Below are 105,381 nucleotides of genomic sequence, written 5' to 3' on the forward strand. Positions count from 1 at the left end.
ACGGATTAAAAAAAATAAACCATCAATACCTCAAAGGGTGGATCGAGATGACCAACCTATTTAAATTTGATAGATCAATCCATTCAATTTATCCCATTTTTAATGGGCTGAAGGCACGTCGGACAAATTGGTATGTATTATCACTCCTAACTATTGAATTAATATTGGATTAATATCATATGATGATAAAAGTTAGGAATATAAGAATATTTTTTAATTGATTACAAAGAGTGTGTATATTTTGCTGCAATTATAAATATCTATTTCATTTTAAATCGGATGGAGAGATGAGAGATTTAAAGAGAAGAAAGAAAAGAAGAGAGAGAAAGATAAATAATAGATATGACATAGATATATCATTGTAAATGTAAGAAATACAAAATGAAAATGAATTGTAAGAGAATGAGATGTATCTTTATAAAAGATAAAAATCTCCTTATAAATGTAATGTATGTTAGATTTGAATTATTTTATTTCTTTTGTCTTTCTACAATATTTCAAAAATGACTTTAAATATAAAAATCTCACAAATATTTTAATAGACTAATTTTGTATCTGTTTTCCTATCCTAATGCACCTTGCGTATAGATTAAAAAATCAAAGTAAAGAAAGATTTTATTGTAATAAATATTTTTTTCTATTATCTATGTGATAAATTCTTTCTTTCTAATAGTTTTTTAACCTCTTAACATATGCACTTAATGTATAATATCATGTTAAAGCCCATCTAGATATGCTTAATTTAGAGTTCCGTTTTCTATTGCATCAAGTAATAATTCAGATAATGATAAAAAAAAAGTAATGTTTCAGATAATAAAATTATATTCCAAAATCATGTAGTTAAAAAAGACTGATATATTGATATATAGGGCGTGACATCATTGTTATTCCTCATAGATAATGTAATTGAATGATCAAAATGATTTCTTTCTACTTTTCTGTTCGGCCATGCTATGATGCTAAAATTTCATCATTGGGGAATACAAGGACAAAAATAAAGTAAAAGCAAGCTAACGCCCTGGAATTAATGGATAGAAATTGCAATGTCTTAATGCTTATATTATATAGCAAGTAAAGCAGTCCCCAAGTATTCGATATTTTATTTTTCTTTTGCATGTTTGTTTTCTCAACTTGCATTGTGTGCCATGCCATGATGATGATTTTCAAGTGGTCTCATCTTAAAACACTATCATGTCCATAAACTGGTTTTTGGGTTAACGAATCGAATCAACCATGGTTTTTGCTAGTGAGTTCCCATTCTCATCAAGAGATGTAAAAGGCTTTTTTGTGCAATCACTGAGGATATATACATGAGGTGGTTTTCGTCAGCTTCATTGCGTATCGTGCTGATTGGCTATTAAGAAGCTGTAGTCTACAATTCGGACAAAACTTATATGCAATTTTTCATGTGTTTTTGGTGTTGTTTTCGTTCGACATAGAGTACTTCACAGCACAAGGCTCCGATTCAAATACATTACCTTTTTTTTTTTCTAACCTATAATTTTGGTCCCCTAATTTTTTTATTTTTAAAATTTTGGTTCTTTTAATTTTTAATTGTAATATTTAGTCCTTTTAGTTTTACAAATTGATAATTTTGATTTATATGTTAAATTATTAATTAATAATTATAATTATAATTAGTAGACTTAATAGGTAAATTATAGACTTTTTTTTTACCAAAATGAATTAAAAATCACTAATTATTAAAAAATTATTTTATAATTAACTGATAAATTAAAATTATTAATTTATAAAATTAAAAATACTAAATGTTGCAATAAAAAACTATAAGAATCAATGATGGATTTTAAAAATTAAAGAAACTAAAATTACAATTTAATCTATTTTTTTTTCGACATACTAATGTAACACTGCACTTCCATTGTAGAATTGGCCTATTTTGCTTTGCAGGCTTCTAAGTTTATTGTGGAATTCACACCACAGCCCAATTGGCCCATTCTACAATGATAATGACTATAAATTTGAGGTCGTGAATATCTCATTCTTCTTTTTGTTTGACAACTAACAAGCATGGGATTATCTGTCAAAAAAAAAAAAAACAAGCATATATGGGATTCACGATTACTATTTATAAGGATGTAATTCATAACCTCAAACTCAAAATTAACGATTATTTTCTTTAACAACTAGCAAGAACTAGAACAATACTTCTGCATCATGCCAAAGACCATGTTAATTTACAGCAAGGAATCCGTGTTTATGAAGCTCAACAACAAAGAGAAGGAGGGAAAAAAAAAGCAGAATTAGAAAAGTCCGGGAAAATTGGCACTCTATATTTTACATGAATTAAGATCCTCTCTAGGGATAGGAAGCATGAAGTAGGTGAGAGAAAGAGAGGTACTTCCAACAAATGGAGAGACACCTGAGTCATGTTATAGAAATTGAAATTAGAGAGAGATTATGGGACAGGATAGGACTTGTTATGGCACATGCACTTGTAAGCCATTGGACACGACTCAGCCTCCGCAAGCGATGCACAAACGAAGCTGACCATCACCAACCTGCATGGCGAGCATGATCTACATGCGTGAGAGCAATCTGGCAACCTCGAACCCGCTATTTGTAGTGTGTCGGGGCCACGATTACGTTTCCTTGTTACTCTTCCTTCCCAATGCAAGTTTTGTTTTGCCACTTTGTTCATTCCATCTTCTGTGTTTTCCTGTACTGGATCTGGATGCCCATGTCCTACTTAACATCAATATTACCCCAACACTTAAATTAAGAGTTTATTTTAAATATACTGATAGTGTAACACTTTTTTTTATGTTATCATTTAATCATAGATTGTTTTATAATAAAAACTATTATTTTTTGTATTAATTGTTTTAAAAATCTTATCTTGAATGTTTGTTAATTTTTCTTTTTGATTCAGATAATTTTTTTTATGCCCATTTATACTATTTTTATGAGTAGTGTTAGCATCAAACTCTTCTGAAAACTACAATATGAAGAGAAAAAAACATTAAATAAGTGGAACTCACAATTTATTTTTATAATTTTCAATAAATTTGAAAAGAATATATGTAGTAAAGAATATGTTTATAATATTTCTCTATTTTTATATACTAATACTGCAATAAAATTAAACTCTTAAATTAATATAAATAGGCCATTTAAGTTTAATTATATATCTCAAAAGAAAGAAGGAGCATATATATTCAAGATCTGTCGTGATTATATTAGGTACTTAAAGGAAACAAAAGTGATCTATTAACACCCATATGTTAATCTACACTTAGAGGAAGAAAGAGAAAAAAAATGTAGATATATTATAGATAATATAATGTGCATCTATGACTACTCAAAGAAATATAACTTCAACTACATAATTATCTCGAAACCTATAGAGACTTACGTGAAATTTAGAATTTGAGACTTACGTGAACGTGACCGGTTTATGTGCCTTGCCGAGATGACTACAGGAACACAAAGTAAAACAATAAGCACAAATGCAACAATATAGAGAGAGTTCCTCCTCATTCTTGTTTTTCTCTCAATTCCTGAGTGTTGTGAGATCGATCGATGTTGCTAATATATTTGAGATGCGTAACGTAGAGCGGTGAATGCAGGAGAAGGAACTAAAGGTGTGTATATATATAATTAAACAATAAAGGGTGTGAGGTGTGGGAATAGATATCATGGAATTGAAGCAGTTCACAGGATTGCGCAAGAAGAGGTCACATGAAATCTAGTGCACACTTAGTCACAGGATTGCTCGAGCTAGCTTTTGTTGTTCCATGAGAGAAAGGAGAAGCAGTAAGAATTTAAAACGCAAGAGTTAAAAGTGCTTCTTTTACGTGAGTACTGTCCAAGGCCTTGCCATATATGCACAAGTATTGTTGGGTAGCATAAATGCACCCTCATATTCTTTGCACTTGCATTTGCTTGCTATTGCTACATTTTACCATTTAATTAATGTCCGAGTGGAGTTCGGCAATGTGACTACCATCAATTGCTAGAAATATGTTTTTTTTTATCAATTTTTATAATATTATTTTTATTTGTTCATTACATCAATTACTTTATTTCATTTTTCTCTCTCTATTATATAAATAATAAATATATAGTGGAAAAATATTAATGACATTCTCTTTCACACTCTGTTTTTAATACTTTATTTCATTTTTAAAGGCTTAGAAACTAACAACAATTTCATTAATTGAACAATTGGTCAGCTTGCACAATAAACAAAATAGTATTTGGTGTGAAAAAATAGTACAAATATAAAATGTTATGCATTGCTCATATTCTATAGGCATGCAGATATGTTGGAGCAGAGCGAGTCGTGAGTCGTGCAAGCATCTGCCACTTGGGCTTGGGCTTGGGCTTGCCTGGTGTCAGGTTACGAATTAGGGGTGATTTGGCAACACTATATTATAGGTTTTTAGGTTTATTATATTATATAAATTGGTATAATCCTTTTAATGATTAATGAGAAAAGACAGTCACTCTACTGCCGAAGATGTAAATATACTAGTCGAACCCTGTTAAATCCTTGTTAGAGTGTGCGTGTGATCGATTGCTTTAGATTTTCAATTCTATTGTCAATTATAAATATCTAAAAAACTAAAGGGATAGAAAACAAATGGAGCTTACAATCCTTGAAGATCCATAACTTAGCTTATCCTTGAATTAGAGGAAGAGTTTAGATCCTGATGGAAGCAAAGAATCATTGTAGAATGGGCCAATTGGGCCAGCTAAGAATCATATATAAAAAATAAACTGATTAGCACATTTTAGCATAACCACCAATTAAATCTAGATTTACATTGATGATTATCATGAGTAAGGCCTACGGACTTTTTGACCCGGTATGTATAAAAAGGAATTTAGACTTTCAAGGTAAAGTCATATTAATTCTCATTTATTATATTATTTACCTAATTAATCGGATTTAGACTTCAGAATGTTTTTTGTAAGTAATCAGAAGGAGAACATAGGGAGTCACTTCTCAGCAGTATTCAGGGACAAAACTAAAATTGCTTAGATACCCCCGTGCAGGTACAAAACCAAAATAGAATGTTTGTTTTAGACTAGAGAGATTAAAAAGAAAAGTTGTTGGAACTTGGAACTATTTGAACAAAAAGAAAACATAGAGCACAAACATTTATAAAACAATGATGAGGATCGATCATAAACAAGAATCAAAAGCTTGTGTTCTGTAGCAAGTGATGAGTAGTGTCTGAGACAGAGAGTTTGCAACTTGGCATAGCCACAACCATGACCATCTTTCTCCGCAGCCGCAGATACAAATATGAAGCTCTTGGCAGTGGCAGGGATCACATTCTCAAGTCCATTAGCTACAGACGCACAAGAGCCAAGCAGAGGAAAATATTCCTCACAACCTATCAGCTAGATTCTTTCACAGAGCCCAAATCGCCTAAGCTCAACAAGGTTGCTCTAAAGTTCAAGAAAATTGTAGCCTCTGCCTTGAAGCTTGTGCAATCTAAAGCAAGTTCTTTCATATCCAATTAGTCCTGTCTCTCCACCAACGACTTGTGCAGACTTGGAACCAACTTTAAGTTACATTTCTTGCTTCCCCATGTTTTCCCTTTTCATTCACTTCCTTTTTTGACTGTATATATGATTGATAATGAAAAATTAATGAGTACCATGCCACTGTTTGTTCTGTATAGATTATGATGCTTTTGTATTTTGTAATTTGTATGTTCACCATATTATTAATATTAGATATGGTTTATCTTTAAGCTAACATTAACCAATGAGCCATCAGAGTTCTTTAACTTCTAGGAGCCTTTCCCTGAATTATCCTATAGGAACTTCAACTAACATGGTATGGATGGTAGATAATCATGTTTTTTTTAAGCATATGCCCAAGAACTTAATTCTTAGGTTCATTTGTATAGAAAAAAACATTGACTGAGAGAAATTATTCTCTTAAATGAATTTCAGTATTTCTCGATATTAGTTTCTGACTTTCGAGTTTTTGTCTGGGATTTTAAGTTCACAAAAAATATGGAAGCTTCAACAAATAAGTAAATATATTGAATGAAATATGCAAATTTTAGTCTGCACCCCAGTAAATCATAATAATTTAAGACCAGCAACCAAATGCAACCTTAATTAACCAGTGCCAAAATATAGGATGAAAAAAAAGAGAGAAGAAAATAAGAAAACTGAAGGTTTCCCTAACCTGGTTAGAGAACCATGTCCATTCATACGTAACAAAATCCTTAACCAATGGAAGGTTTCCCTAAACCAATGGAAGGTTTCCCTAAACGAACAAACAGAAAATTGCACCTCCAATCTTGTCCAAGACTAGGAGAGGAGAATGAAAAATTTATCTACACATGTTCTTGAACGTACTATGCCCACAATCCCAAAGGATTAATCAATAATCAGTTAATCACCACCATTTATCATGACATCTGAAGCTTATGTACCTAAAAGATATGAGTCGCTAGAGAACCCTTTTGCTCATAAACTGCGTAAGCGTTCCCACCAAGGCTCTGGTTTATGCGGGTGCCTTAGGTGTTGTTGTTGCTGCTTTAGTATCTGCCATTGCTGCATTTGCATCATTTTTATCTTAATTATACTCTTGGTGGGAATTGGTTTGGCTTTATTTTACCTTGTTAAGCGTAATGTTCCTTCCTATGACATTGAGCACATTAATGCTTAGTCTTTTGATATCAGAAAGGAAAGTAAGGTATACTCTGATGTTGTCATTGTCGTGAAAGCGGATAATCAGAATGAAGACATTGGATTGGACTATTTAGATAATGAAGTTGGGATAATGTACTTAGGATCTCAACTTAGCTCGGGGCAGATCCCTCCTTTCTTGCAGCCAGGGAAGAACACAACAAAGGTGAATGTGGAATTGAAAGGGGAAAATGAATTTGGTGTTGAAATGCAAAAATCAGTTTATCGAGGACTAGGAGAAAGGGAAAATTCCTTTGTTGATAACAGTGAAGCTTCCCATAAGGCTTGCGATTAAAGATTTGATTCATCTCAGGAAAGTTGTGGTTAATGTAAATTGTTCCGTAGTTATTGACAAGTTGGAAGCCAACAAAAGTCCTAAGATTTCGGACAAAGTTTTCACCTATGGCATAGAGTTCTGAATGGTTGGTTGGTTGGTTATTTTATCACTTGGAATTTTTGTATGTATTGGTGGCTGTTGGAGAAGTGGAAGGCAGAGGAAATTCGGGTTGGCGTGGCTTACTTGGCTTTGGTTATTGGGTATGGTTTGGTCAAGAGTTTTTGGCATGTGTTCTTGGTGCAACATTATTCATTTACAAAGAGAAGTCATAACACACGGGAAGTGCATTTATCAAAGAAGTGGCTACATTTCATAAAGTTTACTTTGAATTAAAATAGGGGGGGTTGATGAAGAGAAATTTGCAGAGGCAGTTAAAGCACGAGTAATGTCAAATGCCATATCATTTGAGGTGTATATGGACTCTAATACAGGGGAGACCAGTTTCAGGCAGAAAAAGATAGTCAGAGAGAAGAGAAAAAAATTGTTTACTTATCTATGCGTAGAATTTAGTTTAGCTCATTGCACATAAAAATTATCTTCTGCTCAATCTAATTGGTTTCAATGTGTGGTGATATCTTTTCTTGCATTCTAACACTATTAATATTTTTCATATTATATTTCTTTTTCATAAGCTTGTTATGGTGCCTGAATTCCTGGAGGAATTTGTCAATGGCTGACTTGCAAGTTGCAAATATGTTACCACCTAGTCAGAAAAGATCGACATAAAATGGCAACAACCACCAATCCATTTTCTAGACTCCTTAAGAAATGAGATCACAAGCACATAACATGTCTTAACTTGATAGTTAATGCTAAAAATTCCAACAATTCTACATATACCACCATGCAATCACATAAACAAGGTTTTAAAAATGGCTTGTGACCACGATTTCAGTCACAACATCAAGGTTTTTGGAGTCTCTGTGACTGTGACTTCAATTACAATCATATTTATCTGTAATTTTCGGCGACATCGAAGATTACAATGACACCACAATTGCAACCGCTACTGAAATTTAAAACCTTGCATAGAAATAATCCATACATAGTGAAAGAGGCTTCTACCATAACTGTTGAAGAAGCATCAACATAGAGGGAGCACTTGGAGGAAAAGAGGGACTTGGTGGTGTAAACAAAATGAGAAAAAGGTTTCTTGCATTCATAGCACACCTAAAGACAAAACGTAATTATTAATTTCAAGAGGTTTGAAAAGCTAAGTAGGAGCTCTCTAGGTAATTTTTAATTTACTTTGTTCTGTTCTCTTACCTGCATACTTCCAACAGATTAAACATGGTGGCCAGAACATGCACAGTGCAAAGTTAAAACTGAGCTTAAGGCTGCCATTACCAAAAAACAAAGAAAATGGATGTCCTTATCAAATTTCATTTGTGTGTAATAATATATTTCCAGGCTTTGCTCAGTCTGTAGAAATGCAAATTAATTTAATCACTTTGGACATGCTCGTAAATTAACACACTTTTTGTATCAAGGATGTCTTCCTGTATATCCCTTCAGAAGTCCAATAATTAACAAGGATTAATGCCAAGAGAGTGAATCTTCACGTGGTCATACACATAAATAACATATACTATGTATACACAAGCACAATGTTGTGTATCTTTTTAAGTAGACATGCTTTTGTTAATTTGTAACAAAGTGTTGAATCTACACTCCACCGTTAAAACTTGCAACATCTTACATTTTAACATTACCATTCCACAACTTATTATCCAGATATTGGGCTCACAATACGTATGTCTATACTAATATGTGTCAAGACTCATGTTTGTTAATTCTTAGCTTAATAGATTAATTCTTGTTTGATATCATTCACATACATTTTTCTTAAGATGTTTACATAAAGCGAGACCATAGACGGATTTCACATCTCTCCAAAAACCTAATCAACATAGGAATTTCCCTTCTCAACTCCCTAAAAATTTTCAATGAAATTTCTCTTTTCTTATATTTTTCATTATATCAGTAATTATGAGATGGTGATGTACGAATCTTGTTCTCCTTATCTGCTAGAAAATCTCTTAGAACAATTCGGGTATATCAATGTCCTGTAGTCTCACGTATTTCAATGCTGATTAGCCTGGAGGTTACATTTGTTATACGCGGGATCTCGTTCAACTAAAGTGAGTAATTCACTTTTTAAATTTAAAGTAATCTTAGTGGTTGATGCGAAAATTAACGGTTGATTTTATCATCAACAATTGAAGTTTATCTTTGTTTATTTTAGAAAAATCAAATCCTTGTAGGAAATATATATATATATATATATATATATATATATATATATATATATATATATATATATATATATATAAATAAAAGAATGAGAAGAATTGATTTTAACTATTAGACTATAGTATATATATAAATAAAAGTAACTGTTCTTTAACACATATATATATATATATATAAAGTGACCTTGATGATTAAAGCTCCTTCACAAAGCTACTAGAAATGCGCCAATAATGAGGGTTATGGTAGTATACAATAATTTACATAAACAAACCTTAGTAGCATTATTGTAATTAAAAATTGAACCAAATTGTAATTATAAAAAAATCTTCTCACACTTTAATAAAAGAAATAATATTTTACCCATAAAGTTAGAACCTAACTTGTTCTAACTTTATTCCTTATCCAATTGTCGAGTCCCTACATTGTAAACCACAATATATAAAAACATAACAATACAACTCAAAAGAATAGCATACGATTCTCACGCAAAACAAATAAACAACAACCACCTAAAGTGTAACTTAAGAACATCACACATGAATGATGAGATGCTAGCTGCCTCGGATTAAAAAATACACATATTTTACTAATAATTGTATGTCTTAACATTTATCCTTTAAGAATGACACTAAATTAATGAAAGTTTAGAGCGCTAGATGATGATCAATCACCTATGTTTTCCTTTTATTTTTAAACTCTGTCAATTTTCTCTCAATGGCCACGCCTAAAAAATGAGGACCCCACTTTGATGGTGCACCCTTGCATGTAGGAAAAATAACACAAGTTGGTGAACGTCCCATAATTTCGTATTACAAGGAGGTGGGTCGAATTGGTTATCGGTTTTGCTTAACATGAACGTTAAACGCTAAAACCACTCACACCATGGATTAGATTAGTTTCTTGAAGCACTGTGTTTGTAATTTTCCTTAAAATTTATTATTCACCACTGACTGCTACCCTTGAAAGAGAATGCAAAGGCAAAGTCACCCTCTATGTCATGTCACTCACCAAAAACAATTACATGTGTCAGCGCGTGTTTATTACGGTTCAGTTCAATGATATAAGTCATTCCTTTACCCTGTGCCACACCAGTGTGTGTTGAGAGGAACGTGTGTTTCATCAATGCACTCAACTCTCTAATTTTAATTATCCATTAAAGTATTATTTATGTGATCAACTATGTTAAGAGTTATACTTGGCTAATTATATTTTTAAATTGGGGATGCGTTCCTCTAAAAAAAATAAAATTGGTGACGCATTAGTTGCGGATTGCAATTCTAATTACAGAACCAATTTGGCAGATTCCAGTAATTACTCCCTCTGATTCATATCCAAGAAAAAAATATCTTATACATATTAAACTTAAATATAAATAAATATAAATAATTTTATTTTATTTAATGTTATTATTTTTAAAATATTTTTCATTTCATTCTAATTTTATTTTCAAAGACTCCTTTTTATTGATGATAACAAATTTCAATAAAGGATGATTTTGAAATAATCTTATTTTTAACTTGAAATTAGAAAAATTAGCTTATATCAACTAACTTTCTTAATTAGTGTGAAATTAGTTATTTTTACTTATATAAGTTTGTGGAAATAATAAATGAAAGCATAATTATAAAAATTGAACCAGCCCAGACGGTTGAACTAGTTTGACCTGCACATGATATCTTGAGTGATTTGATTAAGACATAGGACTGGAAATGCAATCGATCCAGTTTGATCCGAATTGACTTGATCAAGTTTAGTCAAACCCGGTAATCTCAATGGGATTAGCCCAATTGAGTCTTTTTTTCATATTCCTAATCCATGTTAAATTGTTAGTATTTCATAATTGAAAACATATAATATATTCCTATAATATTTTTTTTCTCTTGATAACAATATATAATGATTAATTATTTTTCATATTAATCATGATATGATTAAATATTATGTTTTATACATCTTCAAGAGACTTACCTATGATCATTTGATAATTTTTATATTTAATTTTGTCAAATAAGAATTTTCTTGATAATTTAATGATAATATCCAATAAAATAATAGTAATTTATAGTAATAAATAATTATATAACATTTTATAGTTTGATTATGATAATAAATTTAATTTTGGAGTATAAAAATATGAATTGATCATAATTATATTTTATATATATATATATATATATATATATATATTAATTTTTTTAATGTATTTACCAAATTAACCTGATTAATAAGTGATTAACTGGTTTAACCTATGATCCTGTAGCTCGAGCGGATTGATTTTCATAACAATGAGTGGAAGTGTCAATTTTGCACGCAATGGAAGAATTTTCGATACCAAACTCTGATTTAGAACACTTCATAGAAATTTAATTTGTACACGGCTTCTTTCTTTATAAAGATTTCGTACTTTATAGTTTACGCTTTTCATATACGTATTATTAATTTGTGAAATTTAATTTGTATATCAATTTTTTATACTACAATCTTATAGTAATGATTAATATACTATTGAGATTCTCCACCCGTCTCCACCCGACATTCATGTGAAACTAATCCTAGGATATAAAATTATAAAAGTGAATTTTGTCTATCTTAGTAAGGTGTTTTTGACATGCACAATTAGATAATTGAATCCTTATTAATGTGTTTAAGAAATTCATATATCTTATTAATTGTGTTAAAACTTATTTGTTAGTAATAAATAGGGATGTAAGTGGATTGAATCTAATATATGAATTGTCAAATTCAATTAGATTTTTATGTGTTAGATGAGATCATTGGATTAAATTGATTTTAATTTAATAAATTGATTATAATTGAATTGGGTGATGAGGTTGAAATTTTGAATCAGACCAAAATCTAATCCAACTTTTTATAATATTATATTTTATGATGATGATTGACTTAGTTAGTTTGAATGGTAAAATAATGTTATATTTTATGATTATTAAATTTTATTAGTAATTATTGTTTATCACATAAATAATATTTTTTTTGTTAAACAAAATATCTTACTATTTTTTTTATTTGAATGATTTTTTTAATTTTTTTTCATGGCTCAACCTGAATTCAGTTGAAAAAAAAAAACTCAATTCAATCTAATCCAATTAAGGTTAATTAGATTGAGTTAAAAAATAGATAAAACTCAATCCAACCTGGATCACTTATACTCCAGTTAGTTAATAATCTCATGAGATTATTAAAATGTCTACAAATAATTAAAAATGATTAAATGTGCCAAATTAACTTTAGGTGAACATTTCTTGGCCATGCGTTTATAATTTTTCATATTTTTAACGCATCAAAATGCATATTTTTTGGTTCATATTTTGTGTCAAAATACTAATGATTTTTATGTTGAAGTAACAAGTTAAGACAAATTAATCTTTAAAAAAAAAGACAAAAATTAATCAATCATTAACTTAGAATAACTCTAGAAACTTGGTGTGCATAATTCCAACGAGGTGCATAATTCAAGTTGTTTTGGGCCATTAGAAAAAATCAGTTAATTTGGCTATCGTCGAATTTCATGACCATATTCTTCTAGCTTTTTCCGCAGGGGATGTTATTAAGCAGTTTGCTTAAAAGACGTGTCCAAAAAACTGAGGAGTGGAGCAGTTATTTTTCAAAGAGACCACAACTGTCTCCTTCTTCCTCCTTTCAAATTTAGATTTTAGTCCCACTAATTTGTCACAGTCTGCATTTTTTAAACCACTCTCATCTAAATTGTGGTGGTTCAGTTACTTTCTCTACCATGATCTTCCTTCACTTCTTTTCTCATTACCACTACTCTTTATATCCATAACCAGGTGCTTTTTCATCAGGTTTAATAACTCGTACCTTTTATTTTTTCTCCCTTTGGCTTGCAAAACCTGCTTCTACTCTAAAGCTTATATCTTTACCTCCAATGAATTCAGTAAGTGCCATCAAGTTATAGATATGTTTGACATATTTTTCGGTTGGTCCAAAGCTTCCAAATGGTAACTTAACTGATCAAAGCTTGAGATCATGTTGCTTAACAACCATGCATGTATGAATTCAAGTTTATATAACCTTTTTTTTTAACTGGTTTGTAGTAAGAAGGCGATCAAACGAGCCCGGTACCGGCTCAGGCTACTCAAGAACAAGAGGCAGGCAATAGCAAGGCAACTGAGAAAGGACTTGGCTGAGCTAATACAAAGTGGCCATGAAGAAACTGCATTTAACCGGGTTTGTTAATGCATCATAGTTCATACTGATTTTTTAATCACTGTGCATAATTATATTCCTTTATGTCCAGTTTTTGTTTCTAATAAGAGGGAGTTTTTTACTTTTCTTTCCCTTAAGTATGAGTGTTGGAGATGATTTTCCATGAATAAAGTTGAATGGTTGTAGGTCATGTTACTGTTTTATAGCTTAATATTCTACTCTGCCTTGTATTAGTTTGCTTAATTCTCTTTGTAAATCTCAATCTACTGATACTGATAGTATGTGTATTTTACGTATATGTCTTGTGTACACATCTAATTCTTGTGGATTTTGTGTATCCCTCAAAGCCACTTCAGGAATGGTGTTGCGGTAGCATTTGTACAGGATTTATAATTAGTCCTGAATCACAGTTGTAACTAAAATATTGCTCGTGATGATTGATGAATGATATAGAACCACTTGAGCCTCTCTAATTTAAAGATCAGAAGTCTTAATCATGAACTTTGTTACCATATAGACAATTAAGAACGCCCTGCTTGTTCTGGCTACCAAATAGAAATACAGTAATGACGTACCATGTATAAAATTTCAGAAGAAGTAGAACTACAATTAATTACCGTTTGAACTAAATTTTGGCTGAACTATGAAATTCTGTATGCTATAGACATGAAAATACGAATCATTGATTGGATATTCTAATTTAGTAACTTAACTCGTCACTATTGTATTTCTTTTGCTCCTATCTTCTTATTAATAATGTATCTTCAGTAAGCATCCATTTCTTCAGTCCTAAACATTAACTAATTGTTCTCAAAATTTCAGGTGGAACAGCTTATGGGAGATGAAAGCTTAGCAGCTGCGTATGAATTGTTAGATCACTTTTGCGAATTTATCCTTACGGAACTCTCCTACATCCGGAGGCACAAGTACTAACTGCTTTCTACCTATCTAATCTAAATCAAATACATTTACTAGTCCCTCATACTTATAATTCACAAAATTTTTCTGATGCTTCAACTTTCAAAAACCAGGGACTGTCCAAATGATATTAATGAAGCAGTTTCTAGTCTTATATTTGCTTCTGCAAGATGTGGGGATCTTCCTGAGCTCGGTGTCATCAGAAAGCTCTTTGGACAGCGTTATGGTGAGAGGTTTGCAACTACAGCTGTGGAGCTATCACCAGGGAATCTAGTAAACAAAAAAGTACTGTTTTATTTTTATTTTTTTCCAGCAAAGTGTAATATCTTTACTTTATGAAATTTCGTATTTATTAATGATGGATACATATTCATGGAATTTCAAAACAAAGTTGAAAGAGAACCTGTCAGCGAAGTCTGTGCCGGATGATATGAAGTACAGAATGGTGGATGAAATAGCCAGGGATAACTGCCTCCAACAACAGGTTTTAGCCATACAATACTACCCTGATTGGCAACAAGTGCAGGTCACTCTTCTTTACTAGGTTGAATGTATCAATGAATTTATAATCCTCTCATTTACTAATACCAAATTATGTTGAATGCTTTTGCACAGGAGAAAGAAAATAAAGGGTATCAGCTAGTGGAAAGTGATGCCAAAATAATTGACACAATTGGAGGATCTAAAGTCCAACCTTCAGAGATAAAAAGAGATGTCAGATGTGTTACCATTTCCAAACCAAGTGATTCTTGTTCTCTGCCAGAATCTAGCTTAGCTGATACTTCTGCAATGGTGTCTGCTGTTCAGCAATATCCCCCATATTTCCTGAGATATCCTTTGGAGAAGAAAGTAGTAGAGATAGACTTTCCTGATCTACTTTCTTCTATAAATTTTGATTTGCAAAACAAGGGGGAAAGAATGGCCTTAATATCTTCTGCACAAAGAGTGAGTTTCCCTCCCTGTTCTGAAGAAATGGTAGATTATGTGGATGACATTAAGGAATTTTCTGTACCAAATAATGCTGCCTGCCAGGACCAAATGCTATTTAAGTTCAGATCTTCTGGTCTGTCAAGGAGAGAAAAAACTCAATTTGGTTTTGATGATAGTGAAATGGGTCAAGATGGATCAGAGAGTGAGAACTCAAGCACAAGGACCTCTACAAAGAGCAAAAGGAGACCAGAGAAAAAATCAAGAAGGAGATCATCCTCCATGGAAAACCTTGGCCTTATGGATATTGGATACGTGATATATTATCACAAGCCATGCAAAAGTCCGTTAGCTCATAAGCATCGTAGCAGAAAGCACCATAAGCCTTCACTAGAAGGAATTTCCCCATCAAGTTATGGCCAGAAGAGACTGATGCTACATGGTTTCTCAGAAGAGGGAAATGTTTTACAGTCAAGTCACAGCCAAGATGGCACAAGGAGAAAACTTTTCAACTTTAAAATGAGTGGGTGCAGCTTGGACCAGCCTTGTTATTTTTGCGTATATGATGATGAAGACTATTTGGAGGCTCAATCAATGGAGCAAAAGAGAGGGATCAGAGCCACACATGTTCAACAAGGAGTTTTGCATGATGAATGTTGTTGTTGCCAACCCTTTTGGGATGATGAGTTGAACCAAGGAATTGAATTGGTTACCATTCCTCAGAGACCAAATAGGAGGAATTATAGTGCTTCAGCTGAGTATCATGTATTCAACTACACAGATTGCCAAGCTGGTAATGGAAACAATGAAACAAAAGAAGAAATCTCTGCTTCTCCCAAAGTTTCCAATCCAAGGACTGGTGGTTCCTCACCAATAATAGAAACAGAAGCTACCTATTCAAGGGCCATGACCATGCCCCAAGAGAGGCACAGAAACAACAAAGATAAGATGTTACGGACATATTCTTGTCCTTCTCCCCAGCCTAGTCATGTTCATCCTAAGTTGCCAGACTATGATGACATAGCTGCCAAGTTCACTGCTCTCAAGAGAGAGCGCATGGAAAACATGGACTGCAGTAAGGACCAAAACAAATAGAGGAGTCATATATACAGCATTGTATAGTACTGGCCTATTAAATTTTGAATCACTCATTCAAATATTATTTATGAGATTGTTTTTAGATATCACTATATATTCTTTGGCATTCATCCATGTAAGATTACAATTTAAATTTTACTATCTGTAAGAAATATGAGAAGGTTGCCAATCAATAGAACCAATTGACGATTAGTTTGAGATTTTCATTAATTGGTTTGTGCTTTAAATGAGTATGTCAGAAACTTAGAGTAATGCCAATACAACTATACAAGTATGTTCGTGTACTAGAATATCATACTCTTTTTTGGCTCTTGGAACCTTTAAGAACCAAAGGATTTAAAGGGTCCTAAATAATTTTATTACCTTATTACTAATGATTTTGTCATTAGAAGACAAGAATATAGCCCCTTCATCCTAAATAATTTTATTACCTTATTACCTTCTTGTTTTCCTCCTCTCTTAATTTTCTAGGCTGAAGACTTCACTATGCTTCTATCCTTAATGCTCGAGCCTAGGCACATACATAATCGTGTTAAATTCAGGGAGCAAATTCGTACATCAGGTTATACGACAGTGCCAAAATTTTACTTTGAAGACAGTGATTCTAACAAACAAACAAAAACTTGTGTATGGTTCAACTGATTTAGTTTCTGAAATTGTTTTGACCAGCTAATACATAACAACTGTATGTTATCTTTTTCATTGCCATTTCAAATAGTATTTGAATTATGGAAACTTGCATCCAATTCAAATAGTATTTGAAATGTGATTTGAAAGAATTAATAAAAGATAATATCTTTTCTTTGAAAAGTTAGGAGAATAATGAAAATATATTATAATCAATTTATTTTATTTGATGAGATTTCTGTTGAAAATAAAAGATAATTAGAAATTGCATCTCTTGAGCTATAAGATGGCAACCGGATACATGTTTACAATTTTTTCTATTTGTTGCGATAGTATATTTTGAACTTTTGATCTTTGGTTTCGCTTCTTGTGTTGTGAACACCTTTTTTATCAATCACATAGTCATAGAACTACCACATTTTCTCCACCCTTCAAAGAATCCACCTGCAACTTTTGTTTTAGCATTGTTGGAGGGAGAAAATTCTCATCAATTTCTGGCTTCGAAAAACAAATTTAGATTCATCGATGACACTGCCGCCCCTATACCAGAGCAGAACATTGTCTCCATGAATTTCACAAAGCATACATTGGACTAATGACACTGCCAATGTTGTTTGGAGCAAACTGAAGGACTATTTTACACAAGGCGATGAGAGGATATATAGTTGCTGGTCTGCAAGAATCCATTGTCTCTTGGTGGATTATTTCAACGCTTGCAGCACTTGTGGAAGAAATACCATCTTTTGGTCTTGCCAAAGAAAAGGAGAACGTGTCTTAACTACAACATAAAAGGGAGAATGTCTTCACTATAAGAGGAAATTAGCTCAGTGGCCGAAGGTGAAGTTCAAGCATATACATGTTATGCTCATGAACTACTAAGTGGACATTTGTTACAAGTGTGCCTACAAAAGCTGCAAAGTGAAAATATTATTGTGTCTAGTTTTCAGGAGTTTAATTGTTTTTCTGTTATTAACTTTCTAGACTCTAGGAGTTGTTGATTTTTGCTTATTTAAATTTGAAATGATTGTTTGTCTTTGTTATGCCTAAAAAAGGGGATGCATCTTATTTGTGCACTGTGTAGAGCATTTTTTTAATAGATAAGGAATCAGAAAATATGGATTCCTAGGCCTTCCCATTGAAAGATGTACTCTCAGTATGCAGTGTTTTTTTTTTCTTTCTGCACCTCCCGAATTACTTCCTACACTTTCTATAATACTTCTAGAGTGATCATTCCGGAAGCAATTGGGAAGTGCAGGAAGCAATTGCATTCAATACGTCGTTCGGCCTTTTTGCAAAAGTGGCCTTTCTTGCCTCCTGGCCCGTTCCAAAACTTTTCGCACCATAGAAGGGAGGTTGTTCTTGACTTCTTGTTCACAAGAAAATTAGTAGCAGTCTTAAAAAAATGGTAGAAAACTAGTATTGTAATATGTTTATTATTGTAATAAATTATATTTTTTAAATTAATAAATTATATCATAATTAAAAATTGCAATACATAAATTTTTTAAACATATAAATTATAATTTAGATCTATAATAAATAATTTATACTGTGATGCCGATATTATCTTTAAAAATGTGAGACTATAAGAAAGTATTATCACACTATTATATTTTTAATGTAATATCTTTTTTTCGTTTTAATGAAAAAATTTCCTTTTTAATTGTTCAAAATCAATCTTTTAAGGTTATATTAACAAAATCCAAATTAATTTATTTTATAATTCATACCATATTTTTTTTATCTTTCTTCTTTTTAACGTAAAAATAAAAAATTAGTAAACGGGACTAACAACTCAACAAGAAAGTTAAACGAGTAAAGGAGATACCTGAAAAGTTATCCATGATCAACGATAATATGAAAAATAAAGTATTTATAATTAATAGAAAGACTTTGTTTTTTTACGTAAGAAATAGATTTTATTAATTTCATTTTCACTAAATAATCAAATAAAAAGATTTTGATTATTCAGTGAAAATGAAATTAATAAAATGCGTGTAAGTGTTAAATACATGTTCATTGTTCATGCTCTAATGTTAACGTTAGGAATTAGTTGTTGTTAATTACTATTTTTTTATTCATACAAATTAGAGACAGATATAAGAAAAGTTATAATAATTCACATATTTTATTTAATAACGACGCATACATCCTCCTGCTTAACCAGTTGAATTATATAAGATATTATATTTTATTTGCAATAAATTAATTAGTGATGCACTTTGTAATTCATGGCCTAAGGCTAGAGGGAGAAATTAAGGTTGAGCCTAAACTTGAGCTTGAGAGCACCAATTCCAAGTTGACCCGGTCAAACATACAATGAATCTGTCTGATTATGCAGTTAAATTTCTATGGGAACCTAGTTATGGATACCACGAAACAAAATTCGATCTAAAGTAAACGTGCTAAACCCAAAGATGATGATGATGTATTTTGATTATCAGTAATTAATCAGTTAAAGATGTGAAAATAAACAGAAAGTGTATTCAAATTAGTCTAATATATATATGATGCGGATGGAAATCTAAAATTTTATGTCTAATATTAAAATTAATTTTGTACAATCCAAATATAGCTGAAAAATCAACTAATTGGTGTTGAACTAGTGATGGCAAACCGTTTGCCTTCAGGGCTTAAAAACTCCTGTGCCAACTTAGAAAAGTGAGAAGAATTGAACTAAAGTCTATATCTCATTCACTCATAGCACTACATTGATTAAATAAATATACAAGGCTTGCAGGTAACAAGCTGAAAACAAATTCCTAAAAATATGGGTAGCAATTGATTTTTATTAGGACTGCACAAGATATTAATTATCGAATACCAAACATAAAATCCTTGTAATTAATTAGTGGACCACCATTAGAGGGTGTGTAATTATGAGTGCCAACATATACCTTGAGAGTGGAAAGCAATTGATAATGGAACTATTATACCTAAATGGGGCAACAATGATTATTATGACAATACTTTGATATACGCGCACGTATGCTTCATCCAATTACCTGAGTGATACCGATATAGACAAGCCTTCTTCTAAAATTATAATATTCCTATAGTAATATTTTACACTAAAGTGGTTCTTGGACGATAACCATGCCTTACATGCCAATGGCAGGTCAACAACTTGATATAGCCATAGTTTTTGTTCACTCCATCCCTTGCTTTACTGATTAAGTAATGAGAGTAGTTAATTAATTGATTAATGTGACTCCTTTCAGAACCTCCACCCATGCTAGCTGGAGCAGCATTAGTCAAAATGGGATAATCTTTTCTTTTGGTAAGGTCTTAATTCTAAGTTAATTTACAGAGAACAATGGTGCTCTAAAATGGCCCAGTTTCCGTGTTTTTTGTCCGTGAGTGCCAGCCATTTAATTTTTATATTACACAATATAACAATAACATAGCAAAAAGAAAGGCGCCGAAATGTGAAGTAGATGGATAATTTTAAATATTTGTGATAAATTAATGTAGAATATTGTACTTTTGACATAATATAATGGATTAAACTCAACATTATTCTTCATGAACACGGAAAGTTATATATATATATATTCAATATGCGCCATGTTTGGAGCACTTCCAATCCATAAACGAGTTGACTTTGTTTGAACATAATTTTGCATTCTATGGCCACTAGTGGCGATGACTTTCCCATGGATTCAAATGCTTGAAACAAGTAGGATGTGACCTCCAATATATGAAGCAAAGTCTACTCTGCTGTTTGTCCAGCTCCCTTATAAGGAAAGTCATGTTGCCTATTATGTTTAATTTGCCTATGTACTGAGTGTTGAGTCCTAATATTTCTTTGTGTCTCTAGGTCACAATCCATGAAAGAATAAATCTTCAACATAAGTAAGTTTAGGATCCTTGTAAAAAATTTCATTCAACAACACTACACATTAAAATTTAAAAACCAAATCACCAAAAAACTTTTATGATGATTATTCTTGACAAAAAATTGTAGCTCCAAAATCGTAGCCATCGTATACACCTCCAATTTTGGATCATAATTAAGCAAAGGCAAAAAAAGATGCAAGTGGCCAAAGTAAAGGCAAAGGAATGAGAATTGAAATTGAATCAAAATATGAATTAGTTTGTTTGCGCTGGTTATTGAGAATCAATTACTTTTGTGCCTAGGAACACTAGAAGTCTCTGATTTATGGGATGGTAACTCACATTTTCCATTTGTGAGAAAGTGTTAGACATGTCAAAATAAGTGGCCGTATTTCATTCCGCAACATATTCATCGTACATACGTGTCCTAAATTAGTGCTGGGGGAAGAGAAGTAGGTGACTTGCATTGTGTTACCTGGTCAAAGAAACAGACCCCCCAAAATATTCTTCCTTCAGTGGCATAAAAGAGATGGAAAACGCATCTCCGATGTCTCCACTTAGATATTTTTTATTGAACCCACAAATGTAGGAATTGAAGCCACGTGTTAATTGAATGATATTCTAAGTTTTGTTATTGCTCCTATGAACCATGATGTTGATATTTTCAGGAATATTTGTTTTTTGTTTTTCTGGTTGACTTGGGGAACATTTGGTAATATATATATATATATATATATATATATATATATATATATATATATATATATATATATATATATATATTGTTTTTAAAGGACATGTATTTTTTATGGAAAATAATCTGTTAAAGTCTAATAGAATTACTATAAATATAATAAAATTTTCTTATCTATATTTAACGTACTTACATAAAAACTTAAAATTGAGACACTGGTTGTCAAATTCACTAGGGGATGATTTGTGATATATACCGGAACCCATGTTTATGTTACTGTTGTTCTTATGATAACTTTTGAGTTTTTCTCTTAACTTTCACCAAATCTGCAAAAACTAGCAGTTATGTGATTGAACTAGTTTATATTTTAATGTACGTTACGTAGTAAATAATAGTACATAGAATATTTGAGTTTTGTTGTAAAAAAAAATATTTGAGACAAAGTTAAATCTATATCAAAACTGCGTTTAAAATAATGCAATCATATTTCCAGCTAATACAATGTATTTGCTTGAAAAGTTGGATATCTAAATTAATGTGACTATTAATGAAATTTATTAGAAGAAGTGTAAGCCTGTGTAGTTTGTTTTTTAAAATTGAGTTTTGCGGGCTAATCACGCTAAATCAATATCAAAATCTTTGTTTTGAATTTGATACTTATAAAGAATGACTCGTCAAAATAGTATCCAAGAATATTAGTTTGAATTAATCTTTCGTACGCTTGTGAGAAAATTAATAACTCTCTTATGCTCCTGCGGTTGAACATGCAGAAATTAGTATCATAAATAATTTAGATTAGATAAAATGTGTAGAAATACCGGGAAATGTACATGTTAAATATTCCATTAATCTTGTAATATAAAAATTGCGTGTTTATCCCTTTCCTCATGAATGTCCATGAGAGAGAAAAAAAAAATTATATAAAACTTCCATACAAGATTGTGAATTTACTCCATCGGTAAAACAGAAATTAGTATCATAAATATTTTAGATTAGATCAAATATGTAAAAATATCTGAAAATGTATTCCCTCATGATAAATTCTCATAATATCTTAATATAAAATTGGGTATTTACCCTTCTTCATGAATGCCCATGAGAGAAAACAAGATATAAAATTTTAACATAACAAGATTGGATGAAAATTCACTATGAATATTGATTCATTCACAGAATTCTAAATATAATTTACAAAATTGATGAAATTTGAAAATTAATTAAAAATAATTAAATTAAATGAAATTTGAAACTTAGTAAAATCAATTATTAAACAACTAGTTGGTAAATGCAAAACATAAAAAGATATGAGTGCGTGTATGTGTATTGTAGGAAAAAAAAATATTTTAAGGTAAGTTTTAAGTTCTTTAATTAGTTAGTTTTGAAAATTTCTGACTTTTTTGTTTAAAAATCAAAATTTTATTAAAAGAGAAAAAATAGTGAAAATGGTGTAGTAATTAAAATATAGTATAATATTAAGAGAATATTCTACTTAAATATATAATGGTTATGTTTAGCAAAGGTAATTGAAAGCTAAAGAGTTAAGCTGGAAAACTTGCTCGTAGTTGGAAGTTGAAAAATTAATTTATTAAATTATAAATGTTCAATAAAATTAGTTGTTGAAATAGGTGAAAAATATAAAATTATAGAAAAATAATAAATTCAAGATTTTTTAAAAAAAGATAATGATAAAATTAGATAAATATATTAAGGATAAAAATATAAAAAGTTAGAGGTTAAAAACTAATATTTTTAAAAACACTACTTTATAAAACGTTAAAAGTTACTAAAAAGAATTGTTTAAAGCTTTTCAATTAGAAAAAAAAATAAAAATTAACTGAAATGTCTTACCAAATATAATTAATATAATAATAAAGGAGATGATAATTTTTTTTACTAAAGAAAAAAATATAAACTCATTATTAGCTATTTTAAATGGTACATTAAAAACTATATATTAATAAAATAAACATTACACCAAACACCTAATTCTAATCAAATAATCTTATAAACTAATTAAATTAATTAATTAAAATAACTTATCAAGTATCATCTCATGTCGGTAAATTAACTTCAGGGGGTTCTTTTTACAAACTAATTACTTAAAAGGATCTATTTTAAAACTTATTCTGAGGGGATCTATTTTTACAACCATTTCGCTGTCCAAGATGACGAAACAGCATGAACAGTAGCGTTTCACCGTCTAAACTGGCAAAACACAATAAACAGGAACATCTTGTCGTCCATGTTGGCGAAATAGGTGCAGCATAGGGGCAGGGACAGTTTTTGCATGTTTCGTTGTGGGAGCAAAATACAGGGTATTTCGCCATTCATGCTGGCGAAATAGCTGACAGGTGATGAAATTTAAAATTTACCAATTGATTAATTTAATTGTCATATATCCATTTATTGTGTTTTACCAGTTTAGATGGTAAAATACTATTGTTCACGTATTTCATCATCTTGAAGACAAAATGATTGTAGAAACAAATCCTCTCAAAATAAATTTCAAAACAGTTCCTTTTAAATAATTAGTTTGTAAAAAGAATCTCCTGAGGTGAATTTGCCTCTCATGTCTGTTATCAAAAGGTTTTGGTTGGCTTTGATATTTTGTTATCCATGTCATATGACTTTGACCGATAACAATATTCAACATTATGATAATAAAAAAAAAATGTAAACAGCGCACAAATAGTAAATATATATAGTAGGAGAACAAAATGATGGAGCTCTATAATGGACCACCGACACGTGCCGATTTTCACCGACCTAAATGAAAAAACAATGTTATGGTGTTGACTTTGTAACGACAAACATATCCGAGAGTGGTTTCAGTGTTTGAATCCTTGGCATTGTTCCACCGAAAGTGAAAGTGAGGTGAGCAATACGTGGATCCTGTGCCTGACACAAACTTGCACTGTTTCACTCACCAGGTTTTCTTTACCCACATGCAAAGAAAATTGAATTGATCGCAGCCAGATGAAGAATGAGATTGACCAAATCAAATTAGCACCTAGCTTTGATTGAATTCTTTATGACACAAAACGCACGCGGAGTTATTAACGTAAGTAAGAAAATTCGATCTCTGAAAATTACTACCAATTAAGTTTTGGAGTTTGATTTAGGGATTTGAATTTCTTGATATTGGAAAAAAATTTGATAGTGAAATTAAGAGAAGATGATCATGAGCTCTCATTCTCAGTGTGTAGATATTTCCAATGGCGGTGATGGTGATGAGTTTTACAATAACTTTTTTTTAATGGTTAAACATCACAAATATTTTTCAATCTATTAAGTTAGAAACTTATGTTGTTTGTATATAAGTATTGTTGATTTAAAAAAAATTCACACAGAAAAAATTAAACATATATATTTTTTCAATAAATAAATTATTTATTCTAATTTTTTTCAGACATGAACACAAGAATCTTACACTATTGTGTCAACTTTAGGAATTATATGTAAGGATTTCAATAATGAAAAAAAAAATAAAAAAGGGGAAATTAGAGAGAATAATACTTAAAATGTTTTATTTGAGGTTTATATATACCTCATAACATATTTTATTACTTATGATGCTTCAAGCAAGTTGCTTTTATATGACCTAATTAAACTTTCAAAAGGAACACTTTTCAAACACTAGCTTTTCATATTTAATAACACATTCTTTCTCTCTTGCATTCTTATGTTATACTTCTCATTTATGAGCAAAAGAAGATGCTTACTTTTTCTTCTTTATAAAAATGAAGTATAGGAATAATATTTTTGTTTCGCATTAGAAAACTAACTCTATGCTGTCTAATACGTGCAACCTGATCACGAGCCTTCAATGAGTGTAATAAAAGTTTGTGGTCGATGATGATTTTGGTGAAAAGGCTCAACGTAAAACTGGTCATTGTCTGCATATGTTAGAAATTGAGCCAAGCACATTCCAACCTAATAAAAAGCAATCAAGAGCTTTATCCGACCCAATTCTTCGACCTTTGTTCACATGTCTCCCCAGCTTAAGACCCTTAGAGAACCATAAAGATGCATATATATCAAAAGCAGGCAAACATATCAATGAATGTGTTCTATTTCTAACATCCCACATTCACATGATGCAAAGAATATCCTAAACACTATGGAAGAAGAAACCGTCTTTGGAGCAACAACCCTCATGCAACGTACTATAACCATGTCATTATAACCAATATATGTTCATAAATATATTTTAGAATTTACTTGAATTAATGCATTGTTGATTTGTTGTAGTTTTATTCATATAAAACTCTTAACCAATCACTAGGTGTCCTTTTTAATCTTCTTTAGTACTCTTGATAACGATGGAAAACTTTTTTCTTAAAAAAAAAACTTATAATGTGCTATTGTATCAATTACTTTTATAGAATTTGGTAAGAGTAGTTAATTAATTATTGTACATTGGAGATTGAGAACAAGCCATGATTCAGATGAAAATTCTGTTGGTGCTGCTAGAGTCATCTCTAGCTGAATTGAAAAATACTTCTGGATATAATTTATTTTATTTAAAAGCATAAATATCTTCCACCAAAAATATCTGTTGGTTTATTTTTATCCTTTTGCTCTGAGTGCATGAATCACCACCTTCTCCTCCAAAGCACAATCACTGTAAAATGCTTTTTCATCAAGTCATGAATCTTGTTTCAGATTTTTTTTTTCATCTTTCTCATAAAATAGTATATATTAAAATAGAGTAAAAAGAGAATTTCTCTAGAGAGAAAATATCTTACCAATGATGGTGCGACCAATCAGCTTCAACACATCACGCTTATGGACAAACAGCACAGTTACATAACTGTTTTCATTGGGTGTCCTCTTGTTGCAACATGTGGAAAGCTAAAAACATAGGAGATAGTGAGATACCCAATTGAATTCATAAAAAAAGAAAAAAAGAAAAAGTTGGATTTAAAGTTTAAACCCCTTTCTGGCTCTCATATATAAAAACCTCTCTCCCAACACTCTTTTGTTCCTCACAAGTCACAACACAATCTCCCCTGCTTTCACCACCTGATTGAGTTCTCTTTGTCATCCCACAAAAATTGTTACCACCAAAAGAAAAATCAATCATCGCTCTGATCCCCGCTTGCTCTCTTCTCTGATTTTTGTTCTGTTCTTTCTACAACACTAAATTTAAGATGGGTAGGTCTAAAGGAAACAACTTTGGCATCCGATTCTGTTTTTGATTTGATCGGTGTACAGATTCTAAAATTTTGTTCTTTCTTTAATTGGACGACCAAATCTGTGAATCTGAGTCCTGAACTTGGATCACTCTGATTCGAATCTTTCTTTGGCTCACACCCATCTTGTTATTTGTCATTAATTTCCTCGGAACAAGAACAAGGTTTGATTTTGAGAGAGTGAGCAGAGTGTTGTTTATTTATAGACACTCATGGCTGCAGCGAACAGTGGCAAATTCGATGTGGGAGATGAAACTCACAAGAATTCACGAAAGGGTAGTGAAAGCCAAGATTGGGAGATTGAGAAGGGAAAGTGCGTGGATTGTTCAAGCTCTCAGAGGCGTCAATGGAAGCCAGTTTTTGATGACGTTTCCATCTCATACAATAGACCCTTCAAGAAAATCCGAAGCCCCGATCGCCAAAACACAAACCAATCTTCTTCTTCCTCTTCTTCTTCTTCTTCTTCTTCTTCTTCTTTTTCTTCTTCTATTCCTTTTCAACCTTCACCTCTCTCTAATCCTCCTTCAAGAATAGTGTTCCCTTTTGCCTTTGATGGTTCCCAACAGCACCCCATGCAATTCCCTCACCAATTTGGAACCACAAACCCACCTTTCCCTCACCCTTCTCTCCAAAACCAGCAACACCAGATGATATCATTTGGGTCTTCCCAACAACATAATAATCTCGCATATCCACCCATCATAGCCAGTGATTCTTCTTCACTTCTACATCAACATCATCATCATCAACAGCAGCATCAGCAGCACCAGCAGCAACTTCTTCAGTATTGGAGTGACGCGTTGAATCTAAGTCCAAGAGGAATGTTAACAAGATTGGGACCAGATGGAAGGCCATTGTTTAGGCTTCCAACACAGCCCATAAACACAACAAAACTCTATAGAGGAGTGAGGCAACGCCATTGGGGGAAATGGGTCGCTGAAATCCGTCTTCCACGAAACAGAACGCGTCTCTGGCTAGGCACATTTGACACGGCCGAAGACGCCGCCATGGCCTACGACCGAGAAGCCTTCAAGCTACGAGGAGAGAATGCTAGACTCAATTTCCCAGAATTGTTCCTCAACAAGGACAAAAAAGAAGAAGAACAACAACAAGAACAAGAAGCTTCTTCGCCAGTTCTTTCAGCTATTGCAAAGCAGCATGAACCTTCTAGTGAACACCGTGACGTCCCCATAGAAGAGTCTAATGAGAATGATTCGGGTGACGCCACGGTGAGCGATGACCAGGTTCATGCTACTACTGAGAGTTCCGAAGGAGTTTCTCAGGAAATGGTTTGGGGAGAAATGTCTGCATGGTTCAATGCTATTCCTGCTGCTTGGGGTCCTGGTAGTCCCATGTGGGATGATTTGGATGCCACCAATAATCTTCTTTGCCAATCACACATTCCTTTTTCCAATCCCAATCAACAAGAACTCAATGATGCTGAGAGACAAGAACAAAACACTGGACCAGGTTACTTGTGGAAGGATCAGGATTGAAATTTGAAGTTAATTTTCTATATACCTTGCTTCTTTCTCTTCCTGGTTGCATATCCATGATTATCATTTATCCATCATCCACTCCTTCATTACATTTTAGGACACTTTGATGGTTCCTTAGTTACTTACTTCTCACTCACTGGTTGCAGATATTTTCACCACACAACCTGTGAACCTTGCCTACTACTACTCCTATATTCATTTCCTTTTTAACTTCTTTTCTGAAACCTTCTGCTGAACTAAGGCTCCGTGTATTTCAAGGCCTTGCAGCATTTTTTTTCTTTTACTTGACTATTTTACACTATTTTTGCTTTTGTTTTTTTTTAATATTTTAATGTAGTAAGTAAAGGTAGATTGGCATGACCAGGGAAGAAGGAGACGGTTTTGTGATTTCCTTCTCGGTTGCTCCATCCGTTATGAGCTATGTTTTTCAGCTCCAAGGATGGTTCATATATATATATAATCATATTACTTCATTTGTAGTTTGTACGCTATCATGTTATGTATCATTTTTTTTGTTGTTATATTACATATCCAGCACTTTACAGTATTGCAGCATCTATATATGTGAATGTAATTCGTAATTAGCGTACTACTTTGCTTATTTATGGTCCACCTTTCGTCTTCCTATGTTTTTGTTTTGTCCAATTAGCAAGCTATGGTTTGGATATGGTTAACTTTAAGACAACTGAAAAAGAAAAAAAAAAAGGAAAATAACAAAACATTAAATATCTACTATACTTACCTTGTGTTATAAGTTGGAGTATCAGAGACCTAGGTCCCTACTCTAATATTCAAAGCAGATAATGTTGACTAACATCAATCTACTACCAGGGTTACCACTCCACCGTCTGCGGGGAAACACTAGGAATTTCTAGTTCCCATACGTTTGACCACGCAATGATTTTTGAAGAAGCATAAATTTATTAGATTTGATCCCAGCCTAGCTAGCTATAGTTTGCTACCTACTTTGGCCAGAAATAGGTTTGCAGAAGAAAATAAATAAATAGAAGATAAAAAGGTTAGTGTGAGATGAATAGGAAATAACAATAAGCTCATGAATAAATTGATTAAAATTTACAGAATTATTAAGTTTGAATTCTGAATATACCATCATATTAAATATTTGGAGAAAAAAATTCATTTATATATAATAGTATTATTCAGCTCAAATAGAATTTCGTCGGTGAAGATTATATGTAATTTAGACAAAAAAAATAAATATAATTATCCTATCTAATTCTAACATGACTGTCTTTATTATAAAATATTTGTGTTCTAAAAAAAGATAAATATGTTTGATACAAAAAGGATAAATAAAAAAATGGGAGACATGTGAGGCTCATTAGTTATTTTTATTTCATTTCTCTATAATTTTAGTCATTGATTTTTTTTCTATTTTTCTTAAACTAAACACTTTTATTTTCATTTTTATTTTCACATATTTTTATTTAACTTTCCTATTTTCATGTATCAAATTTCTCACGAATTTCTTTCTTTCCTTCGAACTTCTGGGGTCAACTTAAGCACCACACATAAAATTATCATATTTTAAATCAATTATCTCATTATATTTAAACTATAGTAAAATTAACCCCTTGTTCAATTTTTATCTAATTGAATCTTTTAAATTCTCATTTTTTATTCAAAATATTGACATCAAATTTATTTGTAGTATAAATTAAAACATCGACTAAAAGTATAATTAAACTAAAATGAATTGTCAAGAGGAACATGACTGCTGGCAAGACTCTTGTCTCTTGAAATTATACTAATATTTTAAGTTCAATCATTTTCTTCTTCTTCTCTCTCTATCCATCGTTTTTTTTCCTCTCTCTCTAGTTTGAGCAAACTTGTGTATAACCAAAATAAGACTAGCTCATATTCATCTCTTCTCCCAAAACAATTAAGAAGTTTCTTAATAAAATAGTTTTTTGGCCAAATATAATAATACAAATGATTAACTTCACGTCTGAAAATATCAAACTCGCTCATCATTGAGCATGCAATCATGTACAGCTAATGTTATGTATCTTCTTTTGGTTTATTATAGTTGTTGGTGGGCATATTCTACTAAATATTATATGTGCAATATTTTAAAAGAAATCATTGTGCCTACAAAAGTATTAACAAATCACCTAATGAATATAACTCAATAAATAACATACGTTCAACTTATAAAAATATATATATCCACATTTAACATTCAATCTTGCTAATTCGATAGTAGGATTATCTTTCATAAGATGATACATGTGGAGAATAAAAAAAATAATCTCTCCCTAATAATATTTGCTTAAATTTGTTTTACAGCATAGCATTTACATCAAGGAGATGAATATTCAAGATCCCTGCAAAGATGGGAAATTCTTTACCACACTCATGATAACATTTTTTTAAACATTAAACAATTTTGCAAAATTACTAGAAATTATGTTTTCCAAGAAATATAATTGTTAGGAAGCATATATATTCTCAAGAATGAAAAAAAATTACTTGCCAAATTTGAGGTTGTAGCAAATAGAAAAGATGAAATCATAAAATGATTAGAAAATAAAATCAAAATAACTTAAAATACACTCAAAGTAGGTGTGATAACAAAAACCCAAATATTAAGGTTAGTGATAATGAGTTGTTTTTATGTGAATAATATTTTTCTTCTTGACTAAAAGTCCTTGGCACAATTAATTTGGTATTTAAATTTCTTAACTTTTACAATTTGATTCTCAGTTCAAACAAAGAATTGTAACTAAATATATTACTTTATTTCAAAGTAAACTGACCCAATAAAATAAAAATTAGTTAAGTGCTGAATAAAAGCTTTAGAAACCTCATAGCTAAAAAAATAAAATATTTTTCTTCATGACTATATACCATTTACAATACTTTCTAATATTTTTTATTTTTTATCACATTATTTATCAATATTTTTTCCCTTCTCTTGCTATTTAATTTTCCCCCTAATTATAAAAAAAATATAAAAGGAAAAATGTTTTTTTTTTTAATTTTCTCGACTATGAATCCTACCAAATATGGAATCCAAAATTGTCTCTTCTATCTTCATGACAAACGAGAACAAATAAAGGACAAAAGTAAACGCAGACTTTCCACGTTAATTATTGCAACTAATATTTTATTTTCAAAGGATAATTAAGTATGTTGAGCACAAGTGGGCCCAATCACCGGCCCATGAGATCATCACATTTCTTACTTGCGACGGCACGATAACGATGAGCTTTAACATGATTAAGTGATTAACAATGATGTTAATACAAAATCATGTGGTTAATTTAACAGCATGATAACGATGATATACATGTACAAGGTAATATTGAACGATAAACAAAATATCTAGGAGCAGGATGCTGGTGACGTTGCCATAGTTAAGTAGGTTCACTCTTGATCCTCATCTATCTAAACCAAACCTAATCTTTTAATGTCGGTGTGATGAAGGGAGCTGCCATCAGCATTTGTTCATTATAAATAAAAATATAATAAACGTTTAAAAAAATACTTTTTTTCTTCTTCCCAACTATAATATTTTTGGTATGTACACATGTCACTAGTTTTTAATTTGATCCTTGTATAAAAATAAATTTTTAATTAAATTCCTATATATAATATTTTCAATGTCATCTTTTTGTTAGTTTGTAGAGATTGATGAGACTGAGAATTTATAATAATTCACATATTTTTATTTAATTAATTGAATTAAATCGTTTGATATTTTTAAAGCCATCTATATTTCCATTGCTTTTGCTACGTCATTTGTTGGAGTTGTTTAAAAATAAACTCGATTAATCAAATTGAAAATAAATGTTACATGTAAAAGGGACAAAAATATATCTCTCTCTACATGTTGTAGTCATTTTCAATTTGGTTTGTATACTTCAATAACTTCTAACCAATTTTAGTGTGCTATAGCATCAACAAATTATGGAGAGAAATCTGAAAATGATGATAAATGTAAAGAGTAAGTTAAAAAAAAAAATATAAAGAACATAATAAAATAGGTATTACATATGAAGACTGCTATCTAATACGAAGGTTCTCACAAATTGATTACGAAGTCGTGTGTTTGCATTTTCTTTTAACTGAAGTTAAATAAAATATTGTTAAAAAACAATTAGTTTGAGGGAAACCACTAACTAGATCCTTAAGTATAAGCAAAACTACACAGAGGTGGAGAAACAAAAACAGTAAGACATATACTTTTATTATCTTCAAGTAATTCTTTACATATCGATATATATTATATGGTGTTCTATGTAAAGAATTTTAGACTAGAAATAGACTTTTCGAATATATATCATACCATTGTGAATCATAGTTATCAGAATCATACAATTTACTACGGTTCACAGGGATAAAACTGGAAGAAGACCAGCTGTCATTGTGATGTGCGAACGAATTAAAACTACCTGAGTAAAAATTGATTCAAACGAAGATTTTGGAACATGGATTAGTTAGAACTTAGAATACGTAATCCCATGCTCAAGTTAACTCATTAAAGGAGATAAGGTTAGTTATTTGTACAGTTCTGATCAGCCAATTAAAACATCATTGCATACATCACTGATAAGGATAGTTTTGATCCCACAAAGAAGCCAAATTAGCCAACTGTCTAATCAGTTTCAATTCAAGAGTGAGGTAGTAAAAGCAAAGAAAACCTTTTCAACAAGTTCAGAGGCAAGTGGGTTTCGAAGCTCCTTGATTTTTCTCCAAGTTGCCTTGCCTACAACCATATAGCCAAAATCGTAATTGCTTTTCCTACTATTTGTACCATATCCATCACCTATTAGTTTCAATCCTGCATTAATACCTTATCCACATCATACCCAAACTTCAAGTAATTAGAAGCAATGCCTTGTTCAATTCAAACTAGCAATTACATCTATATCTACCAACACTGATGCTTACATGGTCTTCTTTGTTACCACAAACCTAGAACCATACGAAACAAAAAAGAAGAAAACGATTTCTTATTCATATAAAAACATCTGAGATTTGACTAAACTAGTGGCACGACCACCACCAAGATGGGCTTGTGGATCAACTAGAGCAAAGTTGTTCTAGCTTAATTAATGATCACAAAATTGATGCCTAAATATACAACCGTATTACATACTATTGGGTGATCAACATTCTCACAAAAATTATACCATAGTAAAAATAATAACAAACAAGAATTTAATATGATTTGACACATCTTGCCTACGTCTATGTAACCGTCTCAAAGAATGATTATAAGATTGTAACTCACCACAAATATTGTATCACTCTACAAACCCGAGTATCCCACACAATAGTTACAATAAATGATAACACTTTCATACAAAGACATTTTTTTTCTCAACAAAGTAACTGTGATTCACAATTTCTCTTCTCACACAATCTCTTTTCATGTGTTATATTTCTCCACTAATTTTGTTCTCTATAATAAATAAGTTCTCTTGAAAGTTGAAACAAAAATAATTTCTAATATATCCATTCAACTAAGGTTCATCTAATAAAATATAGTATTTTACTTTGCATTTAAGCCACCTTAACATTAGTGATAAAAATTTAATTTTCAATATGCATGTATCTTATCTTTTGGCTTGAAAATTTACACATACTTAAAAGAAGAACTTTATCAATTATAGTAATTCTATCTAGCTACCTGGTTTGAACAAGATTGTGGTTTCCATTGAGGATATCTGTGACCTCAAACCAAAAAATTAGTGCCACAACCAATAAAAAACAGAGGAAGGTATAGTTATTTATAACTGCAGCAACTTTTTCACAAGACAATTCTTGCAGAAATAATAAAGCAATCAGGATTGGATATTTCTTAGGTGGAAGCAGGTATGCCTCTAAAAAAGCTCAAGTACTAGTATTAGTATGAATGCAGGTATAGAAATTGTAAAATTGTAATTTCCCTTGTGGCATAAACTATCTATTTCACAGAATTAGGACACTTAGTCACACTTGTCTATGTATAGTGTATACAACAGAGGATATAGGATCTCTTCTCCCTAAAGAACCAAGATAATGTGTCAGTGGTCTATACAAATAGACAGTTTTATTTCAAAAGGGTTGATCATATCACACTTTAGCTAAAGGAACATGAAATTTTGAAAATGCTGATAATCAGTTGGAGACTTAGTTTCTTTTTGTAGCAAAATGATCTAACGAAAAGAGCATTAGATGGAAGAAAGTAAGACGAAATAAAATACTATTAAAGAATCCCACACCTCTTAAAATGTGCCCTCATTTTTGGGGTGAAACATGAAACACTCGTTAATTTAAAGCCATTACTCAAAAATCAAAATCCTAATTGGCTGGCACCAAATCCCAGATTGAGCTATCACCATCCTTTAAATTAATCAATCAGATGGTCATACAAATTCCCTTTTGCCATTTCACTCTATATGAAAGCTTTGTTATTCAATTGGTTTCCGCTATCAAGCAATAAAAAATACTAGTATAGATATACTGCATGCTTCATCATATTATAATGCAATAGTTTCTTAAATAGAAGCCTGCACTTAGGTGCTTCAAGCCTACAATAGTCATGCTATTGTGAAGGTGCAATCAATACATGACACTTCAAAGAACGCCACAGCGCCTGTAATTGATTCTGTCAAAATAACAGACATAATTCACTAACAACAAAAATAGCACTTCTATCACTTTGATCATGAAAACATGAAATGATATTGTTAATTTGGCTTTAATTAAACTCCAAGTAGAGGCACTTTGAGACATCCATGCATTGTTACATAGATATGTCTGACCCTTGGAATCAAAATGGCCCTAGAATTATACACTGCCTACTTTTCCATTACCATTGCTCAAGCTACCCTCTGCCCATGTGGTTCCAATGCTCATTTTCACATTTGCTTATTCGACTAACTTAAATACATACATAAACAATACACATATATTTTTGTCGTGTTAGATGAAAATGACCAATGGCTCTTTGACGATTCCAATCGTATACTTGCTTCCTTTCTACAATCCCTATCTACTGTTTTGTCATGGATTGTTCAATCTATATATCCACAGATAAGGATCAACATTAAGATGCGTGAGTGTAGGAAGATTCAAACTATAACATGTTTAGGAAATTTTGGTTTATAGCCCTTTTCACCTATTGTACTTATCTTTTGCAAAAGATTAACAACACTCTAGATAAATTTGGCAATTGTTTTAATTGCCATAAAAGGCAAGAGAATATACAATAGTCAAGTTTTTCTTTTTACAAAGATTACATGTTTCCACTTCAATAGTGATCGATCAAACACAAGCACTTCCTTGTTGCTACTTACAAAGTGAAATTGATTCAAATGATAGATAACTTAATTTAGAAGTGCTGCAAATCACCATCCCTGGAAAGGAGAAGCACATATACGAAGTATCTTTACATGTATATTTGGTGACTAAATTTCTTACTGCTTAAAACCTCAAACATACAGTAACATACAGAAAGGAGTAATGTGATAATTAATGTATCATCAAATTGTGTTAAAAAAAATAGTGGTGATTTCACATGTATTTTTTATAGAAAACAATCCTACTCGAGTCTACAGCTGATATGATAGGAAGAGGAAGATAATGACTCAACACTTGAAAGATTATGTTTAGTGATTATGTTTATTGATTTTGGCACCAATTCCGTTAGTGGGTTTCTGCAGTAGTGCTCTATTCTGTTATGAACAGTAGTGCTCTATGTTTTGTAATTCTGTTAGTCCTATAGTGCTCTCTATTAGTGCCTTAGAGATTCTGTTATTAGCTTTTGTCTTGTAGCAAAGGCATAGGACTATATATACTGGAGGTGGAGGTGTATTAACAAAAGGGATATGCAAAATTATAAGGAATTTCCTCCCCCACTGTCTTAAGCTTCTTCCTCCTTTTGTATTCTGTGCTTTTATCTTTGATGTTCATAACAACAGCACTCAAGTAGGGTAGAAATGCTATGTAAAGTGGGATTGTTACGACAAAACCCTCTCGGAACACTTAATAGATAAAAGTACTTATTCATGATTTATTGATGCATATTATGTGAAGTATCTCATGCTATTATTAGTAAATTTTTATCTAACAATAATATCCATGTTTGAATTGATAAACATATATATTTAATGTGTGTTTGTTTCTGCGTTTTTAATACACGTTCTCCTTTAATTTTACATAAAAAATGGGAGAATGACACATAATCAAGACATTTGTCAATTCCACGTATCACCATCAAAGTGCCCGAAGCCTTACTAAATATGCTCTTATAAAAGTCTCACATTTACCAGTACATTTTTTTTTTGGATATACACTTACTAGTACATTGAAAGCTAATGTTTTAATACAAATTATTGTAATATTAAGTGCATATTAGATGGCTTTTTACAAGTATCCCATTGTTCACCCTTGAGGAAGCCAGTTCTTGCTACATATGTAGACACACCTTACCTGAAGTGTGAGAGCCTTCCAAGTATGTCTATCTGGCCCCAAAACTAAAAAGGCCTTTTATGTGTGTTTACTAGTACATAATGTTTTTAAAATTATAGCAGCCGTCCGTTAAATTGATGAAGATATTAATCCACGATTTATTGGTTTAACTGTAATTAAATTGGCAATAAATAAACATATTTTTCATATTAAATAGTATATTAAGTAATAACTTAATATAAAATTACAAGGAATTAAGTTCAATTATAAAGAGTTTAATGGCTAGTTATAAAAAGATTAATAACTATGCACAAATAGTTTTTACATTGTCAACCGATGAAAAAGTTATTATTTGACTCAATTAAAAATATAATATCATTACGAATTGCAACTAACTAGCCAAGGGAGAGAGGAGCATAGCTGTTAGGAATTAAACTGGCCAGTTTTTACCTGATTCATAGGGTATTCTTGACTGATTTTCAAATTACCTATCGAAGAGGGTATGATTCAAACTAGTTGGATCAAGTCCAATCCAATTTTCTCTCACAATAATAATAATAATAATAATAATGTCAATCTGCTAGCCAAATTAGAACAAATGTTGCAATTTTTTTGAAGTAATCATATTCAAATTATATTGAAAATCATTTTATTTTTATCATACGTGTACTTTTTATAGGGCTAATCTTTCATAAAATGTTGAAACGGGGTTCAAATTTTTGTTGGGAAATGTACTTTCATTAAGTGTTTGTCTCAAATAAAAAAAAATTATACTGCTATAAGATATTTATAAAAAAAAAACTAAAAAGATGAATTTAAAAGGCTACTTAGACAATCTTCTTTAAAAAAAAACACTTAGACAATCCGTAAGTCTATATCTAGCTAATTCAATTTTTAGGAAGCAAACAAATTTGAATAGCACGATATACACTATGATACCATTAATTTTCCTGGAGGAGTTGTTACGATACCTTTCCGTGAATGTTATCAAATGTAGATTCATTATAAAGCCAATTTAAGATTGACATTTCTTAATTAAAGAAAATAATTTCGTTTAGCTGATATTTCAATGTATTTGATTTGATTAGGCGATTACGACTAACAATCCAACGAAAATAGTTTAATCTGATCCAAACGAAAATATTTTAAAGAACAATTGCCAGTTTGCCACGTGAAGAGCTAAAAGACAAAAGTGTTGAACCTGACGATCATTGATTCCACTTTGTAGACAAATAATTAGATGGTTTGGAGATTAATCTTTAAGTAACATGTAATAGTGTAATTAATTCTTTTTTCTAAATTGAAAAACTTGAATGTTCAAAGTGCAATTGGTTCGATTATGAATATTCTATTTAATAGCACAATAGCAGCCTAGCTAGTTGATGTAGTTTATAGCCAAAATTCAGTCATTGGACATTGTTATTAATGATTTTAAGATGTTGCATTGAAAGCAGCATTTAAACTTTGATAAATGTGGGAGGTCACACTCACACATGTAAGTAAATAAAATATGGTATTAGGAAGTGGGGTTGCTTTTGCTTTCATGACATAAAAAGTGCCCCCACTTGTTGCTGAGTATTGTCCTTGTATACCGTAAGGTCAATTTTCATGCCATGGTATGGTTTTAGTACTCTCATAAGTCAGAACCAAACCAAACACAATCTTCAGAGGTTACTGCAAGTTACATAGAAATAAAGATCAGATATGGGGTTCCAACAACATGGGAATATGGAAGTGGGGTTGTCTGGAATCACTTTGGGAACAAAGAACAAGTACAAGAGGATGAACTCCGAGCTTCCGGAAGGTTACGATGATGTTTTGCATCAAGAAGCAAGGAGAAACAGTACCAGGAAATATGTCATAGCCTGTGCCTTCTTTGCTTCTCTCAACAATGTCCTTCTTGGCTATGGTATGCTTTATAAGCCTAGTCTCTGATTTTTGTGTGATTCATCTTTGTATTAGTCTAAAGTTCATGAAAGAAGAACTTCCAACATTAAATAAAAAATGTTTAGTTTTTATACTGTCAACTAATCAGAAATCATCAGTAGTATCACTTTTAAGATATTTACTATAAACATCAACAAACTTATTGTACATGCGGATTTATAATTAAATGATAGTTTAAACACACTGCTGGTGCATATATTATTTATTCATAAACGTTAACATGATTTACTCTTGTCAATTTGTAGATGTGGGTGTGATGAGTGGAGCAGTTATATTTATCAAAGAAGATCTGAAGATATCTGAGGTGAAGGAAGAATTTTTGATTGGTATATTGAGCATTGTTTCTCTGCTGGGAAGTCTAGGTGGTGGAAGAACTTCAGATATTATTGGTAGGAAATGGACAATGGCCATAGCTGCAGTGATTTTTCAAATTGGCTCACTCATAATGACTCTTGCTCCTTCATTTTCAATATTAATGGTTGGAAGACTTTTAGCCGGTGTGGGAATAGGATTTGGAGGCTTGATTGCCCCTATATATATTGCAGAGATATCACCAAACACCACCAGAGGCTTTCTCACTACCTTCCCAGAGATTTTCATTAATCTAGGAATTCTTCTTGGTTATGTGTCAAATTATACTTTTTCAGGCTTTTCACCACACATAAACTGGAGGATAATGCTTGCTGTGGGGATTTTGCCCTCAGTCTTCATTGGCTTTGCTCTTTTCATCATTCCTGAGTCACCAAGGTGGTTGGTAATGCAGAACCGGATCGAAGAAGCAAGATCAGTGCTTCTGAAAACAAATGAGAGTGATAGAGAAGTGGAGGAGAGGCTAGCAGAAATACAACAGGCTGCTGGTTTGGCCAATTGTGAAAAGTATGAGGAGAAACCTGTGTGGTATGAGCTGTTGTTTCCTTCGCCTTCGCTTCGCCGAATGATGATCACAGGAATTGGGATTCAGTGTTTTCAACAGATTTCTGGAATTGATGCAACTGTGTATTACAGCCCTGAAATCTTCAAAGCTGCTGGGATTGAGGATAATGCAAAACTCCTAGCTGCTACTGTTGTTGTGGGTGTGACAAAGACCCTTTTTATATTGGTAGCAATCTTTCTTATTGACAAAAAAGGTAGAAGGCCACTACTCTTTGTAAGCACAATTGGCATGACAATTTGTTTGTTTAGCATAGGAGCTAGTCTTTCTTTGTTTCCACAAGGGTCATTTGTGATTGCATTGGCAATTCTATTTGTTTGTGGGAATGTGGCTTTCTTTTCTGTTGGATTAGGCCCTGTGTGTTGGGTTTTGACATCTGAAATCTTCCCTTTAAGAGTGCGTGCTCAAGCATCTTCACTTGGAGCTGTGGGCAATAGGGTGTGTAGTGGCCTTGTGGCCATGTCTTTCCTTTCCGTTTCCCGTGCAATTTCAGTGGCTGGAGCATTCTTTGTGTTTGCTGCTATTTCTTCTCTAGCCATTGTCTTTGTCTACATGCTAGTTCCTGAGACTAAAGGGAAGTCATTGGAGCAGATAGAGATCATGTTTAAGAATGAACATGAGAGGCAAGGAAGTGAAATGGAGTTAGGAGATGTTGAAATTGAACAATTTGTGCAGGACAAAACAGTTTTGACAAATTAATTTTATTAGCTCATGTTTTATATGATTCTGTAAGATGATTTGAAGAGGTTGTGGTATTATGCCAGGGATACATACACAAATTCCATTGGATGTGTTTATTCTGTATGTGAAATTCGGGGAATGACTTTGCTTGCATGGATGATCTTTATACTACACAGATTTGGGATCTATCAGTAAGGAACAGAAGAAAATATGAAAGAAATTCCATTCTGACTATACATTCCTAGTTGTACCGTTTTTCTTTTTTCATTTAGAATATAACAGTGGCAGTAGTATTAATCATGGAAAGAGATTTGTGATAGATTTAGTACCAGAACATCGTTATAATGTATTATTTGAAGGTATGTGATTAAGATTGGAAATTCTTTTAGCATACTGCTGCTGAGAAACTCATTATAAATCCGGTATTTCAAAATGTAATACAGTACTTCATCATAATGTGATTAAGATGGAAATTTTTGTTGTCTTTTGCTAGGAAAATCATTTCTGATGGTCCTGGAATAAACTTGTCTATCATCAGAATGATCAAGCCGTAGTCAGTAGACAAAAGGTCAAAAGATAAAAAATCTTCTATAGTCCTAAAAAAACATATAAGTCAATTGCCACACCAATACTATACTACTAGTATTTACATGCGTTTTTCATTGCAAAAAGTAAAGGATCATTTGATCTGCCCTCTTCTTTAATCTCCTGCTAAACAATGCAGTGACACATGTCAATAATCATATAGCACTAAGTATGTGTTGGAACTTAGAAGTCCTGCATCACGCGACCCTTTTTGTTGGTCACCTTGAAAGCCTATAATAATAAAATAAAATAAAAATAAGTAAACTTCAACTATATCCTAATTTTTATTTTCTTTTTTATTCTGTAACTAGAAAAGAAGAAGAAACTAGGATGTTTTTTAAAAAAATCATCTAAATTTTCTTGACTTCATGTTACTTTTGATTTATTATGTTTCATATTTGTTTTGTTTTGGTACATTAAATTTTAAAAGTTTCATTATGGTCCTTTATGTTTTTGAAATATATCATTTTGGTCAATTTTTTAATTTTTTATTAGAAATGTTAGTATTCTTTTAATTTTTAAAGTTTAAAATGGTTTAATGTTACTTTTGGTCCATTATGTTTTGTAGTTGTTTAGCTTTGATACATTATGTTTAAAAAGTTTCATTCTGGTCCTTTATGTTTTCAAAATGTGTTGTTTTGGTGTGTTTTGGTCCAATGAAACACACTATTCAACCCCTCTTTACATTGATCACCTTTGCTTAGTTCGGTTATAAATGTCAAATGAGAAATTTTTTACTTGTTTGGTCCAACCGTGCACAACAATGGAGATCTTGGTCACATACCTCACAAAGAGTCACATTGTGACTTCCTCATTCAAATATGGATTAATTAGTAAGTTAAGGTTATGCTGTCTTTTGTTGAAGACAACTCTTGCTCTGATCTCTCTTACTTGTGATTTCAATAGCATAGTTGTGTGAAATATTTTGATTTTCCAATGAGGAGTATAAAAATTTTTGTGTGATTCCAATGAAATTATGTGTTTACGTCATTTGATCTGATCTGTGTGGTACTGTATTTTTTATCTTTTCAAATCTGGAAAGGTCGGTGGAGATGATGATTTTTTTAGTTATTTATTTTTTAAGAAATAAAATAAAGATAATAGCGATTTTTAGTCGCCACGATGTAAAGTTAATTATTTTGAAATGTTTAATGTCATTTTTTATTTATTATGTTTCAGAGTTGTTTTACTTTATCACATCAAATTTTGAAAGCTTCATTTTGATATAAAAGATCAAAATAAATTTTTTAAAACTTAATATATCAAAAGCAAAATAACTCTAAAATATAACCGATCAAAAATGACATTAAGTCAATTTTCTTTTGTAAGTTTTGAAGTGTGGTCAAAGAAGTTAATATGATATTGGACTTATAATAATTCTCTTAATCAAGATTTGATTGAGTATTATAGGTTGGAGCGGAAAAAATATGTTAGAAGTCTCACATTAAATTTTTTTGTCGGTCACTCTTCAAATTCTCAAAAAATGTTTAGGTGAAGCTTTAAAGTCAAGATTCATTGTTTTCTATTTTATATTATATAGCTTATTTATTTACTTAGAGAAAAAATCAGCAAAAAAAATTATAATTGCTCTTGTAAGGTGAGGTGTTCATGGAACGGGTTTTTCTTTGACTTTATCAACCTAAAATTTTGATTGATTCAAATTTGTGAATTCATACTAACTGATTGATGTAATGTTTGGTAAAATAAGATGATATGAAATATAAAATTTGAATTAAAATAAAATATAAAAATATGATCTCACATTATATTTTCCTGTTCATTTCATTCTTTTTCGGCTTTCCTTTTCACTCTTACCAAACAGGGGATAAGACTAAATAAATATACAACAAAACTGGATTAACCCAATTTGTTAATAATACACTAATCTTAACATTACATATGATTAAATCGTAGAATTAAAAAACTATGTAATGTTTTATATTTTATACTAACTTATACGTTGTATTCTTACCATGTAGTGTTTTATATTTTATAAAATTTGTGCATCCCAGGTCATATCCATGTTTTCTAGTTCACAGCCTTACAAGCAACATCGTGAAGGATTATTATCACCATGTTTACCACAAGTATAATTGCAACCATAATATCCAGTAAATGAATTACTCTGCAACATTACAACACACATTATATGAACATGAATTCTTTGTATGTCAAGCATATGGCACAAAAGAACATCTATTTTTTAAAAAAATAGCACTGATAAGATAACAGTATCTATTCATTTTGTTTGTATCTGCACATACACAACATGTGCAAGGGTTCTTCATTTGTCCGTTACCATTTTCTCCCCTCAAATCATAATTTCCTCTCCCTTTTCTCTCACTCTGCGGCGAAACACCCTGCTACTAACTCCCAACAGATGGAGGGCATCCAGCACAGTCACGTGAAAGTGAAAGGACTAAAGCTCCATGTAGCTAAGATTGGAAGTGGTCACTCCTTGAACACCCATATCAGAATATTGCGGATTGATTAGTTTCCTCAAACTTGATTTTCAGTGATAATTCTGCTTGTGCAGGTCAAAAGGCAGTGGTTTTCTTACATGGATTCCCAGAAATATGGTACGGAGGCACCAGATGATTGCTGCAGCAAGTGCTGGCTACCAGGCTATTGCCTTTGATTTCAGAGGCTATGGACTTTCTGAGCATCCGGCAGAGCCAGAAAAAGCAAAATTACTTGACCTTGTTGATGATGTCGTGGGTCTTATAGATTCATTAAGCATTACCAAGGTATGCAACAACATGTGCTATACAATACAAAAAAATAAAAAAATAAAAACTTTATTAATATCTCCCATATCTATAAAACTGCATGAGTGTAAGATTTATAGAATAATACAGTCATAGACAATTCTGAAATTAAGAAATTTTATCACCAAAATTTCCATTATGAACTTAGCTCAAATATAAGCAGCCCCATAGTAAAGAGAGCAAAGGTAGAAAACTGAAACCAATGGTTGGTTTATCTCAATATACTTTTGTGGTCATATCAAATTTAAAGGGGGAAAACAATATACCCTTTTGATTCAAGTGAAAACCTAGGCTAATTGCATGTACACTTTCAATTGTTTGCATCACAGGTTGTGCTTGTTGGTAAGGACTTTGGTGCCGTTCCAGCATATATTCTTGCTGCTCTCCATCCAGATAAAGTATATATTCAATCATAACATTAGGCATTCCATTCATGCTTCCAGGTTCCTCTGCTATTCAGAACCTCCCAAAAGGCTCCTAAGGCATCAAGTAGCAGGTGTAAATTCTCTCCCATCATTTTCATCTCGCTCTCTGTCAATAATGAACTGATGATCAACTAAATCCAGGAGCCAGGGAGAGCAGAAGCAGATTGTTGCCACTTTGATGTTAAGTCGGTTATAAGAAACATCTACACACTCTTTTCTGGAAGTGAGATACTAGCAGGTGATAATCAGGAAATCATGGACTTGTATAACCCATCTACTCCCCTGCCACCATGGTTCTCTGAGGAAGACCTGGCAACCTATGTATCACTGTATGAAAAACCTGGCTTCAGATTTGCATTGCAGGTTCCATACAGGTAATCAGATTCTCAGTCCCAGTACAGTACCTCTTCTAGAAATCTTGAAAAAGTGGATTCGTTTTCCTTTTATTTCAGTATTGGCATGTTATTCTCAAGGAGTGAAATCCTATTCTAAATAATTGTACGCAACTAAGGTCCTTTTATAAGAGATGTGACATTTTCCTTGAACCAGGTTTCTTAAGTTGAAGTCTTATGTTTCGATGCTCTAAAATAGTTTTCTAGTCTAGGGTACATCAGTAATATTATCACAGCTAATAATCCACACGGGACTCTTGGAGTGGATAGTGGTATAAGTGATCCTAAAATCACAGTTCCAGCACTGCTGATGATGGGTGAGAAAGACTATGTCGTCTTCAAGTCTTTTGGCATGGAGGACTACATCCAAAGTGGCACAGTGAAAAATTTTGTGCCAGACTTGGAAATCATATATATTTCAGGAAGCCATTTGGTGCATGAACAATTTCCCGAGAAGGTGAACCAGCTCATCATTGAATTCCTTAACAAACAAAAGCATCTGATTGTCTGACCTGAAGCTCAGAGTATGAGGCTATATTGTATAAGAAGCAACTCTCTTGTGGTGGGATGATTTTTAAGGAATCACTTATTTCCAAATAAGGCAACAAGTAACTTGAATAAGTACTTATTTGATAGTACTTGATCTACACTCTACAGACATAAATAAGCTCAACAGCATTTTGATAAATACTATGTAATTCGTGTAGAATTGCTTTTGTTCTATCCTCAACATTAATAATCAATCATCTCATTGATGACCAGCGACAGTGACTATAAAAGTCAAATAGCTAATATTTTATAATTAGATTATGTGCCAATCCATTTGGCTTAGTGCATGGATCATACTCGGTTGCCTAAAGTTGTTCTTAAACAGCTTCATCCTCCATCACATGCTGAGCTTCTATCTATCTGCAGAAATTGTTTATCGATCCTAATCTGATTGCCCAAGTCAGTTGGTCACGGTGTGTATAATCACCATCTTTGGTCACTGTTAAACAATCCTAATGAAGCTCGAGATCTAAGTATACAACCCATCTTCAAACAATCAATGAAGCTTGAAATCTAATACCAGTGTATGGAATTTCATGAAATTAGCATCAAAATAAATGAAGGACAACTTTAAATAACTAGCTTTGAGTTTGAGATTCTTTAGTATCTTAAATAGTCTGAACTCAGTTTCCTACACAAAGTTGCCTACAGAAGATACTCGAATAATACTATTAGTACAAGCATTTTTTAATAGGGGTGAACATATGCAATAAAGTAGAAAATCAAGAGAATGGTTAGATGACAGAATACTAACACACAAAAATACAGAAGTTGCACATGCAAGAAAGAAAAAAGCAAAGGAAAGAAACATGAATGAGACTAATATATAAGTTCCTTCAATATTCTACAAGAGACATTAAATAATGTTCAAAGTTCTCTTCAAAACTAACCATTTATGACACAAAATCAATGTTTATTATTCTCAGCCGCATTCTCTTCTTTCCCAAGTGCAACCACTACTTTCTTCAAGATGGATTCTGTTGGTTGATGAGAATTCTCAACAGCCTTTGAGATTGCTTGCCATTTCTCTCCATGTTTTGGTTCAGCAGCAATACATCTCTTCAGTACATCCTTCTGGTTCTCCTCTGTTCCATGCTGCAGTTCAAATTTGTATAACAATGCCCAGAAATCCCCAATATCAGGCGCTAGTGTCACAGCCCTACTCAACCAAGTCCTGGCTTTGTCCACCTTCCTATCAAGCCAAAATAATTTGGCCACAGCAGCAATAACATGGGGATCATGGTCACATTTCTTGATGGCATCCGCGCTCTTGGTTTTACGTTGGGGACGAGGAACCATCTCAATTGATGCTGCCCACAGAATACCACTGTTAGGACACTCCTGCAATGCTTTTGCCATCAAAATATCAGCTTCTTTCTTATATCCATGCTTCAATTCCGCTCTAACAGCAGCAAGCCAGAGTTCAGGGTTTTGAGGATTCTTCTTGCGAGCCATTGTGAGAACTGCACGTGCTTTACTCAGTCCATTCATCTCCTCTTCAAGATTAGCAAGAGAGAGCCAAAGTGGTACGCAATTAGGACAGTTTCTCAATCCAGATTCGTAGACTTTCTTAGCTGCATTCATGTGATCAAGCCACTTTTCAGGCTGATCAAGCCTCTTTGCATTCTCAGCAAGCTGTTCCTCCAGCTGGCCAAGCATCAACCACAATTTAAAGAATGAAGGGAATTGCTTCAGACCTTCATCTAACAATCTCCTCTCCTCTTCAATGTTCCCCAGTTCTCTCTCCACAATTGCTGATTTCATCCAGACTCTTTCTGTACCTCCTCTCTCTCTGGCTTTAGCCAACAGCATCCTAGCTCTCTCAGGTTCATGGTTTTCAAATTCTAGCTTGAAAGCAGCAAGCCATATTTCCTCAGAATTGGGAATGGCAGCATAAGCTTCTTGGAGGATAGCACGAGCTGCAGGCACATCTCCAGCAAGCCACTTCTCTTTGGCACCCATAAGCCAAAGAACTTCAGCCTGTGGTCTGTAGGTAACTGCTTTACGAAGTAATGCATCAAGAGATTCCCTGGTACCATGACTCTTTTCCAGCTGGGCTGCTTTGATCCATATGCTCTTCTTAGTTAAGAAGACAGTCAAGGCATGAGCATATATAGCTCTGGCAGTCTCAATAGAACCTCTTTTCTTGCATTCCTCAGCATCAGCAACCCATGTCCTCTTCCTATCTTCTTCTTCAACTCCAACCCCAATAGTATTATGAATTATTGCTTGGCAAGTTACAACCGACCCAGCACGCTCAGCTGCCTCTGCTTCCTTCATCCAAGCTTCCCTATCAATCACCACACCTTCTCTCTGCAAAGCCCTTATACCCCTTTCAATGATCTTGCCAACCATGGAAGTATTCCCATTAGCTTCCTCCAACTTGGCAGCAGTTATCCATATAGCTGGCTCCTTGGACAGCCTCTCCCTCGCCCTATTAAGAACCTTCTTAGCATTGTCATAAGTCTCCAACCTCGCAAGCGCAAGCCACAGTTCAACATGCAAAGGACAACACTCCACAGCCCTGTGAAGCAAAAGCCTAGCATCCTCCTCATTAGCAAGCTCCACAACAGCCTTCCACAGCCTAACAGAATCAGGAATGTGCTCCAACCCCTTCCTCAAAACCCTACTCCTATTCGCATCATCATTCTCCAACTTCGAAGCCTGCATCCACAACTTCACCGAATTGGGAATGGACTTGACACCCCGCGCAATCACCGCCTTCGCCTCATCCGGATTCGCCAGCCTACAAGCCTCCAGCCACACATCCTCATTTTTGGGACACTCCTCACACCCTTTTTGTATCAACTGCCTTGCCACCTGCAGCTTCCCCGCCAACTCCTCCAGCCTCGCAGCCGCAATCCAACCCGGTGGGTGCTTCGGATTCGTCTGCGTAACACTCTTGAGCAGCAACCTAGCCTTCTTGAAATCCGAAATCTCAGCATCACTAGTAATCTTCATACTATTAAGCACAGTCAAGTACCCTTTAGGATCGACATTGGTCATCCCGGAAACCGAATCCGACAACCTATCCAACTTCAAAGACAACACAGTTCCTCTACCCTCACCAACAGCAGTCAAATCAGTAACCGGGGTTTGTGCCCAAGGAGTCTCAGTCCCATTAGCAGCCCTACTCTTAGGATCCAATGCTGTCACATGCTCTTGCTCTTGCCTTGCCTTCTCCAAAAGTGTATCAGGCACAGGCACAAAACTCTCAAACCTCTTCTTCTTGTTCCTCGACGAATACCCCCCACTCTCGAACTTCTCAAGACTCTGCCAATCATCAGGAGAAAGAGTATACAATCTCCTCTTCAAATCAGCGAATTGCTCAGTGATTTTAGGGTTCGAAGCGCGGTATTTCTCAATCTCCTGCTTCAACCTCGCTTCCCTCCTATCCTTCCTCCGCGAATCCATCCTCTTATCAATTGCTTCCCAAACCGCATCTGCTTCTTTGTCATCTTCATCGTATTCCGCCGAAGCGAATAAACCGACGTCGTTCCCTTCGAACTCATCAAACTTCTGATTCTCATCGTATCCCTTGTCCTCGCCCTCGTCGTCGTCCTCATCCTCCCCGGGCTTCCCGCGGCCACGTCCGGCGCCGGAGGTGCCGCCGATGGTGGTGGCGGACCGGTCCGGAAGATCGGGCGCGGCGCGGGCCGGACCGATATCGGACCGCGTGGTGAAGCCGGTGGCGCCACGGCCGAGACCGGCGACGTAATTCGGAGGCGGCTTGGAGTTGAGGAAGTCGAAGCGCGGTTTGGGCACCGCCGGAGGGTTGGTGCCGCCGAGGAAGGGGACGTGGAGGGTTAGGGTTGAGTAGGGTCCGACGCCGAGATCGGAGATAAGAAAGGAATCGTCGGAACCGTCATTGTCGGCGGTTAATCGGCGACTGTGGGAGAGGAAGAGGCGCTGGTGGGAGATTGGAAGGGTTAGGGTTTGTTGTATAGCGAGTTTGAGGAGATGAAGAGTGGTGGTGTTAGGGTTTAGGTCTATGGAGAAGGTTTTGTGATTGGGTGACACGATGAACACCATGGTTGTGTTGTGAGTATGGGGTCTCAACGACAAATCAGTATTATGGAGTTAACGATCTTCGGATTCGAATGGAACTACAGTTAACAGATGAAGGTGACAGAGAGTTACATATGTAGGGTTGCAGTTACACCGAATAAAAGCCATTTGTGTTTTTTTTTCTTACATATCGAATTGTTTCTTGTAAGTTACTTCCTGAGCTTATTTTTTAAAATATAAGCCTCAATTATTTAATTTATTAAAATTATAAAAAAAATATAATTAATTTAATTGATAGTATTAAATTTGTTATAAATTTATATATTTTTTAAATTATACTTATTATTGATATTTATCTTTTTTCTAAATTTTTTTTATCAATACATTCTTTTTCTTTTAATGAGAAATATTTTTAGTTTAAAAATAATTAATAAAAAAAATTATAAATTAGATATTATAAAATAATAAATATCATTTTAAATTTAGGTCTTATAAATAGGAATTGAGAGAGTATTGTTTTTTATTTTCACTAAAATGTAATTTTAGTCTTCTTATTTATTAATATGTAATTTTTTTAAAATGTTGATACATTTAGTTTTCTTATTTTATAAAATCAGTTTTCTTCCATTCTAATGGAGGTAACAAAATTATTAATTTTGTAAGATAAAAGGACCAAAATGTCTCAATTTCAAAATAAAATGACTAAAATTGTAGATTAGCAAAAATAAGATAACTATTATTGCATTTTAGCCTTTTATTTTTTATTTGTGTATTTAATTTTAGCATATGTGAATTGGTGTCTTTCTAAATTTAATTTTTGTCATCTACTTCCATTAAAAAATAGTTGATGTGACAAACAAATAATGATGTGGTTCTGTCACACCGGCTAAAGGATAAAAAAAAATTAAAATGACTGAAAGTGAAAAAATAGGTGTACTTGTATAGGGATTAAAAATGAAAAAAGGAAATTTACATAGATTAAAGGGACGAAAATGAAAAGACTTAAATATATTTTTAGTTCTTACAAGTTTTTTTTTCTAATTTTAATTTTTGTAAGTTTGTAACTTTTCAATTTTGATTATTGTAAGATAATTTTCTCATATTTAGTCCTTTTACAAATGCACTTATTTTTATGTTTTTTTTTCAATTTTCATCCTTGTAAGTACAAACTTATATGGACTATAAATAAAAAAATTTGAATCTTATAAAGACTAAAATTGAAAAAATATAAACTTACAAGAATTAAAAATGAGCAAAATATTTTACAATGACCAAAATTGGAACAATACCAACTTATAGAGACTAAAAATAAATGCTAAGTTATAGGGATAAAAAAACATATTCAAGCCAAATGAAAAAAGTAAAGCACTTACAAAATGAAAAAAGAAAAGGCTTAAATATGAAATTGGTCCCTAGTTGGATATTTTTTTACTTTCAATCCTTGTAAGTTTTTTTATCAATTTTAGTCCCTGTAAATTTACGTTATTCCATTTTTAGTTCTTGTTGTTAGTCATTATTATAAAAATGTTAAATAACAACAAGGACTAAAAATAAAATAAAAGCACTAAAAATGACGTCACATTAAAAATGAAAAAACTTACACGAACAAAAAATAAAATAAAAAGCACTTACAAAACGAAAAATGAAAAGGCTTAAATATGGAATTTGTCTCTAGTTGGCTTTTTTTTTTTACTTTTGGTGCTTGTGAGTTTTTTTTTATCAATTTTAGTCCCTGTTAATTTACGTTATTTTATTTTTAGTCCTTGTTGTTAGTCTCTATTATTAAAACGTTAATGTTAATGTCATAGGGACTAAAAATGAAATGAACAAACTTAGAGGAACTAAAAATGAAAAAAAACTTACATGGAGGAAAAATAAAAATAACTTACACAAACCAAAAATAAAATAAAAATGCATGGAATAAAAGAAAAGAAGGACATATTTGTAGACACAAACAAAAAATTAAGTGTTAAATGTCATTATAAATTTAATTTCAAATCAATATTAAATAAAAATAAGAATGAATTAATTAAAAAAAATTACGTATGACAAAATATCCTTAAAGTTATGCATGTTCTCACTCTCAAATATTTATGTGTTACAAACAAATAATATTAAAAACAATTAATGCAAAAGATTATAGAAAAAAACTAGCAATTTTTTTTACTATAAATACAAAAAGCAAGAGACAAAAAAGCTTATGACACTGTGGTTAAGGAGCCAAGAAAGGTTTTACAAAAAGCATAATCTTGAATGTATATTTTTACATGAAATAAGCAAAAATTTGATGCATATAAGTGGATCATATGATAGACATGACTAAGGGGCCAAAATTGGATTTCAAAAATATTGTTGCATCTTCACTCCATGCCCACTAAGCGAGGGTGAAGGGTTAGAAAGTGTCAAGTAAAGAGATAACAGATTTTAGTCATGTGGAACATTAAGGCCTAGAATGATGTCTTTGGCATGCATCTTTTAATAATTTCCTTCTTATGTTTTAATTTATATTAACTTTAAATTAAATTTATACATGATATAAGGCTTAAATATTTATTTGTGTTTATAAATATGTCATTTTTTATTTTCATCCCTGTATGTTATTTTTTTTTTCATTTTTTGTCCTAGTAAGTTTCTTTTCATCTTTAGTCACAATAAGTTCATTTTTTTATTTTTAGTCCCTATGACATCAACATTAACATTTTTTTGCAATCGTCACTCGTAGCAGGGACTAAAAATGAAAAGATGCGAAGTTACAAGTTAAAGTTAGAAGAAAAACCAAAAGTGGAAAAACATCGACATATAGAGACTAAAAGAAAGAAAAAATTAATGTATTTGTATAAATAAACAAATATTTAATTCTTAAATATCACATACAAATTTAATTTAAAATTAATATATAAAATAAAATAGGTAAGAGTGAATTATTTAGAAGATTGACATATAGTAGAATATTCTTTAAAGTCATGTATGTTCTCCATAGTGACTTCACACATCATTTAGGAGATGACCAATGTTCAATCTAGTTTGATGTATATGGTGTCATATATCCATGTTAATGATTTTCATCTCAAGATAGTTGACCTTTGTCCAAATGAAGCCTAGGATCTTGACCGACTATATGTTCACTTATCCATCCATGTCAAAGTCCTCATTCTTGGCTTTGATGTCTCTCATGACTAATATATCGTATCTCTTCATTGACCTTTTTCAACCCCTCACCTTGACTTGGTGGGCATGGAGGTAGAGATGCAACTGAAAATTTCAAAACTAGCCTTGGTCCATTAATGATGTTTGTTGTATGATCCATCTATCCACGGTAGATTCTACTTATTTCATGTAGAAATATGCATCCAAGACTCTAAAAATAATAATGCTGGTGGATAAAAATTCGACTTTATCACTTGCATGTATGCCACATGATTTTAGTCATGTGGCAAATATCTTGGCTAATTAAGGTATGCATTCAAGTGCCTTGGAGCAAAGATGAAACCCTCCTCTTAATGCTATCTTAAAGAAACTTATGAAAAAATTTCTCATGATGTCTTGGGCTTTCTTGTCTCTTGCCTTTTTATATTCATGCTTCATAAAAAAAATTGAATATGCCTTAAAATTATCAAAAACAATTTCTCAACTTTTATCCAAACATCACCTTTGAGTTCTATAGTGTATCTGTGTCACAATAAATTAAGTAGTAAGGATGTAATCAAGAAAAGATGAATATATATTTATGCGATATAAACAAAAATTGACATGAAATTAAGATGTGATCCATTAAGCTTGGTCACAACAAGTCAAACAAGTTCTTCATGTAACACTTTATAATTATAACTCTCAAAGCATATAAACAAATTTGTTACATTATTAAATAAAAAAATAATATTTGAATTAATGATACACAAAATAAATATTATTTGTCATCCATAATTGTAGTACCATTGTTTTGGCTTATTTTCCTCATATTGGTGGGTATCTTTGTGTCTATTGGGGTTATGGCAGGTTGAAGTCCTTGACTTTTTGGTCTTATATCCAAATCGGAATTCATGCTAACAATAGTCTCGTTAGGTTTCACACTTTTTTTTACTATTCATAAATGATAATGGTGTCTTGATGCACTAACTTATTTTTTGAGTTCTCAAAGATGTTGCTTTAGCCTTGTGTTTTTTCCCCTGAAAATGATCATTCAAGCCTTTTTTCACTTGTGGTTGTAATCTAACACAAGGGACAACTCCATTCCTACTTTGGTTTCTTTTTCAAACTTAATGAACAATGCCCATCATCATCAATTTTAGAAGGTGACACTACTTTGCGCTTTGCACCACAATGAACAACATTTGGCTTAGCCTGCAATGGGATAATTAAACAAATCAATATACGCTTAATGACCAAATAAGAGATTCAACATTCCCTATATATTGACTCCATTTTTTGTTTAGGATGTACGAATTGTATGCAAATTTTATTTTCCTTTTTGTCATTGACTAAAATTCAAATTTCTTATTGTCTCATTTAATAGATTAAGAACATTTATAGCAATACTTTCATTTGTTTAGTGACATGAATATCAATATTTTCAACTTATGTTTTTTGTATTTTTGTTTGTTTTTTTAGGTGTATGAATATTAATGCCATGTATCACCTACTTTTAAGTGAAAATCATTTTAGCCTCATTTTAATCTCTATCAAAAAAATCATCACTTTCTAAATATATATATATATAATCCTCAGTTTTTCGTAGTATATTTTTGTGGTTTGACCTTAGCGATGAACAATAAAACTAAAAAACCTCAAACCCAAGTTAAAACCTAGGATTGATGATATAATTAATATTTTTATTTTAAATTAAAGCTATTCATTAATAAGAATTGCATATGATACTAAAATTAAAATACAAAATATAATACTTTTATGTTTCTACCCAAACCCTCCAAGCCTAGAGATAATGAGTATAAAAATATGTAAGAATTTTTAATATTTATTGGAGATAAACTTAAGAACAAACATGTAAACGACTCATTGTCGTTACATGAAACTAGAAACTAACTCAAGCGAAAGACTTTATTTTAATTCATTTAAAACTCTTCAATTAATTTGATTATGAAAATACTTGGAAACTTTTCACATTTCAAAGATCAAAAGCTAAAATGTCAAACTCCAAAATAAAACATCACACGACATACACACACACATGCACAACATCATAGTAATCTAAATCTCCTTAGAACATGCATGTAAACACAAACCACACTATAAGGATAAACTACATAAACTCTAAATTTGTCAAACATTATACATAACTTTAAAAAGGAAAAAAATGGATAGTGCGTTTTCACATCCATATATGCATATCCATGAAGCCCCCAAAGACACGAGACCACCTCTTATCCATCTGCTCTCCGCGTACATCAGATGCAAGATCATCATAGGCACCAACCATACGTGCATGATCCACTATCATCTCACAAAAAACAAGCATACTAAAACATGATAAAACTTAACAATTAAAGCATGATCCACTATCATCTCACATATAATATAAACATGTAGAAATTATACATAAAATGTAAGTCTTAAAAATTCATATAACAAAGCATCTCATGATAATCATCACCATCAACCATCCCATCAAATTCAATCATCATACACCATCATCATCAACATAATCATTATCAGTCTATCAACCATCGACACCAATGACAAACTTGACTCCATGAAGATTTCACCTTTTGAGCGATTAACCTAAGCACATCCTTTAATATAGTCACACTCCATGATCTGACCAGAAAAGACTCGAATTAACTCGGTGAAGGAAATGTGGTTTTATCGAAAATGAATAAGTGTAGGTAATGGCTTACCTCGGTAAGGCTTGTAAAGACCTTAACATATCTAGGAGTTTGGCATCCATTCTATAGTCCTTTTCACCGTTAGCTACCACCGACAGCCTCCAACACTAGGTCGAATGCCTTTTTAGCATTCTCAAACTTACGTGCTTACTCACAACAACAGCTAAACTTGAATTCCTTGATGTTTAAGATACAACACCTTCGTACCCACCATCTCACTCATGGTCAGTCTCAAGGATCAAAATTTCACCATCAATAACAATTCATCCTATATGTACTAAAAAGGTCACTAATCCCTCTAAGGAGTAGTATTGAACACCTCGACATGTCATTTGAAGTCAAAACGTAGGGGTGGTACTCAAGAAGATACCCCATTAGGCAAGACCCCTGGGTCGCTTTAGTGAGAAGGAGTTCTGTCATAGAACACAACTTCCTAAGTATACCATTTCTAACAACAATAAAAATTTTCTCAAAGGATATAGTTAACTCATTTTCACACATATGAATAGTTCTCAAAACAGGATTATCATTCATAACAATCATATGTTATCACAAATTCATTCACTGATCTCAACATCATAAAAGGTTATAATATCATAGATTCACTATTCATATGTTCATCACACTCATGAACCCACATATAATTCAATAAGCATAGCAAGATATTCTAACACCTTGAATTCTTCCAAACAACTCACCAAAAACTCATATGAATGTGAATCTCATGATCTCAACATAAAGTCAACTCCAACAATAAAATAACATCATCTCAATCGCATCTCATATCACCATAAATTCATTAAGATCCCAAAATAATTAATTTACACAAGGAAAACAAATATTAATCACATCCACATCAAAACTGATCATTAGACTCAAAAGTGATCATTGGACTCAAAACTGGTCATTGAATGTGAAACTAGTTATTGGACTCAAAACTGGTCATAGGACTTAAAACTAGTCACTAGACGCGAAACTGGTCATGGGACTCAAAACTGATCATTGGATGTGAAATTGGTCAGTGGACGTAAATTCTACAAAATTTTGAAATTCTGTAGAATTGCCTCTTATGGCATCCAAATCATCCTAAAACAAACCCAAATCCTTTTTCTATCAATTCCAATACATAAACAACATCAAAAACTCTTTACAGATAGGAATTTTTCACCAATATTCATCAATAATCAAAAACCCCAATTTCAAAACTCAAAACCTCAAATGCTCAAACTTCCATTTTTAAACAACATGATTCATTCTCAAGCAACATTTAAACCAATCCAAAGCAACCTAAGCATAGAAAAAGGGTAAAGCTTCCTTTATCTATTCAAACTCCAAAAGATGACTTTGTGAAAAGGAAGAAACAAAGGTAGGAACTTTGGATATGAGGAGGAAGTTTTCCTCAACTCCACTAACACTTCACACAACAAGGGTATTATCCATGCCCAAAATCAACCCAAAGTTAGATCTAAACCCAAAAATTAAGCCTTTTCCATGGAACCACAATGGGTGCCCTAGGGAAAAACAAAAATAGAGAATGAGAGGGGAAGAAGAAGAATTTCTTACCATTGAACTAGTTTCAAAACTTCAAAAAGAATTACTACAATGTTCCTTGAGTCAAGGAAATTCAAGGTCTCACACTCTCTAATGGTGGGCTGGTAGAGGATGAAATGAGAGGATTTGTATTTTGATTCAAATTTACAAAGGGTTTAAGAGGAGTTTATGACTCTTTGACCTCCTTTCCTTTACACTCCACATTTCAATAAATTCAATCACTTCTTTCTCATAACTCAAGGCCCACCCACTTAGGTTCAAACACTCTAAAACTCCTCAAAACATACATATAACATGACATATACATAACATAAGCATAAATATAACAACTCATCATCTGATAAGGGACACAATTAAATCTAATAAGTAAAATTTTGAATAATTATTTATGTAACCTTCTTCTATCCGAAGAAATTATTCATTGAAATAATGAGTTACTACAATGTATTCGTAATATATTAAATGTAATACTTTTAATGAAAAAGTAATTTTTTATTCTTTCACTATTAATTTTAAAGAAAATAGTAAAAAAAGATAAATATTTATATAAAATGAAGAGATAAGTGAAATTAAAAAGTGTGACTTTATTATTGTTGGACTGAATTAAATTATTTTTAAATATAACTTCTTAAAATTTTAATATTTCCTTAGTTTTTCACTTTACACATTTTTTACTGTAAATAAATTTATCATTTAAAAAATATTAAAAATATATTTTACTAGTAGTATGGAATCTATGCAATTCAAGAACCATATATACAATAAACCTATAGTAACAAGTTATATGATTCGTGAATTTTACTAGTAGTATCAGTATGGAACCTATGCAATTCAGCTGATAATAATATCTTTTTGCTTGTTTTTTGTTCTGATTAAATATAAAGGTTAGAAAAATGGTTTACTTTTTCTCCACTTTTTAAAATTGGTTATCCTTTTAACTTCCTTTACTTCTCTACTTATATGCAATTTTTCTTTTTATTGACTAAAATTCAAATGTCTCATTTAAATAGGTTAAAAATACTTATAGTAACAAGTTTCATTTGTTAAGTAAATACCATTGTGATCGTGGATATCAATATTTGCAAACTATGTATATTTTTTTAGTAACTCTGGTATTTTCTATACGTAGCTTACACATTAATTTTCATTTAAAATTATTTATAAAAAAACATATAAATAATTTATACAAATAGATAAATATAAAAAAATAGAGGTGAAAGAATAAAGCTACACCCATGATATAACGTTGGAGAGGGGGCAACTCCAATATTTTCTGAGTTTGGTAGTGATTTGTGATCCGAAGGCAACGTTGGAGAGAAGCATCCATCAGAAATGGCGTCGTTCGAGGAACAATCACATCAATCGCCGACAAGGGGACCCTTCGACGATGACAACAGCTACACGGACACGGACATGGGCATGGGCTACGAGTCTCATCAGCATTACGATTACGATGATCAACACCCTCAACTCAACGTCGATCCAAATAACAACAATTTCACCGATAACTCACATTCTCCTTCTGTTTATGGCTTTGGTGTTTCCACCCCTAACCCCGACCACGTGTCCCCCTTCGAACCCGCTACCGCCGATGACACCACCTTCACCTCCGACGGTCCAATGCTCCCGGACCCATCTCAAATGCAAGAGGAAGGCCATGCTAGACGTGAATGGCGACGGTCAGATTTATTTTCACTACATTCTTCTCATTTCAAGTGTTTTTGTTTTTGTTATTATGTATTATATGTGTGCAAGTTAATTGGTGCAGTGATGTAAGATTCATTGGGTTCATATATAAGAATGGTTTATTTAGTGGATGAGTTTGATTCCTCGGTGTGTAGAAATTTTTTGGATTAAGAACAGTTATACACTACCAGCAAATGAGTTGGGAGACACTAATAATGTCCTTGACTAAAATGTGTGCAAGGGGCAACATTCTTTTTCACATTTACAATATTTTTAGATTTCATGTTTTTTTTATTGCGAACGTGGGCATGTTTTGGTTTTGTTTTAGATTTTTTTCCCATCACAAGGAACTTGTTCCATAGGTGATCTATTTAATTCTTCTTTAATATTTTTTTTTATTGAGTTTTTCTATTTTGTGGATTAGATTGTGTTGAAAATTGAAAGAGTGATGTAGATGTTTAATTGTTCTTTGAATTGCAAGAAAATTGTATAGATTTAGTAATATTGTGCTGTAATAATGGTTGTCTTTATGTATCTCACTCATTTTATTATGCCTTTGAGGTATTAAAGGGATCTTGATTTTTGGGGTGGTGAGAAGAGTATTATTTTCTAGTTTGTGTGTGAGTATAGGTGTGTTTCTTTATTGAGCATTATCAATTAAGTAATATTGCATTTGCTTTTCTGATATTATAATTTTCATGACTTCCGTTAATGCAGTCTAAATGCCATTCATCTTGAGGAAAAAGAGAAAAGAGAGAAAGAGATGCGGAATCAGATTATAAAGGAAGCTGAAGAGTATAAGGAAGCTTTCTATGAGAAAAGAAAGGTCAACTGTGAGAAAAACAAAGAGAACAATAGGGAAAGAGAAAAGGTAGAAATATACTTCCTATGCTATAATTTAATTCCTTAAGTAACTTCCTATATTATCATTCCTTTATTCCATTTTGTGAACCATGCATTCATTGAGCATTGTCATACTTCTGTATTTGTATAGAGAAAGGAGTATAGGGAATGAACTTTAATTGAGAGGCAGCAAAGTTCATTCCCTATTTGCCACAGTTAAGTAATTACTCACGCTATTCCTCTATTCCATTTTGTGAACCATGTATTCATTGAGCATTATCATACTATTTTGTTTGTACATGCAAATAAAAAGAATGAGTGTATATGCAGATATACTTGGCCAACCAAGAGAAATTTCACAAAGAAGCTCACAACCATTACTGGAAAGCAATAGCTGAGATAATTCCTCGCGAGGTTCCTAATATCGAGAAGAGAAGAGGGAAGAAAGAAGCTGAGAATAAGCCTTCTGTTCATGTTATTCAAGGTCCAAAGCCAGGAAAACCTACTGATCTTGCAAGAATGCGCCAAATGATTTTGAAGCTTAAACAGAACCCCCCTTCTCATATGATGCCTCCCCCACCCAAAGAAGAGAAAGATGCAAAAGAAGGCAAAGATAACAAAAATGCAAAGGAAGGGAAGGATGATAAGGGTGGAAAAAGCTCAACACCAACTGCAACAACAGGTGTTGTAGGAAATAAACCTACTTCCCCTGCCAAAGATGTTGCTCCTGAAGGTGAAGCACAAGATCCTGCTATTGTTGAGGGTGAGCAAGTAGCTAGTTCGGAACCAAAAGCTGCTTAGTGATGAAGGCATTATTGTTTTTTATAGCAATTCTTTTTTTAATATATTTTGTATTCTTTTGATCTTGCTAACTTTTGTTGCTATATTGATGGAGAATAAGTGGTGGCCAAATGAAGATACTTTAGGCTTTGCAGAATGCCCAGTGGAGAGCTTTAATCCAAACTGTTATCCTAGAATTGTAGGTTTTAGATGCAAATCTTTTGGTGCCATCTTACATTAATACTTCCTATTAAAGTATAATTTTTCTAGAATTCTTTTCTCTTTGCATATGGTTTTTCTTCTGTAACAAGCATTTAACTTTACTTTTGCTAATTCAAAGGGTTTTGTAATTTTGTTCATATCAACCTTGAAATATATAATTGAGGTCCCAAAGCTATAAAAATTGCTTATAGCTCGAGCAATATGAAATATGGTTGCAAGAAAAAGAAAAAACATTTGGAGGATGTTTGTGTAGATTCACTGCTTCTTACTTCCTAGTACAAATTTTTATCATGCTAGCAGCATACAGGAGCACTTGGATCTAGAAGGATTGTAAATATGAAATTATAGTCTATTTCACTTCTATTGCTCATTTAACTTCATTTTATTGGTGATCTAGTTATATTATTTTAAGTTTAAACTAATTAAAATCAATTACAAAGAACATATAAGATATAATTGGTTTGACTACACATTTAAGAATCCTAAACGAGTTAGTTCTTGTACTAAAAAACACTATCTTTGAATTAGTCAAACTTAGGAATTCTGAGTTCATTTTTACAACTAATATAATTTACTATCTTTGTCACGTATGCAACTAAGCCAAGTTTGATCATGAATTCGTGATTTATAAGCAAATATAGGAGTAGTTAGTGTTCTCATTATTTACTCCACAAATCACATTTACAACAACAAAAGTAGGTGATGTCAGCTACTTAAATTGAACGATGTCATTATGTTCACTAAAAACCAAGTATATGCCAAAGTCATAAATTACAATTCAAATATTTAAGTTGCTTAAAACGTATAGCATCAAGGATTACGAACCTTCTCATTCTATAACTATTTTAATTCCTTCAAATGTTTGTCCAAAATGACAGTCATCAAAGGCTACACGGTAAGATATATATACGTGTTTTTCCACTGTTGATTGTTACCTCAGGGATAGAGACTGTCATTGAAGGTTCACATTGAAGTGCTAGTTTTGCTCCCAATTCCTTACCATAGGTTTAGCCATCTTGTCAAATTCCTTCACTTTCACAACAACCACTTCGCCATCAGACTCGGCATTGGTAACGAAAACTTGATAAAAGTGATTATGAATTTCAAAACATAAAATGAGAAACCACTGCAAACGGGCCCTAACTCATTGTGAATTCCAAACCACCACTTTTCTTGACCCTTTATTTAGCACAACATTCACATTAAGAATTTTCCCATAAAATTAGTTATATTAGCCAAAAGTTTAAACATTAAAAGCATGGTTTCATCTTGTACCTTCCATATTGAAATGGAACCATATCATATTTTCTCTTGGCAATTTTAAAAAATACAGCTTCTGACATCTCAAAATTTTCTCTTGGAAAATTGTACCAACTGCCATAATTAGTTGAAAGTCCATATTTTGAAGAATAACAATCTATAGCAATAAGTAAAAAAAAAAACTAGAAATATTACTTTATCTCAAGCATCCATTTGTTGCTCTGCTAGCCTATACTAACGCAAACTTATATTACTCCTATTTGTAATTAGATTAAGAAACTCATTAGAAATCCTGTTTAGAGTTTCTCTTCTAATTCTAAAAAATGGTATTTTATAACTTGGGATATTTTTTTTTTTTTGCCTGTATTTTATGACTTTAATTAATCAGCAACATAAACAAATTATTTTATCAATAAATTATCTTGTAATATTTAAACATTTAAATATTTATTAATTCAATTTAGACAACACAATGAGGACCACAATGCCAGGTCCATCCCAAATACTGTATTAACAGAGAAGTAAAATATAGTGAGTAAAATAGTAAAAAAATATTCACTGGTTCTAAAATTTATATATTCATTCATTTGAAGCCCACTGAGCCCAGTACACGCATTCTACGATACTACACTACACGCTCTCCCTCCTTTTTGGAGAGGGCTACCAATAATACCATGACTTCTTGGTACAAACAGTTGCACACCACAAAAATGACAAAATTATAGGTATTCAAAAGCGAAAAGATAAAACTAAGAAAATGAAAGATCATTGGATATGGCCTTGTACACTCAACGGCTACTTTTCTTTCTTATTAAAAAACACAAAGACTCAAAGGCCAAGAAGACTCTCTGCCTTGTGGAACTTGAGCAACTTTAACTGGGTAAATGGTGATTTATTAAATTACTTTCTCCCTTTGGGAAGAAGGGCCTTGGTGTTGGTGATTGTTCAGTTGGAAACCTTGTACTAAGAAAGGAAATTTAAGCGAGAGGTATAAGTGGCTTTTGGAGTCCAATTGCTTGGAATAACATCTTTGGCAGTGAGGCTTTTCCCTGTAGATGTGCTTAGTTTAACAGAGAAAGGTCCTCTTAATGGCCCCTTAACAATGCACCAATTTGCACCCCATACATGATTCATCTGCTGCCACTCACTCGACCCTGCCTGCCAATACCAATTTCCAATCACAATAAAAGAAAATTAATCTCATTGTTCCTTCTTTTAAATTTGTATTGAATAAAACTTACATAAAATTTCAGTTTGGGTTATTCTCCTGTTAGAATTGAAGTTTCATCTCAATAATATACGAAATATAAGTTTGTATTAAATAATTATGCAAATTATTTAGATAAAACTTCAATTCTAATTAGAGAAAAACACAACCAAAGTATAAGTAACTCTATCTAAGTTTTCTCCATTTGTGTATGTGAAATTGGAAGAGAAATTGTATTTGCATATGCTTGCTGTTTTCTTTTTTTATATAATAATAGAGATAAATGTAACAGAGAGATAAAAGAAAAAAAATAGTGTACATGTTGCAACAGTATCATAAGAATAATAATGCAATGCAAGTGAAATTCAAATTGGGGTTGATCTGACACATGCACCTATGACCTACCTAGCAGATATTATTTATTGTGGGGGAGAAATGGGGAAAGGAATTTCTTTAGAGGTCCCATGTCACATGCTTCTAGTTCAAAAGATATAGGAAAAGGGCACCACAAGAGGAACATTGGGTGCCAATGGTGACCATGATGTAAGGATAACACTCTGGATAGTGTATTTTTAATAGGATAGAAATGGGTTACAACCTTTGGCATATAATCCAATGATTCCAATGTAAAGTACAAAAGATGGAACTGCATAGCACCGGCACGTGATCTGAAAAGACATCCACAACATTTGGAATTGGAATTGGAATTGTCCACCGAATCATGTCCTAACCATGTCCAAGCTTTCTCTGCTCTTTTTTATTCTTTAGGATCACCAGCATGGTACTACATTTTTCATCTTAATTTTTAATGTAACTACATTTCCACAATTTTAAACTTGAAATCGATGGATAATTTAATAGCTCCACCTAATGTACGCAATCAGTTTGATGGTACGAGTATGACAGTTCCTTGGGCCCAGATGTTATTACTAGTTTACTATGTATTCCACTTTAATTAAGTAAAGCATTTGTACGTTCTAGCTATATATGAAATATTAAAATATAGGGAGTATCTCATCACGTTCTTGTAGATATCAGATGCTACTACCAGTAGTTGCAATATGATTTTATGGACACCAGAAGTTCAAGATTTCTTCTCTCTCACTCTTATGGGGTTCAACTATCTTTCTTCATTTTGCTATTCTGGTAGTAGTATATATTCTTCTAGCTAGATATGAATGTTGGTTGGAAATTGAGATTTTAAGGAATAAATTAATGTATAGTGAAAAATTAAGCAAGTAAATATCAACAAAACAGAAAAGAGAAGCTTACTTCTTGTATATGCATGGAGCCAATGTCCCCATCTCCATCTTCAAACTCCACCAGAAGGGATAGCCAAAAAGGAGTGGAACCTTCATTGACATGGAAGGCAATGTTTTTGCCAGCATACTTGCACGGTGTTCTGCCAAAAATACAATAACAGAGGACAAAGGTCATTCAGTGTAAATCTTCCTTTCCTTTTTAATCCACAAAACAAAAGGGTAACTTCAGCATGCTTTTTTCAACCCATCCTTTGAATTCTACCTTTTATCCATCTTTTTGAATCCACAAATAGAAAAAGAAAAACAAAACAATAGTCAATGCTGCAGCAACAAATACCAAAAGACAAACCGCAATACTTCTGACTTCCCAAGCAAATTATCAATTGAAAAATGTCGTACAACTACATTCTAAAATATCTTATGATTGGAGACAAGTAATTAATATGTGAAAATTAAAGTTGAATTATTTGAGTAGTATTTAAATTTAATTTTTGGTGAAAATAATTATTAGTTATATTATATTTACTTATTTTTTGACTGAACTAAATTTTAGATTAGTTAATATTTTTTTTCACCGTTGAACCAGAGAATTAAAACTAAAAAAAAATACAAAACATGCCTTCTTAGCATTTTTTTCATCTTTCTTTATCACATCAACCATGTTCTTACATTTCTGTATCCCCCTCTTTTTAGTGCAAAAAAATTATACAAATTTATCTTACAAACACAATTTCTCTTTCAGCCCGAGTTACTTGACTCGGGTTAAAAAAGTGTCCTTGTGAAAAACTAAAAATCACTTGCTAACCAAGACAAAAGAGTCAGTCATTCTGATCATGCTAACGTTTTTATCTTTTTTGTCTTCTGTTGAACATTTCTACTGCACAGATTGACCAAAACTCATCATATAAAATTCTTCTTCCATATCACAACTCAATTTCACTGATACCAATGATTATGTAACGGCTCTTTCAAGTGCAACAAGGTTAAGAAAAGAAAAAAAGAGAAAAAAATGTACACATTATGTCATGTCATGCGTACCTGCGGTAAATGACTGGGATTTCACGAGCTGACCGTTTTCACCCACAACTGCCATGCGGCCAAAGGCAGAGCCACTGAGGTCGAAGTGCGTCCGGTCAGACGGGCAGCCCGGGCACTCATCCGTTATTATAACCGTCACTGCCCGCTTCGAACATATGCTATGGTCCAAACACTTCACCTTGTAGCAAGCACCACACCCTTCCCCCTTCTTAAACAGCACTGACCCCACTGCTCCCACCCTTGCCTTCAACGGCTTCACGTCCACCAACGTACCATACCCACATGCCCCTCCTGAATTCACCAATTTCAGTTCCCACACATTAACATTATTCACGTAACCAAACACTAGTGTTAGCTTCTCACATACATTTTATTATTCATTGAAATATACTAGTTAAATAAGACGTACGACTCTATTTTCTACTATTTGTAATAAATTTTAACACATAAAGTGTATGTGTTCGTAAGTGTATTTTAATAATGTTAATTATCAACCTTTTAACATAATTAATTTATGAGGTTGCATGTGTAATTCATATAAGTAACTATAGTCTATTGTTAGTTGAACTTTGGTGTTGCATTTGCATTATTATTGATTAAACTCGGCGAGTCAGTGTTTTAGTCCTTACCGGTGCTACCGTCACCTTCGGGGTCGCCGTACCACGTGGCGGTTCCCGGGAACCAATGTTGGTCCAGAGCAGTGAGATGAGGCTCTCCTTGCGCGTATACTAGCGCAATTCTAAAGCATAAGCTTAGAAAAAGCACGGCGGAGACGCGGTGGCACTGCATTTTGAGTGAGGGTGAAGAAATGGGCGGTGCGCCGCCGTGAATGTTAGCTCCGGCGAGCTCGGAGCCCGAGAAAAACAGTTAGAGGAAACGTGAGACTGCAACGGTGATTCGGATATGTCGCCGACAGTTATTGATTGATTGCGGCAAAAAAAAAATGCTTTGTTTTTTTTTTTTTTTCAGTTTGATTGTATGAGACCGTTAATGGCTTTTGGGTTTTTTATAGTGCAACGCAGCCGGGTCCATTCAACGGAATAACTGTCATGACCTTATTGTCCATTTGTTTGGCGTCTATTTACGAAAGATGCCACTGTATTGGGTCCCACCGGCGGTTGAACTGTTAACTCCGCATGTGCGTGCCCTTAAGGCAAAGCAAGTGGGTATATTGGTCCATTGACTCCATTCCATATCAGAATTATTTATTTTTGCTACCGTTAACCTCGTTTTTTTTTTTTTTTGTTTAACGATCGAATGAACGTGAAAGCGAGAATGTAGCGTTTTTTGAAAACGACGTTGTTTTGAGGACCCCAGTTGCCGTTTGCCCGAAAACGATTCGCACAAGTACACTGTTCCCACCTTGCTGCAGTTGGTGCGAAACTGTGGGTGGAATATTTTGACTTAATTGTGTTTTGAATTTTTGATTTTATTGTGTATTAAGATTAGATATTTTGTTATATTATCATTGGCTTTGTTTAATGAATTCAAATATAAAAGGCAATGATCGCACGTGTAGAAACATATTATTTAAGAAAAAAAAAAGTTCAATCAAACAATTAGCTATTGGTTTTTCTTCTCTTCTTTTTTGAAATAAAAAATGGTCCCCTTTTTTGGAAATATTTCCTGGATATTTATGGTATGATAAAAGTTAGAAAGACTTGCTTGGAATTTTCAGATAATAACATGGGTGTGTGGAGTCTAATCTGTAGTGGATGCCATGTCTCCCGGCCCAGTGGAGAAAATTGTGAGCAGATTTGAGAATGATTATTGGCCATTGAGGCCCTATGAGGCAACTATCACTTGTAATATTGTGATTATTGTCCTTGTTTTTGTGTTTTATGGACTTTGGTGGACCATATCTATATATATAGATAGATATAATATTATATATAAAAGTAAAATAAAATCACACGAATATGCTGCTTCTGTACCTTAAGTGTAGTCTGTGTTAGGAATTAGGATATGACATAATATGAGGCAATAATTTGTTATATGCCTGCTTGTATCACTGGTGTCTAATTAAGTTTAATTTTGAGAGTAAATTCAATTTTATTGAATTCAGTTTTACTGATTCGTAAAGGTAAAGCAATTAATGGAACTGGAAGAGGGAGTTTAGTTAGTTGGCACTAATTAATATCCTAATTATTGTGTTTTTTGCTTCCTATATCTTGTCATGCTTATAGTTAAACTTATCTCTAGACCTGATTAATTATTCATGAAAGACACTTAACAGAAAATATGTGCATCGTTAGCTTCATAAATTGTAGTTGGTCCAAGGTCAGCAATTCTGGAAGCTGGTGCCGACTAGTAAGGTAGTAGCATAATGATATGTAGGAAAAACGAATAAAAAACTAGCTAGCATTATAAATAATGTCTCAATAATTATAAGAGTCTAATATTTATGTATTAATAGTGTAAAATAATTTTAAATTATTTTAAAATAAATCATTTAAAAATTATCATTGATTAGATAATTGGTTAAAATTTTCTTCCCTCAGTGCATAATTTTTTTTCTGTAACTATAATAATAATAATAATCATGAAGACACTAATTTTAATAACATTAATTATTACAGCCGATTTTAAATAATTAAAAGTGAAAAATTATTTTAAAAAATTATGTACTTCGAGATTAATAATATTTTTAATGATTTTTATTTTTAATTAGTTAAAATAAATCTAAAAACTGATATTAGCATTTTAAACACAGAAACACATGCAACAAGAGCCGGCAGGCTCACAAATTTTCTGAGAACAACTTATATATTTCAAACGATGGCTCCTATTTTACTTTTGACAATATCTACTTAATTAGTATTAGTGTAAATGGATATTAATTGCATCATTGTCCATTTGTAGAAATTGTTTTGTGTACTCTTGATTCCTTAGTTATCGGAACATCAAGTTTGAGTGGGATTACCAAATCACTTGTTCGTATACAAAGCTTTTAGAACCAAAGGTCTAAACTCTAAAGCATCAAATCAAGCAAAGATAATGCTTTTAAAAAGAGGATTCGATATAGTGAAATTTAATCCATGTAAAGCTTTGTTTGGCAGTTGTAAAGGCTAAACATAAAGTCATTGATTTCAAAAATATACAATAGCTACCATGTACACGGATACTTAATACTTAATTCAATTTACACAGAGAGAGATTTAAAATTTAATTTAATTGACAATATTATTTAAATGATGAAATGTAAATATGTCATTAAACTTTAAGTCCCATAATAAAGAATAAAAAAATAAAGAAACTAATTATCCTTTAATCATACATAATTAAAGAAGAGAAAATATTAAGGATAAAATTTTTTGAATTAAAAAAAAGGTATTTAAAAAGTACTCATTTAATTTTCACAGATTTTTTTGAAAATATAAGTTATTTTTGTTCATACGTTGCTCAGCATAAATTTTTTAAAAAATCAGAAAAATATTTTTCTAATTCTCTTTTATTAAAGCTTAAACAAATATATAAAAAAATTAGTTTTATTAGTTCATCTTAAAACCAATTGACATTTGTACAAAAGATATATAAGCTCGAAGGATTGAGCCTGATATCATGTTAGATTTATTTTAAAATTAATTGGCATTAAGTGAAAATTGTCCAATAAATATAAACTGCATTTGAAGGATTAAGACAGTTAGAGCTGATGTGATACTCGGGTATTTTCTAATAATTAGTTTCTTTAAAAAAAACAGTTTTCCTTAGAAATATAAAACAAATAAGTTCAAAGATCCGTTCGGTCGATGACTTTCTGGTTTCAGTGACTCTCGCAGTTTCACCACCTATGTGAATGCAGAACTTCACGCAATCATGGTGGGTCTTCCAGTAGCTTGGGATTCAGGCTCTCGCAGTGTTGTTTGCGAATCAGATTCATTACTAGCTCTTCAAATGCTAGATCAGAATGAGTATGATCTTCATCCTTATGCTTCGATTATTGCCAAAATCAACAACTTCAAATATTGCAATTGAAACCTCTCCTTCAAGCATGATTATCAAGAGGGGAACCAAAGTGCTGACTTCTTGACAAAACTTGGCTTTTCATCAAGTGTTCAGCTCATCAGTTGAGGCAGTTTCTGCTATCAGATGCTTCCATCACTACCTTTACTAGGATTTAACTTGTCTTCTTTTTGCTCTTTTGTTCTGTTGTGGTTTTATATTTTCCCTCGTAAGAAAAAAAGAAACAAATAAGTTCTAATAATTTGAGAAAAAAATTCATAAAAAGACCAATAGTTTTGAAACAAGAAGAGTATTTATAAAAAAAAATTATTATTTTCAATAATGCAAATTAAATTTATTATATAAGAAGGATTAAGCTAATTACAAATTAAAGTTGTTCCTATCAAATTTTACCATGAAAGTATATATATAAATACTCAAGTTAGAGACACACAGGTTAAATCACACTCTTAAATTCACAATTTTTCGATTGTATCAAAAATAGGTTTATGACTTAATTTCAATATCGAAAACTAGTCTTTGGAGAAAGGGTTTTCAAAAGAAGAATTATATCCTTCTTCCAATTTCTATGAGATTACCTTTATTAACAAAAATAAATGCAAAAAAAAAATAAAAATACCGTCAACACACAGTTAAATGAAGTTTTAACAGTTTTGCCTCTTGGCCTTCTTGCCTCCCCATATACTGCTTCATGTTGACCAAATCAAAGTTTATTAATTCTCAAACACAGCAAAATTAAAAACAAAAAAAATATATATAATCAAATGAAAATACGAATGCCCATGAATCACGATGTCTCTCGAAAAGAGAACCTTAACTTTTTTTTTTTATCTTTAATACAACTATAAAAAGGTAGTTCTGGCCACGTTTAATAAATTAAGTATGATTAAGGGGTAGTTAAAGACTTCCGTATGAATACTCGGAAATCAGCACATGGTTCAGCTCTTTTTCAACCTCACTTTACATTATTTAATTTATGAAGACATGTATTTTGCATAAAAAAATTAACAAGTATTTATAAGGAAGAAAGTTAAATAAAAGAATAAAAGAATTCATTTTTTATAAATTAAAAGTAAGTTCTATATAATTAACTTATGAAGAAACTTAAATAAAATTATTTCTGGAAAAGTTGAAAATATATATAGGTATATATATAATTTAAATTTAACTTACGTAAGAAGTTTGATTTAATTATTTCACTTTCTTTTCTTATGAGTATTTATTAAAAATAATTATTCAAAACTTATATTTTAATTGAATACTAACATAGTAACATGCATGCAAGGTTATGGATTTTTGTGTATTAATATTATACAATACAAACTGACTAGATATACAAAACGGGCTCCTAAGAAATGAGTAGCGAGCCTGAAATGCTTTGACAAAAAGCAAAAATGAGAAATTGTTGGAAATTTTACATCATCTTTCTCAGTTTTTAGGATGTAATTTATATCTTATGGACAACTTTACTTAATGTCAATTAATTTTAAGTTAAAATCTAATGTAATATAAAAGTCTATAGTTCATTTTAATACTTGTCTATTCTAGTAGACTCATCTTGTCTTATTGGCGTGCGTATGTGAAGGGAGGTGTTAGGAAATTTTATATTGTTTGTCTCAGTTTTTGAAATGTAGTTTTTATATTTATTATTGAATAACTTGATTTCAATTGATTTTAAGTTAAAATCTAACAGAAATGGAAGGAGAAGAGCTATGATGCATGTAGTGTTAGATCTTTATCCATCTCCTCCAAGTTTTGTTAGCTACGATAATATGGAAGATGAACCAACAGACTTTACGGGTTCTCCAATCTTCAAACCACATGATAAGAGACAGTAAGACGCAGGTGATTGGCTCTGTCGAGTTGGTCAGCAATGTGTGGCACCTACAAATTCTGGAATATATGATATAATTAATTTATTTTTCTTTCTAAGAAGAAAAGAAAATTCACCGTTTCATGTGCCATATAGTAATAATATATATAAGATAATGCTACTTGCATGTTTCTTTCCCTTTTTTCCATACTACTTTATGAATATGATGCATGTGTGTTATATATTGTGTTGTCTTGGCACCACAAAAAAGAATATTGAATACAACACAAGGTACAAACGGTAAAAAAAAAAAAGTTAAGGCTTTAAGTTTTTTTTTTTGTGAATGTTTTAAGTTTTTTTTATTTAGTGTAGTCTTTGTTTAATAGAAATTAAACTTCTAATATACAGATATTGTGAACCTATTCACATATATATATTACTAGTATATTAATTAACTTTTTAAGAATCAATAGTAATTTTTAATGTCAATGGAACCGCGCTATTAAAGAAAAGTTATACTAATTATTAAAGGCTAATTCATCATCAAGCCGTAATATATATATAACATTTTTTCTGCAGTGCAACATTAATTCTAATAATGATGTCGGTCACTCAATCTGCATAAAAAAGCAGAAGTGTACATAACCCAATGGGATGTGAAAACAACATTTTGCTTACTTTCTTTCTGTTCTTGTATTCGTAAATTGTACAGAAGACTTGAAAGTTGAAACACTACATATATGCATTAAAGTTCTTTCTTTGTCTTTTGAACATTGAAAAACAAGGAATGTTAGTTTGTATGTTGAACTTTTTTGGCAAGTAGAGAGACTTCTGTAATTTAAGGCGTGATTTACACATTTCAAAAACAAATTATTTTTCTCCTCCCACGTGGTTAGGTGACCAAAATAATTTTTCTCAGCATCTACAAGTCTTCGATCGATTCAGAGAGAGAGAGATTTTATAAATGAAATACAAATTCAATTAAAACGGGAGCACAGGGGAGAGAGAAACAAATTTATGAATAATTAAAGCATATGTCCTAATCTTCATTTTTTATCCACACAAAGGATGAAGAAGGATGAAGATGATGGGATGAAAATTAGCATGTAACGACGTTAATCTACCAAAATATTTTTTATTCTGCTCGTCCAACTTCCTGATACACTTTCAATAGAATGTGTAAGGCGTTGTATTAGGATATTTGGGTTTTTTTTATAGCATAAACGCAAATAATTAAGGTAACAAAACGTACTTGTTTCTGCTTTTAATCGATTCAACTCCACTTAAGCAGTTCTATACCATTTTAATTAGTGAACCTAAATAATCCTCCAAATATAGAAAAAAAATACTAAATGTTTTATAAGTTTTAAGTATCACAAAAAAATTGTTTTGGGAGTTTCTAAAGTATTCAACAATTTATTTAATACTTTATGTTTAAAATAATTGAAGTATGTTAGAAGATTTAATTAAAAGGTATAAAATGATTTGAATGAAAAACACTTAATCAAATTCATCCATAACTTCACTTTGGGGTCCAATTCCATTCGTAACCTAAGTAAGGTATTAATTAGAACCAAAAGTCCAAAACAAACTCTGCCCACCCTGGTAAAGCATGCAAGAATTTGGGCCGAAGAATTGATGGGCCTGATTTTAGTTTGTACTTAAAGAGATTTAAATTTTATAGTTACTAAAGAAGCCATTAAGTTGCTGTGGTGTAGTGGTTATCACGTTAGTCTTACACACTAAAGGTCCCCAGTTCGATCCTGGGCAGCAACAAAAACAGGAGTAGTTGGATTTTTATGTTTTGTTTTTTAGTTAGGATACCGCACTATTTGCCCCTTCACAAATTTATTTTAAAATATATTTAGTCCCTAAATTTCAATACAACTAAGAATTTTTTGTTTTTTTTAAGAGAGATTAAAATTATGTTAATTTTGGTAAATGTAGAACCTAAAAATGTCTTAAATTTTTACAGAAAGTAAAACTGAAATTAGAAATATTTTGAAAAATGAAAATATATTTATCCAAAGGTTTATAATATTTACAAAATGTGTGTGGTTAAATAAATAAATTGTAAAAAAACTTTGAAACCTCTTTCTCTAAAAAAAAAAGACGATAATTAAAATGAAAGAAGACGTACACTAATAAAAATATCATTGAGTAAATTGTAATTTACCATCTTCTAAATTTAATTTAGTATCTTATTAGTATATCTTTAGTTTTTGTAACATTTTTTTTTGTCAAATTTTTTATTTCCATCCATGAATTTTTTTTATTTTGCAACTCTCTCTTCCATACTCTTCACACATTATTACTCTTCTCTCCATATTCTACTTTCTTTATTAAAAAAACACCCAATCTTATTTTCAAACAAATCTTACTAAAAGATTTTTTCACGGTAACCTTTCTATAAGATTCGTTTGATAGAGTGAAATAAAATAAATTAAAAGTGAATTAAGATAAAAAAAATTTGAATTAAAATGGAATATAAAAGTATAAATCTTGATCACTTTATTATTCATTTCACTTCTTCTCAACTCTCTTTTACTCCAAACAAACATACCCTTACTTTAAGTTAAGCTGCTAGGGCATTTTGTGATTTCCTTTGACAATATGAAGTTACTATTAACTACTATGCCTATAGAAATGCATTGGCAATTTGAACTATTTCCAATTCAATTACATCCTCCTCAAATGGCCACAATGTTGTGGATTTGCTTACAAAATGTGGCAGTTGGACTCCATAAATCCTTGGTTAAGGATAATGGCTTGAATAGTTTGTAGGGAAAAGATACGATAGAATTTTATAAATCCATAATAATTTTTACAACTTGTTGTGATAAAGAGCAATGAGTATATTTCTTATTAATTGGAACAATTTTTGTTGACCCCTACACATAGAAGACAATTTATGCTTATATTAATTTTACTTTTATACCTCTTTATAAAATCTCATTATCCTAACCTTAAGTCATGACATGACAATCACCCTAGTATACCTCTTGTTCCTTATCTCATTTTGACGCTTTCTCTACCTTGTTGGTAAGTTTTGTCTTATCTTCTTTGATGAATCACAATACCACAAAACCAATTCAAAAGGACACAAAAATATTGACTTGACTGCTAATCTATCAATAGCTTTGTTCATTCTACCATTGATTTGAGATTGTTTTCAAGAAGATTTATTTGTATCTATCCCTTGTCATTTGTTTTTTCTTAGTTATTTGGTATCTGTTGAACAAAAAAGGAAAATTTAGTCGTTTTTTTTAAAGTTATATTTTTTTAACAGAGTTATAATTTTCTAAAACCAACTAGATTATGGACCGGCACGGAACAAATTTTATGAGAATATAATTTTATAAAGTAATACTTTTGAAATCTAAAATTTTGTTGTGCTCAATTTTTTTTAAGAGAAATGAATTAGACAAAGCAACATTAAACTTGATACATCTTCACAATTATTTATCAGAATAAGAATTAGTTTATAAACCTTTAAAAGTAACGTCACTCAACTGAATAGATGACCCAGTAAAAAAAATTAACTGAATAGGTGACTTGCGTAGTTAAATAATTACAATATATAATCTAATAATAAATGCAATAATTAAGAAAAGATTGAAGTTATTTCATAAAAAAGAGACTGAAGTTATAATCAGTATGCACTTTTGGACAATTGATTCAGAGTTTATAATAAAACCAACTTCTACTCCCTGTTTTTGTCTATGATTTTATAAACTTCTACTTCTACTCCTTGTTTAACATAACATCAACTCGTGCTTTATAGTCGTAATACTCTTTCAATTTTGATTTTTTTTTTTTTTGTGGTGAAACTTTCAATCTTGATGTAACAACAACTTGGTTCCCTGATTTGAATTAATTAGCAACCTCCATTTGGCCTCAAAATTAATCACACCACAATTAAATAAATGATGTAAAAAATGTGGTTAACTCATGTCAGCTAACATAAAAGTAATAAAAATGTTAAATATAATTACCATTAAATAATTTAAACCGAAACAAATATAAAATATTTTAAGCCTTCATTTGAAATTACTAATTTAATTCCTAACTATTTTAGTTTCAATAAAACATTTTAAATTTTTTTTAGAAATTTATCTAACATAGAATTCAACAGTTTTCAAAAATATAAAACTAATAAATTTGAATTTAATTATTTATTAAAAATGTTTCAAGAAAATATTTTAAACATTTTTTAGAATTTTAAAAATTTAATAAAGAAATCAAAATTTTTCAAAAAAACATAAAATTAATAAATTTGAATTTAATTATTTAACATCAAATTTTTCTTGTGACAAGAAAGCATTTATAACATTTTTTTATGACTTAATATTCAAAGAAAAAATTTTATACCAATTTTTAAATGATTAAAATAAAAAATTACAATTATTAAATTTAACTAACTACTATTCCTAATTTCAATAAAAAAAATAATAACATCATTTTTAATTTCTTTTGGTAAAAAAAAGAACTTATGACAGTTTTATATTCATATCAATTATTTAAACAGTTAAACTTAGTAAATTTGAATTTAATTATTAGCAACACATGTACTCAGTTTTAAGAAAGCATTTAATAAATTTTTTAATAAAAATTTTTGAATTTTCAAGAAAAATATTTTCTATTATAATTTTTAATACTTATATTTAGTAAATTTAAAATTATCAAAGGGGATAAGCAAATGCATAAAGGATAAAATATAAAAAAAATATAGTTTAGTTTTAAATATAAAAATCTAAAAAGGCAAATGCATATAAGAGTGCAACTTAATTTAACTGATTTTAAAAATTGTATTTAACTAAAATGTAAATATAAAATATAAGACATTTTAACGTACTCCGTCTTATTCTACGCATACAGCGTATCGCAATTTTTCATATTTATTTATCAGTTTTTGATATTCATTTTAATGTACTCATATACAGTTTGATGACATATAATTCAAAAATAATGAGTGTGATATATGGATTTGGAATTATATATATATGGAGTGATTCATAACTTTTAATTTGTTGCTTCTAAAGTACACTCAAAACATAGCCTGACAGATCATAAAAAATAGTTACCAATTATTCATTACATTGGGGGGGAGATGAGGACACAGTATTTATTTTTGCTACTCTAAAACAAATTAAAAGCAATTCTAAAAGGCTAGAAATTAAGGGTATGAAACAACTTTCACTTCACCTATATACAGCGAAAGAGAATCATACACATCATATATTCATATTCATCCAACAGACCTTGTTCCCTGTGATTAAAAGAAACGTGTTAAAAAATTTAAAAAATTTTCATAAGCAGTCAAAAATTAGAGAAAAATGGTTTCTTGTTGATGATTGATGAATGATCCAAAGACATTAGGTAAAAATCATTTTAATAAAATATTGAATAGTTTTTCATGCTTCAAAAAGTGACATGCATACTCTCAACAGAAAATTGCTTGTTAGAACTTTTCCAAATAAAAGTCATGCTGTCAGCTAGAACTTTAGATACACTCTATAAAATAGTATTTCTATTTTCTTTTACTGCATAAAGCAGTATTTTTAACATACTATATTTGTAATTCTTAAATATAAAAATTTCAAACAACTGTTAATTAATAGAAATACTTCAAGTTTATTCTTTATTTTTTTTATTAGGGTCAGCCTTAAGATCAGTCTAATATTCATATTTTTCCATCTTAATCATATAGAAGACCTCGAATAAAGGGGAAAAAAGAAGAAAGAAGACATTTACAAGTATGCGTATAGTCTACCTATATCCCTATCGACAAAGGGTGCAGTGAATATGATAATAGTTGCAATCCTATAAGCCAGTGATTATTTTTTGCCTTGAATGTTTTTCGAATAACAGAAAACTATATAATAAAGCATAACATAGTAATTAAACCCCTAACCCAGGAGCTAAAAGCAAAATAAAAAATACACTCAAAAACCCTTTAACCCCAAATTAAAAACAAACCCTGTTAATCTAAACAGAAGATGAATCAAAAGCCAATAAAAATGCCTTATGACCATTACCCAAAATCCCAAACTGTGAAGAAATTTCTATTGAGAGATGACAAACTCGTGAACATAGCCAATTTGCAAGGTGGAAAGACAAAGATTTAGAGTTTGAAGGAATTTAAAGGAGTAATTTTCAACTATCAATAATGAAATTTAAATAGACAGAGATTAAAGAAGGACTTATTGATATTTCTATCTTTCGTTCCTTATAATTGTTGGTATTATTAAAGTTCACCATCAATGTAATATGGAAAACGAAAAGCCACACAATTATTCAAGAGAATACATCTACTGCAGACTTCCTTCCTTTTATATATTAAGATACAACACAATAAGTAAATAAATTTAGTTATGAAAATTTATAATGTGTTAATTTATTTTAATAGCTATCAAATTAAACAATAGATATAACTTTGAAAGTTATATAAGAATAAATTTAAAATATTTTAAAAAGTTGTCAAACTGAACCAAACAAAACCTTGTTATCAATTTTGTTTGATTTAAATTTAATATTGTTTTCAAATTGAATTACATGTTACATTTATGTTTGATTTAGATGATTCTTTTGGTCTAAAAATCAAACTACATGGCCAATATTAGAGGTTTCATGTAGCTTGGTGGAATTTTATCTTTCATCATTTGTTTTGGAGAGGTCAATCAAATTGCGTATTATCTAGCAAAAAAAGGTTCTTCTGAAGGTCTTCTTTTCAAAGTCTGACAACTATGTCTAAATGAACTTCAACCAAAGCTCCTTGTTGACGTCCTAGGCACCTTTTTTCTTAGGGATCGCCCAGTTTCTTGTAGTTTCGTTGTTGCTCCTTTCATTTTTTATGCATAAAAAAAAAAAATTACATGTTACAATGTGAACACTATTATGTATGGATTTAGTAAAAATGACTCAGATTCTGCTTTGAGGTTAAAATCAACTTTTGAAAAAGTTAAATGAAATTCTTTTATAAATTAATTTAGGTTTAAGCTAATTTATGATTATGAAAAAAGTTTAATTCATTTAACTTTCTTATTTTTCTTCTTTTAAGTATTTATTAAGAAGTTTTATCCATATATAACCCTTTTTTTTTTCTATAGATACATAATTACATATAGCCCTCCCTAACATGGGATTTTACATCAGCTGATAAAAAAAAAGGGATTTTACCTTTTCAATATTTCCTTTTTTTATATCTTCCAAATGCATGATTATTTAAATTTCTTTCTCGGAGAATATTGAATCCATAAAGAGTAATAAATAATTGAATAAATCTTAATCCTCCTATTACCTTTTATGGTAAATTTTAAATATGTTTTATACTTTCAAGACAATAAATATTTTTAATTTTAATTTAATATTTACCATAAAGATAATAGGAGAATTTATAAAAAGATAAAGTAGGAGAATTTAGCATTACTCTAAATAACTTTCAGAAACAAATTAAAAGCAGCATACTTGCAAAACTGTACTTCCAGGATTCAGTTCATATAAATGAAGTACACATTTAATTGTTGTCCAGTTAGCATCATCGTTATTATTATTGATATTTTTTGGTACAACATCATTATTATTAGCATTATTATTTTTATATATAGAAGTTCTATTGAACCAAATCGTTATTAAAATAGCAATAAGATACGTAAGTCGTAAGAAACAATAGAGTAGGCTTTACTTGAAGAAAAGAAGGCCAGGAATCTCCGTTCAAAATTCGAATCTACCCAATACATTTCGCTCTCGCTCCAACCTTATCCAAATAGCTTCAACTTCACTCCATCATCACCGTCAATCATTAACAATCAACGGCCAGAAATGAATTTCATACTACGTTCCCATAATCCTCACACTCACCGTTGCAGAGAAGAACCTTGTTTGGTGCCTACAAATACAATAATCAGTTAACTGATTAACCTTAATAAATCACATGTGATAAAGAAAGAAAGAGAGTCTCAAATTTCTGTTAATTTTAGTTTTCGTTTCGTATCACGCTTTTCATCTTCCATTTTCCCTCACTTTCTGTTACCTCCAAACACTGTCGAATTCTTCTTCGTTCTCTGCGACACATGGAGATGTCAATGGAGGATTCGCGCTCGTACGAGATTCTCTCCATGGCTCTCGAAGCTTTCCTCCGACGCGGACGATCTCCCCGATTACCGAACAGTTCTATACCGATTACGCCACGAATATCTCCTTTTACGCCGTCGTTTTAAGGTCCTTTCTTGGCTCTCCGAATTTCTTCGTTTCTTTCGCTGTTTATGCTCGGAATTCCAACAGTAGGATATCGTTGTCTCGTGATTTCCCGTTTCATTCGTGAATCATTTGTTGTTAGTGACTTTAGATTGGTTATTTGTCTCTGTGCAAAGTTTGGATATATGAGAATTTTCAGCGCGAGTTAGTCTCGGAAAGTTTTCTGTTATGCTATGTTAGGGTTTGGAACCAAGTCTGCAATGTCTCTGAAACCTTGATCTGGAATTTAAGGGAGATTCCTGTTAGGAGTTTCGTGGTTTTGGAATTTAAGAGAGGTTCCTGTTGTGTTTGTGTGTTGATTGATTATTGAATATTGTCTAGTGTTGAATTTTTCGTTTGACTTTTTGGTTGGGGAAATTTTAATGGCTGGAAAGTTGGAATTGGGGCCTCCGAAGTCTGATGTTTCCAATCCGAAGGAACAAGCGGCGAGGAAGATACTGAAAATTGTTAGATCTCAAGGGCATCCGTATGTTGAGTTGCGCGAGAATGGGAAGAAATTCATTTATTTCTGCACTCTGTGTCTTGCGCCCTGTTATAGTGATGATGTTCTGTTTGATCACTTGAAAGGCAATCTTCACAAGGAGAGACTATCTGCTGCTAAGGTCACTCTGCTTGGACCGAAACCCTGGCCTTTTAACGATGGTCTTGTTTTCTTTGATACTTCGACTGAAAGTCATAAAGAGTTGGAAGTTGCAGATAGTTACCAAAACAGGTTGTTGAAGTTTAATGACAATGACGTCAGTCTTGCGATTGTGAAGTTTGGTGATGGGGTTCAGTCAAATGCTAAACCACGTTCGATTGATGGTATGCAAGATGATGAGTATGCATTAGTGATTCCTAATTTGCTGATTGGAGATGAAATATTTGATGTAAAAGTTAGGGAAGTTGGCTTGGGGAAGATTGCCGCAAGATTCCTTGAGAAGTGTCACGCATTGAATGGGATTAAAAGAATATGGTGTGAATGGTTAGGCAAAGAAAGTAATGGTGAACGAGATGGTGTTGAGGTTCTAGAGCATGATTTTGCAGTTGTGATTTTTGCTTATAATTATGATCTGGGTCGGTCAGGTTTGCTTGATGATGTCAACACGTTGCTCCCGTCTGCTTCTGGTGGCCAAAAGGGAAAGTCATCATTGTCTGACTTTGATGATGTTAGCGATTCTGTATGCAATCAGTATGATTCGTCTGCAGAAGAGTCCTCTGATTCAAACAACTCCAGCTCACGATTGACACTAGATCAATTCAACAATCATCTTTGCACAAGGTTCATTTCAAGCAAGGCTTTGAGGAAAGAATTGAGACGGAAGCAGCGGCTGGCAGCAGAGAAAGTGTGTAACATCTGTCAACAAAAAATGCTTCCTGGTAAAGATGTAGCAGCTCTTTTGAATTTGAAGACTAGAAGAGTGGCGTGCAGCAGTCGGAATAGAACCGGGGTAAAGACATTTTATTAATGTTCTGAATTCTGATTTTGTTTTGCTATATTAGTTTGTTGATAGTGAGGCTTGTATGAAAACTTGAGATATTGAAACTTCATCGTATTCATATCATGCATATTCTAAACTTGAGGAAAGGAAAAGAGTTATATTCATGTTTCATTTGCCAATTTACACAACTTAAATTGGCATTTATATGCAGGCATTTCACGTATTCCATACATCCTGCCTTATACACTGGATAATCTTGTGTGAATTTGAGATAATCACAAATCATTTAGTCTGTCCAAATGTTAGACGAGTAGTGAAGAGAAAGGTTGCGTCAGATGGCAACAAAATTGGAAAAGAAAAAGATATTGGAAAACATATAAGAACTGTATTCTGCCCAGAGTGCCAAGGTACTGGTATGATCATTGATGGAGATGGGGTGGAGCAGCCAGAATTTTCTTTGTCGCAGGTTTGTTTATTACATTGATAATTCTTTCTTAATCATCAAGCTTATCTAGTATATATTTTAATCCCTTTTTTTTTTCGTTTCTTTTAGCACAAATATTTTTATTCCTGGTAAATACTTGTCTTATGTTCAGAAAACAAGTTTATTTGGAATTTATAGGATATTGCCTAATCTTCTTGCAGATGTTCAAATTCAAAATAAAGGCATGTGATGCACGCAGAGATTGGATAAAGAGTCCTGAAGTTTTGAAGAATTGCTCAACTGGGTTTCACTTCCCTTCACAATCTGAAGAGATATTTGAGGTCTTTGATATTTCTGCATTTATTTTCATTTAAAATTAGATGTTCAATTGTATATCATCTTCTGATAAATTTATTGATTTCAGGAAAAAGTGGAACCCATAAATTTACTGCATTTTTATCGTGCTGATGATCAGAGTTGGGCATAACAACCGGGCAAACGTTTCTTATACATCTGAGTATGTTGGTCTTATATTTTCTAGAATTATGTGTAACTTTTTAGGTAAATGTTGGTTGATAGACTGGGTCGTAGATAGTGACCAGATTAAACATTTCATGTGTATACCTGTTGCTAATGAGTGTGAATGCACATTGCTGAATGCCTGACATAGTGACTTACGAGTACATGGTAAAGAACAGATATCATTCTAGAATGCCACCATTGTTGTTGCCTCACTTTTTATTTCTGGATTTTTTTCTTTGGCCAATATTGGAGTTATTCCTTGGTAAACACGGGATTGCAAGCAAGTACTATTAAACAATAGAGATTCCGTGTTTGAATGAGAGGCGAAATTCTAAAGTATAGTGGGTTTGAAGATAGAATGTTTTTCAGATGACGGCTATACAATTTCTGTAGTACTACTAATTTTATTAAAAGATGTTCTTTTCATGTCCCTTTAGGGTGTATGCTAATAATGGAGTATGTGAGAGAAAAAGATGGGAATGGAAGAGTGAGAAAATGTTAGATGTAAATGCCTGATATGACAATAAACAAGACAACCTACTAACGAACAACAACGTTTTTGCTGAAAGTGATTTTGAGTTTGCACGTCCTCGTTTTTGAATCTGATAGGAATATTGAATAAGACAGCCACTTACCCAACTTGAAATGAGTTTCTCCGTTGCTTTTTGGATGAATTTTGTAACTCCAACTCTTGCACAGTTGCGCACGCCTTGTGTTTGATTTTTTGATCAATGAAATATTTTGCTTATAAAAAAAATGCTATATATAAGAAGACATTGCAATTATCCTCAAATAACTATTAAAAGATTGTTTTTTTTATTGGTTTTATTTTTTATTTTTTTCATGGACTTTTTATAATTTTAAATGTTTTTTTTAAAAATTCGTGAAATCTTTTAAAATTTTATAGATCTATAAAATCTTTTTAAATTTTATGAATTTATACGTTATAAATTCATTAAAATTCAAATCACAAAATCTTAATAATAATTTTTTTTAAAAAAATCATTATATTCATATAAAATATTTTAAAATTCACAAGATTTTTTTTATTAAAATAATTTTTTCAAATCTTAATCTAATACATCTTCTTGTATTCATATTTCATTATAATTTTATTGTGTAATAAAATAAAAAAGATAAAAAAAAAAGAGAGGTATTGATAGAGTGATGCTAAGAGGAAATAGAATTTGTCTATTGAAAACATGTCAACCTCTTAAAAAGATTAAAACCAAAAATATTAATGCATTAAGGTTCTGACAACATGGAAAAAGAGAAAATGTATTCTTGAAAATGCAACCAAGAAGGAGTGTTTTGCTTGCATGTTTGATATGTGCATTTCTCAGTATATTCACGTCTTGTCCCAAATTCATGCAGAAGCTGTGTTAGGAAGATGATTTACAGGAGGAAGAGGCAAGAGTGCTGAGCTGGCATGAAGGTAGTGGTTGTACTAGAAATGTTGTCTGTCATCACTTTCAATTATTTCCTTTGTTTCCTTTACTCCTACATTCTGTTATTTGGGTAGAATCCTGTTAGAATTCTGTTATCAGGAGAATTAAGTGTCATAGTACCTCAATTGTTGCCTATAAATAGTTAATAGTCATTGTAATAAGTCAGACAATTTCCACGTAAATGTTGCAGACTTTGTTGTGAACCGCATCAAAGCAACTATCGCGAAACTCACCCTCAGTCAACTCAAACTCGCTACTGCCATCGACACTAGGCCTCGAATGCTAGTGCCTATGTGACTGTTTCTGGTTTTGCTCATAATAATTTGGTGCTTTCATTAAGCTCCAATGGCTGCCTTCCATAACTGCCATGTCAGCCCAAATCACCTCTTCCCACAACATCCTTTCCACATAGCCACCCACCAACAACCATTTATGCAGCACTCATTTCCTTCGTTTTCACACACCCCTTATCCTTTTGTACATCCAACTCAATCCCTTGGGATTGATTTTGAGAGCACCTGCAAATGTTTGCTATGCTTGTTCGGTACTGAGGGAACTCTTCTTTCATCATCTCCCACCTTACCCTCGAAAATGGAAAGCAAGTTTCACGTAAATGTTGCGGACTCTGCTGTGAACCACATCAAAGCAACCATCACGAAACTCACCCTCAGTCAACTCAAACTCGCTACTGCCATCGACACAATGGCCACCATAATTGGCGACCTTCTTCAACGACTTAGCCTTCGCAATCCCACTCCACATTTTCCATCTTCCGTCCCTGCGCAGGCACCGATACCAACCACCATCATATCGACTCTGCCTCCACCTCCACTCCCCACACTTATGCAGCAACATCCCACACCCTTACCGGCTCTGCTTACCATTGCTGTCGTCCCCCTCCTTACTAACAACAAGCCCCACGCGTCCTTCGACAGCCGCTGGGCCACCATTTCCCAAATCCGCAAGGAGTATCCCAACCGCCGTAACCTCCCCTCGGACCTTGCTCATTTCCCCTCATCAAGTTCGTCGCCAAGGTCTAGGACAAGGAGCTCGACCACTCCTTCCTCCTCACCTTTTACGCTACTATCAACGCTGCAAAATGGGTTTACTTCCGCAACACTAACCTTCATTCACTCATTCCTTCACCCATTTTAATTTGGGATCCCGGTTCAAATTTTGAAGCCATAGTTTGAAGCCCCAACACCTTGAGGACAAAGTGTTTTTGATGGGGCAGAGAATGTTACGAAGAAGGACTTACAGGAGGAAGAGGCAAGAGTGCTGAGTTGGCATGAGGGTAGTGGTTGTACCAGAAATGCTGTTTGCCATCACTTTCAATTATTCCCTTTGTTTCCTTTACCCTTGCATTATGTTATTTGGGTAGAATCCTGCTAGAATTCTGTTATCGGGAGAATTAAGTGTCATAGCACCTCAATTGTTGCCTATAAATAGTTAAGAGTCATTGTAATAAGATAGACAAGTTTATAAAATATCTATCTTCTTTTCCTTGTTGCTTATGGAGGTAGCACTAGGCCTCGAATGCTAGTGCCTGTGTGACTGTTTCTGGTTTTGCTTATAACAAGCTGCCCATGCAAAATCTACACTTAAACATGAATCAAGTAATGTGTTTGGAAGCACGTTTTTAATTCACAGTTTTTCTCCCCCTATTCTAGCTACTCTATCATGGATCAAGTCCCAAATTTATGCAAAAGCTAGCTACTACCATGTAATGTGTTGGTGACTTGGTGTTCACATGAATTTACACTTGGCAGACGAGAAACCAAGCATGATTACATGAATCATGTAAAATAAATAACAAATAAAGAAGTCTATCTATCATATGATACTCTAAATCAAACAAATGGCAAAGCGTGCAGATTGAGAATTTTACAAATTAAAACTATATATGTTGACTTTTAAACATTCCAGGGTGCTGATGAATCATATGCCGGCAAGTACAAGAAATTAAATATTAGCTGCATGCATGCAATCCCAGTTCACAAAGCCGGCGAACACAGTTTGGTGCATATGCTCAACTTTGTTCCAAGCTTCAACATACTATATATATATATATATATATATATATATATATATATATATGTAATTTACAAAAGCATGCCAAAAGTCATAGGCACAATACAATTACTTACAAAATAAAATGGCACATTACAGGCTCCAAAGCAAGAAGTTGATATGCTTCTTAATGTTTGTTTTTCTGGTTCTTTCTCTCATGGAAACTTCATCGACAGAAGGAAGGGGAGTTTATCGTTTGAAAGATATAGGAAAATCCAGAAGCCAAGTAGAGATTGGAGGGCACATGCAAAGACTCGGAACCCTTGCAGAGTTGCTTCCTAGAGGACCTGTACCACCTTCAGCACCAAGTCCTGACATAAACTGATACATATCAGTGTTCCATTTGTCTATCTACATTGTTGGCTTGGCTGTTACAATTTACACGTACCTTGTGAAATTAATTATATCGTGGTAGCAACAAATTCTTTAAATTATTCACATTTAGGGGTTTTGTTTTTCTATTCATTTTCCTGAATATATGTAAATTTTGAACTTGTCTTTACCATTATTTCTTTATCGTGTTATGTGTCATGCATACAATACAATAATTTATACAACATTTTATTCAATAAAATTTTGTGTCAATCTTTCTCCATCTCATTATTTATTACATTTCATATTTTTTTCTTTTCTTTTTCTTTATTACTTGTAAAATATGTTGTACAGATTATTGTTCAAGTAACATTTTTCTGAATTTATCAACAATAGTTTATGGACCGGTAAAAAAATGGATATACATTAACCACGAAAGGATCGATAGCACAAGTAACAAATTTTCCAGCAGAAATTTTGTTCCCTGTAAAATCGCAGTTAAAGATACTCTTGATAAAGCCATGTTAGGGCTGTTCATGGTTTGATATTATAAGTTGGCGTAGATTATTGAAGTAAAATTACATCTCCGTGCTATCATTGAGTGCGGAAATCAATTTATTCAGGATTGTTTTGCTTACTTAATTATCTTGAATTCAAGTGTACCGGATATCCAGTTGTATTAAATTAAGTAAAGAAAAAATTTCGACCCACATTATTAATCTCACACACTTCAAGTAAAATTTTATATAATTGAAGATATTTAGAGCATTTTCACCGCAAGTTTCTTATAGATTTTTTAATCATCTTTTTGTGATTCTCTTAATATTTTTTATGATCTACACGATGTCATGTTATTCATAAGAAATTCATACAAATTTTTATTCTAATGCAAGAAATCGCAAAAAACTACAATAATCATAAAAAAATTCACACATTCAATTTTTTTATTATAACTTAATTATTATTGCAATAAAATAATTGATTTAATTTTTCATTTTACTCTAATTTTTTTACTCTAATTTTTCACACATTCAATTTTACTTTAATCTTCCTTTTTATTGTCAATGTTTTTCAATTACTTCACTTTTCTTTTTCACTCTAGAACCTTTCTCCTTCCCCATGTTGCTTTTCCCACTTCCCCACCCCTCTTCTTTTTCTCACCAGAACCTTCCCCCTTCCCCCACTTCCCCATCCAACTCCATAATCTTCCTTCCCCTTCCCACCTTTCCAACTTGATTTTTCTTTCTAAAACAAAAAAATCACTCACCTTCATTTTTCTCATTGACTTCTTCTTCTTCCCCCTTTTCCTTCTTTTTCGTTTCGTAACCACCCTTCGCCGCCACACGTTGAACCACCAACGTCGCTCTCTTGTGTGACCACGACTGTCCCTCGAGCCACCATCACCGCTCGCTTGCAGAACCACCGCCAGTGACAATGACATGGGATTTTTCCATATTTGTTCAATATTCCTTTCCCCTTTGTATTTTTTCATATTTGTTCATTTTTCTTCTTCTTGTAGTTATTTTTCCTCTTATTTGTACATCGGTGAATTGTTGAAGGTGATTGATGTTGGATAATAATTTTTTAATGTTAAGAACTCGCTTCTTATATAAGAAACTCATTTTATTTTGAAGGAACGATTTTACGTAGGTTATTTTCACTACACAATTTTTTCAAGAATTCGTTTCTGCATGTTAAGAAACTCACCACGTAACTGGTATTAGAGATGCTCTTATAATCTCTAAAAAAGAGAAAATATATCTCTAAGTGTTTGTTTTGACCTAATGTTTAAAGGTTTTATCCTAAAAATAAGAAATGTTATTTCATAAATAGTTGTTGAGTTTATGTTATACCTTTTATTCTTTTTAAGTATCAGTTTTTTTTCTAAAAAAATAATCATTCCTATTAATATATGTTATTTTTGAAATTCATGAAGATATCATTTTTTGTGTCAATTATACTCGTTTTTTACCTATTTTTTTTAGTTAATTTACGTATCACGAAAGTTCAAATGAAATTATAAAAAACTTGTAAGCATTACAATAGAAAACTTCACAATTAATGAGAAAATTATTACATCTAGTGGTCTGTGTATGAAAAATTCAAGACAAATAAAAATGAAACAGAGCTAGTACTACCTTTTTCTAATTAATGAGAGCTTAAGTGAGAGTGTGACTTATAAATGAGGTTTTTTTTTAAATTTGGTTGATCATCAAACTGATCAAGGTACTTATTTAAAGTTATGGCTGAATATTTGAATCATGGCTGAATTGGTTTTGTTAAAATAAAAAATAATTAAATAATCTATAAAATAATACTAAACAGATATACTATCATAAATATTAACAATAAAAACTAAAACCAAAACACAGTACTTAACTTCAAAATACACGAAAACTTAAATCAAATATATCTTGATACTTAAACCTAAGTTTTAATAATATACAAAAAAAAAAACACTGATAATAACAAATTCATTTCTAAAATAAAAAATGAAAAATACCTTAAATCAATTTGTCATTTTTTTAAAAATAAAATAAAATGATATCATACTAAATATTTTTCATTACCTAGTTGTGAATCGATCTTCGGCCAATTTCTCTGATTAAAAAAAAAAACAAGAAAACAGTCTGACTCATGATTTAAATATATCTATATGTTTACTCAAATTATTTTAAATGATTGTCCCCAAATTTTTAATTAGTTAAATTTAATCTTCAAATTTTTAAAATAAATCAATTTTATTTTTAAAAAAATTAAAAATGATTAAATTAATTTTTTTAAAAAAATTGGAGATGAAATTAAATTATTTAAAATAATTTGATGATTAAATTGATAATTATGAAATAAAAACAGAAAACTCGGAGAAAAATAAAAGCCCTACTCTCTGCACACTGAAGCAAGTGCTGAGTGGTGATGAGAGTTGAGTTGACATCGGCGAGCAATAACAAGAAGAATGATGATGCTAATCCGATCAAAATGCAAACTTGTGAAAATGTGTGGTGTTTGCGTTTGTGGGTCTCTCGAAATGTGCATGTACTCGACGGAAAGCGTGGTGGCGAGTCTCGAAAATCGCGTGTTTAAGGTTGGGGATCCAGTGATTCCAGTGAGTCCTATTCTGAAGCAGTGGGTGGAAGAAGGCAGAGAAGTCACCAAACTTCAGCTCGAAAATCTCGTTTACCGCCTCACTCAATCTCGTCGCTTCACACATGCCCTTCAGGTAATTTCACATTTCCCCTTTTCATGGACTAATTTGACTATTAAATGTGTTTTTAGGGTTTCTCCATGTCATTTTCATCATTCATAATCATGGATTAATGGACTGTATATTTAGGTTGTGTTTGGAATGAGGTAAAGTGGTGGAATGGATTGGAAAAGAATGATGCCAGGTCTTGATGTTTTGTTTTGAGGAAACTTTTTTACTGTATGAAATTTTGCTACAATTACACCGCGTCAAAAACTGTGTAAGGACTAAAACTTATATATAGGAACTAAAACTTAAATGAGAGCAACTATGAGAACCAAATGAATAGTTTAACTTAGTTTTGTTTTTCCCGTTTCTCTGTCGTAAAAATATCAATTCAATACAATGAAATGATAATTTTGTTCCATTCCATTCTATTTCACTTACTATGAGATATCCAAACATAACCTTAGTCTTTAGTCTTTAGTCTAGGTGGTTTTTAATGATATAGAGAACTAAGAGAAGCTGATTGAGAGAGGTAGAAATCCAAGTTGTGTTGAACTCTATTTCAAGTTGCTTGGATCCTTGTGTGCTTAGTTGGTTACTAATAGTGTGTTTGGTTTTGTGGTGCGGTGAAAGAGAAGCAATTATTTTTCGTGTTCATGGCACTGCCACTCATTGTAACTTCCAGATTTCTATGTAAGATGTGATTTTTGTGGTGCCACTGCGGAACCAAACACACATTATGTTTGCTGTATTGCATTTGATCCCTTTAAAATAAAGAGTCATGGAAATATGCTTTTAGTTACATAGTTGGTGATATTGCACTTGAGCCCTTAAAATCTAGAGTCAAGGATATATGGTTTTTGTTAGGTGTTGGAGTGGATGAGCAATGAAAGGAACTATGAGTTGTCTCCGGGAAACATTGCTAAACAGATCAACCTGATATCAAAAGTCCGTGGCCTTGAACAGGCAGAGAAATATTTTAGAGGCATCCCTGATGCTAAAATTGAGTTCAAGATCTATGCTGCTCTTTTGAGATGCTATGCGGAACATAAATCTGTGGAGGAAGCGGAGGCTGTCTTGAAAAAAATTAAAGAGTTGCATCCTGTGAATATAACTGCATGTTGTAATATGATGTTGGAACTCTATGCTAAGAAGGGTAAGTACGAGAAACTGGATAGGTTGATGCAAGAAATGAAAGAGAAAGATATATGCAATGCTGGTACATATACGATTCGGTTAAATGCATATGTGATCGCCACAGACATAAAGGGGATGGAGAAGTTACTTATGCAAATGGAAGTTGATCCCATGGCAACTGTGGACTGGTATACATACATGACTGCGGCAAATGGTTATCGGAAAGTTCACAATTTTGAGAAGGTTGCAGCAATGTTAAAGAAATCGGAGCATGTAGCCAGAGGCAAGACTAAGAGGCTTGCTTATGAATCTATTCAAACTATGTATGCCATTATTGGGAATAAGGATGAGGTTCATCGACTTTGGAATATGTGCACTAGTCCTAAGAAACCCAACAAAAGTTACATACGTATGTTAAGCTCGTTAGTGAAGCTGGATGACATCGATGGGGCAGAGAAAATTTTGGAAGAATGGGAATCTGTACATGAAAATTTTGATGTCAGAATTCCAAATTTGATGATCAGTGCTTATTGTAAATGGGGACAGTTTGATAAGGCTGAGGCTTATATCAGGAGGCTTTTGGATGGTGGCAAGCATTTAGATGGAAGAACATGGGACCGATTGGCGTGTGGCTATAATGCAGGTAATGATATGGAGAATGCAGTTCAGGCAATGAAGAAAGCAGTCTCGACAAATCTAGCAGGAAGGAGGCCAGACCCCTTTACTCTGGTTGCATGTGTTAAATACCTGAAAGAAAAAGGAGACTTGGATTTAGCCCTTGAGATTCTTAAGTTATGCATAGAGAACAGCCATATCTCAGTCACTTCCTATGATGGACTGGTAAGTTATGTTCGTAGTGAAACTGAAACCCCGGATACAGAACCCCTTGATCTTATCAAAGGAGATTATCAAATGTTTGAGAATGAAAACACTCAACTTCTTGGTGGGGAGAACTGATGGTAGCATCTAATAGGTGGGCAAAGCTGCATTATTTGTTACGGATTTGTTAAATTGTTCCCAGGAAAATAAATTATCTAGCACTAGCCATAGCTGATAGCTCTGATTTCTTTTCCTTTAAGTGTTTTTAGAGGCTCAAATGCTACTTTCATCATTATGTTCCAGTGATTGAATTAACATCCTAACACTCATTATTTGCATTTAACCAATTTAATTGTGGCTCAATAGGAGGATTATAATTGTTAGCTTGTAGTTTGTGGCCATTATTCCATTAATCTATGCAAGCTCTCTATTTCTAGTAATTTATGTGCATGATACCTTCATACCTCTTCTTCTTGTGAACTCTATTTTCTCATGCAAATTAGATTTTATTAAGCAGTAGGAAGTTTAATTTATTATAAATAATATAAGTTTTTGGTGCCTAAATTTTGTAGCCTGAAGCAAGAGCTTCATCGCTTATATGCTTACCCAGACACTTCGTTTTAAGCAGTATGGAGAGTAGTCCCTCTCAGCTGAGAAATTGGATTTGGGTTTGGTAAAATATGCGTTGAAAGATCTTTGTTTGCATAAATGAATTTACATAGCTCAACTCATAAAACGAGCCGTTAAGCGAATCTGAATAACAAGGTTTTGTTAAATACTCATTTAAATGTGAAGAATCAATTAACTGCAATTGAATCTAAAAGGAAAATGTTTCTATGACACTGCATAACCTTAAAAATGTCAAATCCTATTAGTGTTATGAAAAATTGCGGACACAGATTAAGTGACTTTGTTTTAAGTCACTTGGATCGATCTATGTCCTTCAATTTTGAAAATGTGTCCGCAATTTTTCATAACACTAATAGGATTTGACATTTTTAAGGTTATGCAGGTTATGAAAATGTTTCTATGACACTGCATAACCTTAAAAATCCTTTTACTAGGCACCCTCATTTTGGAATAGGATATTTTTCCATGATAGCTATTTCGAAATATAGTTTTTCGTATTCTAGAATATATATTCCAGAGCAGGTTTCGTGTTCTAGAACAGTTATTCAAGAATAGGATAAGTATTTTGCAAACCTACTCCAGAACAAGTATTCTAAAATACAAAAAATTATATTCCAAAATAGATATTTTGAAAGTGTATCTTATTCTGAAATACTTATTTTGGAATAGTTATTCCATCATGCACCTTCTCGCTAAATCACTTTCACCATCGTGTAATCTTTCGTCATTCACGGCGTCGTCGCCTGTGACTACGGTTAATTTAGAATCACACTGTTCGGGTCACCCCAAAATCATCAAACCTAGTTTCAATCACAACAGGATCAACACCTTGCACACTGGTTCCACTGTAGAACATGTTGAAGTGGATGAGGTTGAACTCGATGTGTGGATGAAGATGTAGGAAGAAGCCAAACTCGATGTCATTGTGGAACCCATTTTATCTAATTACTACAACACTTCCACTCTCTCTCACAAGTCACTACAAACTGCGTTGGCCATTCACCTTGCCATCAAACATGGCAACACAAGACTTCCAAGGATTAAGAATCCCAACGCCTACATCTCAAAAACTTTTGTTCCCTTACGCGTGGTTACAAAATCTGAACTCAACAACCTCTCTCGCACAACACAAGAATTGGAAGGGAAGAGGGGGTGCTTGGGTGGCACAGGGAAGAGGACAACGGTGCAAGGAAATAGTCATTTTGAAATGGGGGTGTTTTCTGTTGGAGTCTTTTAGGAGGTGAAAGATGTGAAATGTGAGGTGTAGAATATAAATTCCCACTTCATATGATGGAGTGGTAAGTTATGTTGATAATGAAATCCCGGATACAGAACCCCTTGATCTTATTAAAGGAGATTATCAAATGGACGAAAATAAAAAGGTGGCCACAACTGCATATTTGTGATGGTTGTGTTAAAAGAAATTCAAGAAAGAATAAATTATGTAGCACTAGCACTAGCCATATAGCGTATTGCTCTAATTTCTTATACTCCAATTGATTTTGAAGGCACAGTTGCAACTTTCATCATTATGTTCCAGTGATTGAATTAGCATACTAATTAATTCAATGTCATATTTATTAGTACCATTTAACCAATTTAGATTGTAGCTGGATAGGAGGATTTTAATTGTTAGCTTGTAGCCATTATTCCATTAATCTATGCTAGCTAAGACTAGTGCTCTAGTACCTCTTCCTCTTGTGAACTCTTTTTCCAAAGAAATTGTATTTTATTAAGCATTAGGAAATTTAATTAACTAAAAAATATAATACAAGTTTTTGAGGCCTAAAATTCTGGTAGCCTGAAGCAAGGGCTTCATCAGTTTAATAGTCCTTCTCATGTAAGAAATTGGATTTGGGTTTGGTAAAATAAGCGTTGAAAGATCTTTGTTTTCTTAAATGAATTTACACAGTTCAACTCAAATTAATCGAGATCATGAATAATTCGGGCTTAATTGATTTTCTTTTCACTTTTAAAAACTGTTTTTAAAATTGATTTTCCAATATTTAATAATCAATTTTTCATCTAAAATTTATAAGATTTAGAAAGTTATTTTCAAAACAAGTGTTTTAAAAAACAAAAATAATAATAATTAGAGGATGTCTCCTCATTTTTAATTATAACAAAATTGGTCCTTCAACTAAATTTTATAGATGTTAGTTTGTTAATATTATTAGAAATGTTAATGAAAGGGATTTGAACTCGCATATCTCTCTCTTCCTTTTCCCTTAAGTCTTTTTTTTTTTAATTATCAAACCAACCTTATATCACTGATAGGTAACTAAGCTCCATAGTTCTTAATGAAATATGAAATCCAGTTACGTAATCAAAAGATGGGTTTAGAAGTGGGGTGGTGGTGGAGGCAATAAAAAGATGTAGCAACTAGCTTTTTTTTTTTTTGTTTTGTTGCTGAATAGATGTAGCAACTAGCTAGCAACTTCATTTCAACATTTAGCAAATATATGCTCATACCTTCTCCATGTGGCTTCCCAGATGGTGATGGCAGGTAATTAATCGTCATCAGTAATCCACAGTGTAAACAAAAAATTCAAATTTGAAAAGTATGTTGCAATAACACGTAACCACCCTTTAACAAAAACCCCCCAATTCTAGAAGCAGTTTACCTAAAAAAAACACTGTGCCCAGTGCACACTCCAATTTTCAGCCTTTAATTTGAAGTTGAAATGGAGGAGACTGCTTTATGAGTCTATGAGTCTTTCTGCTAATTAGAAAGTTAATTCCTCAACCACTTTAATAATTAGGCCAAGGAGTCATTTTCATTTAACAAAACTAGTAGAAAGCAATCTTTTGTGACGATTTCCAATTTAAGTCCCATCTCCCAGGGCCAACATTCATAAATCATAATGTTATGTTTTTAAGGACCATAATTGGGAAGGCTTTATAAATCATCAATCTTTGCGTTTGGTCTTTGGGAACATCCCATTCTCTGCTTCATTCAAATTTATTTTCTGTTGCTGATTCAACTATTTTCCGTTTCCTATATTGTATATACATTTTGCTTTTCTTATCTCCTCTCTTGTTTATCATAAAAGGTAAAATTTAACATCAAATACATCTCACTTCTAATTGATAGAAAGGTATAAAAGAATTGATGTTGAAAACATTGATTTTTTTTTTCAAAAGAAATTTTAGAATAATTAATTTTGTTTGGATAGTGGAGTAAAAAATGTATGTATTTAAATAAAATTGTAAATCAATTCTACTCACTAAACTAACTCACTCTATTTACTAGAAAATTGATGCTGATAATCAAGAAAACTTACCAAACATACATTTACTATTGTAAAACCTGATTTTAAAGGCTGGAAACATGAATTTTATCTGCAACCAACCTGAGTTTAAAAACTAGAAACGTAAGTGGACTTCATCCATCTTCCCCCATTCCCTTATCCTCCTTTTCTCTCCTTTGTAAAGCTAGAAAGAAAAGTGATTTTCTTTTGCAACAAAAGCAAAGATACCACCTAACATGCTATTAAAGTTACTTTAACATATAATTAATTCTAAATTCAGAATTAATTTCTTAAGAAACATATGATAGGAGAGAAGTTTTTCATGTCCGAGTCGAAATCATAAATCCCAAATAATAATTCTTGAGAATAAATAAAATTTATTTGATTGATTATAAATGTTCAAGAATATTTATAAAAGTTTTATGAGAATCAAAGAATTATGTGATATTTTTATTAGTTACTTTAATTATTTATCACATTAACTAATCTAACAAAAGTAATATGCTATATTTCTACTGTAGTTAAACGAAGTATTTAACTCGAAAAGTTAGAATTTTACTTCTCCCATGGGAATTTTTTTGTGAAAATCTAAGGAATGTTACTTTTTGAAATAGGTACCAAACATAAAACTAAGGGAGTGTTTGGTGGCGGGAAAGTTTTTTCATTCTCAGAAATCATGTTATTTGGGAATATATAAAATTTGTTTGGTTGATATTGAGAAAATTTTCTAAAAATCAAAGAATTATCCATATTTTTATTGATTATTTTAATTATTTACAACATTAAATAATTTAATAAAAAATAATATGACATTTTTATTATAGTAGAAAAAAAACCTCCCCTATGAAAGTTTTCGTGAAAAACTAATTAAAAAAAATCTCAAGAAACTTCCTTTCTCAAGAATATTTTTTTTTTTAAATGCATATCAAATATGAGAAACTAATTTTCCAAACCTACATTTTGGAAAATAAAAAACTTCTCTCCTACCAAATACCTCATAATTTTCCCAATCTAAAATTAACAGAGAAACTAAAAAGTTTCTCCTGACTAAACATGTAAAATTCAATGACGAAAATGAGCAAGAAAAAAAATATTATAACAAAATCAAGTTTAGATCTCATTAAAAATATTTTTTATAGACACGTTTAATTTAATTCAATAATGCCTGCGACACGGAACTCTTGAATTTATTAAGACATCTAATTCCTGCCTTCACTCATAAGCAAAGCCACCCTACGCTGAATCAAGTAAAGCATGCAGGCTAAATTATATAACTTCCCCCCTTCTGCTATAAAAAACTTCTGGACAATGTATCCCCATAAAAAACAAATCTGGAAATGCAAGATAGTTTAGCTTATAACAAATTGAAAGTCAAAATTAAAAAAAATAAAATGCAAACATCCATTTCAGATCTTACAAAAACAACATAATGATCTGTCCATAAATTGTTTTGCACATAAGTCAAGTCAACAAACTCAGATAACTAATGAAAACAACTTATAATTTATATGACAATAGTTTAACCTTATTTTTTCTTTGATTATAACAATTTATACACAAACGCTTATCATATGATAAGCATTTATTCAACAAGTCCTTAATTAAGCTATGTACCCAAACGGGCCTAGTTACAAATATCTCTCTCATCATCAGACAACTTCTCTATAGTATATGATGCATCTGGCAGAATCCGCATAATGCTTGTATTCTATACAGGGATGTATTGCACAAAAAGTATGCAATAGCAGTCAGAATAAGAGAAGGCACAAAACTATGCAACAAAGGAGGAAAAAAGTGATTCTATTGAGTGAGCTATCAACTTGCATTAAATGCCTTCTGATCCTTGGATTACTGTTCCCTGAAAGATCATATGAATTCGGGTATGTGTATGTGTTAGTCATCTGGTTCCCAAAGATCCTTGCATATATCATCTCACCAAAGACTCCATATGTTGTATCAAATGCATTTGCTAGTGAACCACCTGTGTTGAACATTGAAGTGTAACTGCCAGGAATTAAGTTGAGTTGTTGAGGTTGATTCGGATAGTGTCGATGATAAACGTGAGAAATAGGTCGGGAAACAGTAACAGAATCAAGTGAAGGACCAAGGGGTCTTCTTGGTATGACAACCCCTACTTGGTGGCCTTTGCCTTTAGAAGGTAACTCAGTTTGGCCGCGGCCGTATAGGGGAACAAGGGATGACTGTGAGATTTCTGATTTGCATACTGGACATTGTTGCTTCTCTTCATTTTCACAAGAGGCACTTAGGAAATTAAGCCATTTGTAAATACAGGGCCAGCAGTAGAGATGGCCACAAAGAGTAACCACTGGATCTTGCACACACTCCAGGCAGATGTTGCAATCAAAGACACCAGAGGCATTTCTATCAGAATCTGCGATATCGTCACTGTCACATTTCCATGTTTCGAGAAACGATTTATCTTCGAAGGAATCCAACTGGGGCATAGCCTCCTCAAAATACTGGTCTAAGGCCATGTCTCTTTTGACTCACAAAGTGTTCTCTGAAGAGTGCCTGAATCTGAAAAACAAAGTGTAGGATTTGTAAGTGCCAGCTAATAGATAATCCATCCTCCATAGAGAAGTTTCATCAATACAGTAAGATCTAAAAGGTTTAAAAATAAGCATACAAATTAATAAGGGGAAAAAATCTTGAAACTGTGAAAATAAAAACAAAATTGCATTCAGAACAAGACATTCATGCTTTATTATAAAGCTCCATACAACCCCGCTAGAATATCAGTGTGAATTTTGTTTTGGCATCTTCAATCCTCTAGAACCTCTCCAGCAATTTTCTCCAAGTGATTAAGAGAGCACAACCAGTTTTGGTAGGTGAGAAGCAGGTAAACTTCAGCTCACCTACCAAAACTTTTCAGTTGTTTCAACACAAAGATCATGTGATTCATTTTTGGTCAATTAACAATTTTGTCAGCTCTGAAGGAGAAGACTACCAAACAGTTTAATTTATTCAGAGCAGTTAGAAATAACCCCACAGTTTCAACATCCTTTTTAAAGATAACAAAACAAATATTCCTAGTAAACGCTTAACTACTTGGGTGTCTGCAATTACTGATTGTCATTAATTGCAAGAACAAGTAAAAAACAACAACACCAAACTGCTTAATGAAATAATCATAAAACTATTTTCAAGGAGTAGTCAAGTCAACACAATTTTTCTATAATAACATCCAATAATTAAATTAAACAGCCGTTCCTATATGGGAGAAAATAATGAGGGAAAGAGAGGATCTTCTAATTGAGAACCAACTCGCTAAGCAGAAGAATATGAAAAATGTTGGTGATGTTTTCCTGAACAAATTATAGAGAGGGAGGAAAACAATTTCTAATATAAAAAACCATTGACTAAATCATTCGAGTGGAAATTTTCAGAAATTCCAATGGCGATTAAATCTCTCTCCAATAATCATTATTGAATAATCAACGAACTGTGGACCCTATACTGAAAACATAGACCAAGGTGCAATCCACTGAATCAATTTAAGCATCAAATCAAACTTGTTGAATTGAGAAAAAATAAAGCATAAGGGTAAAAGCAACGGTGACCAGCCAAAAAAAAACCTTATTAGGCACACAAAAATGAACAATAACAACCATTAACGGCAGAAAGAAAAAGAAGGGTCTAAAATTTCATGATTTTGAATATTAAGTGTCAGAAAAAGTGAATACTAGGTTTCAGCTTTCAACATAAACCTCTGCAAACCTCATCAAACGACGCAACAAACAAACCATGATTGAACATATTGGGCAGAGGATCCAGTAAAAGACAAAGCTTTCCCTGATAAATATGAAAAAGAAACATTTTTTTATTGAAGATTTGAATACCCAGATGAACCAAAGAGCCAAAGGAAACAAACAAAGAAGAATACAGCCCAATTGAAAGCACCCCATGACAGTGGCAGAGACAGAGAGAAAAGGGTATGAGAATACTTACACAGATAAGAGAATTGGAGAAGGGTGGAACAAGTGCAAGCTCTGAAGAAAGCGTAGAATGTGAATGAATGAATGGAAGAAGGAATATAAGGGAAGAAAAAAAGTGAATGCGATTTTTTTATTTTGTAGGAATAGGAATATAGGAGTCAGAGTAAGAGAAGAGAAACTTCAACAATCAATAGTAGCTTCCATCAAGCTTCTACCACTGGTATTTAATCAATTTTTAACAGAGAAAATAAATAAGAAAATTGCCCACCGGTTTACCAACTTCTCTTATGCCTATTGCCTAATCCTAAATTTCTGATTTCTTTTAAAAAATTACACCATACTATATGTACAGTATATGATTGGGTAAGAAAAAATAATTTAGACTAAACAAACGTATGTATAGTATTACGATTTAATCAACTTAATCATTGATTATTGGTCAAAGGATGCACTTATTCACACACAAAAAATACTATTATGATTGAAACTTACTTAATATTCACATAAATATTTAAAAAGGAATTTATGACTTTGAAATTTAATCTTAATCGTTTATTTTTATATCCTATGATTAAGATTGGTCCTTTTTTTAAGAAAGATTTATTCTTTTTACTTTCTCATAATAAAAGTTTTCTTAATTTATATGCCCCTTTACATGTGTATATGAGAAAGAAATTCTTCTAAAATAATGAAAAGATATATCAACACATCAAACGATTTTAGAATGAAGAAGTGTATTGTGATAGTATGTATATTTTTGAGGATTTGTTTCTTTTCATCAAAAGTTACCAGTTAATTTATAAAATTGTCTATTTTATTTGTATATTTAAACATGAAATTAAGACTTTGGTTTTTTCTTTATTTGTATGCATAGAAAATTAAAGAAAGTTTTATCATAGAAGAATTGTTTTTGTATCGAAAGGTGTGAGTTGATTTATAAAAGGGTTACTTTGTATATTTGGACATGAATTTAAGGCTTAGGTTTTTTCTTTATTTGCACGCATGGAAAATTAAAGAAACTTTTATTTTATAAAATATCACTGTAATTGCTTTCATTTTGGGTTCACAAACCAAGAGAAGGAAATTCCATTATATTATATCAGTTGTAAAAGAGATACTTCATATTTCTCTCTTTATTTTTAAAAAAAGAAAAAGAAAAAAAGTAATTAAAGAAAATAATGGTAACAGTTTTTTCAGAAAAAAAATGACAATAGTTACATGTTAAAGATTTATGAAAAAAAATAAAAACAGTTATATATTAAAGGATAATTTTAAAATAAAAAATATGTACATTAAATAAATAATTATCTTTATTAATAGTTATAAATTTTGATACACGTTTTGCATCCAATATACAGAAATTAGTGGGTACACATCAAATATTAAATTTAATGTATACACACAGTTCAAAATCAGGCAAATTCTATCTTAAAAAATCATCATCTCCAACTTATATATTAGTTAACTTTATTTAATTTCTCAATCTCACGTGAAAAAACTGTGATATAGGAGTGTTTTAAACATTAATATTTTCTTATAAAAAACTAAAAATTCAATTTAGTGATTAAGATAAAAAGATGATAAATTGAAAGAAAAGTTAAAAACTTAATTATGAGAATTTTTTTTACTAGTTGTCTAAATATTATATGAAATTCACCTAAAAAACCAAAATAAATAAAAAATAAATAAAAGGGTCTGACTGAAAAATGAAAATAGTGGAAATTATACTCTCTAAATTACATATTCTAATTTATCCTATAAAATTATAATACTTTTTAACTTAATCACGATCTTAGAAAATCCTAATCCATAGTGATATGATTACTATGTTCTCATGCTTCATTTTCTTTATTTATCCAAATACTACTTAACTTATTTAATAAACTCTAATTGCTACATAATGAAAGTAAATTCTCATAAGAACACTAATTTAGGTCATTTCTAACGTCATTACTTACAAAGTTATTTCAAATTAAGCAACATTACATAACAAAATATACCATTAAAAAATGTGACTTGACATTCTTTATACAAACACTTGTTTATACAAAGAACACTGCTTGACAAATTTTAAGTAAAAAATGTTTTTTATATTATGAAGAAAGAAAATTATAAGACTCATAAAATTAAGTTAAATACTGATTTTGATAATTTTAGTATGAGTTTTTATGGTATTTCTAATAATATGAGTTTTGACCTTAGTAAGATGTTTTAATATGTCAATATTATTATATATAACACTTAATTCTTAACGTATATATCGCAAAATTTTGGCTCGGTGCACGTGGCAATGCCCGGATAAACATGGTATCATCGATCGATTCCTTGGACAAGGCCCTTCTTCCCATTCCCGTTGTGGTTCTGGAACAAAACCCGGGTTCTACTCACACACCATTACCGTTACCATCAATATCATCGTCATTCACCACTCTCTGACACAGACATGGCCGAAGGGGTTGTTGTCTCGTTGCAGGAATGGCAGGGTTGGGGCACCACCTCCCCGCTCCCCACCATGGTTGCCCAAATCGTCGAGGATTTGAAAGTTCTGGAAGAAGATTTAGATGCCCACATGAGTTTTGGCGGCAATGGTGGAAAGTTACAGGTAAGTAACCCATCATTGTGTTCAAGTGCTCTTAAGTTTTTTCGGTTTTAATTGATTGAGGCTTTGGGTGCATATTAGGGGAATTTCAGAGTGCAAGAAGATAAGAAACACCGTGCAACGTATCAGGCTTTGGGTGATTCGGAAAAGAAGCTCCAATTTTATTCAGCTAGACAGATAGCTTGTCGCATACTAGGTAGCAGGGGTTACCTATGCCAAAAGGTTTGTCATTTGTAAGAGAAATGTTAAGAACACACTTTGTAACCCAATCTATTGGTTCAAATTTGTAGGAAATCACAAAATTGTGCGAGCCTCACTTGGTTTTGGAGTTTTCAGTAAATTTTAATCAATACATTTAAGAGAGGGTATGTTGAGAGGAGAAATTATTAGGTGGTTAAAGATCATCATGGTCCCTGCTAATCTCTACATGATAGTACATAACTGAGAGTTATTAATTCTTGACAAAACTTAAATACGTGCCATGTATAGATTGGTCAGGGCCATAGACACGTGCTGATTGCAAACCATCTAATTATTTCTTGTTTAGAAGAGTGAGTTAGAGAGTGTGCTGAAATGAAAGCACTCCTATGTTGTTTTTAGTTTCAGGTAGATGATGTTGCTGGATGATAGTGAGTTCATTTTGCATTTTAAACTTCGTTTTCAATCTTTGTAGTGCTGGCTTCCCATGGAGGATTGTATGTGTTCAAAAGTCACATCCTGTTCACTCTACCCTGGAATCAGGTTTTGGCTGTATATGCATCCAAAGGTTTTGATGTAACTTGTCGTTTCTTGGTAATTCTAATTTTTTTGGGGTTGTTTGATTATCGTAATGCATATACTTTTTGGCCATCAAATGCAGGATTTCTTGAGACAGAACAACACTGGAAAGATTTTGTGGCAGGTGTTTGGGGTTAATGCGGCAACTTTGTGCCTTTTTGGCATTCCTGAACATGAGGAAATCATGTGGAATTCTTTTAAAATGGCAGGTCTCTAAGTTTATAACTTTATATAAATTGGCAGTGAATGTGTTTGCTGTTTATTAATATAGTCAGATTTCAATTCCTACTCTAGAATCTTTTGTTTCTACAATTTCTGCTGTCTATTGTTTCTTGGAGAGTTTAATATCACTGACTCTTGCTGCTTCATAATTACTCAAAAAAATACAATATTATATACCAAATTTGAACAGGGATTAATGTTTATATTTCGTCATTCCAAATATCTTTTTATTATGGTAGCATGTTCAAACTGGATTCCTGGTATCAATTTAGATACTGTTGCATGATTTAAATTAGTAGTTCATCATTGTTATGTTGAATGTACCTGTTCTATGTCTTTTAATATCTGGACCTGGTTCTCATTTTGCACTCAATTTGCTTTGGCTTTGGATTGTCCTTAATTCAGGAAAAAGTAATGTGTGGTGCCTTTATCCCAATAAGAGTGGTGCCTTTATCCCAATAAGAGTGCAGCTTTAAAGTCAGTTGAAAATGCGTTTGGTCAGGAACCAGTTGCAAGTGATGAAGTCGCACCATCAGAGGTTTTATTTAAACATTATAGTGATTGCTGTATCTTTACTTGTTTGATTAATAATATGCTAGTAACATTGTCTATGCTGAAGAGGTTCTATTTAGGCATGTTAATGTTAGTTTGTTTGATAGTGTTTCAGTTCACCAATGTTAATGGAAACAGAAAAGGAATTTTTATTAAATATCCTTCTCCTACTACTTTGGATCAGTAGAACCCAAAGTGAAGAACAAGAATGGCTTACAATAGAAGTTCCCTGGAATTTGAGAGCCTGGCCTCTCCCACCAGATCTTACTCTGACCAACTAACTGCCTCCTGTACCTAGAGTACCTTCTGTATTTATAACAACCTAACTAATTAACTACTCTAACGGCTTATAAGGTCTACTCTTCAATGGCCCATCCTTATTTTTTCTGTTGTAAACCTTCCTAATTGGTGGTTGGGAGCTACATTAATTTGCCCACAATGATTGGGCTTTGACCTTTGCTGTATGATATTAAGCTCATGCAAATAAGAAGAAATTAACTCTGGCTGCTGGCATCGTAGTTGCATCTTGTGTTTTGCTTGCAGCAGGTTGTATAACAATGTTAACTTCTTTTGAGAAGTTACAAAGTCATGTGATTTTAAAACTTGTTTTGAATTTACCACTTGATCATTGACTAGGAAAACTTAATACAGAATCTACAGTCAACTCATAATTTAAGCTCTGAATTACATTGCTAGGTGTGAGCAAAGTTACAAATATAAATGGATTTATTGGCACTTCAATGACAACTCATCTGTTAGTTACAAGTGTCCTTTCACTCTAAAGAGAATATAATTTTTTTTATGTTAAATCAATGCCACTTGTAAAATATTTAATGGTGTTGCTTTTAACATTTTAATATAGATTTCCCTGTTTTCGATTTGGTGCAATAAGGTAATAATTTTCTTTTTATTATGAAGCAGTTAAAAGTAGGTGCAACCCAGCATTTTATTTTGATTGATGGGACCTGGAGCAATTCAGCAGCAATGTTTAGGCGCCTTCAGGTTACTTCTGGGTGGCTTTCTTCTTTTTTTCTTCTTATTTTGTATATTTCATAATATGATTCTAGTAGAAAAATACAAAATTAATCTGCTGCATGACTGTTAAGGTGCTAAGGCTGGATAAAATCTCATTATATGGAATACTCAATCATTCTAGACTTATAGTCCTTTGACACATGTTAGAGTGGCCCAATATCCTCTGTCCTATTAGTATTGGGCACAAGTGATGTATGCCGAGGGCAAGGAGAAAGTAAAAACATTATTAAGTATTTAAAATGTTCTTCTGTTACTGGTTCAGTTGTTGATTCAAAAAATGGAATAAAATGGAGAATTTCAACTTGTAGTTGAACAGTGCTGACAGAAGCTAGCACTGTTTATGCTTAGATACTTGCCCTTTTTCTGAGAATAATGCAGCAATTATGGCATTAGAATTTCTTATACCAGGAAAAGATCACTTCTAGTGTAGCAATATTATAATGCCCTTTTCTTTATAATATGTGATTAGAACAGAGAAGTAGATACAATAATACTGTTTTATCACGGTTTTCACCTTAGGATGAGAATGCCTATGTGGTAGAGTGTACAGCAATTTACAGCAGTTGGTTATAATAGGGAATTTCAATAAGGCTGAGTTTCTCTTATAGATTCAATATTCTGATGCTGCCTCTTGAGAGATTTTTATCTCGGATGTCCTCATTGTCATATAACCTTAAAGAGAGAAACTTATTATTGTTGAAGAGCTAATGGATCAGACTTTTTTTTGCGTGTGTGGGAAGATAGCAAGGTGGAACAACCACCCAAGAAAAATAGGCTTTCATACTTTATGACTACTCCATTGGATCATCACAAAGACCTAAAAGTTTTTTAAGTTGATGGATTAATTTGTGTTGAAACTTGAAACACTGTATACGATTTTTCTAGGCTAGTTTGTAACTTGGTGTGCATTTTTCTATGCTGGTTTGTTACTTGGTGTGCAATTTTGTTTCCAACAGGATAAAGCAAAGTCAGTTTGGGGAGATGAGGACCTTGCATGTATATCCCTAAATCCTGGTGCCTCTGCTATGCATAAACTTAGGTGTGTAAGAAAAGGAAACTAAGATTAACTGACACCTATGCTACAAAATATATATGGCTGTTTTTTCCCTTGTTCTCTTTTTTATCAACTTTCTGCTGTGTTTAATGTAATCTATGGCCATCTATTGTATTTCAAGGGCAGGCCACAGCCATCTTGGGATCGTACATGTACAGCAGCAGCAGCTGCTGGCCTGCTCTCAGAGCTCCAACTTCTTCCACAGTTTAGCACCGTTGGATTGGATGAACAGGAAGAAGCAGTAGAACATGCTTTAACAGTCCTATTAGATGCCCTCACAAATAGACGTCTTCGCGTGGGAAGGTCTATAACACGAAAAATGAGGCATACCAACATCCAATAGAATATCTAACCAAGTTTGTTCTAACAACTTATGCTAAGCCCCTTGCAATTTTTGGAAATGGAGAAATTCTCAACCATGTACATATAGGCTCAATAAGAAATGATGGCTTTTTGGTTATGTAGTCTGGAATTTCCAACTTCACATTAACGTTTGATAAAAGTTTCAAGTCTTATTTTTCTGAATCTGAAAAATGAGTTATAGATTCTGCCTTCCATTTGCAACATGTGGATGGAAGTGTATTTTTTTGGGTTGAAAAGATAGAATTGTACTTCTAATGTAATTCAGTAGTCCATGGTTTGAATCTATCATTATCTTAAGACTATGGTTAGATGGTTGAAAAGATAGAATTGTACTTCTAATGTAATTCAGTAGTCCATGGTTTGAATCTATCATTATCTTAAGACTATGGTTAGATTGGTGGAAGAGGATGAAATGAAGGAGAATGTTAACATAATGGTTTGAATCTACCTTATTAATCTCACTCGTCATGTCCTTTTCTCTTTATCCCAACAATATTTTTTTCCTTTATTTTTTTTTCAAAAACTTATTTTTGGTACTTCATTGTGTTTTCTCTCATTTCAAATGTGGTTAATCATAATGTAATGAAATGCCTGGAATCTAACTGATCCTTAAGAACAGTGATGTAGCACTTGATGCAATTCAATTCTGTTATGGTGGAATGAATGAGTTGTTTTTTTTGGGGGGACTTGTAATAAAATGCCTGGAATCTAACTGATCCTTAAGAACAGTGATGTAGCACTTGTCAATGCAATTCAATTCTGGTATGGTAGAATGGGTGAGTTGTTATATTTTTTTGGGGGACCTATACCTTTTATGCTCTAATTTAAAATTCTCTTCTATTTCTATCTTCTCTATTTCTCTCCTCTAAACCCCTTGGAATATGGGTTTTGTGTATAATTCAATCCTAAAAATTAGT

General features: G+C 32.1%; 10 protein-coding genes, 1 non-coding gene and 2 pseudogenes across 19 annotated transcripts; 9 read left to right on the forward strand and 4 right to left on the reverse strand.

The window, feature by feature from the left end:
* Positions 1–2,197: 2,197 nt before the first annotated feature.
* Positions 2,198–3,567, reverse strand: LOC114378235 (protein EPIDERMAL PATTERNING FACTOR 1-like). Of its 3 annotated transcripts, none has more exons than XM_028336793.1 (2): positions 3,402–3,567; positions 2,198–2,691 (listed from the first exon to the last, which is right to left on the reverse strand). In XM_028336793.1, exons 1-2 carry the CDS (start codon positions 3,499–3,501, stop codon positions 2,420–2,422), a joined length of 372 nt encoding a protein of 123 aa, XP_028192594.1. In that variant the 5' UTR covers positions 3,502–3,567; the 3' UTR covers positions 2,198–2,419. The 3 variants fall into 3 exon arrangements, with proteins under 3 accessions (XP_028192594.1, XP_028192593.1, XP_028192592.1); XM_028336792.1 differs by having other exon boundaries at positions 2,198–2,706; XM_028336791.1 differs by having other exon boundaries at positions 2,198–2,709.
* Positions 3,568–12,770: 9,203 nt separating this feature from the next.
* Positions 12,771–16,605, forward strand: LOC114378421. 3 transcript variants are annotated; one of them, XM_028337011.1, is made up of 7 exons: positions 12,771–13,077; positions 13,186–13,248; positions 13,345–13,477; positions 14,279–14,382; positions 14,488–14,659; positions 14,766–14,900; positions 14,990–16,605. In XM_028337011.1, exons 2-7 carry the CDS (start codon positions 13,208–13,210, stop codon positions 16,394–16,396), a joined length of 1,992 nt encoding a protein of 663 aa, XP_028192812.1. In that variant the 5' UTR covers positions 12,771–13,077; positions 13,186–13,207; the 3' UTR covers positions 16,397–16,605. The 3 variants fall into 3 exon arrangements, with proteins under 3 accessions (XP_028192812.1, XP_028192813.1, XP_028192811.1); XM_028337010.1 differs by having other exon boundaries at positions 13,014–13,092; XM_028337012.1 differs by lacking the exon at positions 13,186–13,248 and having other exon boundaries at positions 12,773–13,184.
* Positions 16,606–26,513: 9,908 nt separating this feature from the next.
* LOC114378525 (ethylene-responsive transcription factor ERF054-like) lies at positions 26,514–28,876 on the forward strand. The gene has a single exon (XM_028337130.1). The coding sequence runs from the start codon at positions 26,965–26,967 to the stop codon at positions 28,246–28,248; it is 1,284 nt and encodes a 427-aa protein (XP_028192931.1). The 5' UTR covers positions 26,514–26,964; the 3' UTR covers positions 28,249–28,876.
* Positions 28,877–38,213: 9,337 nt separating this feature from the next.
* On the forward strand, positions 38,214–40,699 carry LOC114379129 (probable polyol transporter 4). The gene is made up of 2 exons (XM_028337719.1): positions 38,214–38,584; positions 38,868–40,699. Exons 1-2 carry the CDS (start codon positions 38,380–38,382, stop codon positions 40,250–40,252), a joined length of 1,590 nt encoding a protein of 529 aa, XP_028193520.1. The 5' UTR covers positions 38,214–38,379; the 3' UTR covers positions 40,253–40,699.
* A 2,225-nt stretch (positions 40,700–42,924) lies between these two features.
* LOC114380048 (protein STABILIZED1-like) lies at positions 42,925–49,140 on the reverse strand. Its single transcript, XM_028338957.1, has 2 exons — positions 45,844–49,140; positions 42,925–43,583 (listed from the first exon to the last, which is right to left on the reverse strand). The coding sequence occupies exon 1, from the start codon at positions 48,983–48,985 to the stop codon at positions 45,860–45,862; it is 3,126 nt and encodes a 1,041-aa protein (XP_028194758.1). The 5' UTR covers positions 48,986–49,140; the 3' UTR covers positions 42,925–43,583; positions 45,844–45,859.
* An 8,528-nt stretch (positions 49,141–57,668) lies between these two features.
* Positions 57,669–59,053, forward strand: LOC114379032 (clathrin light chain 1-like). Its single transcript, XM_028337591.1, has 3 exons — positions 57,669–58,031; positions 58,756–58,909; positions 59,033–59,053. The coding sequence occupies exons 1-3, from the start codon at positions 57,685–57,687 to the stop codon at positions 59,051–59,053; spliced, it is 522 nt and encodes a 173-aa protein (XP_028193392.1). The 5' UTR covers positions 57,669–57,684.
* Positions 59,054–59,205: 152 nt separating this feature from the next.
* On the forward strand, positions 59,206–59,916 carry LOC114379033 (clathrin light chain 1-like). The gene has a single exon (XM_028337592.1). The coding sequence runs from the start codon at positions 59,206–59,208 to the stop codon at positions 59,680–59,682; it is 477 nt and encodes a 158-aa protein (XP_028193393.1). The 3' UTR covers positions 59,683–59,916.
* A 1,771-nt stretch (positions 59,917–61,687) lies between these two features.
* Positions 61,688–65,617, reverse strand: LOC114378634 (annotated as a pseudogene).
* A 6,512-nt stretch (positions 65,618–72,129) lies between these two features.
* TRNAV-UAC lies at positions 72,130–72,202 on the forward strand. The gene has a single exon. It is a non-coding gene; the product is annotated as a tRNA-Val (tRNA).
* A 6,059-nt stretch (positions 72,203–78,261) lies between these two features.
* On the forward strand, positions 78,262–85,017 carry LOC114379245. 3 transcript variants are annotated; one of them, XR_003659451.1, is made up of 6 exons: positions 78,262–80,112; positions 80,315–80,569; positions 80,749–80,868; positions 80,952–81,044; positions 82,424–82,484; positions 84,744–85,017. XR_003659451.1 is itself a non-coding variant. In XM_028337872.1 (5 exons), exons 1-4 carry the CDS (start codon positions 79,045–79,047, stop codon positions 81,012–81,014), a joined length of 1,506 nt encoding a protein of 501 aa, XP_028193673.1. In that variant the 5' UTR covers positions 78,262–79,044; the 3' UTR covers positions 81,015–81,044; positions 82,424–82,658. The 3 variants fall into 3 exon arrangements, 2 of the variants coding, with proteins under 2 accessions (XP_028193673.1, XP_028193672.1); XM_028337872.1 differs by lacking the exon at positions 84,744–85,017 and having other exon boundaries at positions 82,424–82,658; XM_028337871.1 differs by lacking the exons at positions 82,424–82,484; positions 84,744–85,017 and having other exon boundaries at positions 78,277–80,112; positions 80,952–81,293.
* Positions 85,018–87,751: 2,734 nt separating this feature from the next.
* Positions 87,752–90,465, forward strand: LOC114377883 (pentatricopeptide repeat-containing protein At2g20710, mitochondrial-like). The gene is made up of 2 exons (XM_028336347.1): positions 87,752–88,099; positions 88,937–90,465. The coding sequence occupies exons 1-2, from the start codon at positions 87,836–87,838 to the stop codon at positions 90,161–90,163; spliced, it is 1,491 nt and encodes a 496-aa protein (XP_028192148.1). The 5' UTR covers positions 87,752–87,835; the 3' UTR covers positions 90,164–90,465.
* A 4,925-nt stretch (positions 90,466–95,390) lies between these two features.
* On the reverse strand, positions 95,391–98,058 carry LOC114377962 (E3 ubiquitin-protein ligase RMA1H1-like). 3 transcript variants are annotated; one of them, XM_028336446.1, is made up of 3 exons: positions 97,876–98,058; positions 97,645–97,719; positions 95,391–96,444 (listed from the first exon to the last, which is right to left on the reverse strand). In XM_028336446.1, the coding sequence occupies exon 3, from the start codon at positions 96,399–96,401 to the stop codon at positions 95,655–95,657; it is 747 nt and encodes a 248-aa protein (XP_028192247.1). In that variant the 5' UTR covers positions 96,402–96,444; positions 97,645–97,719; positions 97,876–98,058; the 3' UTR covers positions 95,391–95,654. The 3 variants fall into 3 exon arrangements, with proteins under 3 accessions (XP_028192247.1, XP_028192246.1, XP_028192248.1); XM_028336445.1 differs by lacking the exon at positions 97,645–97,719; XM_028336447.1 differs by lacking the exons at positions 97,645–97,719; positions 97,876–98,058 and adding an exon at positions 97,611–97,629.
* Positions 98,059–100,141: 2,083 nt separating this feature from the next.
* Positions 100,142–104,925, forward strand: LOC114378448 (annotated as a pseudogene).
* Positions 104,926–105,381: the final 456 nt, after the last annotated feature.

The sequence above is a fragment of the Glycine soja genome, chromosome 12 (assembly GCF_004193775.1).
Source record: "Glycine soja cultivar W05 chromosome 12, ASM419377v2, whole genome shotgun sequence".
Classification (NCBI taxonomy): Eukaryota; Viridiplantae; Streptophyta; class Magnoliopsida; order Fabales; family Fabaceae; genus Glycine; species Glycine soja.

Bases quoted from the DNA above. Each gene is read 5' to 3' on its own strand.
- LOC114378235 (XM_028336791.1), bottom strand. From the start codon at position 3,501: ATGAGGAGGAACTCTCTCTATATTGTTGCATTTGTGCTTATTGTTTTA. The intron at 2,710-3,401 runs GTAAGTCTCAAA...ATTGATGTTAAG, and splicing joins CATAAACCGGTCACGTTCAC to TAGGACATGGGCATCCAGAT.
- LOC114378421 (XM_028337011.1), top strand. From the start codon at position 13,208: ATGTTTGACATATTTTTCGGTTGGTCCAAAGCTTCCAAATG. The intron at 13,249-13,344 runs GTAACTTAACTG...ACTGGTTTGTAG, and splicing joins TGGTCCAAAGCTTCCAAATG to TAAGAAGGCGATCAAACGAG. The intron at 14,660-14,765 runs GTACTGTTTTAT...TTCAAAACAAAG, and splicing joins GGAATCTAGTAAACAAAAAA to TTGAAAGAGAACCTGTCAGC.
- LOC114378525 (XM_028337130.1), top strand. From the start codon at position 26,965: ATGGCTGCAGCGAACAGTGGCAAATTCGATGTGGGAGATGAAACTCAC.
- LOC114379129 (XM_028337719.1), top strand. From the start codon at position 38,380: ATGGGGTTCCAACAACATGGGAATATGGAAGTGGGGTTGTCTGGAATC. The intron at 38,585-38,867 runs GTATGCTTTATA...GTCAATTTGTAG, and splicing joins CAATGTCCTTCTTGGCTATG to ATGTGGGTGTGATGAGTGGA.
- LOC114380048 (XM_028338957.1), bottom strand. From the start codon at position 48,985: ATGGTGTTCATCGTGTCACCCAATCACAAAACCTTCTCCATAGACCTA.
- LOC114379032 (XM_028337591.1), top strand. From the start codon at position 57,685: ATGGCGTCGTTCGAGGAACAATCACATCAATCGCCGACAAGGGGACCC. The intron at 58,032-58,755 runs GTCAGATTTATT...CCGTTAATGCAG, and splicing joins GCTAGACGTGAATGGCGACG to TCTAAATGCCATTCATCTTG. The intron at 58,910-59,032 runs GTAGAAATATAC...GTATTTGTATAG, and splicing joins ACAATAGGGAAAGAGAAAAG to AGAAAGGAGTATAGGGAATG.
- LOC114379033 (XM_028337592.1), top strand. From the start codon at position 59,206: ATGCAGATATACTTGGCCAACCAAGAGAAATTTCACAAAGAAGCTCAC.
- LOC114379245 (XM_028337872.1), top strand. From the start codon at position 79,045: ATGGCTGGAAAGTTGGAATTGGGGCCTCCGAAGTCTGATGTTTCCAAT. The intron at 80,113-80,314 runs GTAAAGACATTT...ATTTATATGCAG, and splicing joins GCAGTCGGAATAGAACCGGG to GCATTTCACGTATTCCATAC. The intron at 80,869-80,951 runs GTCTTTGATATT...TATTGATTTCAG, and splicing joins AATCTGAAGAGATATTTGAG to GAAAAAGTGGAACCCATAAA.
- LOC114377883 (XM_028336347.1), top strand. From the start codon at position 87,836: ATGATGATGCTAATCCGATCAAAATGCAAACTTGTGAAAATGTGTGGT. The intron at 88,100-88,936 runs GTAATTTCACAT...GGTTTTTGTTAG, and splicing joins GCTTCACACATGCCCTTCAG to GTGTTGGAGTGGATGAGCAA.
- LOC114377962 (XM_028336445.1), bottom strand. From the start codon at position 96,401: ATGGCCTTAGACCAGTATTTTGAGGAGGCTATGCCCCAGTTGGATTCC.